Consider the following 105,904-nt stretch of genomic DNA (forward strand, 5'->3'; position numbering starts at 1 on the left):
ACTCACACTCTGTCTGTCAAAAATAAATAAACATTAAAAAAATTTAAACTACAATATAAAGCCAATATATTTTCTGTATAACCTGAGTTGGTATGCCAGTCAAAATGTTTCTTTCTATAAATGACAACCTTTCAGTGTGATTAGGCTCGTTATCCACGGCAATCAGAACCTTTGACCATTATGTATACATTGTTCCAAGACTAAAGGGGTCTCTGGTTAAAAAAATTAGGAGTCCCTGTCCTCAGTGCTCAGGAAGCATTTCTTAATATATCAGGAAACTGGTATTTCTTCCACTGCATAAAAAAATTATCTGCAAAAAAATTAGGCCCCCAATTCCTTATCTGAAATTATGATCTGAAAAGCTCTTAAAACCAAAAGTTATCCCATAAGTTTGGCACCAAAACTTATTTTGCAGCAAAACAGGCTTGAACTGACCAAAGACTCAGCTGTCACAACATCCCTCTCAAAATATCTGCTGAGTGCTGGTATTCTGTTGCCTTTTTGTTGTTGTTGTTCTTTGGTAACCATGAAACATCAGAGTCAAAGACACCTTTCTGGTAATAGTGAGAAGACAAAAAGAAGAAGAAAAGCATCTCTCATTCACAATAGCACAGAGAGTGAAGTTATTACAGAAGCTTGATCCTGATGTGTTTGTGAGGCATTTTACTAAAGATAATGGACTAGAGTCATTACTACATATGAGCTGAAGAAACAGAAGCTAAGTTTTATACTGATGGATGAATAAGAATCAATAAAAATAAGAAAACATTGCATAGGACAAAAATGTAAGATTTTTTAAAAGTAATCTCTACCCCCAATGTGGGGCTCGAACTCACAACCCCAAGATCAAGAGCCACATGCTCTAACGAGTGAGCCAGCCAGCTGCCCCCCCAGAATTTAAGATCTTGACCACGTTTTGCTTGAGTGAAAGTGAATATGTAACTAGAATACAGCTAGAACATACCCTGAGGAACTGCACCTTGAAGGTGCGTCTGAACATTCTTCAAGGTAGCTACAGAACTTGAAGAGGCATCGTTGTGTAAAATCTGCAAATCAGCTGGCAGAAGCTTCTAATGATCAGGAAGCATCGGAAAATTATATTAATGAATCTGATAAAATCCTATCTGAGTAAAACATTTTTCTTGAGAAAACAGACAATGCTGATGAAACAGCTCTTTCCCGAAGCTGCATTCCTGGAAAAACCTCAATAACACTGGCGGGTGACCAGTGAATGAGAAAGAGCAACAGGCAAAATATTCAAAAGGTGTATATAATTTCCCTGGGCTTTTCTATGCAAACAAAACACGGTAACCAGAGAAATCCTCCCACTGGTCAATAATGACTGTATGGCAGGAGTGGGACTTCCTGAAGGCAGGCTGGTCAGGAAGGCCTGTGAGGTTTTACTGTTCCTACAGAGGTGCTCCCCACAACTGCCATAACTTCTCGTGATGCTGATGTGCAATCGTATCCTCTGTGATGAAGCAAAAGCACCTAAAACATTAAAACTGTCTTAGGTGCTTGCTTGCTGCAGTTAATAAGGGCCTCGGAGTCAAAGACTTCTTGGAAGGGGTGCCTGGCTGGCTAGTGGGCGGAGGCGTGTGACTCTTAATCTTGGGGTTGTGAGTTCAAGCCCCATGTTGGGTGTAGAGATTACCTAAAAATAAAATCTTAAAAAAGGAAATAAAAAGACTTCCTGGGGCTGGGGCATTCCTGCCTTCGGGATGCCATTAATACAGTTAACTAAAGCTTGGAATGATGTTGATAAATTACTATTAAAAATGCTAGGGGCACCTGGGTGGCTCAGTCAGTTAGGCATCCGACTTTGGCTCAGGTCATGATCTTGTTATTCCCAAGTTCAAGCTTGGTGTCGGACTCTGTGCTGACAGCTCAGACCCTGAAGCCTGTTTCAGATTCTGTGTCTCCCTCACTCTCTCTGCCCCTCCCCCACTCACGCTCCGTGTGTCTCTCTCTCTCTCTCTCTCTCTTGCTCAAAAATAAACAGTAAAAAAAAAAAAAAATTATTTTTTTTTAAATGCTTGGCATTGATGGGGCTCCTGGGTGGCTGAGTCAGTTGGGCATCTGACTTCGTCTCAGGTCATGATCTCGCAGTTCATGAGTTTGAGCCCTATGTCTGGCTCTATGCTGACACCTAGTAGCCTGGAGCTGGCTTCGGATTTTGTGTCTCCCTCTCTCTCTGCCCCTCGCCCACTCACACTCTGTCTCTCTCAAAAATAAATAAACATCAAAAAAAATTTTTTTTAATGCTTGGCATTGATATGATGTATAACCACACACTGATTATGAGAAACATAAAAACAGACTCAAATCGAGGGACATTTTATAAAATATGTGACCAGCACTCCTCAAAAGTTTCAAGGTTGTGGAAAACAAGGAAAGACTGAGAAAGTGCCATAGACTTGATGAAGCAAAGGAGACACGATGATTAAATGTAGTGAAATGTCCTGGACGGGATCCCAGAACAGGGAAAAAAAAAAAAAAAAGCCATTAGCGGAAAACTGGTGAAATCTGATAAAATGTGGACGTTAGTAAATAGTAGTGTGCCATTATTAATTTCTTAGCTGTTTAAAAAATGTTAACTAGTGAATCTGAGTAAACTTTAGTTTTATTTATTTTTTTTAATATTTTATTTTTAAGTACACCCAATATGGGGCTCAAACTCACAACACCGAACTTAAGAGTGGCAAGCTCTTCTGACAGAGCTAGCCAGGCACCCCTAATTTCTTAGTTTTGACAAATGTGCCATGGTCATTTAATGTTAGCAGAAGATGGGTGCCAAACACACGGGACTCTGTGCTGTCTTTGCAACTTGTCTGTAAATCTAAGATTACTTCAAAAATAGAAATTTATTTTCGAAAATGCTTGGCATGGACTTTGGCTTAGGGTGATGTTTGAAACCAAATCTATAAAAAGTTTGAAGGATTTCATATCACTAATGAGAAGACCACCTTATGCCGAAAGTTTGTCAGCTCAGCTAAAAGTATTAGGCTGACATCAAAGAATGTTCCTCATTGCGAACGGTCCTCCTGTTGTACGTCTTGAATGAGAAAATTGCTGAAGTGTTTTTGAAGATTTTGTGTGCACAAAGGTTTTTATAATTGTGGCAAAATACACATAAAATTGGAGTGCCTGGGTGGCTCAGTCTGTTGAGTGTCCGACTTCAGCTCAGGTCATGATCTCACAGTTTGGGAGTTCAAGTCCCACATCGAGCTCTCTGCTGTCCGTGCAGAGCCTGCTTTGGATCTTCTGTCCCTTTCTCTTTTCCCTTCCCCTGCTCACACTCTCTCAAAAAGTAAAGAAAACATTAAAGAAATGCATGTAATATTTACCATCTTAACCATTTCTGAGTGCACAGTTCATTGGTATTAAATACGTTCACATTGTTGTGCAACCTTTGCCACTAAGCTTCACCATTACTCTTTTCATCTTGTAAAATGGAAACTCTATACCTAGAAACAGTAACTCCCTATTCTTCCCTCCCCCCCCCCCACCCCCGGCAACCACTATTAAAATTTCTGTTTTTTATTTTGACTACTTGAAGTACCTTCTATAAGCGGAATCATACAGTATTTATCTTTATTGTGACTAGCCTGCTTCACTTTGCATAGTGTCCCCAAGGCTCATCCATGTGGTAGCATATTGCAGGACTTCCTTCTTTTTTAAGGCTAATTAACATTCCATTGTATGTTCTACATTTAGCTTATCAATTCGCCAATGGACACTTGGGTTGCTTCCATATTTTAGATATTGTGAATAATGCTGCTATGAAAATGGGTGCATATATATCCGAGACCCTGCTTTCAATTCTTCTGAGTACCCAGAAATCTGACTGTATGGAACTGTTGACCATGTGGTGATTCTGTCTTCTGGAGAAAATGTCATCCTATTTTCCACAGTGACTACACCATTTTAACATCCCCACCAACAGTGCACAAGGGCTCGGATTTCTCTACATCGTCACCAATACCTGTTTTTTTAATGGTAGCCAACCTAATGGGTGTGTGAAACGGTTTTAAATGTAGATGATCATGGGCGCCTGGGTGGCTTAGTCGGTAAACCATCAGACTTTGGCTCGGGTCATGATCGCGTGGATCGTGAGTTTGAGCCCCACATTGGGCTCACTGCTGTCAGTGCAGAGCCCGCTTCAGATCCTCTGTCCCTCTCTCTCTCTGCTCCTCCCCTGCTTGCATTCTCTCTCTCAAAAATAAACACTAAAAAAATGTTAAATACAGGTAATCATGAGGATAATGGTGATGATGAACATGAAATCGTAAACAGGTGGGAAAAAATACCTAAATGATATGGTGAAAATGTGTGGTGTGTCAGTAGTTGACCTTGAACCATGCACATTTATCAATGAATGTGAGTTTATGTTGGTTTTTGTAATTAATGAGGAACTACTTAAATGGAAACCTAAATTAATTAACCATCTGACATGGGGAGAAGTCTTTAAAGAAGCCCCTGTTAGAGTGCTTCCCTTGATCCAGCTCCTGATGTCATCGGTAACCCAGCTCCTTTTAGCCTGCTGCCAGCAATAGGCACTGAGGTTCCTCTCCTCTGGACGCTCAGACAACCAGGGGTAATAGATGTTCATGGTTTGCACATGTACAGGCATATTTAGCTGAATCTGAACTGGCATATTTAAAAGACTTATAAAATGTTTTCTTAGAAATAAGAGTGTTAGGAGCACCTGAGTGCCTCAGTCGGTTAAGCACCCAACTTCAGCTCAGGTCACGATCTTGCGGTTCATGAGTTTCAGCCCCATGTTGGGCTCTGTGCTGACAGCTCAGAGCCTGGAGCCTGCTTTGGATTCTGTGTGCTCTCTTTCTCCCCCACTTATGCTCAGTCTCTCTCTCTCTCTCTAAAAAATGAATAAACATTAAACAATTAAAAAAAATAACATTAGAGTATTTACAATCTTTTTATCCCACTGTTTCATTTACTGGTTTATTATTATTTAAATAAACTACATACTATTTGTCCTAATGGATGTTTCACTGTAGAAGTATTAGTATGTTTGATTATGATTTGCTGAGTTAAACCCTGCTGGGGCTATTATATAACATACAATGTTATATACATGCTACCTTTCAAGAGATCTGAAAAATTTTGAGTTCCAAAACCCCCCAGGTCCCAAGGATTTTGGATTATAGATTGTGGACCGTATTTTAGCAAAAAAGCAAATAACTCATTTGTAGGAAATCATTCCATTATTCCAGGTCAATATCCTTTTTGAACAATCTCTAATGCCTGTCACTCTTGACTATGCAGCTTTCTATCTTGCCCTCACAGTATAAAGACCTCTGTTATATTCTGTCACTAATAAGAAACCAAAACTTACTTTTTATTTTATTTTTTTACATTTATTTTTGAGAGACAGGGAGAGACAGAGCACAAGTGGGTTCCAGGCTCTGAGCTGTCAGCACAGAGACCGATGTGGGGCTCGAACCCACAAACCATGAGATCATGACCTGAGCTGAAGTCGGACACTCAACCAACTGAGCCACCCAGACACCCCCAAAACTTACCTTTTAAGCAGCAAAGCTGAAAAAGTTTAATCATCTCTGGTGGTAATACTTCTGGACTGCATTACACTCTAATTAGGGCATTTATAAGATCATATAAAGGATGAGGAGCGCCTGGCTGGTTCAGCAGGAAGAGCATGCAACTCTTGATCTCTGGGTCATGAGTTTGAGCCCCATGGTGGGTATAGAGATTATTTAAGTAAATGAAGAATTTTAAAAATATTATGTAAAGCATGAATTAATTTCTCCCTAATAATTCAGCATCACCACCATGAAGATAAGTTATGCATTGTGAAAACAGGGCCTGGCTCCAGACCATCCAGCTTGCACAGTCCTTGTATCTTCCAGGCACCCCTGGGCTCAGACCAGCTGTCCCTCCTGGCTGCTTTCAGGGTGCTGCCTGTCATAGCGTCTTCACTAATGTGTTAGGGCTGGAAAAGCTTATTGGGGTTGTCTAAAATAAGAATAAATGATCCAGTAAGAGCTTGAACTTTAGAACATCTGTTTTGGCTATTCAGAGGCCTTCACCCCTTCCTACTTCTCACCTGGGTTACTGACTGAGGTTCCAGGTAAATAACCCCCAGAGGGCCAAGGCAACATCATGCATTACTCTTATTTTGTTTCTGTAAGGATTAAGGAGGGAAAGAGAGATTATCACCTGGATATTTTTTCCCAGAGAAGCACTAATCCACCTCTTTGGTAAGCCCATGTCAAGTTGATAACATTGGGATAATACAGCCTGGTAACATTGCCAACACATTTTATGTGTGTTCTAATATTCTACTCCAAACTGCTCGTGTAGAAGGAAAAAGAAACAGAAGGATTACAATGTGAGACATGCTTTGTATACGTCCATTAATCAAACACACTGAGGTAGATATTATTTCCTTTTTACAGATGAGGACTGAGGTTAGGTAACTGACCAAACCTCTCACAAGTTGTAAGGGATAGACAGATGGGTTATAATCTAGTTTCTATCTCTCAAACTCATTCTCTCACATTTTTTCACTTTATTTAAAAAAAAAAATCACAGTATCAATGCATGTTTGTTGTAACAAGTCTAGCTGAGATGGTATCCTGTCACTTCTTTCTCCATACTCATGTAATCATGTAGACACACGTATGAAGATTTATTTTCCCCAAAATGTAAGACCATTTCATTAATATTAGTCTGCAACTATTACTACTATACTCACATGATAACACAGCTTTCTTAGTCCACACAAGGAAGCCTAATTCCGTTTTTAAAAAATAATTGCACGACATATTCTGTACTACAGATAAACCACACTTCCTGACAGAAATTCAAATTGTGTTTAGGCTTTTGCCATTATAAATAATGCTGTGGTAAACTTTCTTGAACACATGACCTTACAAACTGGAACATTGATTTCCACAGGATGAATGAACAAAAATAACACTGCTGAATGTAATCTCTGTATTTTTTTTTAATAGATAGTAGGCTGCATTCCCAAAAGATACAGCAATTCATGTTTACAGCAGCAATATCTGAGTGCTCATTTTCTCACCCTCTTGCCAGCACAAAACATTATCTTTTTTTTTTTTTTTTTGGCCTATTGGATGGTTGAAAAATGGCATTTCATTGCATTTCCTGATTACTGGTAAGATTGAGGCTTGTGCTCTCGTTTGTCAGGTTCTCACTCATAAAGAGTGATGTACAAGGCCAATCAATGGAATTATCTTCTCTAAGGCCTGGTAAAGTCACTCCTACTGGACAGAGGCAAGATTCCATTAGATTCCAGGCAAGGCAAACCCTCAGTACGCAGGGTCTACAGCAGAGGGCATCAGAGAAAGAAAGAAAAACAAAACTAGTTCTGAGTTGTGAACAGTTCAAAGCCAGTAAATAAATGGAGAGTGAAATGAGGTTACTTTTACTAACTTTCAAACTCGGCAACCTTTATCAAAACCAGGGGAGGGAGCAGGGAACCTTGGCTAGATGCCTCTTCCACAATTCTCACCCTTCACCTGCAAGGTAATTAAGAAAGAAGGAAAAAGAAATGACAGAAAGAGGGAGACAGAAGAACCTTCAACCTCCACACTCCTGTCAGAGCTGGAGGCTTCCAGAGGGGCTGGAGTTCCAGAGGCTTCCAGGGGCTCTGATGCAGGGAAGCAGAGGGCAGCTTGGCCTCCTGCAAGCTCCATCCATTCTCTCCAGCTGAGAGTGAAACCTGAGGACAAACCAGAGGCAGTAAGGGGAGGAGCCAGCTAAGGTGTAATTCCTTCTTCAGCTGGAGGTGTCCCTTTGGATACATCACAGGACCTCTCTGAATCTTACTTTCCTATTTTGAAAAATGAGGGAGGAGTTCGGAATGTTGATGTACAAGGCCACTTCCATTTCCAAGATTCTACAGTTCCAATTATAAAATGTTGTTTTCTATTACCCTTGTCTCACCTTCTATTGGTCTCCATGAAAAAGCAGAACGATCAGAAAACTTGGAGTCAAGTCTTGGATTCAGTTCCAAGCTGCAAGCTATGCCATCTTAGACAATCCCTTTGATTCCTCTGAGCCTTTTTGCTCATCTATAAAACTTACCCCCTCATTTGAGTCTTGCAACAGTCCTTGAAGCTTTATTTGGTATTTATGAGAGCATCTGTAAACTCTAACACTGTTCAGACAAATGTAGTATAGTGTTCTTACTAAATCTGAGCCACTCACTTCCGTTTCTTTGCTCAATTTAAGCTTCACTCAACAAATACTTAAATCATTCATTCCATAAATACTGACAGAGTGTTTGGGGCACTAGAGTTACCTTAGTGAATAAGATACTGGAATTCACTGACATCACGGGACTTGGATGTGAAAGTTCTTTTAACATCTGGATCAGATAAGGCAATCTGTGCACATAAATATTTCAGCAAGGTACATAAAAGGTAAAAAAGCTGTATCCAGTATATAGCCAGTAAATGTCTCCAGTAGAGAGACGAATTCAACAGAGTTCCTCCTACAGCCCCATAGTGATCGGACACTGTTTCAGGTATTGGGAGACTGAACACTGAACAACACAGACCAAGTCCCTGGCCTTTTGGAGTTTACATTCTATCAGAAGGTTTAACCGGTCAGACTATACTAACCACATATGGAATATACAGCCAAAGAAAGGTATGAGGCCAATTGTGAGAGGTAGGAAACCTAGTTCTGGACCCAGAGCTTCCAGCCTCTTGGCAACATTCAGTTTCCCCTTATCAGAACTGAAGGCATTATGAACTCTGACTTACACTTCCCTTGTGCCTCATTTCTAATTCCAAGTATTCAGTTTGGACAAGTTAACAGTCTTTACCAAGTAGTGAGATGTTGGGGATAGGGAATAATCACAGCTATTTTTCAGCCATGGTCAGTGGTCACAGCTTAATTAGATTTTTAAACAGCATTCATCCATACATTCTGCAAACGCATGATTCAGCTTTCCCCTTTTTTCAGGTTCCTCTGGATCTACCCCATGGCTCACTTAACATGAGGACTCCCATAGCTAATAACAGACCACCAGCTTCTATGTCACCTCTAAAGTATTGGTCATTATGCATTCAGCTGGATATTCCACAACTGGAGATTCTTTTGTATGAGGCACCGTGCCAGGTCCTTGCTTCTTGGCATTTATAATATTTGAAAATTTAAAAGAAAAATGCAAATAACTCCGGTATAAGCACTGGATTAAATGAGATAAAGGAGGGAGATATTACTTCCGACTCAAGGAATTAGAGGCAAGAAGGACGCAGCTCTGATGAGAGCTTGCTCACACATCAGTGCTGCACACAGTGCTGGACATTTTACATGGATTCTCTCACTTGATGTGGAAGGCTCCACAAATGACTTGGACTCTAAGACTTTGAGTGATGGGAGGAATTAAGAAAGGCAGAAATGTAATTTCAGTTGAATATCTATTGACTGCCAAATGCTGGCCAGGCACAATGCTAGGTACTGGGCACCCAATGGTGAACAAGTGTGGGTCCTGTAATAAAGGGCTTACGGTGGGGGATACGGACAAATACAGTAACCATGCAATTATAATTACTAAACAGTGTGTTGTGTGTTAAAATAGGTAAAAGCACCAGGATGATAGTTAACAAAGGTGCTTTCAGTTGCACGTGATAAAACTGACTCAGTTTCTTATGCTAACCTGTAATAGACTGTAACAGACTGGTTTATGTTATTAGGAACCTCAGAGTGGATCCAGGACTTAAGAAAACTCTCTCTCTCTGCTCTACTGTCACCACAGCCTTTCATACTGCCGATGGGGTGTTCCTCCAAATGAACACTGCTTGATACAGTGACCTTGGAGCAAGAGATCAGCTGGCTCTCAGGGAAGGAAAATTCAGGGAGGGACCCTGGCCCTGCTTGGACCATTCAACTCTCCCTGAAACAACTGTTGCCCACGGAAGGGACACCATGATTAACAAGCTCGTATCATGCACCTATCCCTGTTGGTGGACGGTGGGTAGGTTCTGATAGCAGAAGAAAGGGAGAGGGAGAAATGCATGCTGGCGGAGTCACCAAAACAACAGCTACCATACAGAGGCCTCTGAAGGGAACACTGCAGCCATGGAAAAAGCAGGAACACAGAGAAAGAAATTTGCACGATGAGTTCCCGGGATGGTAGGTAGACCAGTTTGGCCGGAGCAGCGGTCACACCAGAGAGCTGGGAGGACAACCAGACTGTGGAGGGCTCTGAATGCTTGCCCATCGGCTCCAGAGCAGCCTGACAGGGGCATGTTGACAGCTTTGTTCAGTCTTTGCAATTCTCCTGAAAACCATTCAGCAACAAGCATGAAGGTGTGAAACTCCTCTACAAACTTACATCTTCAGAGAAATGAGGAAATGAGAAAGGTCCCAAACTTCATATTGTGTGTGGCGTCACCCCTGAACCAGCAGAGTGAACTACAACGTGTGGTTTGCCAGCTGTGCCACAGGGAAGACCAGAAACCGCATGGAGGTCCGGGTGGTGCAGGTCCCAGCAATCCGCAGTGAAAATTCAACCCCAGGAGGACAGGACCCAGTCTGGCTGGGAACTGCCATGAGCAGGACAAGGAAGGAGGAGGAAGAAAAAAATCAAGTGCCTGGAGGGCTCACAGGTGCAAGTTAGGAAAGAGCGAGGAGCGTGCTGGCCGGAAGGGCAGGGCCCTCGTTGTCAGGGGCTCCATCAGGGGAAGGAGCCGGTCGTAGGAGGCCTCCTGAGCCAGGCTGGGATCCTAAATAAAGAGGAAGCCCAGCTACAGAGGCACCATGTAGTAAAGAAAGTGGACATCTCTGTGGGAACACCGGAGGGAGCCCTTGAGCTGAGAAACGAAGACAGCCTGTGGAGGAAGGCTTCCTCACTCCAGGCACCAGCATTCTCTTGCAAATCGCTGGTTTTGAAAAATCCAACGCATGTAAAAATAAATGATAAAAAGTTGTAACTCAACATCCAGTCAGAGGCACCATAAGAAAAAACATCTGTACAAAGGTACTGTCAGAAAAAAATCTGAAAGGGAGTAGCAAAACTTTCCCGCAGACTACGAAAACTCATCAGAAAAATGTTGCCAAAAAGCAGAAGAAAAATTTAACCAATATCCTATTATAACATTTAAAACATGTATCCAGGCTGTGGCCATGCAAGAAGCTGAGGGGCAGAAATAACTCAAGGAAGGGATGGTCGGGCAGTAGAGGGCCACAGACAACAGGAAGACTTGAAACAGGAACTGGTAGATTTAGAAAATAAGCAAAACACAACGTTTCAGAAACCACATTACAAGAAACACAAGAGAGAAGAGGCATCACGCTAAAGGACACTGTGGAAAACAAAGAAAAGTGAAGAAGATAAAATAGAAATAAAATCATTAGAGAAGGCATGATAGAGAAGACAAAGGAAATCGCACAAATGTAAACTGAGAGTCCCTGAAGAAAAAAAAAAAACCCGAATGGAACAAAACATTTTAAGATACAGCTCAATTTTAAGAGGGTTTGTACTTGGGGTTGGGTGGAGAGCTTGGGCCAGATCACAGACCTAAGTTTAGGAAGTAGGTGGGAAGGAAGGGCTGGAAGTCATCTGGAGGCTGTGGTAGCGGGCAGGTCAGGGGCGGCCTCCGCCAGGACCTGCCCCGCTGGGGCCTCCTGGGGCCCCTCCAGCACCATGCTGCCACCAGAGGGGGCTCAGAAGCCGAGTGAGCAGCTCCTGTTTCCTGAATCCTGATTCTGCCCAATCTTAACTAGTACAGAAGTACAGGCCAAGGGTGAAGGAGTAAATGAGATAAATACTTCAGGACAAGCTCCTTAGACAAAGTTAGAAATCAGAGAACCAGAAAGTACAGAGATTGATATGATCCCGTTCATCTTCCTGCCCCATCCCAAGGTACTATTACCTTTGGATAGTAAAAATCAATGATTATTTTTGCAAAATATGCTTTTATGCTATTCTAACTATGTACCAATAACTATATGTAATATTTGTTTCACATGCTTTTGAACTTTATATAAATGGTATCATACCGAATGTTACAATTTACTTTTTTCCCAAACATTATATTTTTGAAACTTATCCATGTTGATACATGTGGTTCTACTTCATTTTAACTACAACACAGTATTCCATATAGGACTATGCCACAATGTATTTACCCATTCTTTTGTAGATGGACCTTTCAAAAAAGGTCTGACAAGTTTTGTTTTTGTTTTTTTCAAGTTTTTATTTAAATTCCAGCTAGTTAACATACTGTGTAATATTTCAGGTGTAGAATTGATTCAACAGTTACATACAACACCAGTGCTCATCACAAGTTGGTTATTTTATTTATTTTATATTTTATTTTGAGAGAAAGCATGAGCAGGGGAGAGGGGCAGAGGGAGAGAAAGAGAATCTTAAGCATGGGACTTGATCCCATGACACTGGGATCATGACCTGAGCCGAAATCAAGAGTCAGATGCTTAACCGAGTCACTCAGGCACCCCGTTATTTTTGTTTTTTAAATAAAACTAAAATATATACCTACTCTATGACCCCAAAATTCCAATCTTAGGTATATACCCAAAAGGAATGAATATGTTTGTCCACAAAAAAGTGTTCACAACAAGAATGTTCACAGCACCTTTATTTGTAACAGCCAAAAAATAAAAAATAAATGGGTGTATAGATACAGTGGAATACTACTCAGCAATAAAAAGAAAGTAAAGATATATGCAGTAGCATGGATGAAAGTCAAAAACGTGTTAAATGAAAGGAATCACACAAGAATATATGTGTGTGTTGGGAATGCAAGCTAGTGAGGCCACTCTGGAAAACAATATGGAGGTTCCTCAAAAAACTAAAAATAGAGCTACCCTACGAGCCAGCAATTGCACTACTAGGTATTTACCCAAGGGATACAGATGTGCTTTTTCCAAGGGACACATGCACCCCCATGTTTATAGCAGCACTATCAACAATAGCCAAAGTATGGAAAGAGCCCAGATGTCCATCGATGGATGAATGGATAAAGAAGATGTGGTACATACATGCAACGGACTATTAGTCAGCAATCAAAAAGAATGAAATCTTGCCATTTGCAACTACGTGGATGGAACTGGAGGGTATTATGCTAAGTGAAATTAGAGAAAGACAAAAATCACATGACTTCACTCATATGAGGACTTTAAGAGACAAAACAGATGAGCGTAAGGGAAGGGAAACAAAAATAATATAAAAACGGGGACAAAACAGAAGAGACTCATAAATATGGAGAACAAACTGAGGGTTGCTGGAGGGGTTGTGGGAGGGGGGATGGGCTAAATGGGTAAGGGGAACTAAGGAATCTACTCCTGAAGTCATTGTTGTACTATATGCTAACTAATTTGGATGTAAATTAAAAAAAAATTAATATATATGTGTGATTCCATATGTGTATGTATTTATACACATATAATACCATTTATATATAATACGAAGTTCTATTACAGAACTAGTAAAACCAATCTATGGTGGAAAAAAATCACAACAGTGGCTCCCTAATGGTGGTAGGTGGAAATGGGCATTGCCAGGGAAAGGAAGCTTCCAGGGGATGATGGTAATGTTTTATAACTTGACAGGAGTTTGTGTAACACAAGTGTATCCATTAAGAATGTATAGTTAGCATTTGTACTTTTCATCGACAGTAAGTTTTATCTCAAAAAAACTAAACAAATATTGAATTCTGCTAATGCTATGTATGCATACTAAAGTATTTGAGGGGAAATATACTGATATCTCCAGTTTTGTTGGAAATGCATGAAAAAATAAGGTGGAATAATGGATGGATAGAGGTACGGACAGACGGAAAGAATCTGTGATAAAGTAAGCGCAGCAAAATATTGATGGGATTTAGGTGGTGGGCATATGGCTATTCATTATAAATTCCTTTCAACTTTAATGGATATTTTTAAATTTCATAATAAAATGCAGGGGAAAATTTTAACATTTAACCTGTCCAAAACCAACTCCTGATTTCATCCTGCCCTAAAACTGCTCTTCCCTTCATCTACCCAGACCAGCACCAGTAAATGACAGTCACTCAGCTAGCTGTTCACCCTTGAGCTGTCCCTGTCCCATTCATCAAATCCATCACTACATCCTTTCTGCTATACTTTCAATATACATCCTGAATGCAACCACCTTTCATCACCTTGCTACCCTAGCCTGTTCCAAGCTGTCACTAGCTCTCACCTGGGTCACTCCAGTCCACTCACTCCTCTCCCTGCTGGCGTCTCTTCTCCACACAGCAGTCCCATGGGTCATTTTTAAATGGGAGCATTTAAAATGCTGCCTTTCCTCCCTCTCTCACTACATTCCAGCCATACTCACTTCCTTTTCCATTAAATAAGCCAAGGTCTCCTGGACTTCCTGTTCCCCTGCCTGGAATGTTCTTCCTCCTTACCTGCATGGCTGGTTCTCTCACTTCACAGTTCTCAGATCAAATGTCACACCAAGAAGTGTTCACTGAACTTGTATCTAATGTAGCAACTCACATCACATCCCTTATGCTGTTTTTATTTTTCTTACTTCTTATTACTGCTTCGTGTTTGTTTTCTATTCCCCCACCCCTGCCCACACACACACACACACAACTAGAATTAAGCTCCAAGGGGGCAGTAATTTTTGCTTCACTACTGTGTCCTAGTGATTGTTGAATTACTGAAATGGATAAAATGTCACCTCCTGAGTCCTTCCCAGATCACTTCCTACCTCCTACAGCTTAATAGTCTCCTCTGTCATATTCTGTTTTTTTTCTTTTCTATATTGCTTAATGATAATTATTTGCTACACATTTATTCTGTCCCCCACCCCAGTAGATATATGAGCTCTTACAGATAGGGGCGATTTCTTAATTGTCATGTCCCCAGTAGTTAACAGGAACAGTGTCTGGCCCCGAGCAGGCCGATCCACCCTGCATCCACCTGCCAACTTCAACCTCAACCTAGAGCTTCTGGATTTCTAATACTGCCCTGTTTATCCCTGTTCTTTCTCTGCACTGTGGAGTATCACAAATCTTGCAGACCTGAACCGACCATCTCTAAAGGGCTCTAGCTTCCACGCCTTAAGATGCCTCTCTTCTCCCCCCAGACCTCTAGCGGGTAGCCAACGGCAGCTCTCACAGAGCCAGGCTCTCTCTGTCTACTCTCACAGATACCAGATCATGAAGTCATACACTTAACCCACCAAGCCACCCAGGTGCCCCTGAATCTAATAACTTCTAAAAAAGAGTTGATTAATTTTTTAAAAACCTTATTATTCATTGGGAACAATTCTGCCATCCATCACTCTAGCCTTAGAGAATTAAAGTTCTATAATGGGATATCCTATGCATAACTCAATTCAGTATTTACCAAGGTCCTCTTTGTATGCCTCTGAACTGCTGGGTAGCTGCTAGAAAAAGATGAACAAAACAAAATTCAAGGACTAGTTGGAGATAAAAGACATTTTCATAGGTAATTATTGTCCTGTGAGGTGAGCAGAACTGAAGGGCACAGAGACAGGGATTTGGGAAGGTTTCACAGAAGGTATGGCAAAGAAAGGCATAGAAGCAAGAAATAAGTGGGCTGGGCCTGATTTTTTTAAACCTGTGCTTCTAAAAACCTTTGTTTTCTCCCTGTTTTTTCCTGAAAATGAAAGCACTGTAGAGGCCACTACTTTATTTACTATGGTATTTTAACTTTGCATGAACCATGGGGGAAAATACTTTAGAAAATGCCAAAATTTCTAAAATTATTACATGTATGTATGAAAGAATTTCATATACTTCAAAGTGAATTTTAAAATTAGGGTCAGTGGGCAAAGAGGGAGCTAAAGGAATGTGTAAAAATATGAAACAAAGATAACATATTGAAAGATGATGTCTATGGGGCCTGGCTGACTCAGTCAGAAGAGTGTGGGACTCTTGATCTCAGGGTCCTGAGTTCAAGCCCCCGTTGAGTGTAGAGATTAAGTTAATTAAAAAAACTAAAAAAAAAAAAAAAAAAAAAAAAAAGACGATGTCTAAAGTAACTACCTAAAAGGACAACTATATGAACAAAACTCTGGGAAACAGCAATTTTATAATTCAGCTTTCTGTGTTATTCAGGATCCTTCAAACTCAATTTCTACAGGTGTAAACGAGTAAGGGAGGTGGACAGGTGAGCAAAGAGCACTGAGCATGTGCTCTGTGACAGTTACATACACAAGAGAGGGTCTCTAATACATTATCAAACGTAACCTTTAAAAAGAGCCTTGAAATGGGTGCCTTCTATCTTTTCCAGAGAAAATCCATGCTCAGAGGAATTCAGTAACTTGCAACAGAGCGGGGCTGGAATCTGGATCCATCTGAAAGGTAAACTCACGTTCTTTTTAATCCCACTTAACTATTGGTCAGGTACTTGTAACATGGCAGAATTCACCCTGTTGGTTTCCAGACAAAGCAGGCTTGAGATGGCTTCTAATTTCTCCTTTACTATGACTGCACTCTATTCACTTCCTAGTCAAGGGCACTGACCAAAGTACACTTCTAATTACAGTCTTGTTTACAGGTAATATACTAATTAGCCCAGTGTTGAGCATACAATACATACACCAAAGTTAATCCTACAAATATTAATCGATGTACCTAGTTTTCTGTACATTTTATCAAATTCATTCATTTAGGCCACACCAGTTTTCGTATGTCAAGGTAACACACTTGTTGGAAGACCTCCCCTTTCTTACTATCTCTAAGCTTTACACCGAAAGTGTTTTGAGGTGACTGCGAAAGGGAGGCAACTCCTCCCCTAACGAGAGCGCCATCAGAAGCATTATAAATGGTATCAAGCTTCTGGGCACTGACAAGATTCTGGGCCTCTCCTAATTCTATGGCACCTGAGGCAAGAAAGACTCTTACTATTTCCTCAGGCATAAAGACGGGAGAAAAAGAATTACTTTGCCGGGGTCCCAAGGCTGTCGCATGAGTAAGAACCCAAAAGGAAAGCGTGAAAAAGAGTTGGCCTTGCGGGCCCAAAACCCCGCAGAGCAGCCGTTATTGCCAGGCTCCGCGGAACAGGCGGAGCGGCACAAAGGGCGCGGGGCGGGGGTGCGGGAGGGGTCCCGGGTCGGTCCCGGCCGCCGCCTCCTGGTGCATCTCGGGAAGGGCTCCCGCCTGGGCCGCGCCGCAGCGCCAGCCTCGGCACCTGGGTCTCCCCCGCCCTACCCCGGCGGCTCGGGCCGGGCCAGGGCAAAGCACCCAACCTGGTCGCTCAGCGTCCGGCCCGAGCTGCCGCGAGTTCCAGGGAGCCTGCGCTCGGCTCCTCCACCGCGGGGGTCTTTGTTCCCGTAGGCGTCCCCGCCCCACTGCTCCCGCCGCAAAACCTGTTTGCGAAGTATCAACGGCATGTCCTGCTGGGAGATGTCCAGTCTTGGGTCGCGATGGAGCGGGGCGGTAATAAGGGCAACGAGGGTTCCCCCAGGTTTAGCCATGGGGGTAGGTGGGAAGAGAACGAAACGCGTCGGGCCCGCCTCCTGCCATTATAGTACGGAGGCGGGCGGCTCCCTCCCGCGCGGGCAACTCGCGCGGGCTCCGCAGGGCGCGCTGGCGGCGGCGGGGCGGGGCCGGCCGGGCGGGCCCCGGGCGGGCACGTGGTGGGGCAGTTTTCCCGGTCAGACCCAGAGAGCTGTGGGGTGGAATCCCGCCCCCGGCCCTGCTCTTGAGACACATTTTACTTTTGGGGAACCCCGGAACTGCAGGTCCGGTAGACAGGAAGGGAGGGTGAAGCCTAGCGCGAGCGTTTCCTGCGCGCGGGGACTTCGCAGTGGGAATCCGCCTGGCAGAGGCAGGGCGGCGGAGTGCAGAGAGACCCACCCCCGGGAGGCAACCGGGTTGGCGGAGCAGGGAGCGGGAAAACAGGGTTGATACGAACCTCCTCCGTCGGCGGGCTGGAGCAAAGTGCATGACAGACATCCCTGAGTTTGGCTTTCCTGGGGTGCCACGGCTGGCCCCGGTGGTCCCAGACCCGACGGGCGGCGCGGAGACACACGTGGCTAGCCGTGCGCCCGGCTGTGTTTACATTCTGCAGCCTCTCCACGTTGTGCTGCCGTCCTCGCCTCCCATTGGCCAGTTCGGCAGCCAAAGTGGCGCTCCTCCCTCAGGGGCGGGTCCTCCTGGTCCCGGCGTCTCATCCGCAATAACCGGGTTCCTTGAGCACTTAGCGGGACAGCCCCAGAGCACCACAGGATGGCCACTTCCTGGCTACTCTGTGCTCACCCATGTCGCCTCCACCTGGTCGTAAGCCGGGATTGAGCCGCTGCCCGACACCGACGGGATCCGGGAGTTGAGGGCGGGAGGGAACTGGAAACTACTGGCGGGAGACGCGGAAGCAGGGCGGTGGGGAGCCGAACCTTGGAGGAGGGGCCTCTGAGAGACTCCCTCCCGCCGCCAGGCATCGCAGGCAGGTGAAGTGGAGAGCAGGTGAACGCGAACTGAGGGCCTAGGCTAGCGGGCCCTGGCCTCTCGGGGTGGGCGGGCGCGGACTGAGAGCAGGGCGCGGCGCGCGGGCCTGCGGGGCGGGCGCGCGGGAGAGGGGAGCGCGCAGTCCGGAGGTGTCAGTCTGAGGCGCATGCGTGCGGGGCGGGCCCGGCCTGGCCTATATATTGGGTTGGCGCCGGCGCCAGCTGAGAGAGGAGCGGTAGCGGGTCTAGCGGTGAGGAGCTGCTGGGCGTAGGGAGGAGTGAGGGAGGAGAGAAAGCCCCCAGGGCCGATTCTTCCCGCGGGCGGGAGCCTGCGGGAGGAAATATGGGAAGGCTGAGAATTAGGCGGCTGGGGGGTCGGGAGGATGGCTCCCCGCGTTCCGTTCCTGTCAGGATCTTTGGCAGGGGGCCGGGGAAGTGGCGGGGGTGGAGGGCTGCCCGAAGGGGAGGCCAAGGAAAATACCCTCATTGCAGGGGCTTCTCCCTCCCACCCTCGTTAGGGGAGCTCTACCGCGCGATAGAGGATCGGGGTCTGGGTCCCCTTCGCGGAGAGAAAACCTCCCCGACCAGCCCAGTTTTCCCCTTTCTTTAACTCTCTTTCCTTCGCTCCCAGCCCTTATCTGGAGTCGGGGTCCCAGTGCCCCTCCAAGCGACAGGCAGGGCCCAGTGGGGCTGGGAAGGAGGGAAAGGAGACTGAAGGACGTGACACAAGTCTCAGTTCCCTCCTCCCCCTGCTTCCCCGCCACCGCCGCTCTCCAAATTGGCGCGGAACCGGCTTCTCCACAGCGTTTCGCCTCCACAACCCCCTCTCTCTCCGCTGCTTGTCCAGGATGGAAGGGGGGGACGTGGGGGCGCTGCCCAGGCCCCTCTAGGGGTTACGGGAGAGAGGATGGAGGGCGCAGAAAAGACCCATTTGGGGGAGATCTCCCTCCTTGCTGGGGGTGCTTTGTAAATTCTCAAAGACACTCGCGTCCCGACTGTACGTTCAGTTGAGACGCAGGCATGTGTCCAAAATTAATCCCGTGAAGTAACCATTGTAGTGCGTAAGACAGCACGGTGAAATGACTCAGGCCACCTCCTGAAGGACTCAGCTGTAACCCCTGAATGAGCATCGGATTGGCACCTGGGAGAATATGGGTGACAATATATCTGACTCTCATTTTTCCTCTCTCCTCTCCAGAGCTTTCACACACCTGAAAGAAGAGAATGTCAAGACGCAGGTAACATTATTTGTCTTGTAGATGTGTTTAAAAGTTAGCTGCTGCGTTTGAAACTCTTGACTCATAAAACTTCCTTTTAAAAAATTCACTGTAGTAGCCGTTTACAAGCTAAACAGCAGCAGCAACCCCAGCCCAGCCAGACGGATTCCCCTCCAGAAGCCCAGATAATTCAGGCCAAGAAGAGAAAAACAGCCCAGGTGAGTTAAGGGGAGAGGGAGGAGAGAACTTCTTTACTGGGACTTTAGTTTAACAGTGGTCTTTTCTATTTTCCAGGATGTCAAAAAAAGAAAAGAGGAGGTCACCAAGAGACATCAGTATGAGATTAGGGTAATGCAGAACTGCACTGGGGGGGGCGGGGAGTTGGGTGAAACGAATGCAGGACAAATAAAAATTGAAATGCGTTATTGCTGTGCAACAGAAAGATACCTCTGACACTCTTACTCTGAATGACCCGAGGTCAGCAGGAAGGTGCTGATCTTTAGGTGGTTTGTATGTGCCTACATCCTACTACAGCTGCAGAATAAGTTTGCCTTGAAGCAGCTGGTTCCTCTTTGTAAATCCCTCCCTCTTGGAATCGCCTGGTGCACCAGGGCCCGCCTAATCTGTCCAATGTACTGCTCTTTGTTCCCTCTCTGGCTAGTGGAGGGTCCTAATAGCTGCTCCTTTGGGCATAAATAGGATGAGAAGTCACTGACAGACTGGCACCCAGCCCTTTGCTACCTATTCTGCGTGTGGTACAGAGGACACTAGAGACGTGGTTCTCCTTGAAACCAGCATTGGTTGGGAAAAAGGTCCTTTAAATATTAAAGTAATTGACTTTGGTTGATTCCATTTTTAAGGATTTGCCTTATAGTACTCTCAAGTATGGGAACAGGCTTAAAGGGTTGGGGGGTAGGGATGAGGGAGGAGCTTTATATAAAACAAGGTGCCCTTGCTACTATTGTAAAAAAGGGAAGAACTTCAGTTTTTTAATCTTGCAAGTGATAAGTGACCACAGATGAATTTTTATTCCTCCCCTCCCCCAATGCCGAATGTCTTGTATTTTCAGAATTATATTGTTCTCTAAAACACCCCACCTGTTAAACTGTTTGAAGATCAGTAGGAGCTGTGGTCAACTAGATTATCAGCAATGTTAACGATGGTGTTTGGGAAGAACTATAGTCGGTTTAGAGATATTAGCTTCTATTTATGAAAGATCCAAGACAAAAAGGTGATTTTCTATTGCACAAATTTTTCTTTAATGACAGAATTGTTGGCCACCTGTATTATCTGGAGGGATCAGTCCTTGTATAATCATTGAAACACCCCACAAAGAAATAGGAACAAGTGACTTCTCCAGATTTACAAATTACAGATTTAAAAATCTTTTTATTAATCCTTCACCTTTGCCTGATTTAAGGTAAGAATATTTTTTTTGAATTTAATGTCAATTAAAATTGTACTAATTTAATATATTGTACTGAGTCCTATTTTGCCTTCACTATAAAAACATACAAAAATTGCTCTGATATTTATGCATGTATTATTTTGAGAATACTTTGCTGTTCACAAAGGATATGGGTATTTAAAATACTGATTTTTTGAATTTATTTTCATTTCTTTGAATACCGCAAGCCTCATTAGAGGAGCTGAACACCTTTAAAAAAATTTTTTTAACATTTATTTTTGAGACACAGAAGACAGAGCACAAGTGGGGGAGGGGCAGGCAGAGACGGGGGAAGACACAGAATCTGAAGCAGGCTTCTGGCTCTGAGCTGTCAGCACAGAGCCTGTCACGGAACTCGAACTCCTGGACTGTGAGATCATGATCTGAACCGAAGTCGGTCGCCTAATTGACCAAGCCACCCAGGCACCCTTTTTTTTAAAAACAACAACCACAAAAATTTTTGTGACGTTTATTTATTATTGAGAGACAGACACAGCATGAGCAGGGGAGGGGTAGGGAGAAGGGGAGACACAGAATCTGAAGTAGGCTCCAGGCTCTGAGCTGTCAGCACAGAGCCTGATGCGGGGCTCGAACTCACAAACTGTGAGATCATGACCTGAGCCGCAGTCAGTCACTTAACCAACTGAGCCACCCAGGTGCCCGCCCCCCCTAAAAAAAAAAATTTTTTTTAACATTTTGAGAGCTTGGAGCGAGACAGAACATGAGTGGGGGAGGGGAGCTGAACACCTTTTAAATGGAGTTTAAATGATTTTTCTAAATTAAGATGGAAGCATTTTAACATATGACATTTTCATTTGATGCATCAACCGTATTTACTTCCTACCAAGCTTAGTAAGGTCTATATGTTTTTTAATGAATAGGACTAAGAGGTATAGCTTATACAAAGCACATAGTGTAGTATTATTTGGCTCTATATGCAAATTAGTGGACTAAGACATTTAAATTTGCCAACCTGCCCCTTCACTATACTCTGCCAGCTACCACCACTTTAGGTGATTCTACTATTGATGATCTGTTTGGAGATGATGAAATTCGTCTCTACTGGGATTATATGCTTAAATATTTAAAATTTCAGTGTTGCTCTGGGGAAAGTACTCTTGAAGTCTAAGTTCTTGCTGTATAATTTCAAGCCTCTGTTTTTTCATGCTAAAGAACTGGTTTCTAAAGAGCTCCTTTCAAGTTCTAATTGAAAGTTGGATTTCAGTGTCTGCAAATTTATGTTGTATATTATGTAGGTCACATAGTGATTCTTTTCTACCCCTTTCCATAGTTGGGGATGCTCAAATGATGTTTGGCTAAACATGCTAAAAAAAGAGACTAGATATGTTCATGACAAACATTTTGAAGTTCTGCATTCTGACCTGGAACCACAGATGAGGTCAATACTTCTAGACTGGCTCTTAGAGGTATGTTCCATTAATACCTTTGTCTCTGTAGGATGGAAAAATATTTAAGATGTAAATGTGCTTTTCAGGTGCCCTTGGTATATTATTCATGGCCAGCAGCAGATATTTTTGGGGGTCCTTACTGTAGTTGATGGTACCAAAATGGCAAAGTCTACTTTGTGAGAGTAAAATCCTAACACAGCCACTACACCCCATATAACCCAAACCCAATTAGGAATTCCTGGTACCTGTTAGTATTGCTGTGTACCAGGCACTAGGTGCTGAGGATAATCAAGATGAACAGAATATATAATTGACAAGGTTTTACATTCTGCTATACAAAGTGAAGAACCAGGACTAGGCTTCAGGGCCCTCAGAAGTCCTTTTCTGCATCACCAAAATCCAAATTATGATTTGGGATCTTGATTTCTAAGTCCTAAGTAAGGAGGCTTTAAATATCCAGAAGTACCAAGCCCTCTACGCTCAATTGTTTCCCTTTATTATATACTTTTATTCCTTTCAGAAATACACTGTACCATTAATCTAAAGGAATTACAGTGATTTTGAAGTCCCTAAAGATCTATGCCCAAAACGTTCTCTTGTTTAGGCCCATTCCCATTCTTTGGATAATAATTCCAAGAATTTACTTGTGTTGATAACAAACCTATTTTCCTCCAGCCCTTGGGTATTTGTTCTGTAGTCTCCCTGTGTTTAAGATAGAAATGAGGCATTCTAAGGGAGAAATACTAGGCTTTTTGGTGCAACAACGCGAGAGTAAATCTCAGAAGCTATCAGAAAAGTTTTTTAAAAAGGACTATAAAATGGTGTTCTTTGCAGTCAGGTTATCTTATCTCTTACTCCGACTGGAAGACAAGATTATATTTCAATCATATGGGTACAAGAAGGTGGTTGGGTTTTGACTTTTGGGAGTACCTAGTGATCATGGAAGCAACCTAAACACAATCATACAGATTTTTTTTTTCCTTTTTGTTACATTGACTTTTTATCCAATCCGAATTGGATTGGACTGTCCAAATTTATTGCTATTTTCCCTTAAATAGGATTATATGCAAAACTGGGTAGAATAAACAGAGTAGAGCATTAAATTCTTTTTCTTAGTATATCTTTTCAGTCTAGAAACATAAAGATAGGTTAAATGTTACCATAATAGTTTAAAGGAGAAAAATCATCAAGTCTCAATAGATGTGAAAGACATTTTTTGAAATTCAGTTTCTATTCCTCATTTCAAAATATGTAGTAAACTAAGAGATTTCCTAAACACATTATTAGAACTCATGTATTTCAGGGCTCCTGAGTGGCTCAGTCGGTTATGTATCTGACTCCTAACTTCAGCTCAGGTCATGATCTCATGGTTTGTGAGATCGTGCCCCGCATCGGGCTCTGCACTGACAACCTGAAGCCTGCTTGGGATCCCTCTCTCTGCCCCTCCCCTGCTCGTACACGTACGTGCTCCTTCTCAAAATAAATGAACATTAAAAACAATAACAAAACCCTCCTGTATTTCTATCCCTGTTTTCTCATCCTCAAAATGGGGATAATGGTCACTTTCTGGAGTTATTTTGAGAATTTAAAGCTTTGCCTATAATAAGTGTGGAAATGACAGACATTGTTTATTATTAAGAACAGTAGTGAAACATTTGGGAAATTCCCAGTACAGTCAGAAACAAGGGATGTGATCAAGACTTTATATGTCACCAATGTTGTTCATCCAGTTTTTGTCTATAAAAATTCTTAGCCAATGCAGTAAAACATGGAAAAAAGAAGTTAAAAAAATATTAAAGGGAACAGTTATTTTGTCATTAAAAGGTCTGCCTAGAACAGTGAAGACCATCATTTAGGGCTGTTAGAATTAAAAATATAAACTAAGCATGAGAACTTACCCATTTATCAGCAATAAACAGGAAATTAATAGAAAAGTTTGCTCATAGTCAGTAAAAGTGTAAATGAATCTGGGAATAAAGTCCATGTGGGCAAAAAAATAAAACAATAAAACTAGTAAATGAGGATGGTAATAGATTGTTTTTATCCTATTAGTACATGTTAACATCTGTCTCCCTCCTCACCCTTGCCCAATCTCAGCTTTGGTATCCTAAAAAACAAAGTTGGGCTTAAAATTTCAGGGGCACCTGGGTGGCTCAGTCCGTTAAGCCTCCGACTCTGGATTTTGGCTCAGGTCCTGATTTCACACTTTGTGAGTTCGAGCCCTGCATCGGGCTCTGGCGCTGACAACACAGAGCCTGCTTGGGATTCTCTCTCTACCCACCCCCCCGCACTCCACTCCTACCCGCTCCCCCCACCACTAAAATAAACATTTAAAAAAAAAAGTATTCTAAAGACTGGTATGTTAGGATCTAACTTTCTAATTTGAAGAAATTCATCAAATGATGATGTAAATATTTGGATCCTTCTCTAGGTATGTGAAGTATACACACTTCATAGAGAAACATTTTACCTCGCACAAGACTTTTTTGACAGATTTATGTTGACACAAAAGGATATAAATAAAAATATGCTTCAGCTCATTGGAATTACCTCATTATTCATTGCTTCCAAACTTGAGGTAAGTTCTCAAAGTTTATCCACAGATAGATTTACCTTAAACTCTTTTTACATCACATCAATCCCTACAACTTTGGATATGAACTCTAAGATAAGTGGATTTATTTTTCCCCTAAAACATTTTTTGAACATTCTTGATTTGTATGGAGGGATAAGTATACTTCCTTTTGTAGTATCTGAGAGCCTATTCTAAGTGTCTGGTTTAGATTCCGGAAATGTAATGTAGGCAAATAGTCCATGTCTCATTCTGCCAAACAAAATATACCAGTGTGGTCCCAATACATAATTATGGCACTTGGATTCAATAGAATGGTCTTTGAAAACTAACTGACCAATCAAATGAAATAAATAGCTCTGCTGGGTTAGAATAATGGTCTCTATCTGTGTCTGCTGGCGGTGCCAGGATAGAAAGCAACTCTTTTCTTGCCTGAGGTTTTCCTTCACACAATCTCCATCTGGTTTTCTTAAACAATGTATTTTGGATTATCATAATTTCTTTCGAGACTTTTGAAACCTTTATCATCTTGAGGGCAGGAGGAGGACTGTGAAACATGCCTCAATTTCCTTGAATTTATTTTTTTCTTCCATATTTTTGTTCTGAGCTTTAAGGGCTATCTCCCAATCCTGCCAAATTTGGTGAATAATTTTATATTTAGTCTACCCTTCTCTGGAATTCAACTGTGTGTTTCAGGTAGCTTTCTAGACTGAAATCTTGATTTTTAGCCTGTTCTCATCTGTAACAGGCCTCTCTTCTCTGATCATTCTATTTGTTCTCTGGACTGTTCAGACCGACCTGTCAGCGAAACTGCACAATGTTGACGTACCATACTTTTATACTAGGGTAAAAGAATGGTTTTCAGTAGTTTCTAGACCTCATTAAGAGTCTTGTTCTGGTCTGGCCAATATACTACGCAATTTTGCTTAAAACAAGTTTGGCTTCTTATTTTTTAACTGAAATGGCTGGTTAAAATATTCTAGTTGTTTATTAACTGAAATTCAAGATCAAGCCTATGAAAATAAGTTTCAATGTAGTTGGCTAATTTCACCTCCTACATCTGAGAAACGTATCATTACTAAGATTTAAAATCACTTTACGAAGCTGTCCTTAAAAACAAAGCCTGTTAAGTGGTTTCTGTAGAATTCTTTTTGTTTTAATCTCGGTCTCAACTACACCTAATGTTTTTTTTAAATCCATTTTAAAGGAAATCTATGCTCCTAAGCTCCAAGAGTTTGCTTATGTCACTGATGGTGCCTGCAGTGAAGAGGATATCTTAAGAATGGAACTTATTATATTAAAGGTATTAAGTGATTCTAGTTGCAGTTTTAGTAACTTAACAGTTAACTACTGAATCTCAAAGAACACACTGTAAGTAGTCAAAATAGATTTCATTCAGCATTAAGATCCAGTTCAAAGAGGTTAATAATGCATCAATATATTGACAATGGTATGGATAAATGGGGGTGGGGGGGGAGAATTTACTTAACCTGTAGACCATTTTTCTGTGTCTTTCAAGTTTTCTATAATGAGAATATACTGCTTTAAAAGTGATTAAGGAAATGCTTTGAAAAGTATAATTACCATACCATGTGTATATATCAATGAATTCCAACAGTGACACTCAAATATTCTGATTTTCCCCTCTTCCAACAGAGAATGAGAATTATTTCACTGCCTTTTTTCCTTTCTATATGCCAAAAAGGGCTATTAAGCAAAATGGTGGAGAAAAAAACCCTAAAGGTGTTTAATCAGGCTCTGAATTAGAGTAAAGGCTGAGTGTTAGCTACTAGAAAGTATGTTATTAAATTTGGACATCATAACTTTGTATACAGGACACACAAGAAAACACAATGACTTTCATTTACTATGTGTTGTAAATTACAAATTTATGTCTTCTAAATTATGCTTACAGTCATATTGATAGCTCTATTAGAATGGGACCTTGCTGGCATGTTGATATTGTTCTAACAATAAACTTACTCAGATTCAGACGTGAAGCACAGTATGAGGATGTAAACAGAAGACGGAATTCTCTGCAATACTCTCTTGTTCTCCCCTAATTACTTTAGACTGCTTGTAAATGGTAAAGTCCCAAAGCTTCATGAAGAAAAAGATAGGATACATTAAGATTTGCCTTTTTTGTTTTGAACTTTTACATTTTGACCGGAGCCATTAAAGATCATGGAAAGAAAAAGTCTAGATCAGTTTTTGGAAGATCTGAATGGAATTCACTTTGTTCACTGAATATAATTTTAAAATGGCAGTTTCAATAAAGTAGAGAATAGATTTGGAAGACCAGGGGCTGCAAGAAATGAGAAAAGAAGGAATGAATATTAGGCTCAATGAGCTTACTAAGATAGAGAATAAAAAAGGGAACTAGATTAATAAACTGTAAAATACAAGCAGCTTTACATTTTGAAGTATCTACAAGTACTTTTAATAAAATAAGGGTCAGAATTAAATTCCTAGGAAGAAATAGGCCTAAAGCAGAAAGCTTTTAAAGGACTATTAGTAAATTAGCTATATATTACAGTGTATATATACTTACATTTACTAACAGGTGTTTTCATACTATTAACAGGCTTTAAAATGGGAACTCTGTCCTGTAACAGTCATCTCCTGGCTAAATCTCTTCCTCCAAGTTGATGCTCTTAAAGATGCTCCTAAAGTTCTTCTACCTCAGTATTCTCAGGAAAAGTTCATTCAAATAGCTCAGGTATTTTCACTGCAGATATGCTAATGTTTATTGTAACTGTTTAGTGCATTTACAGTCTTAAATAAATTATACAACAAAAATCGTAATGAATTAAATTCACTCCTTAATTGACTAGAACAAAACTGATGCATAAAATTCTGTTCCCAGTATTTACATTGCTTAATAATTCTAGAGAACAGACTTTAAACTTTCAGTTTAAATGTATTATGAGTACTCTTCATTCTTTAGGGGTTTAGAGTGTTAAATACCTCTTTTTGGTATTTAGCAGCCAGCTGTCTTTAGTATGATAGGAAATTATTCTGTATGATAATCTTATCCTCATATTTGAACACATTGTACCTATTTTATACATTAGAATTAAGATTAGTTATAACATTTTTAAAAAATCTAATTTCAAATTATGCTTTTGTAGGCCAACATAGCAAATGTTCTTTCCTGCTTACTTCTCGTATGTATCTTAAAGGTTGCTGTACTACCATATATAAGTGAGAAAAATCTATGTTCGAATTCTATGTAGAATATGAAAAGCTTACATAAGGAACTGAAGGAACTGTGGTATTTTGGGTTGGGTTTTAAATAACCTAGGTTGAAATTTAATTTGTATTTTAAATCTAGTAAACACCTTATGAACTAAAACTGAATTAGAATTGGTTCATTTTGTAAAACTTTCTAATGAGGGCTTATTTTTTCTGTCAGAATTGCCAGCATCCTAAATTATCATAGGCAGCTATACCTTTTTGATAGAGAACAAAAATTTGATAAGCTAATAATTAGTATTTCTACATTGTTTATTTCTAACTCTTCTCATGTTTCTACCTTCTGGACAATGGGAGCAAACATAATTTGTTTATTCCATGGACAGTATTACCTTAGCCTCTGAAATCTAGCCCTTTTACACAATTCTACTATACTCTTTATTACCTAGATTATATTGCCTTTTAAATAATCTCACTGTTTAGATTACAGTAAAGCAGATACACAGAAAGCAACATGTTTCTAAAGGATCATTCTTAAAATGTATCTTTCCTGATTTAAAATGTTCCAATAATTTCAGTAATCAGAACTAAATTTACAGACCCTTTATGATCTAATCTAGGCTAATCTATGATCTAATCTGTGCCTCTCTACCTACGCCCCTCTCCCTTTTAAAATAAGGAATGAAGGAAAGGAATTCCTTTGTTCTGAACTAGAGGTTCCAAGGGAAAGTAATATTTCATTTATCTTTGCAAATGCTATTCCCTACACCTAGAATACTCTCTACCTCCCAATCTTTGTGGCTACTGTGTCTTTTAAGATTTAAGCAGCACAGGTCTTCCCCACTCTGGATTAGGTGCCTTTCCTACTGCTACACACCACACTGCATCATAACAATCCTTGTCTATTCACTTCCTGGCTTGAGCCACCGCTCTGAAGGAAATTATCTTTGGATCCCTGTAGTTTTAGCAATTCTTGGCACATGGGTCCACATCATAAGTACTCTAAAATTATAGCTGACTGATCTTTAGTAGCAACATTGATTACTCATCCTTTCTCCTAATTACATGTACGTTTGCTTTTTCCTTTGCTAGCTTTTAGATCTGTGTATTCTAGCCATCGACTCATTAGAATTCCAGTACAGAATCCTGGCTGCCGCTGCCTTGTGCCATTTTACCTCTATTGAAGTGGTTAAGAAAGCCTCAGGTAAGGCACTATATTTTGTTATCTTCTTACATGTTCACAAGGGACTATTAATTTATCAACTTTAGCTTCCTATTAAACAGTTTAAAATTTTAATGGAAAACATTAGGTTAGCAATTACCTTCTCTTTTGTTAGAAGTCCTTCCTCATCTTCAGTATATATCCATAAACAAAAAATAAGGTAAAATGGAATTTAAATCCGTTTGAAGTCAGTCAGCATGGTCATTGCCCTGCTTTAAGAGTTCTTTGGGTTTTGACAACTTCAGTTTCATATGTAGAAGGTACGGGTTAAGAAGCTCTAAGTCTTTTTCTCCCACAAAATAAGTCACCTTATGAACAGTTATTAGAAGGCCAAAATCCAATTCTAAGAAGTTAAAGCAGATTAGCACTCTCAAATTATCTTTAAAATCGGAAGGACAAGCCAATATATTGACAATTTCTCTTGTAACCTTCACATTTTCCTAACTTTCCTCTATCTAGGTTTGGAATGGGACAACATTTCTGAATGTGTAGACTGGATGGTGCCTTTTGCCAGTGTAGTAAAAAGTACTAGTCCTGTGAAGCTGAAGATTTTTAAGAAGATTTCTATGGAAGACAGACACAATATCCAGACACATACAAATTATCTGGCTATGCTGGTATGTTTCTTGTGGGGCTTTTCATTTTATATCTAGTAAGTTACTGAAACTAATAAGGATACTAGAAATACTTTAGGGCAGTGATACAAGATAGAAAGCTCTAATGGGCACACTGACGTCACAGCAAAATTTGTGGAATGTCTCAAGATTAATGCCAGTAGTCCAAGAGTTTTTTAAAAATACAGCTATACTCAGTTCAAACTGTTGCACCTCTAGAATAGGACTAGTCATGCTTGCGAAGACATAAAGAGACCATTTCATGAGGTCTAAGTAGTCTCAAATTAATATCCAAGTCTGGTTTGACTTTGTTTTACTCTATCAGTGCTTTACCTTACCTGTTAATCTCTGCATGATTTCTTCACATGTATAGGATGAAGTAAATTATGTAAACACCTTTCAAAAGGGGGGACAGTTGTCACCAGTGTGCAGTGGAGGCATTATGACACCACCGAAGAGCACTGAAAAACCACCAGGAAAATACTAACGAAGGTTAACTAAGCAAACAAGTTGGAATTGACCATTGGTAGAATTTCCTAGAACTGAACTACTAAAGTTTTCAGGAAAATAGTGCTATGACTGTCCTAGCCAATTCAGAAGTTTCACTGCCATTCTTCGATTTTAAAAAACCACTTAAAATTGGCATTAAGGAAGAAATTCCTACATTAGCTGTTTAAACAGCGGGACTTGTTTACAAAGATGACTTCATTCCCAAGGTGACTGGATAGAAGATAGCCACGCTTTATGCCATAATTTTTTTTCTTGATCCAGTATTACTGTGTTATCATGATAAACTAAGAATTTTATCATTGGAGTTTTAGACTAGGTAAGTGCCACCTTAAAGGCGACATTAATACAATACTTTGAATCTAGTTTTTAGATTCTCAAAATTCATATTGTCTTGACTAGTGCAATTTGGTTTTTGAAAATAAAATTTAAACTTGTTTACAAAGATTTAGTTTTGTAATAAGGTGACTAATTTATCTACAGCTGCTGTAGCAAGCTATTATAAAACTTGAATTTTTACAAAAGGTGAACTTTAATCTGTTTTTTATTTCATCTGCCTTGCCATAACATTTTTTAACCAGTAAGGCTTAAATGAACATGGTGTTTAAACTGTGGTCTAAACAGGGGGAATACCAAAGAAATTTTAAACAAGATAAATGTGTAGCTCCTACTTTGGGCTTTGACACAGAGGTTTGCTTTATAATGACTTTTTGTACATCACAATTTAAGTGAAAAAGTACGCTTTCAACCTATTTATATGAGAAAGTCACTTTACTAACTCCAAGACATCCCTAAGGATTTTTTCTTAATTTAGTGTGACTAAGACTTTATTTATGTTTGCAAAACTGTTAAGGTCGTTTTTAAATTCCTACACTGAGTTAAGGACAAAGTGATAAAGCTTAACACTTGGCCTAAACTTCTGTTTTCATAAGGCAGAAAAAGTAGTAAATGTATACTGACTCCTAGATTATTTATTAAAAACAAAACAAAACCCTGACATAAGAACTTGCTGTGTACAGACTAGCTACTTCTACATATTTTAGTTTGTTTTTAATGAAATTTCAACCTCGAAAGTGGGTCTAGTTAGAAAACAAAGCATACCAGATTGCTAGTTTATTCTCTTACTGGATACATGAATCTCTTCTTTTGAAGAAATTATAAATTTAAGCTGTGGTTATGGTATGAAGTCTTCTGTACAGTTTTTGTTTTTAAATTGTTTCAGTATTTTGTCTGAAAAGAAAACACCACTAGATGTGTAAATATGTATTATATAATCTAATACTGTTTATTTTTAGCCCATTGTTTAAAAAATAAAAATTAAAAATTTTTAACTAACTGTTTAAAAGTAAAGTTTTGCCATTGCTTGGAGAAACTTTTTTTTCCTTCTCTGCGCTGCCAGCTGTAACACTTCTTCTGGGTTGCTTGCGTTCAATTCTGTCTGACCGATGGCTTTGATCTTCCAAAACAGAAAGGTGATGTTATTACAGGTGTGGTCAAAAACAAAGTCTTGCTAGTATACATAATACAAAACTACCTACATGCTAACAAAGTCAACTGTAAATGATGGGAGGTGTAGAAGAAATTAACAAAGACAGACTCAGAGCCACTCTTAAAGATCAAATGCCTAGCCACTGTTCATGGAATTACAGTAGGTTCCCCCTTATCTGAAGTCCAGCATGGTCCAGAAGATGATTCTCCTCCTAACAGGTCTCAGAGTCAAAAGTAATCTAATGCTTTACCACAATGCCTACATCATTCACCTCACATCATCCCAAGAAGAGGGAGTACAATATTTTGATTATTTGTAATAACATTTGTAACAATATTTTTAATAATTTATTACATAAATATCTATATATAGGGTTCAGTACTCCCTATGGTTTCAGGCATCCACCTGGGTCTTACAACATATCCCCTGTGGATAAGAAAAGACTATCTACAGGAACATTAATTCATGTAAGTTTATTTGACTAAAAATACCAGCAAATAAGCTCTACATATCATCCAACACATTTTTACAGTTAATTAAGGCTCCTACAAAATAGTTTGAAAAATCAAAATTCATGTTTCAGGAAAGGCTTTACTTTTTTAATATGCAAAAATAGGTAGTTGCTCAGCATTATGATAGCCTATATAAAGTGGTTCATTTCTTTCATAATTAGAATACCTCAGCCTACTAAAAATCTATAGTATAATCTGCCAAAGAGCATTTTGTTAGAATGTATTTTAGGATCTTAGAATTACCTTTAGATTAAAAGGCAATCTACATCTTTAGATAAAAAAAGAAAGAAGCCCAGGGGTGCCTGGATTGCTCAGATGGTTAAGTATCCAACTCCTGGTGTCAGGTCATTATCTCACAGTTCAGGAGTTCCAACCCCACCTGGGGCTCCACACTGACAATGTGGAGCCTATGGGGATACTCTCTCAAATAAATCATGTATTTTTTAAAAAGAAACCCTATTATAACTTCTTTAAACAACAAAGACTAACCGTCAACACCGTTTCAACATGAAAGAGTGCATGTGGAAAAACCTAGTCATAGGGTATATGACTAAAGAATGATTTCCAACAGATAAAATAACACAAAGATGACTGGCTATAAAAATCCAAAGTATAAGACAGAAGTTGGAATTGGAGCCAGAGATTTGAGAGAAATGATGTACACTGTGGGTAGTAGTTAAACCCATGAGTGGATGAGACTACCTAGGGAGAATGTAGGGCAATCTGAAAATAACCAAAGGACTAAACTCTGAGGAAACCAAGATTAAGGGGGAGACAGAGGGAGATGCTCATGAAGAAAAAGGACAGAAGAAAAGGCAGAAGAGTCAGTGAAAAAAATTGAGAGAAAATAATGTCAGGGAAGCCAAAGGAATAAAGAATTTTAAGAAGTGAGATGTCAACACAATAAAGACTGAAAAGCATCCACTGACTTTGATATTGGTGATCCTTGAACGGTTAAGAGTGATAAGAGCAGAAGTCAAATTACAATGGGTTGAGAGCTTCACAGAACTGGGCAGAGAAGGGACAAGGGAAGTAGAGGTACAGTCAAGGATGAAACAGTTTATAAGCTATGGGAGAGGCTGACAATACAGGAGAGGAGACAACTAATTAAAGGTCACTGAACAGGTTGAATCAAAAGCCTAAAAACTTGCCTTCATCAAGGAGTAACATTACCAACAATAGTCAAACTATGGAGAGGGCCCAAATGTCCATTGACTAATGGACAAAGATAATGGTGTCTGTGTGTGTATACACGTGCACGCGCACACACACACATACATATATATACATACATACACATATACATATATACGTACAATGGAATAATCAGCCATCAAAAAGAATGAAATCTTGCTATTTGCAACGACACAGAGCTAAACTGTATTATGCTAAGTGAAATCAGAGGAAAAATGCAACAGGATTTCACTCATGTGGAATTTAAGAAAAACATGAATATAAGGGAGGGGAAGGAAAAAAAAGAGGGAAACCATAAGAGACTCTTTTTTTTTAAGTTTATTTTGGGGGGGGGGAGGGGCAGAGAGAGCAAAAGAGAGAATCCCAAGCAGGCTCAACACTGTCCGCACAGAGTTTGATGTAGGGCTCAATCTCATGAGCTGCAAGATCATGACTTGAGCCAAAATCAAGAGGCAGGTGCTTAACCAACTAAGCCATCCAGGCACCCCAACCATAAGAGACTCTTAACAATAGAGAACAAACTAAGGTTTGCTGGAGGGAGGTGGGTGGGGGGTGGGCTAGATGGGTGATGGCTATTAAGGAGAGCTTTGCTGGGTGTTGTATGTAAGTGATGAATCACTGAATTCTACCCCTGAAACCAATATTGCATGTATGTTAATTAGAATTCAAATAAAAATTTGGGGGAAAAAAAATATATGTACCTCTATGTTTATGTTTATAGCAGCATTCTCTCTAATAGCCCAACTAAGGAAACAGCCCAGTGTCCACTGACTGATGAATGGATAAAGATGATGTAGTATGTGTGCATATGTGTGTGTGTGTATATATATATATGTATAATACAATGGAATATTAGCCATAAAGAATGAAATCTTGCCATTTGCAATGATGTGGATGCAGCTAGAGAGTAATATGCTTAGTGAAATAAATCAAAGATAAATACCATACGAAATACCTCACATGTGAAATTTAAGATACAAAACAAATGATCAGAGAGAAAATAGGGAAAAGAGAGAGAGGCAAACCAAGACACAGACTCTTAATTATAGCAAACTGATGGCTACCAGAGGAAAGGTGGGTGAGGGATGAGTAAAAAAGATGGGGATTAAGGAGTGCACTTACTGTGATGAGTTCATTATACACCTGAAGATAATACTACATTGTATGTTAACTAAGTTGAATTTAAGTAACTTAAAAAACCAAATACCCTTTCCTCCCTTAATAAATTTCCTTAAAAAAAAAAAAAAAGTAACATAACCTCCTACTAAGAGTACACTTAACAATGAGCACAGAGGTAGAATTTTAAGGAGGGATTTGAAGCTGGTACTTATAAGGCCACAATTCCCAAAACTACAGCTCCATGTGGACAGGAGCTGATAGTCTTTTCTGGTCTATTCCAAACACAGGCAAGGAAGTACGGAACAGGGAGAAAGGAGAGGGGGCTGAACACAGGGAATGTCTAAAATAGTCCCTGAAAAGAAAGCAGACCACTGACTGCTGGCCCATAACACAAAAGAGATAAGGAGCCAGCTAAGCTCTGAGACCATGGTTTGGTAATGGCACCACAGTTTATATGGTGGCAGGATTTTTTCCAACCAAACTCAGTGGCTCGGGGAAAAAAGCAAAATCTTTGAACCGATTCAGGGTTGGAATTTTTCCAGGTGAAGTGAAAGACAAAAATGCAAAGATGCTGAATATACATTTTTTTTTCACATTTTACTTATTTAAGTAATCTCTACACCCAATGTGGGGCTCGAACCCACGACCCCAAGATTAGCACACTCCAACTGAGCCAGCCAGGTGCCCCCAAATGCTGAAAATATTGACCAAAGGGTAGTTTTGACAGTCAGTCATAGATAAGCAGGGGTTCCCAAACCTGGCTTGTCATAATCAGAACTAGCTTAAAATTTGGATTCCAAGACCTTATCTCAGACCAGCGGAATCAGCACCTCTTGATAGTGTACACCATAGGTATTTGCCATATTCAAAGTGAGTAGGGAAGGAAGGGAAGCTGGGAAGGGGCTGACAGACTGGAGAAAAATTGGTCACAAACCTGAATATCTCACTGATCATGAGGAACATGGGAGCCAGGAAGTAAGAGAAGGATAAATTACCGGCAGATGGATCTTAGGTAGAACAATTCTGACAATAAGACACGGCTACGGGTGTGGGTGGCTGATGCTAAGTAAAGGTAACAATCAAACTTGGAAAGCTATGGATAAGGATGTTGGGTAAATAATCACGTATATTTTGATGCATGTGGAGGAATAACCAGTAGCTTGGTTAGATGACCTACTAAAGAGACAAGTGTAAACTTTTAAGGAGAAAGGGCTTAAAATGATACAAGTAGAGACGGTCTGGAAATAGCACTGGAGACGTGACAACTTCAGTACGCCTACCAGCTGTGGATAAGCTTGAAATGGAGAATGACTTGCCTCCAATCAAGTAGGCTGGCTTCATGTTCTTTTTCCTTTTGATTTTTAAAAAACATACTATTATTTTCCCCCTCCAAATAATGCCCATACAACTTAGTCCATGCAGAATGCTTTAAAAGATATACAATAGCACATAATTTTGTTAGTATGAGCAAAAGCAACAAGAAAAATTATCTGTGGTGATACTGATGCAGCAAGTATTAGTCAAGTAAAAATGGCCATAAATTTATAATGCTTTGGGGTGCCTGGGTGGTTCAGTCCGTTAAGCACCTGACTCTTGATTTCGGCTCAGGTCATGATCTTACAGTTTGTGAGTTTGAGCCCCGTGTTGGGCTCTGCGCTGACAGTGTGGAGCCTGCTTGGTATTCTTTCTCTCCCTCTCTCTCTAAATAAACACTAAAAAATTTTAGAATACGTTGGCTTATAAGTCAAACTTAAAAACAGATAACTCATCTATCAATAACTACTGAGCATCTATAATGTGCCAGGCACCATTCTAGGTATCAGCTATGACAAAGCCAAGTTTTTGGTGGGGAAACAGCCAATAAATTAGCAAATATATAGTATGTCAGATGTAAATCAGAAGTATAATGGAGGACATTTTCAAAAGGGAAATGAGAAAAAGAGTGTTGGAGGAAAAAGGGTAGAGAAAGACATGGCTATTTTATAAGATGGTCAGGAAATGATCACTAAGATGACTTTTTTTTTTTAATTTCTTCTTTTTAAACATTTGTTTATTTTTGAGAGAGCGAGCGAGCATGAGCAGGGGAGGGACAGAGAGAGAGAGGGAAACACAGAATCTGAAGCAGGTTCCAGACTCTGAGCTATCAGCACAGAGCCCAACATGGGGCTCAAACCCATGAACTGCCAGATCATGACCTGAGTGGAAGACTAAGATGACATTCCAGGAGACCTGAGGGAAGTTAAAGAATGTTTATGGAAAATAAAATTTCAGGGGCGCCTGGGTGGCGCAGTCGGTTAAGCGTCCGACTTCAGCCAGGTCACGATCTCACGGTCCGTGAGTTCGAGCCCCGCGTCAGGCTCTGGGCTGATGGCTCGGAGCCTGGAGCCTGTTTCCGATTCTGTGTCTCCCTCTCTCTCTGCCCCTCCCCCGTTCATGCTCTGTCTCTCTCTGTCCCAAAAATAAAAAAGAAAAATAAAATAAAAAAAAAAAGAAAAGAAAATTTCAAAGGCCCTTCAGGTGGTGAATGTTTTCAGCATGTTCAAAGAACAGTAGGGCTAATAGCGTAGCAAAAGTTAGCAAGAAAGTAGGATGGACAGCTAGAGGTCATATGCAGGCTTGTAAGCTATTATAAAGACTTTGAGATTATAGGAGATAGGAAACCATTCAAAGGTTTGGAGCAGAGAGAGGACGTGATCCAATATTTTAAAATAAAAGAGAGATAAAGCTCTAGATGAAAATAGGTCTGTTAAAAAGTAAACACTGATAACCAAAATCTGACAGTAACTAGGCATACAAAATCTTTTTTGGGGGGGTGGGGGGTCCAAATCTTAACGACAGTTTACAATCAGGGAAATTAAGTGTATTACTGAAGAAAGGCATAAAATAACTTACCGCAATTTGTCTTTTATCAGTTTCTCCTCTTTTATGATGAAGATCTAAACAAATCAGTTAAGAATAAATCTGATATTATTAAATACCATGACAAAATCTCAACTGTTTATTTACAGTACTTTTTTAATTTACAGAAGTGAACTGTCCTAATATCACATATGTTGATAGAAGGATACAGGTCAAGTATTCCAAAATGGTAACGTCCCATATGTAGTCATAGTAGGAGTCCATAGCATCATGACTGAAAAACAGATTTTAGTTACTTCCTCTTTATTAAGCAGAAAAATTTCAACTTCATTTTATTTTAAAAATCATTCATACCTGTTTTGTTCCTGCAATGATTTAAAGGCTGTTTTGTAGTCAATTTCTCTGAGGAACTGACATAAAATTGCCACCTACATAAACAAAGAAAATGATTTAATGTAACCAGTGTCAACAAGGACTCTCCTGGTTTGGGAGGCCTAATTTTTTTTTTTTTTTAAGTTTATTTAATTCTCTTAGTAATCTGTACACTCAGAATGGGTTTGGCTCTTTTGACTGAGTGCCCCTGGGAAGGGCAATTTTTAATGATTCTTACATCAAGAACACACTAAAGAGGGCTTGCAGATCATACTGAGTAGATCAGCTCATAATTATGGATCCCATCTAATTTTAATTGCAAAAACCTTTACATACGCATCTGCCCATTTAAAAAAAAATTTTTTAATGTTTATTTTTGAGAGGAAAGAGACAGACTGCAAGTGGGGAAGGAGCAAAGAGAAAGGGAGACACAGAATCTGAAGCAGGCTTCACGCTCTGAGCTGTCAGCACAGAGCCCGACACAGGGCTTGAACTCACACACCAGGAGATCACGACCTGAGTCAAAGTCAGATGCTTAACCGACTGAGCTACCCAGGTGCCCCTGTCTGCCCAATTTTTAAATCAATGATCTAAATCATAAATTTTTAGAGCTTTGTTCATTTTAAAAGCCCATTCAAAAAACGAAAAGGAATGGAAAACTGCGAAACAAAAGTATTACATAATGCCTTTCAAGGACATACAGAACCTGCAATCAGACCTGTCACAGCTAGTCCATTTCTCCACCCTCAGTCTCTGGCAACTGCTAATCTACATTCTGATTATAGATTTGCCTATTCTGGACATTTCATATGAATGAAATCATAATAACAAGGCCACGTGTATCTGGCTTTTTTCCACTCAACCTAATACTTCCAAGATTCACCCCTGTTGTAGCATGTATCGGCACTTCATTTGTTTCTCTGGCTAAATAATATTCCACCGTAGGATCTACCAAATTTTATTTATCCATTCCTCAACTGATGGACATCTTGGTTATTTCAACTTTTTGGCTAAGATGAGTAACGCTACTGTGAACATTCGTGTGCAAATTTTTCTGTGGACATGTTTTCAATGTTCTTGGTTACAAACCTAGGGATGGAACTGTTAGGTCTAGGTCACATGGTAATTTTATGCTTAAATTTTTGAGGAACTGCCAAATTGTTTGGCAGGTCATGCCATTTTATATTCCTACCAGCAACGTATGAAGGTTACAATTTCTCCACACCTTCACCAATACTGGTTACTATTTTTTTTAAGTTTATCTTCAGAGAGAGAGAAAGCGTGGCTGCACGAGTGGGGGAGGGGCAGAGGGAGAGACAGAATCCCAAGCCGGCTCTGTGCCATCAGCACAGAGCGCAACATGGGGCTTGAACCCACGAGCCATGATATCATGACGTGAGCTGAGATCAAGAGTTGGATACTTAACTGACTGAGCCACCAAGGCGCCTGTCTTTCAATTACAGCCATTCCATCAAGTGTGAAGTGGTACCTCATGTGGTGCTGATTTGTATTTCCCTAGTGACTCACATGCATATCGACTCAATATTAAAAAAAAAACCCACACACCTTAAAAATGCTTCTTTTCCATTTAGAAGGTTCTAAGACCAATGTTTTCTAATTCATACTTTCATTTTAGTTAAAATTTCCTAGAAAAAAAATTAAGGGGTGCCTGGGTGGCTCTGTTGGTTAAGCATCCGACTCTTGGTTTTGGCTCTCTGGTCATGATCTCATGGTTTCATAAATTTGAGCCCCACACTGGGCTCTGGGCTGACAGTGTGTAGGCGGCTTGGGATTCTCTCTGCCCCTCCCCTACTCACACTGCTTCTCTCTCAAAATAAATTAAAAAACTAAAAAAAAAAAAAAAAATTTAATATGCCAAATTCTTAAATACCGTAAATTTAAGCAATTATGGTAAAGAAAATAAAGGCGATTTCCCAGTCCAATGCTTTATATTTACTGCAAATTCCAATATACATGAAAATAAACCAACATATCATAAACTAACCTGTGTGTGGCAATTCAGCAAAGAACAGCATTTTATCATTCGTTTTATTACCTACAAAAACAAATCCTGATTATTTTCAAAAACTAGTTAACACCAGTTGTAACCAATGCACTGCTCTGATGTGGAATAGCAACAGTGGCGAAAATTGTGTGTATGTGGGAACAGCAGGTATAGAAAACTCCGCTTTTTGCTCAATTTTGCTGTGAATCTAAAAATGCGCTGAAAAACAGAATTTTTAATTAAAAGTAACACATTACTAACATATTTAAGATCTAATTTAAAAGCCACGTATTATAATCTACCATTTAATAGATTCTGATACTGATGGCATAAAACAGGAAAGAGCGACACGTATAAAAGAAAATGAAATAAATTTGAGATTTAGGAGATAGAATCACTATGTCTTAAAGGCTGAATGGATTTCAGTGGGAGCCATCAATAAAGAAAAGAGGATACTGAGGATTTGGGCTTGGTCAACTTAAATGGCTGAACAAGGCGTTTGGTATTTTGGCGCACGCGCGTGTGTGTGTGTGTGTGTGTGTTTTCATGTATGTGAGAAAAGGGCATCAGGAGGGAGACTGTAAAGTAAAATGCTGAAATCAGTTTTGGACAGGTTGAATTTTAGGTGTTTTGAGAAATCAAAGCAGCAATGATCTATGGGCACTGGAAATATGGAGAGCAATCAGGTCTAGAGCATTCAATTTACCACATATATGGAAATGAATCAGCTCACCCAAAAGGGGCCTGGGAAAAAGGAACATGTAAAGGTAGACAAGAAAGAGAGACAACTTACCTGGTCTGTATAAACATCAGGAGGCACAGCCTTATTGAAGAAATCAGAACACACGGCTCCTGCCTGTAGGTAATAGTGGAGAGCTGCCGAATACTGGTTTGTTGCTGAAGCAGAAAATAATAGAGAATGACCTAACATTAGACATAACGGCCGGAAAGACAAACATGGACTCTTTTGTGAAGAGCAGGGTATGATGTCAACTTCATGAGTTGACAAAAGCAGATTCAAACCACAGGGCTAGGGATAACACTTATCTGGGACAACACAGAAAAACCACATTTTTTAAAACTACTTTAAAAGAAGTAATATATTCCTTGCTTTCTAAAACTGATGAGCCAAAAATTTAGCACAGATTTCTTGTCAAACTTAGTACTGGAGGTATTTGTTTCCCAAATGCCCATACTAGAAACATACCTGAATTTTCTGACATAGTTTAGAATCAGTAAATCTATTTTAAACATAGATATTAAGATCTTGATAACAAATTCTTTGGAGGGTCAGGATGAAAATGAGCATTAAAATTGGCAATTATCAGGGGCACCTAGGTGGCTCAGTCGGTGGAGCATTCGACTATTTTGGCTCAGGTCATCATCTCATGGTTCGTGGAAACAAGCCCCGTGTTGGGCTCTGCACTGAGTGTGGAGCCTGCGTGAATTCTCTCTTGCCCTCTCTCTCTCTGCCCTGCCCCTTCCCCACTCACACACACACACATACTCTCTCAAAATAAATAAACTTAAAAAAAAAACGTAGTCAACATAAAAATTCGAAATATCTGAAGCAAAGGCACAATACAGAAAATGAATGTATAGCAATGTATCTAAGAAGAATAGACATCAAAAACAAGACCAGTTTAATAACTATTAGGAAAAATATGTATTTATTTTCACTTCTAAAAGTGCTACAAAAACAAAATGCAAAAGAACCATACATCTCACTTACCAAAATAAATGTCTGCCTGAATAATTAACCAGGAATGGTTGTTTGGACTTATACTGAGGGCATACCGAACTAGCTCTTTCACTGTGATTGCCACAGCTTCGAAGTCCACTGACTGGAGGCTTTTAAAAAAAAAAAAAAAGAAAGAAAAAAGACAACGAACATTAATCTCTATTTTGCAACTTCAAATTCCATGCACATTTATTAAAAACAAAAAGAGTTAGCCAAAATTTAAGTGACCATAAATATAATGCCAATTATTAGTAAAAGTACTGTTTATTAAAACTATAACAGCTGAGTGCAGGAAGTATGAAAGCTTCACTTTTTATAAGAAGTTGAAAACAAATCTGATTTTTGTTTCCTTTTTTCCCCCCAAATGTCACTCTTAAAGGGCCTGAATACTAACAATACCATGCAGCCTCGAGTCCACCTTATGACTCCTAGTGAGAATAACAAAGTCCCCTGGATTAGAGGCTTCACTTGGCCCTCACAGGGTCGGGGGCTACCTGTGGCAAGTGTACCACTTGAGTATATTCAAGTGCCTGTAAAGAAGCAGAGGAGGGGAGGGAACGGGGCCAGCCGCTGTGAGCCTCGTTAAACCTGGAAGTCCTGTGATACAGAATTAGAGGATGGAGCTGTAAGGAGAAAAGCCAGCCCAGCACACAAGAAACAAAGCTCATAGTGCCTATCTCCCGGAAGCAGTAAGGCATAGAGGTAGAGAACGTACGCTCTGGATTCAGACACATAAAAGGTTCAAGTCCTAGCTCTGTCGCTTACAAGGTGAACTTGGACAAAGTCCTCCTGTTGCCCCAGAGTTAGATCTAACCATAATTCACCAATGTTCCCAGTGTAGTAGGAACAGAACTGTGGTATTATTAGCAAATACTCAATTATTCATTTACAGCTAAATGAGTTAAACTGGTTTGTGATTTTATAGAAATTTATGAAATGTTAACAAGAATTCGATCTACATATCAAACAACTGATCTTAACATAGTCATGCTCAATCCATACCATTCTCACACTATTCTTAGAGTTAATAAAAACTCGTGCTCAAGAGAAATACTTTTTCTTTTCAAACATTTAGTCACATTTTCTCTGTGTCAACTTACATTAAAGTAACTTTATCACGAAGGTAACAGTTAAGCCTATTACAAGCCAGTCCTTATAAACACCTACCTTGGAAACGTACTATTTTATTTAATCCTCACAAATCTGAGGTAGATACTCTTCTTATATCCATTTAATAAATGAGGAAACTAGCAAAGAAAGCAACTTATACAGGGTTTGATACCAGGTAAGTGAAGAAGAGGCTGGGACTCAAACTCCACCAATCTAGCTCAGAGCCTCTATGGTAAACTATTCTTTTGCCTCATTTATAAACACACACTGAAAATCAACCATTGGGATAAAGAAGCAACACCCCAGAGATGCTACCAACCATCAGTTAGGCAGAAGGATCTCTATCTGATTTTTGGACTGCTATGTAACATACTAAATATTACAGAAAAACCTGCAGTCAGAGAACCTGGCTGGCCCTGTCAGTAGAGCACGTGACTCTTCTCGTTTGTAAATTTGAGCCCCATCATGGGTGTAGAGATTACTTAAAAATGAAATCTTAAAAAGAAATCTGCAGTTACAATGTCATTTAGGATGCACATTTGCTTCTGGTGATCCTTTGGGAAACAAGCCTCAATATGAGGTCACTCACTCACTTTTGACCTTCCAAGCCTCTATAGGAGATGCACAACTGCTTTCAATCTCCAGGATTAAGATGAAAGCAAATTACTCTCATTCTATTACCTGCTTATCTACCTACTAAAATCTTTTCTTCTTCAAAGATGCCACTAAGGGCAATAAAATAAGGCCTAGTCCTGCCCTTCAGGCACAAAGTCAAAAAAAAAAAAAATTGGGGGTAGGGAGGATAGAAAAATAACTTTTAGGAGGGAAGAAATGGGACTCTTGAATGAGAAGTTGCTATGTGTAGGAAAAGAAATATGTAAATGGTTTCTTCTTCCAGAAAAAGAACGTTTTCTTCTCCCCATATTACTGTGCTTTTCAGGAGATGAAAGAAAGAGGGAATATTTCTTAAAGTATCCAAGAACTTCTTAGTAACTAAAAGGGGTTGGGACCCTCTGACAGTCACAGTGTTAGAAGAGACCTACAAAGAATAATTATAAAGAAGTCATTTTCGGGACGCCTGGGTTAAACAGCCGACTCCTGGTTTTGGCTCAAGTCATGACCTCACAGTTCACCAATCCTGCATCAGGCTCCACACTGACCTGTGCTGACAGCACAGAGCCTGCTTGGGATTCTCCCTGCTCTCTGTCCCTCCCCCACATGCACACTATCTCTCAAAATAAACTTTTTTTATTGATGCCCTTTTCAAATAGATATTTATAAAAGAGGTAAGATGAAGGAACCCTAACAGAAGATCGTTTTTGCCTCGATGCTCTAACTCTACCCACTGACAAGTCATCAGGACCACTTAGGGATCTTTTGTTCAACTTAAGGCTGGTGTACCTTAGCTCTTAGAATTATGCCTTATTCATTTTTAAGAAATAATTACTGCAACAGAGAAATGAAGTTGGCTGTAGAATCCTTATAGATTGCAGCCTTTTAGTGAAATTATTCAAGATTATCTGTATCAGGATGATCTCTAAATACATAAAAAATAAATTCAAGCTATAATACTCCTTACTTCGGGATGGAGGATGGCCAAATAGAAATGTGTTCAGCTGTAATATCATTCACAATGTCCTCCTAAAAAAAAAAAAAAAAAAAAAAAAAAAGTGATTTTTAAGTTGATTTTTTTTTTAAAGGAAATTTCTTTTGAAGATTTTTTAATGAAATTATGAAATACTGACCCGAACATTATGAAGTTTCACAAAGAGTGATAAAATAATAGTCAAAACCAAAGGTTCCTATGAGAAAGAAAATACAGAATCATTAAATATTATATATATTTAACATTCCTCCTGTCAACCTCAGGGATACCAAGGATTTTTTTTTTTTTTTAATGTTTATTTTTGAGAGAGACAGTGTGAGCGGCGGTGGGGCAGAGAAAGGGGGAGACACAGAATCTGGAAGCAGGCTCCAGAACCTGAGCCAAAGTTAAATGCTTAACCAACTGAGCCCCTCCAGGTGCCCGCCCCCCCACAAAGTCAAAAGACTTTCTGTCAAAAGACTCTAGGGAGCCTGGGTGGCTCAGCCAGTTAAAAGTCCAACTTCAGCTCAGGTCTTGATCTCACGGTTCAGAAGTTCGAGCCCTGTATCAGGCTCTGTGCTGTCAGCACAGAGCCTGCTTCAGATTCTGTCTCCCTCTCTGCCTCTCCCCCACTTAGCCAGCATGCACAAGCACTCACTCTCTCAAAAAGACATTTAAAAAAAGATTCTTTCACTTTTGAAATCTACCATCTGCTTTAGTTTAAAGCACACACTACAGGTCAACTTTATTTTTAATCTCATGAAAGAAGTCACAGCACACAATTACACAAAAATTAGCATATTTAGGTGACTGGCTTATGGTGCTCAACTCCTCAAATGACTTTTGAAATTGAGTAAATACATCTCTTTCCAATTAGTACTTCCAGCTAGCTCTAAAAAAATCAAACTTTTATTCCTTAAAATAATAAAGGATGGAATCTAGGTTATGTCAGTAAATAAGTGTAACATTAATCCTATCATCAAAAATTAAGGCTAGGCTTCACACATCCTGCCCTATTATGAAAACTTCCTTAAAATTAAAAAAATACCTCCTTTGGGGCACCTGGGTGCCTCAGTCAAGCGTCTGACTCTTGGTCTCAGCTCAGGTCATGATCTCACTGTTTCATGAGTTTGAGCCCCATGTCAGGCTCTGCTCTCACAGTGCAGAGCATGCTTGGGATTCTGTCTCCCTCTCTCTCTGCCCCTCCCCCACTCGTGCAGTCTGTCTCTCTCAAAACAAACTTAAAAAAAAAAAAAAAACCTAATTATTCACTAACACATGTTAAGATAAATGCAAAATAAACCTCTCCATTTAGACCATCCCATTTTCAGAAATGATCACTGAAGATAATGAGCACATCATACAGAGAGAGCACTTCAACAACCAGCATTTAAGCACTCAATATTTTCAGTCATATTTTACAAAAATGAGAATTAGATAACTTTTAATAAAACTTACCCGTAATTTTTTGATAAAAGAAAGTAGTTCACTCCTACAAAAAACAAATTTTGTACATATTTACTATCAGAAATTAAAAAGAAAGTAAATTATAGGTGAAGGTTTATACCTAACTCTCCAATTCTGCATGTATGAAAGAGTATAACATTCTATTGTCATAATAACCTAATACAATTTCTTCTGTTTTAACCACATGACTTCTTCAGTACTATGCAATCATAGACATCAACGACTTTGAACTCCAGTAGATATTAAATGGTTAACAATCTCTTAAAATAACATATAAATAAGAGGTATTTCCAAAGGTGGCCATGTTAGTCCATCAGAGATCAGCACCAGAGAACTCTTACACTGTCCATCTTTAGGATATACAAGGATAATGGTAGATGTTCTTGAAACAGTACAAACTGAGTACAAAAAATAAACTGACAGAAACGTACCGATACATTATACCTAATGTAGATTCCCTCTGCTTTATTAAACTAACTCTGCCATCATTTCCTCGTTTGTGTTGACTGGATACACTACAGATCTGAACAACAACTTCCCAAAGGTCTTTAGCAGTCCGTCTACTTTCTTTAGGGCCTGGAAGTTCTTTGCATGTAGCTGCTAAAAGCTGTCCAAGCTGTAACACGAAAAACAGAAAATACACAGAAGATAATCTGTAATATATGTGTAAGTTCTATTTTAAGGTGCACTTGAAGAAAGGATAGTGGCCCAAACATACCAACACGTATGTTATGCTATACCTTCCATTCAACCACGGAGGAATTTAGAGTTCACTGTCCAACAGACTGGAATCTGACTGGGGAAGAGGATGCTTTGGTTCTGCCATATTATAAAGCTCACTGTTTCCTTCAATAAAAGTCTAATCAGGGCAAAAACAAGTATAGTCTAATAAGAACAAAACTGAGACAATGCAAAGAGGTATGTGATTTATTAAGAGTATGTGTAGGAGGGGCACCTAGCTAGTAAATAGTATGATCCCACTTAAGAAGGGGGCAGGGTATGTGGTGTATGTAATGGGAAGTATATATACACACACAATGTTAACTGTGGTAAAAGCCCAGAGGTGCAATTAAAATAGTGCTTTAACTTTACACACACTGTAATCATTTAAAAAGAAGTTGTGGTGGGGGAGGTGGTGCAGCTGGGTGGCTCAGTCAGTTAAGCATCTGACTTGGGGTCGGGTCATGATCTCACAGTCTGTGAGTTCAAGCCCCACGTCAGGCTCTGTGCTGACAGCTCAGAGTCTGGAGCCTACTTCCGATTCTGCGTCTTATTCTCTCTCTGCCCCTTTCCCACTTGTGCTCTCTCTCAAAAATAAATAAATGTAAAAAAAAATTTTTTTAATAAAAATAAATTTAAAAAATTCTTTTTTAATGAAAAAATAAGGGGAGAAATCTGGAAACTGAAGTTGGCAGGATAAGGGAATAAGATGTAGAACCACCTTTCTCTAAAAAAAAATGGGAGCAATTGGAGATGGAGTTACTGATGTGAGGAAGAAGGAAGGAAGGACAGCTTACTGAAAGTGAATGATCTGAATAAAGGCGACTTTAAAAGGACAAAAATGCTGGAAGAACACACAAATAAAAGAGTGGAAGGGCTAAAAGCAAAAGGCAGAGAAAACACAGGCCCAAAATGCAGAGGAAAAAAACAGGCTTATGTCAAATTCAGTGTTTCTCTCTGTAAATTCAAACAAAAGAGGACCCCTCTATCTTTTGTTCATATTAACTCTTATACATCATTGCTCTTTTCAATAGTGAAGCGGCAAAGATCATTTCAAGTCCATCAGGAAAGCCCAGATCCCTAACTGGACCTAGAAAACATTCATAAGGAGGTCCCCATCACCTCAGGTAACTTCTTTAAGGAGGCAGCAGTATTATGACAAAGATGAAAACTGATACTTTTCCCTATTTTTTATAATAAAAAATTACAAACATGGAAAACTTGAAGAATTCAGTAATATCTGTATATTGGACTTACTGTGAATATTCTACTGTATTTACTTTATATACCTACATATGCTCTTTGTTAACTAATAAGCCGCAGACACCACACCTCATCCCTAAAGACTTTACTATATATCTTCTAAGAGCTAGAAGATTCTCCTGCGTAACCATAACTCCATGATCACACCTAAGAAAATTTATAACACTTGTGCTTCCTAAAGGTAGTAAAAACAATATGAAAACCCTAGCTGTGCTATGGGAATGTGTTTTCTGTGCTGACAGCTCAGAGCTGCAGCCTGCTTCCGATTCTGTCTCCGGCTCTCTCTGCCCCTCCCCCATTGGTGCTCTCTCTGTCTCTAAAATAAATAAACATTAAAAAAAAACAACACAAGAAAATTAAAAAAAAAAACATTTCATCTTGCATGCCTATTGAATACAAGTCTGCTCCATCAACTAAGACCACCATATATGCAGCTATTTACTGTAGTGCAATACAGGGCTAGAGTAGCTCCTTGTCTCCATTCATTTTCTGTTGTTAAGAATCACATGCTTGATTGAGGTCACTGCACTAATTTACTTAAAAGTAAAAATTTTCAGAAGTTTTAGGCCCCAGGGGCATCTGGCCAGCTCAGAAAAAAACCTATGACTTGATCTCAGGGTCCTTGAGTTTGAGCCCCACACTGGGTATAGAGATTACTTTAAAAAAAAGAAAAGAAAAGGAAAGAAAAAAGTCTTAGGCCCCTCGAAGTCAACTGAATTCCACAAACATTCTTAAGCATCTACTATGTGTGGACATCAAATAAAGCACTGAGAATATAAAAAGTAACTGTCCTCAAGAAGCTCACTGTTCTATAAGAAGACAAGTGAAAAATAACTTATTACATAGTGTAAGTGCAACAAAAATATATGCCTCCCCAAAAGTAGCAGGACTACTTAGTAGCACAGTTCAAAGGTAACAAAGGAGAAAGTGATTTACTCCTTTGCAGAGAAAGAAATAAGGCTAAGCTTCCAAGAAACCACACCAACAGGCAAAAGTAGGAAGGGCATCCCAGCTAAGTGATTCACAGCACATGCTCAAGTGCAGAAGTAGAGAAAGCATCCTGCATAGAGAGCTGTGAGTAATGTGGAACCACGAGCACAGAACAGCAGGACAAGGAGGAAGAGAGAGCAAACAGAGGAAGAAGCACCTGCACCTTAAAAGGCCTTGGAGGCTACATTACAAACTTTGGTCTTTATCTGATGCTATTACTACTATTACCACCGAGCTCCATAAATCCTGTGCATTTTCCGATATGCTAGCTACACTGCCTCCTATCCTGATCCAAAGGGGAGACTATACAGTTCTGTGTTATTTCAAAAGGTCATATTTTAGCTACATGTTTAAGATTTTTCCCTTTCCTTTTGTGATTACAGAATATTCAAATAAGTAAGAAAATAAAATGGAAAATAAACTGATTAAAACCACCTACTATTCCACTATCCAGAGATGGTAACTGTTAACATCCTTCTAAACTTTTCTCTATGCATATGTATATGTATTCCACGCCAAATTCCAAGTTTGGAAATTGCTCCAAATTATAGCATTTCCAAAACACGATCCCTTACTCTAGACCTCTTTCTCTGATTCCTTTTTCCCTGACATAAACAAGGGAGCATAGGGCCAAACTAGGAAAGGGCACACATAAACCCTAACCAGATAAGATGATGAAACACTTCAATGACTCTTCAGCAAGGTCACCACATATCCTTCCTCCTTTTGGGCGAGATCAGGGGGCTACAGGAAGCAGTGACATAACCCAGCCCAAGTTCAGGCAACTTCCAGCACAGTATCTCGTACCCTTCCACACTGCAGGCCCTGAAACACGCACCCAGCCCTGCTGGTACACAGCTCCACAGAATTCATTGCTGAGAAAAGCAAAGAAAAGCTACTGTACGGTCCTAATGCTGAACAACAAGCTACGATCCTAAGTGGAAATTACTGTCTTCGAACGAAATGGTTCTTTCATCTGAGGGTTTAGCAAAGACCAAGACTACTGGGCATAATCAGACAAGTATCCCAGATAGGAGGAACTCACATTTCAGAAAATTCAGTGAAAAAACAGATCTAATCCAATGTCTAAAATTCCAAAGAGAAGGATGATTCAAGTGATGAGATAAATTTTGTGAACAATTATAGACAAGACAAAAAGGAGTAAAAACACAAAAGAAATCAGCAAATCTTCAAAGGGCTGAAATGAAATGATCTCAGTTTTTTAAAGGACATATAGGAAATTAGGAGGAAAAAACAAATAACCAAGACAAATGTAAAACAGGGAGTCTTGCAAGAGTTCTCAGATAACCATTGACTGAAGAGACTATGTACTAAAGGTAAGAGGAGATAAACATAAAGCATACAAGCAATAAGGAAATCTGAAAAACCAAATGTACACACAAAGAAATGTTAAACCACTACATGGTTTTTTTTGTTTTTTGTTTGTTTTGTTTTGTTTTAACTGAAGACCAGAAAGGGAGAAAAGTCCACTGCTTGTTCAGGTACACATAATATTAACACATGACAAACACAGTCTTAGGGGAAAATTCAAGTTTCTGTTTTTATTTTCTCCATCCAGAAACATTTTCAGTTGCACAAGAGAGATATAATTAAGAAAGGTGACTAAACAACTCACCACCAATTCACTGAATGGATTCTTTCATTTGGGTGTAATTACTAACAAACATTTACATGACCAAGGACCACGCACAAATCGAGAGGAGGAAATAAGCTCTAAGGAAGGGTCAGGTGCTCAGATGGAAAAAAGCTGGAAGTGCACCCCTCACATGCAGGTACACCCATGTATGCCAGAGGTTAACACTAGAGTTTGATTATACTGATCAAAACAAGAAAAGAGAACTAACCTCTCACTAGCTTACGGTTATACCAAAATGTCCGTTAACTAATTTTTGTTTGCATTCTCATGAACTACTGGATATTGAAAAAAAATATCAGAGGGCAAACCCAAGCACCCAAATTATCTCAAACTATACTTTTAACCACACACCAACAAACATTTGTCCCATCTTCCATTGTATCATAGAAATTGGACAAGTTCCCTTAGTATAGATCTAAAGAAACAGGTACAATGATCTCATCCTAATAATCCTTTTAGATTAAACACAAATTACCTTTACATATGGATTACTCTGAAGCAGAAATGCGGGAACTTGCAGTGTAAGGTATTCATTTTCCCTCCAGTTTAACATAAAAGCAACACATTCCTCAGCTATAACTTGACGAAGAGGAATATCTAAAAAGACAAAGAAAATAGTTGGAATTACCATCATAACATTAAAACAGAACAAAGCAAACATGTACTCAGATTTCAGTTGAACAAATTAAATACAACAGTTACAGATGAAACAACAGAAAAATTCTAATGTTTTATATTTCTCTTTAGAAAGTTAAGGTTTCTCAGGGTGCCTGTGTGGTTCAGTCAGTTAAGCATCTGACTTTGCCTCAGGTCAGAGTTTGAGGCCTGTGTGGGATTTTGTGCTGACAGCTCAGAGCCGGGAGCCTGCTTCAGATTCTGTGTCTCCCCTCTCTGTGGGGAGGCCCTCCCCCACTCTCTCTCTCTCTCAAAAATAAATAAACGTTAAAAATTTTTTTTAAAAAGTTAAGTTTTCCCAACAACAGACTGCATGGTCCCTACTATTTACTAATTAACAAACTCACCTACTAAGAATACTTTACACTCTTTTGTGGAAGTCCGCGTTACCTGTCCTCTATAAAATTTATAACCCAAATGAGCAGAGAACAAACACACAAAACAAGTACGATAGTACAGTATAAACTTTTAGCACGTTTAGAGCACAGAAATAGCTATACCATATAATAAAACTAACAAATCTGAGTGAATGTATCATTTTAAATATTTCTCCTGATTAAAATGTAATAATAAGCATTCTATGAAGTCATTTACTTTCAAAAAATATTTACTGTACCAAAAACATTTTTAGTTTTCAATTTTTTTAACATTTATTTTTGTGAAAGAAAGAGCGCACGCGTGCACGCATGGGGGAGTAGCAGAGAGAGGGAGACAAAGGATCTGAAGCGGACCCAGCACTGTGAGCAAAGAGCCAGATGTGGGGCTTAAAGTCACGAACCTTGAGATCGTGACCTGGGCCGAAATCAAGAATCAGCTGCTTAACCGACTAAGCCACCCAGGCACCCCAGAAACAATTTTAAGCAAAAAGTAATGAGAAAAAAAAAAAAAATCACTCAGAACTTTTGGACCAAAAAAAAATAAAAAAAGTTTCGCACATCGTTTCCTTTGAAATAAATAAATATACCTTAGTATTAAATATGTTGCAAATTTTTGTAGCTCAAAGTATATAATATTCAGGTTTAAACATACTTCAGCAAAAAGAAAAATCCCAAAAAATGCTAAATAACAACGTTCACTTGAAATAGGGAGAGCTATTAAACTTCCTAGGTAAATATATTTTGTTTAGTCTTTCTAAAAAAGAAAAAAAAAACTGCCTATGGCTATTTGTTTATATCTCACCTTACCCAAAAGAGGATTTGCAACAACAAAGACAGGCATAGGAACACAGCAAAACAAAATATACTATTTGCATCACCTTCAAGAACAAAGACAGAAGTGAAACTGGTATCTCCAACACATGCATGTCATTGAGTTCTTTACATTTTGCCAAAGGCAGACCACACAGCATTTGACTTCAAGGCTTCATTTATTCACCCACATTCCCCATTAATAATACAGCAATGGTTTGGATTTTTTGTTAATTTTAATTTTTTTCAATCTTTTTTTCTTTTTTTCCATAAAGTGTATTTTGAGAGAGAGAGCATCAGCAAGGGAGGGGCAGAGAGGGGAGACAGAATCCCAAGTAGGTTCCATGCTACCAGCGCAGAGTCCCATGCAGGGCTTGATCTCAATGACCGTGAGATCAGACTTGACCCGAAACCAAGTGTTGGAAGCTTAACCAACTGAGTCACCTAGACGCCCTTAATTTTTTTTTTTTTTTTTTTTTTTTTTTTTGAGAGAGAGAGAGAACAACTGCACCCGTGTGTAGGGGAAGGGCAGAAGGAGAGAGAGAATGTTAGCAGGCTCCACACCCAGCATGGAGCCCGACAGGGGGTTCAATCCCATGAACCATGAGATCATGACTTGAGCTGAAATCAGACACTTAACGAACTGAGCCCCCAGGTGCCCTTTTTTATTTAATTTTTTGAGGGAGCATGAGTGGGGGAGGGTACAGCAATAATTCTTAAAGATAAATCAGAATCTAGGGAGAATTCGGATACAGCCTGAGAAGCAATGATTTGGAGATTAAACTTCCCTTTAAGCATCTGCAATATACAATTCATCATTATCTCTACCAGGCCTAGAATTCAAATTTGCTGAAATCCAAGGAACATAACTAAGACACGTGTCTCAACACAAAGTTACCTTTTAGTACAAAGTATTAAAAGTTAGGGAATTTCTCCCAAAAGACATCAGTGGTTTTAGAATAATCAATCTAAATAATTAATTTAGAAGAAGTAGCCCTTATTTATAAATGAAGGTTGGATTTGTTGTCAATGAAGACCACTTCCTCTTCCTTTGGATGCCTGGGTGGCTCAGTGTTAAGTGTCCAACTTCAGCTCAGGTCATGATCTCATTGTTCATGAGTTCAAGCCCCACATAAAGGACTGCTTGTCGCTGTAAACATGGAGCCTGCTTTGGATCCTCTGTCCCCCTCCCTGTGCCCACCCCCTCCCTCATGCTCTCTCAAAAACAAACACGCACACACAAAAAGATCACTTCCTGTTCCTGATAGTAGAGCCAGACCAAGCCACGTTAACACCCTCTGTCTTTTACAGAGCGTATGCATTTAATTTGATCAAAATCAGCCCAGTATCACCAGGGAACAATTTTTTTCCCTAAAAAGAGAGGGAGGAGATGATGGCAGATAACACCTTTTTGCACCCCTCCCTTATCCTGACCCATGGTTGTAATTTCTGCTAGAAATCAGAATGTATTAACAATTAACTTACTCCAAAAGACCCAAGAGGGCGAGTGGCCATTTGTGCTTTGACACATTACTAGCACCTTCTGTTACACTTCAATTTTACTGCTTACAGCTTTAAATGTGTATAGTATGATTTAATTACTCTAAAACATGTAAAATTAAGAAACTACTTTAAGATTTACATACAACAGAGATAATTTTTATGATAAGCCCTTTTCTTTTTTTAAAATTTTTCTTTTTTTCAACGTTTTTATTTATTTTTGGGACAGAGAGAGACAGAGCATGAACGGGGGAGGGGCAGAGAGGGGAAGACACAGAATCGGAAACAGGCTCCAGGCTCCGAGCCATCAGCCCAGAGCCTGACGCGGGGCTCGAACTCACGGACCGCGAGATCGTGACCTGGCTGAAGTCGGACGCTTAACCGACTGCGCCACCCAGGCCCCCCGATAAGCCCTTTTCATAATGGCATATTTATACTGAGAACTGGACACACAAGGTTTGTTCCTGAAGTGACAATTGAGTTCCTGACCCAGTGGCAACCATTCTGATTATTTCTATGATAGTAATGAGGAATTAAACTTTCAATCTGTACTTTCAATGACATTTTGATTCTTTAACAAAGTATCTTAAAACGGCAATATAATTTTGTAATGTGTTGAACAGTGTCCCCTCAAAATTCATTTCCACCTAAGACCTCAGAGTTTCCTCACTTGACAACAGGACCTTCACATATCTACTTAGTTAAGATGAAATCATACTGAATTAGCACACACCCTAAATCCAATAACTGGTGCCTTTGTAAGACACACACACACTCACACTCTCACTCCCTGAGAAGGCCACGTAACAAAGGAGGCAGACAGAGATGGGAGTGAATAAAAGATTGCTGGGAGCCACCTGAAGCTAGAAGGCTTCTTCCCCAGAGCCTTCAGAGGGAGCATGGCCATGCTGACACCTTGATTTCAGATCTCTGGCCTTCAAAAGTATAAGAGGATAAATTTCTGCTGCTTTCATCATCTAGCTTGTGGTACTTTGTTATGGAAATTCTTGGAAATGAATAGTTTCCTACATTATCCTCAATGTTCTCAAGTGAACTCCACGTCAGATTTCTGTTTTAGGAGAGAGGTAACTTTTTTTATAGATGGCAAAAAGTCAAGCAAATGTTTTTTTTTAGATTCTTCCCCACAATTACCTGAGTACTGTATTTCTGAACTTTGGCTTTGTGAAAGTCTTACCAGGAAGCCTCATTTCCAGATATCCTCGCACCCTACTAATAAGATCAGAAGGAGGTCTCTCTCCTGATTGCCCTGTTCCAGCTTCATGCGTATGAATATCCAAAAGCAGCATCTCATTCAGCATGACCTGACGGAGTTTTGGCGAGAACTCTGTTACCAACTCCAAACAAGCAGCAAACAACTGTTTGGCGTGGGAAAAGTCCTAGAGAAAGAAAGAAATCACTGGATTGCTTTTCCTCTGGAATCGAAAAATGTGCATCTTTATGAGAACGGAGCAAAGAGGAGGAGGATTAATTTAAATGGTTAACACCGGATGTCTTGGAAAGAGGCCAGATTATCTTTATCATCTGTGTCACTGATTTATTCCAATACTTAATTCTTTTGTAGTCTAAAAAAAATCCGTGGAATTTAGGAAACAAAACAGATGAACACAGCAGAAGCGAAGGAAAAATAAGATAAAAACAGAGAGGGAGGCAAACCATACGAGACTCTTAAGTACAGAGAACAAACTGAAGGTTGCTGGAAGGGAGGTAGGCAGGAGATGGGTTAAATGGGTGATGGGGATTAAGGATGGCACTTGCTGGGATGAAGAACATCTGGGGTTATATGGAAGTGATGAATCACTGGGTTCTACTCCTGAAACCAATACTATACGTGAGCCTAGGGGATACGACATTGCTCAATGCCCTCTTAAAAAGTTTTATAGGGGCGCCTGGGTGGCGCAGTCGGTTAAGCGTCCGACTTCAGCCAGGTCACGATCTCCCGGTCCGGGAGTTCGAGCCCCGCGTCGGGCTCTGGGCTGATGGCTCAGAGCCTGGAGCCTGTTTCCGATTCTGTGTCTCCCTCTCTCTCTGCCCCTCCCCCGTTCATGCTCTGTCTCTCTCTGTCCCAAAAATAAATAAACGTTGAAAAAAAAAAAAATTAAGTTTTATATAATATTCACTTCCTGATATAAGTGGTATGTTAACTAATTTGAATTTAAATAATTTTTTAAAAATATCCAATAAACAGCATAAAAATATGCTGTATTATCAAACTAGTTTTATATAAATGGTAAAACCAAAAAAACTTTCACATAATTATATACACATCACATACATACATTTTACATAAGCTACACATATTACATACACATAATGTATATTATATACCTATATGCCTATCTTATACATACGAGCCATACATGTTATATATATATATAGAATACACATAAATTATACATCTTCTATACACACATATACACAAAATCCATATAGATTCCATGACAAGTACCCTTCTATACCTAACCTATTAAGAATTGGATCTTATACTCTTCAACAAGGTTTTACATTCTAGAAAATTTTTTTAATGTTTATTTTTGAAAGAGAGAGCATGAATGGGGAGGGGCAGAGACAGAGGGAGACACAGAATCTAAAGTAGGCTCCAGGCTCTGAGCTGTCAGCACAGAGCCCAATGCTCGAACCCACAAACCGGGAGATGATGACCTGAGCCAAAGTCAGATGTTTCTCTGACTGACCCACCCGGGCGCCCCAACAAGGTTTTACATTCTAAAATCTCTGTACACGACCTTAGTCCACATAATTGACTAATAAATCAAACTCACTACAATCCAATCCCTTTCTTACACGTCCGCTTCTAATTTTTCCGAAGAGCAGTCTTTGTTCGTTCTCTCTCCCTCCCCACAGTTGTCTCCTTTACTCCTACCCCCATCACGATGGAGAAATAGCTCCCACTAAACAAAGACCTTCTAACTGTTCAACTGACTAAACACTCTTTAGTTATCTTACAGAACCCAGGGGCTGCATCCCCGTGCTGCCCACTCCCTTGTGCCTGACATTCTCTCTATTCCCCTGGCTATCACGACTCCACCTGTGTCTGGTCCTCATACCCATCCTGCCACTGTTTCTGGGACACAATGTCGTATCCCCTAGGCTCTGTATATTCTCCCTGGGTGATCTCTGATGTCTCCCAAATCTCTATATCTAGCCCAGACCATTTCCCAAGCTTCAGGCTGTTTCCAACTGCAGGCCCAAACTAAACATTTTAAAATGGATAATCAGTCCTTCAAAAATGTTTTTCTACATATTCACAAGCTGGCAGAAACCTAAGCAGAAATCTGAACATCTCTCTCCATTCTTTTCTCCCTCTTGCCTTCCACAGCACATGAGGAAACAATCAATTCTAGATTTTACCTTCTTAACGTCTGTCTGTTCGCTTCCACCCTTTCTTTTTTTTTTATTTATTTTTTTAACGTTTATTTTTGAGACAGAGACAGAGCATGAACAGGGGAGGGTCAGAGAGAGAGGGAGACACAGAATCTGAAACAGGCTCCAGGCTCTGAGCAGTCAGCACAGAGCCCAACGTGGGGCTTGAACTCACATACCGCGAGATCGTGACCTGAGCCGAAGTCGGACGCTCAACCAACTGAGCCACCCAGGCGCCCCCGCTTCTACCCTTTCTAACACTTGTGCCACTAACTAGCTGTGTGACCTCAATTTATTACCTTTGAGTCTCTGATTTTTCACCTATAAAACTGAGCTAACACCTTCTACACAGTTGTGTGTGTGACCAATAAGTCAAAGAATAAATATATAAGAAAACTGCAGAACAGTTTCCATGCTCAATAAATGTTAGTTATTTTAGGGGTGGAAGGAGAAAAGGGGCTAATGGCATGCCCCATTATAAACTTTTCAACAGCTCACTACTGTCTAGAGCTGTACGTTCCAATATGGTAGCCATGACCTACATGTGCCTACTGAGCATGTGAATTGTGACCAGTCCAAACTGGGAGGTGCTCTGAGCATAAAACACTGGATTTTGAGTGAAAACTTAGCACACACATTTAAAAAAAAAACAACTCAATAATTTTTATATTGCTTATTTGTTGAAACAATAGTTTAGATATAGTGGGTTCAAATATATTAAATTTTGTACTTCTAAAAATGTGGCTACAAGAAAATCATAAATTACATATGTGGCTTGCATGGTACTTCCACTGGACAGTACTGGTCTAGAAATAGTGCTCAAACTTTAGCATGCCTCAGAAATTACCTGGAGGGCTTATTAAAACAAACTGCTGTGCCTCATCTGCAGTTTCTGATTCAGTAGGTCTAAGTGGGGTCCAACATTTTGCGTTTCTAACAAGTTCCCAAATATAGCCAATGCTGCTGGTGTGGGGGGTCAGACTTTGAGAACCTCTGGTTTACAGCACTATCTACAAAAGGTTCTTTGCTCAACGCCCTCTTAAAAAGTTTTATATAATATTCACTTCCTGATATAAATTTTTAAGCTTAGAAGTAATTTTGGAGGGATGCCTGGGTGGTTCAGTCATTTAAGCATCCATCTCTTGATTTTGGCTCATGATCTCACGGTTCATGGGATCAAGCCCCGTATCGGGCTCCTCACCAGCAGCTCAGAACTTGCTTGGAATTCTCTCTCTCTGCCCCAACGCCGTACACATGCACTCTCCTGTTGTCTCACAAAATAAACTTTAGAAAATAATAATAAATAAAAAGCATTGTTTTAGGAAGAGTTTAAGGAGATGCTAAAGTGTAGTGCAAATACTTTTTGAATAATGAACTACATTATTTTTATTTTAAAATATACATGCCTAGGGGCGCCTGGGTGGCTCAGTCGGTTAAGCATCCGACTTCAGCTCAGGTCACGATCTCGCGGTCCGTGGGTTCGAGCCCCGCGTCGGGCTCTGGGCTGATGGCTCAGAGCCTGGAGCCTGCTTCCGGTTCTGTGTCTCCCTCTCTCTCTGCCCCTCCCCCGTTCATGCTCTGTCTCTCTCTGTCTCAAAAATAAATAAACGTTAAAAAAAAATTAAAAATAAAATAAAATAAAATATACATGCCTTTAGGGATAGATCTAACAAAATACATGCAAGATTTGTATGCTGAAAATTACCAAACTTAACAAGATAAGGACATAAATAAATAGAGGCCTAAATAAATGAAGACCTATACCAAGTTCATGGACTGAAAGACATAATATTGTTATCAATTGTATCCAAATTGATTTATAGATTCATTGCAATCTGAATCAAAATCCCAGCAGGCTTTTTTTTTTTTTCCAGTAAATACTGAAAAGCTGATTCTAAAATTTATATTAAAAAAGCCAAGGGGAGGGGCACTTGGCTGGCTCAGTTGGTAGAACATGCCAATCTTCATCTCAAGGTTATAAATTTAAGCCCCACATTTGGTGTAGAGTTTACTTAAATAAAATCTTAAAAATAAGTAAGAAAGCAAAAGACCTAGACTAGCCAAAATCATTTGCAAAGGAAGCCTTGACAGCACTTGGTTTCAAAACTTACTATAAAGCTAAAATATGGCCCCCCCCCTTTTTTTAAATATTTAGAGAGACAGAGAATGAAAAAGAGAGAGAATGAGAGAGAATGAGAAAGAGAGAGAATGTGAGAGAGAGCAAGAGCGAGCAGGGAGGGGCAGAGAGATAGAATCCCAAGCAGGCTCCACACTCCGTTAGGGGCCAACATAGGGCTCCATCTCAGGACAAGGTCATGACCTGAGCCGAAATCAAGAGTTAGACGCTTAACCGACTGAGACACCCAAGCACCCCTCCCTCCACCTTTTTAAAGTAAGCTAGAAAAGGGCAATTGTGAAAAAGAACGGAATGTGAAAAGGAAAAACAATAGGACACATGAACCATAAAGAGTTTTTCAGGCAGATCAATTTTAGGAAAGACAAGAAAAAAGGCTGGATACCACTTCCCTTAAAACCGTAATGTCTAATGGGCACTGAGGAGAGCACTTGTTGGGATGAGCACTGGGTGTTGTATGTATCCCAATTTGACAATAAGTTATATCTAACAAAACCAAACAAACTGTGATGTCTACACACTTGACTTCTAGCTAGAAGAGTGCTCATCCAGAAAAACCAACCACCTTAGCAATGCTCACGGGGTCTGTACAGGCTACATCTAATTTCCCCTTCTAGCCTCACATACCAAATGATACTCTTAACATCAGCTTACTGCTTCCGGTCCCCTTGTATACCATCCTATTTCTTATCTTTGAGCTTTTCCACATGGTGCCATCCCCCCTTTACCTCGCTAACTTATTCATGCTTCGGGCTTTAGTGCAGGATTTCTGCTGGAACTAAATTTGGAAATGCTATTAACCTGCCTATAGAATTTACTATACTATTACTCGTGCAATTTTACCATCTTATATCATTTAACATTTCACTTAGGTCTCAACTTCCCAAACAGGTTACAAACTCCTTGTGTAAAATAAACTACAAAATTAATCTTAAGGGATTTTGTTTTGTTCTTACAGCCCGGAACACAATTTTACTAAGTTAATCCTAAAAGGTACACTAAATAATTTTTCATGGTCTCAAGGAATGGAGCAGTATCTGTATATCCAAGACCACTTTGGTACAGTTGTAAGGGTAGAGGAAAAAGAACCAAAACACCTTTTAAAATATCCCTTAAGAGCGGGGAGAAAGACCCTTTAGGCCTAGGGCTGTATTTTTAAGATCAAGGAAAATACAGGAGATTCTGATTCCTGGGTTTCATGATAAAATTGATAAAGCATATTTTAACCAGTAATTAACATATGCTTTTACTCACCTTAACAGTACTGCAGTGTAAACCTTTGGCCAACAGAATGTAAACCAAATCTCTTGTTAAATTGTCTTTAATTCCCAGGATGACCCCACTATAAACAGAAGGTACTTCCCACTAGAAGAAATAAAAATATATAAATACACATGCACACAATACACACACAGAAAGCCAAATCTAGAGAAGAATCTTTCAATAATCTTCAATCACATTTAAAATAATCATGCAAAGGGACGCCTGGGTGGCTCAGTCGGTTGAGCGTCCGACTTCGGCTCAGGTCATGATCTCATGGCTCGTGAGTTCGAGCCCCGCGTCGGGCTCTGTGCTGACAGCTCAAGAGCCTGGAGCCTGCTTCTGCTTCTGTGTCTCCCTCTCTCTCTGCTCCTAACCCACTCACATTCTGTCTCTGTCTCTCTCAAAAATAAATAAACATTAAGAAAAAAATTTAAAAAAATAATAATCATGCAAAGATCACTTTCATAGAAAAAGGAAAATGACAGCTATAATGAAATGTTAATCAAAACAGACATATTCACTATAAGCCAGTAATAAATTAAATGGGTTGGAACTTTCTAAAGGATAGTCCACAGGAAAAAAGAAGGAAAAAAAGCACGAGGACTATATATTAACTTATGTGATCCTCACCACAACACTATGAAGTAGGTACTATTAACCTCATTTTACAGATAAGAAAAGTGAAGCACACAGATGTCAAATTAACTTGCACAAGATTGATTATACAGCTAATAAGTATAGAGGCTGGGATTCAAACTCAGGCATTCAGATCAGAACTCCCTCTATGCTATTCTACTTCATCTATAAAATGAGCACTAACAATAATGTCAACACTAATGATGCCCAACACTAACGTTCAGAGCAATTTTTCATTTCACTGCACTTTTGTGTTCAAATCCCATAAAATATACATGAATGCCCGGCTGCTTTTCTCCTACATTTTCAGCAGAGCGGTACGCAGTGAGTTAGAAGTACCGCCATACTTCTCTCCTGCATACACGGACTCTTTCCCTGTAGCTTTAGCTCTTTTCCACTGAAATGGTATTCAAAAAGCTATCTTCATCCACACTTTGTATGCAGGAAAGGTTTTAAATACATAACTTCAGAATCAAGTAAATACATTAGCTGGGAATTTTTAAATGAACAGGTAAAGCCAGAAATGCCCTATAAAAAAGTTTTAATGAATCAGTTCCAACCTTTAGGCTTTAGACTTCAAGAGGGCATTAATAAAAACAAAAATACTCTATAAACACATAGGAAGTAGCAGCTACAGACTGCGTAAATATACCTTATACATACACTCACAGCTGTATTTAAAATATATGGAGATGCCACGACAATATCACATAAACTTATTTTTAGAGGTTACGGATTTAAAAGTATCCTTTTTGACATTTTGTATTTTATCCAACAATGGATGTTCAAAGTGTAATTATTGTCATGTAAAGGTCCTAATATTGTTGACAAATAGGGGTCTTTATTTTTAAGAAGTTCAGGGAATAACTCTTCTATTAAATTACATCAGAAAAAAAGAGTAACTTTCTTATCTGCTGTTGACAAAGCGTTTCTAACCTTGTTAGACACTGTCCAGAACTGGCGCTCTGAAGTCATACCATGTAATTCAATTAAAATCTGTCGAATCCTCCAAGGATCCACTGACAATATCAGCTGATGCTCCAACTGGCCAATGTTGACACTTGCTGAGGCTAAGAAAGAAAGATTTGTTTCAATAATGACAATTCAAAGGAATCCTACAAATATAAGAATAATTTGTTGAAATTGTGTTTAAGTATTATATCTATAAGTGAAATACCACTCTCATCTTGAGAACTCAATATAGAGAATTCAATATAGTATAAATTATATATTAATTTTATCCTCACATAGAAAAATGTAACAATATGTATTAGGTCTGCATTTAATAAAGATGACACTATAAACGAAGATAACGAAGATAAAAATTAGTAGTAACTGGGGGGCACCTAGGTGGCTCAGCTGGTTACGGGTCTGATTCTTGATTTCAGCTCAGACCATGATCCCAGGGTTGTGGAATCAAGCCTTGCATGGGGCTGTAGGCTGACAGTGCGGGCCTGCTTGGGATTCCCTCCCTCCCTCCCTCTGCCCCTCCCCTGCTCACTCACACTCTTTCAAAATAAATAAATAAACTTAAAAAAAATAAAATCAGTAACTGGCTATAGAAAGAACTAGGTGGGCTACATGGAAAAATTCACTTATGTAGATAGTCTCCTACTTTCAAACATAATGTGTTAACAAAAGCATGTATAAACATATTTTCATTTTAATAAGTATTCTCTCAGCCCCTCCCCCACTCGTGCTCGCTCTCAAAAATAACTAAACGTTAGGGGCGCCTGGGTGGCGCAGTCGGTTAAGCGTCCGACTTCAGCCAGGTCACGATCTCGCGGTCTGTGAGTTCGAGCCCCGCGTCAGGCTCTGGGCTGATGGCTCAGAGCCTGGAGCCTGTTTCCGATTCTGTGTCTCCCTCTCTCTCTGCCCCTCCCCCGTTCATGCTCTGTCTCTCTCTGTCCCAAAAATAAATAAACGTTGAAAAAAAATTAAAAAAAAAAAAAATAACTAAACGTTAAAAAAAAAAAAATTTTTTTTTAAAAAGGGTGGGGAGGGCGCCTGACTGGCTCAGTCGGTTAAGCGCTGGACTTCGGCTTAGGTCATAATCTCATGGTTTGTGGGTTCAAGCCCCACACTGGTGCTGAAAACTCGGAGCCTGGAGCCTGCTTTGGATTCTGTACCTCCCTCTCTCTGGCTCTCCCCCCACTTGCGCTCTGTCTCCCTCCCCCTCCTCAAAAATAAACATTAAAAAAAAATTAAAAATAAACACTAAAAATGTTTTTTAAAGGGAGAAGAAGAGGAGGGACTGCCTTCCCAGAGAAACCAAAAAGATCATTAAAATCCCTAATTACAACTCAACTTTCAGATAGTCTTCATTAATCCATCCCCAGCATTTTAGGTCTAATGTCATTTTCCTTTACAACTGATCAACCAGTTTAAATGTAGCGAGGTTCACAGCAGCTACAATTCTGTTTTGTTAAACTGACTGAATTCAGTCTCATTTATATTAAGCTCTAAAGCTTGTGTTTCTTATTAATGAATAGCACTACGTTTTCTACTTGTATTTGTAAAATAAAACCAAAAATGGAAAAAAAAAATCATCAAAAAAACAAGGTAACAAATGGCAATGTTGTCCAAGTGGAAGCTTAGCCAGCAGATCACAGTGATGCAGGCTCAAATCCATGAAAGCCTGTACTTTCCCTGAGTCTCAGGACTCCCCTCCCAGCTCTTAATTGTTTTTAATTTTTGAAAAAAATTTAATGTTTATTTTTGAGAAGGGGGGGAAGGGCAGAGAGAGAGGGAGACACAGAATCCGAAGCAGGCTCCAAGCTGAGCTGTCAGCACAGAGCCCGACAAGGGTCTCAAACTCATAAACCACGAGATCATGACCTGAGCCGAAGTCAGATGTTTAACCAACTGAGCCACCCAGGCACCCCTCCCAGCTCTCATTTTACCTCCAAGAATGTATCAGCAATAGAACCTTGGTCTATTTTCACCAACTAAAAGTTTTGTATATCTAGGCCTCAATCTCCATTAAACACAGACTGAGCAGCATCCCAGCACTTCACTACTTAGACAGAAGTAGGACTACAGAAGACTGGTAAATTTCGAATTAATTATGGACATAAATATAAACTAAAACACATGAGAGGGCATCCTCAAATACACTGAAGGGCGAATATAACAGAAGTGCAAAATGTGTCAACATTTTTGCTAGCAGACTAGAGAGCTAACCTGGGATATCATAAAATGAAGTTACAGGTTTAATGCACAGATTTACTCTAGGGGATCTCTTCCTCATCTGATCAACAAGTAGCTTTCGTTCTTCATCTTTCAACAATGTAATGAAAAGCTCATGTGAAGAAATCATGAAAACATACTGCAGATCTTCCAACCCCAGACACACATTCCTAGATCAGTAAAAATAGTGTAAAACAAAAAGTTTATAGTTTAGTTTGGGAAAAACAATCATATTAACGAATCTTTATTAATAAGCCATTTAACAAGCTACCATTTCATAAACTATGTAACAATATTTGAAACAGATTTAAAAATTTTTTGGTCCTAAAATTGTGATGTCCATGTCACGATACACAAAAAGAATAACAGAATTCTAAATTTTGTGTCACTATACAAATCTGAACTTAACTGGCTCTCAAATGACTGCCTATTTATAAGACATGCAGGACAAACACAAAAAGTAACAAAAGTTATTTTTCTCACAAGACTAAATTCAAATTAAGGAGAAATGGGCACTTACTTTAGAAAAGCAGCCATGTTTCCTTTCAAAGAATCTGAAGCTTTTTCTAAATTTATTGATCTTGAACACACCTAGGAATTTGAGCAATTTTTATTTGAATACTGGCACTTTTAAAAATGCACGTTACAGTTAGAAAAGCTTCAATTTAAAAACAACCAAATATTCCTTCTTCAGCCACCTATCAATCGCAGATTTAGTTCAGTATTTTAAAAGATGAGACTGTGAATTAAGAATCATCATGGGGAAAGGGAGTGGAATGTGATCATTTCAACAACTGCAGTCATTTCTATGAAATAAAGAAGCAGCTATCTAGCCTGGTATAGAGTTCTCCCAGAATGTATAAAGTACACTAACCAATTATTTGAGGTGATGAACTCTGCAGCAGCTCCAGTCAGAAAAGTAAGAGGAGATTCATCTTAGAGAACTGAATGATACATAATGGCTAATGTACATAGACCCAACAATTAAGAGTAACCAAGGTTTTAAAATAACCAGTGAAATGAAAAGAATAACAAAAACTAGTCATGGAAATATTAGTTATTTACAAATAACAGTCTCGTAATATTCTGAGTTTATTCATCAGATTAGGATTTCTCCCATAGATTACTTACAAGAAGCCAAAATAAAGCAATAAGTATCAAAGTCCCTAACCTAAGGAAATTGTCAAATATTCTCTAACATGTTAACATAAAAAAATAAATCCTAGAATGTTTACAGCAGCATTATTTGTAATAGTCAAGAAGTGGAAATAACCCTAAAGCCCATCAACTGATGGATACACAAAATGAACAATGAATAGTATATCCACTTAATGGAGTATTATTCAGTCATAAAAAATGAAGCACTAATACATGCTATAACATGGATGAACCTTGAAAACATTTAGTAAAGAGCCAGCAAAAAAAAAAAAAAAAAAAACAAAAACAAAACACCACCTATATTTTTGTTTATATGAAATGCCCAGCATAGGCAACGGGCAAATCTAGAAACACAAAAGTGGATCCGTAGATGCCTGAGGTTAAGGGACTAGGAGAAAATGAGGGACGACTGCTAACAGGTAAGAGATTTTGTTGTGGGGTAGAAGAGGGAGGATGAAAATGTTCTAAAACTGACTGAGGTGGTGGCTGTACAAATCAAGGCACACACTAAAACATCACTGGATTGTACACTTTATTTTTTTTAATTAAAAACAATTTTTTTAATGCTTATGTGAGAGAGAGAGAGAGAGAGAGAGAGAGAACAAACGAACACGGGAGAAAGGCAGAGACCAAGGGAGACACAGAATCTGAAGCAGGCTCCAGGTTCTGAGCCATCAGCACAGAGCCCAATGCAAGGCTCAAACTCACGAACCACGAGATTATGAGCTGAGACAAAATTGGAAATTCAACTGACTGAACCACCTAGGCACCCTGGATTGTACACTTTAAATGGGTAAACAGTATGATATGTGAACTATACCTCAATGAAACTGTTATTAAAAGGAAAAAAAATAGTAATTTTTAAAGTACCATACTCAGAAAGAGTATTGTAAAAGTACTATGTTCAAATGAACAGGTTACCCTAACAGCATATATCACATCTGAGCATCTTGATGTATAAAATATTTACACTGTAATAATTGTGCTCCACACTATACATTAATGTTAATGATCGTAATATTAATAAGTAATAATATTAATAAGTAATACCCAAATATGCTTTCGTAACAACTTATTCATACACAGTGATGCACTGTAAACATGTCATGAAACAAAGGGAATAGGTGTTACTTTTAATAAACGATAGAACAAATGTTAATTAAGCTCAATTCTTAGAACATGAAATAGGAGACATCTTTATGAATGCTGTAAACATTAAAAAAAACTTAATAAACTTAAATATTTAGATTAAGTGTGCAAATTCTTTTTTTTAATCAGTTATTTTTTTTCATTTCTTCTGATTTTATTACTTTTCAATTTAATTTATTGTCAAACGGCTAACATACAGTGTGTAACATGTGCTCTTGGTTTTTGGGGTAGATTCCTGTAGTTCATCACTTACAACACCCACTGGCACTTGCTCATCCCAACAAGGGTTCTCCTCACTGCCCAGCACCCATTTTCCTCTCTCCCCTATCCCCCACATCAACCCTCAGTTTGTTCTCTGTATTTAAGAGTCTCTTATAGTTTGCCTTAAGTGGACAAATTCTTATAAAACCTCTTAAAACTAATCAGGAAAAATATACTACCTCTCTGCCCCTCCCTTGCTTGTGCTCTCACTCGCTCTCTCAAAAATAAACTTAAAAAAGAAAAAAAAGTTTAGCACAGTAGTTGGAAACAAAATCATTACACAAAGTTCAATTCTACCTCTATGCCAATGCATAAACTACTTTCATTTTCAAGTTCATAAACCAAAAAAGACTTCTATGGAAAAAATTCTAAAGCTCTGAAGGACATCAAGCAATGTCTAAATAAATGAAGAACTGTACCAGTTCACAGAATTCTCAATACTATGAAGATATTAACTTTTCTCAAACTGGTTTTTAAACATTACATAGCTTCAAACAAAAATCCAACAGGCTTATTTGTGGAATTTGACAATTTGAGTCTATGCAAAGAAAATGCAAAGGATAAGCATAAACCAATACAACTTTGAAAAACAAGGCTTATGTTTAAATGTTATCATGACAGGGATGCTGACCTGTGAACAAACAGAAAAGTGGTACAGAATAGATCCCAGTAACAGGCCCACACATGCATGGACACCTGGCATTCCATAGAGGTAAAGCACTGCAGATCAGTAGGGAAAAAAAAGCCTTCCAAAATAGTGGTAGAGGACGGGCCCCTGGGTGGCTCAGTTGCTTACGCGTCCGACTCTTGATTTTGGCTCAGGTTCACAAGATCAAGTCTGCATCGGGCTGTGTGATGACTGTGCGAAGCCTGCTTGGGATTCTCTCCCTCTCTGCCCCTCACCCATGTACGTGCGTACTCTCTCTTAAAAATAAACTTTAAAAAAAAAACAAAAAAACAAAAAAAACTGGCGCTGGAAGAAATGGACAGTCATAGGAGAAAAAAATGACACCAGACCATCTACTTCACATGATACACAAAAACCAACTATAAGTGGATTAAAGACCTAAATGTGAAAGGAAGGCTAAGCTACAAAGCTTTTAGAAGATATAACACTATCTTCATGACCACAGGATAGGAAGCTTCCTTAAACAAGAGAGAGTTCACTAATCTTTTCCTTTATGGGAAAGACTGATAAATTTTATTATACTAAAATTAAGAGCTTTTAAAGCAATATAAAGAAAGTTAAAAGAGAAGTCAAACTCAGAGAAGATACCTGCAGTACTTAAAATCAGTAAAGGACAAAATACATGAAGAACTTGTACCAAAAAAAGACAAAAACAGACAATCCAAAAGAAAAAACGAGGCATTTCACTTGGAACAGGTTCCTCAAAAGACAAAATTCATTATGAGCAAAAAAGTAAAAGAAATGCTGCTAAGTTCCTTAGTAATAAGAGAAATGGAATTTGAAATCTTAATGACCTCATAGGTAAATTTGACAATACCAAGTGTTGACAAGGATGGTGACCAATGCATGCTGGCGACAAAAACACTGATATTACAAAGTAATGTTAGAGATATATTTTCTGTAGACATCTGATGTATGTGTACACCAAGATATACATAATGTTCCAAGCAGCAAAATAGCCATTTACATTATGTAAACAACATAAATGTCGTAAGAACGGATGAATTGCACAATAGTCATGTTGTAACACAACAATGAAAAAAAATCAAACTATAAATGCATACAACTTGGAAAAAAAGCTCATAAACCTGTTTAGTGAAGGAAAATTAAAAAAGTATTTTATATGCTTTTATATCAAGTTCAAAACAAAGAATATTCCTTAAGGATGCAAAGGTGATACAAGTACAAAGAAAAACAAGGAAATGATCACAAAAGGCAGGACAGTGATTTTCTCAAGCAGAGATGGAGAGGGTTTAGTAAAGAGCATTAAAAAAAAAAGGACTTCTAGAGGGTTTCCTGGCTGGCTCAGTCAGTGGAACATGTGACTCTTAGTCTCAGGGATGTAAGTTCGAGCCCCCACATTGGGTATAGTGATTATTTAAAAATAAAATCCTAAAAAAAAAAAAAAAAAAAAGGACTTCTAGAATGTTGACAATATAGTATTTTTGAAACTAAGTGATATTAATCATGCTTATGTATTTCTCTCAGTATCTTTTATATTAAAACAGTTAAAGACAGACATCAAAAAACCCAACAGAAACACAGATTCTGGAGCTCACACGAGAGGTCAGAATTATAATTTGGGAATGTTCAATAAACAGATGACTGAAGCTTTAATGTTTATTTATTTCTGAGAGAGACTGAGACAGAATGCGAGTAGGGGAGGGGCAGAGAAAGAGGGAGACAGAATCCAAAGCAGGCTCCAGGCTCCGAGCTCCCAGCTGTCAGCACAGAGCCCAATGCGAGGCTCGAACTCATGAGCTGTGAGATCATGACCTGAGCCGAAGTCGGGTGCCCAACCGACTGAGCCACCCAGGCGCCCCTGATGACTGAAGCTTTAAATGAGAATAAAAAATGATATGAGAAGACGAGTGCACCAAAAACAGAACTACTGTAAACAGAAACACTAAAGGGAGAGCAAAAGAGGTCTTGATGAAGGATGAAGGAAAATGCAGTAACAGAGAACGAGCAAAGAGCTCTGGCAGAAGAGAAGGTTGGAGAGTCTGTAAGCAGTATCAACTATTAGCAAGTCAGATGAAGACAGAAAAGAGGGCACTAGATTTGGCAACTAAGAGGTCATTGGTAAGCTGACAGCAAAATTACAAATCAAAAAGGGAAAAAATGTCTTACCTCAAGAAGAAAGTCTATTTTCTCTTTATTAGGTCTAAGAAATAGCTGGTTAAATTGAACACTAATCGTTCTACCTTCCAATATATCACGGACTGTGTTACAGGCACAGACTTTAAAACAGATTTCATCTAGAGCTTCATTTCTGTAGAATACAAAAGTAGATCTACTAATACATTCTCTTTAATAAAAAAAAAAAGTAAGGTACATTTCACAAAACCAAAATCACTCACTAGAATGAGTTATTTATTCTTGAGAGGTAAAAGTTTAGGTTATTCAGGCACACACCGGGTGGGAGGGTAGCGCAGAAAAGGAAAGTTTTTAATCTGTCAAGGGACAATTAAACTACAGATTAGGTAATAGAATCAAATTCCACTAATTTCTGTCCCCCAAATGCTTTTACTAAGGATCAGATGAACATTAAAGTGGCTCTTCTGGCTATGTTAATTTCCCATATACTAACAAAGATGAAAGTACTGTCACAGATTTACAGGTGATTTGGAGGTCTATTGTTATACACCCAAAATGCATTTGCTCTTTTATTCAAAAATAAGAAGGTAGTTCTTCAATTTACTTACTTACCCCTGTTGAGCTTTCTGAAAGAGTTCCCTTAGTACTGACTGCCGGAACTGGACAGGTAAACTGAAGGTTAAGTTATCTTCAATAAAAATCTTTACTACATCCTAGAACACAAAACATAAAATTGTATCCAATTCAAAAATCATGGCGAAGCTTGTTTACTTTAAAAGTCTTCCCAAAAAGAAAAAAAAGTCTTTCTACAATGGAAAATATATATTGAAGAAAATCATGAAAATAACTTACTACAAAACTCTTTTCTAAAATATTAAAATGAAGATTGAGGGTAAAAATCTCACCTGCACCCCAACCCTGCCTTTTTAAATTGAAGACCACAGACCAAAAACGAGAGGTGAAGAATCAATCGATAAGAGGAAATTCAAGGGGCGCCTGGGTGGCTCAGTCGGTTAAGCATCCAACTTCAGCTCAGGTCATGATCTCATGGTTCGGGAGTTCAAGACCCTCATCGGGCTCTGTGCTGACAGCTCAGGGCCTGGAGCCTGCTTTGGATTCTGGGTCTTCCTCTCTCTCTGCCCCTACCCCACTCACTCTCTCTCTCAAAAATAAATAAATATTTAAAAATTAAAAAAAAAATTTTTTTCTTAGAAATAAAGAAAGGCTGTAGCTTTGTCATTTCATGACTCCTACTTTGAGTGAAGTAACATGAAGGCACTATTCATTTTCTAGCATGAAGGCTTTCTGATAAAGGTTTCAAAAGTACAAAATTTTTTTTAACATTTAAAAAAATTAAAAACATTTTTTTAATATTTATATATTTTTGAGAGACAGAGAGACAGAGTGTGAGCAAGGGAGGGGCAGAGAGAGAAAGAGAGAGAGAGAGAGCGACAGACAGACAGACAAACATAGAATCTGAAGCAGGCTCCAGGCTCTGAGCTATCAGCACAGAGCCCGACATGAGGCTCAAACTCATGAACCATGAGATCATGACCTGAGCTGAAGTCAAACACTTAACTCACTGAGCCACCCAGGTGCCCCTCAAAAGTACAATTTCGAATTCCCAGTAATTTTCATTACAAACCTAAAAATATATATCCACAGAAGGCAATGAACATAAACAGATTAATTTAAGTGTTTTCCATGGGTAAAAATCGAGACGATAACCAGGCTCACTGGTAAAGTGGTCTCTAGAATAGACCATCCAAACCTACAAATACCACTTTGCTCATTTTTACCCCCAGTCTTACAGTGGCTAATAAGGCTGGGCTACAAAAGCCACACTTTCAAGTCAGACACCAGACTTAAGGCTCCATAAAACTAACAATTCTTTACCTGTAATTTTAAAAGTTAAAAGTCCTGCTTACAGTTTCTTGAAGAATTTACTTAACACAGGCAAATTCTATACCTTCAAGAAAAATTATCAATAATGACTCAACATCTCTACAGTGCACTGCTTAGACTTTATAACTTGTCACTTGACTCTCCTAAGACCTATGAAATGGGGTAATTATTACCATGTTATAGGCCAATCTGACAGTTTTACATGCCCCAAATCACACAACTGGTAAATGGCGATGCCAGAATTTAAAATGAGTTCTGTCTGGCTTCCAAAGCTTTCCAATCACCCTATTACTTCCCCATCAGATATCTTACCTGATAGTTGCCAGATCTCAAACAAATATGGACTTGACTATATGGTGTCAACTGTTGAGATGTACTATCAGAAGAAGGTACAAGAACATCACACGCTTGACAATAGCCCGCTAACCGCTTCTCATCTATGGTACAATGAAGAGATAATGAACCTATCTGTAAAGTAAGAGGTATACATCATTATCCATCAATGTAACAGAAAACAATAGTATAGTACCCATTCAATGCATTTTAACAGTACAATAAAATGTAATGGAAAATTCAGGGCTGGAAGTACCATAAAAAATGAAAAAGTTGAAAGTTTAGAGCAAGGGTCAGCAAACTATTGTTCACAGGCATTTGGCCTGTGGCCTATTTTTATACAGCCTTTGAGCTGAGAATCATACTTAAGGTTGTAAAGGGGAAAAAACACAGTAACAAATGAGAATATGCAACATAAACTGCATATAGCCCACAAAGCCTAAAATATCTACTATTTGGTCCTTTACCAAAAAGTCTGCAGACTTCAGGCCAACATACAAAAGGTAAACATCATCATCAAAGTATGTATAACAATTTAGACATTAAAAAAGAGTGAACACTGTTTAAAACAAGCTTAAAACATTTAAAAATATGTAAGAACAGAGCAAATCGGATGAGCTGCCTGGGCAAAGTTAAAATGTGGATTCCCAAAAGATCTAGAATAGATTTAAAGCAAATCTCTTGAGCATTTAATCAATTTTTCTGAAGAGGAGAGACTGAAGTGGGAATTTTTCTAGGCACCAAACAAAAACCTAGTTACATATTTTAAAATTCAGTTGTCAGAATCATAAGAAGAAAAATGCAAGTGATAAACATATGAAAAGTTCACCTTTACCAGGAATTAAGGAAATGTAAATGTGTTAAAGTTCGCGTATTTCACCCACCAAATTAGCAACTGGAGGAAAAAAACAAAAACAAAAAAACCCTCACTGCTGATCGGAGTACCGGAGTACCGAGAGAAATGTACCTGGAAAGCAATTTGGTTTTACGTTTCACAGCCTTTACAAAATTACTGACATGATGATTACTGACATTACAATTTACTGACATGATGATTCTACTTGTAGGAATTTAACTTGAAAGCATCTAAAAACCAAAAAAAGTCTTACGCTTGGAGACAGAAATATTATAGCTTTATGATAAATAAAAACAGTAAACATAAATGCCCAAACATTAGAGAAATGAAGTAAATCACAGCACATCTACATGAAGATCTTTAAATGTCTATTCAAAGATTTAAGCATGATAACAATATAGTATATATAGTTAATATAACCTTAACTGTAGAAAAACAAAGACTGAAACCTGGAAGAAAATAAGCTAAAATGGCAAAAGGGGTAGTTACTAGGCAGTAGTAATACAGATTTTCAAAATGCTTTTAGTACTTTCTAAAACTTGCCAAATGTACCACAATGAACATTTGTTTTTTTAATCATCAGAAAAATTAAACCCAAAAACATATATAGACTCTTTAAGAACTAAATATTATGTGCCTGTTATCACTGTATTTACCTCTGTAATTAGTTCTTTGGTTCTAAAAAATTTTTCTCTGGCATTTTCATAAACAGCTGCATTTGTAGAGCCTTGCTGGAAGTATGCTGCACCCAAATCATAACACACCTAAAATGGTAATGAATACCAATTTGCTTAGTAAATTTTCATGAACTGAAGAGCTAACAAAACTCAAAATTATGTTTATCTCAGCAAAACGCTAGTACATATACAGGAAAAAAACTGTATTTCAGCAAGCAATGGAATAGTCAATGTTCTTAGTCACAAGCAACAGAATCCAGTGGACTGATTTAAGGAGAAAACAGATTTAAATGGTAAGATTTAGGGTGGTCTACAGAATTACTTGGCCCAAGGATCGACCTTTGGAAACAAAAGGGCAAGGGATGCAAACAGCCAAGATAAGAGCCAAAACTGACCTAGTGAGTGCTGCGGTCATCTCAACACTGGACTCTTATCACCTGCAGCCACCAGCACTACATGCCAAGAGCAGCAGCTAGCTAGACTCTTGCTCGGGCTGCCCCTGTCAACGAGATTTTACTGTCACCGTTGCTGCTATTCAACATCACGACGGATTCTCTATCATCTATGCTTCTTTCAAAGTGGGGGAGAGTAACTGCCTGGCCAGAGTGAACACTGAGAAAAATCTGAATTAATGACAATGAAAGGATAGAAAAAGACAACTAAAAAAGTACTAATAGAATTTGTAATTTCTGGGGCACCTGGATGGCTCAGTTGATAGGGCATGCGACTCTTGATCTCAGGGTCGTGAGTCTGAGCCCCATGATGGGTGTGGAGCCTATTTAAAAAAAAAAAATTGTGTATTTCTTCAAGAACCTTCTTCAATCAATGCCTAGACTCACTAAATGCAGAATTCAAGGACTCAGATTGTTTAATTCAACTTGAACATTTTATGGACAGGAATAAGGCTCAGAAGTGACAATGTCTGCTAAAAGGCATATAACCAAGTACTGGCAGAGCCCAGGCTCGAACCCAGATCCCTAAGGCTCCTAATATCCTGCCTCAAAAGTTTATTCTACACAGTGCTGACAGATCTGACTTTCTTAAAAAGTCTTCAAATTATCCCAAGTAGGATAAAGTTCAAACCTCTTGGGCCCGATCTTTAACGATCTCAGAATCTGGACTAACTTCTCTCTTCAAAACTCTCTATTCTCCTCTATTTCAACCATACCAGTCTTCTCAATTCCCAATTCTTATCAGATCCTGGAAATAAACTTCACTCCCTATCTCTTATTTCCATCTACATCAAACCAATCTTAGCAAACAGATACTTACTCCTCCTCCAAACTTCTAACCTCTAACAGTCTGATACACATCACAGAACTACTCTTTACTGATATGTATCATATATACATATTCTGTCCTCTTGAGCTAATCAAGATGAATTCTTCTCAGCCTGTAGGATACTGCTTCTTACTATTTAGTCCACATTAAATGTGTGGCTGATTTTCATTCTAGAGTACTTCCTCCCATCTGGATCAAAGGGTGAGAAAGAAAAGAAAAGAAAAGAAAAGAAAAGAAAAGAAAAGAAAAGAAAAGAAAAGAAAAGAAAAGAAAAGAAAAGAAAAGAAAAGAAAAGAAAAGAAAAGAAAAGAAAAGAAAAGAAAAGAAAAGAAAAGAAAAGAAAAGAAAAGAAAAGAAAAGAAAAGAAAAGAAAAGAAAAGAAAAGAAAAGAAAAGAAAAGAAAAGAAAAGAAAAGAAAAGAAAAGAAAAGAAAAGAAAAGAAAAGAAAAGAAAAGAAAAGAAAAGAAAAGAAAAGAAAAGAAAAGAAAAGAAAAGAAAAGAAAAGAAAAGAAAAGAAAAGAAAAGAAAAGAAAAGAAAAAAGAAAGAAAGAAAGAAAGAAAGAAAGAAAAGAAAGAAAGAAAGAAAAGAAAGACAAAGAGAAAGAAAGACAGAAAAAGGATATACAGGTATTTATACACACACAGACATTACAGTTACATGTAATTCCCCTTTCCAGGCAGACAGTACAAGATACCAAAAAGGTATTTTCAAGTATCACTATACTAACATTAAAACAAGGGTTTTTTTTTTTTTTTTTTTCAGATTTCTTTTTTAAGAAATCTCTATACCCAAAGTGGGCCTCCAACTTACAACTCTGAGATCAAGAGTCAAATGCTTTACCAACTGAGCCAGCCAAGCACCCCCATTAAAACAAGTTTAAATTCTAGGCATGCCCGGCTGGCTCCATACAGCATGTAACTCCTGATCTCAGGGTATGAGTTTGAGCCCCACATAAATACATAAAACAAGTTTAAATTCTATAATTAAGAGGTAGTTAATAAGTTAAAACAAACAAAAAGCCTGATAACAAAGTTGCCCTGACAGCAAATATTTTTGCTTTTACTGGGAAAAGAATTTAAAGATTTTCCTTTAGAATCAGGTAAATTTTTTTTTTTTTAATTTTTTTTTTTTTTTCAACGTTTATTTATTTTTGGGACAGAGAGAGACAGAGCATGAACGGGGGAGGGGCAGAGAGAGAGGGAGACACAGAATCGGAAACAGGCTCCAGGCTCTGAGCCATCAGCCCAGAGCCTGACGCGGGGCTCGAACTCACGGACCGTGAGATCGTGACCTGGCTGAAGTCGGACGCTTAACCGACTGCGCCACCCAGGCGCCCCGAATCAGGTAAATTTTAGTAACGTAAAGAATGTGCTTTAAATATTAACGTGCTGGGAAATAAGTATTGCTGCTAATTTGCCATTCAAGGCACAGAATTAGGACTCAGCTATATAATTAAGAAAGTATTTGATAGTTTACCTAGCACACTGACATGTTTTATTAACAGCTGTTTTGTTTTTCAGATTGTATCACCCACTAGATCGTGAAAATCAGAAACATTACCAATTATTTTTAAATAGACTCTGTGACTACAATATAGTACCATAAACCCTCTTATATGTAAGTTTCACTACTATTTAAAGATGTTCCCAATTGTCAATCCTCATTACTCCTATTCCAACTGTGACTGCCATCTCATCAGGTACTGAAAAAATGATTATCTTCAACTCTACAACCAGCTAATCTGAAAAGGCACCTCCCAACACGTTGTCATAGCTACTTCTGCCCATTTCAGGAATGGAAAACTGACTGAAGAAATCAGCAGGTGCCTGGACGGCTCAGTCAGCTAAGCGTCCTACTCTTGATTCTGGCTCAAGTCATGAACTCACAGTCTGTGGAATCGAGCCCCACAACAGGATCTGTGCTATCAGCGCAGAGCTGATTGGAATTCTCTTTCTCTCACCTGCCCCTCTCCTACACGTGCACTCTCAAAAGAAATGAATACACTTAAAAAAAAAGAAATCACGCAAGGGGTGCTTGGCTGGCTTAGTCGGTAGAACACGTGACTCTTGATCTCAGGGTTGTGAGCTCAAGCCCCACTTTGGGGGCAGAATTTACTTTAATTAATTAATTTACTTAAAAAAAGAACTGCCTGTTTAAAAACAGAACATGACGCGCCAACTCCCACAAAGAAGAGAATACAGAATATAAAACACACTATTTTCGTGGCCCTTTTTACACAGTTTTTGAATATTTTAAAATTTGTTATACCTAAGTTTCTCTGCTAAAAAGTGAGGAAGATGCAAAATACACGTTAAAAGAGAGATCTCAGAGAGTTTACAATCCAGCGGAGAAAAAGACAACACAAATACGCAGTATCTCACAACAATATCAACTGAAAGCTGTCAAAGGAACTAGAGCCCAGAGTTACAGAACCACCTTCAATGAAGACCCTTGAAAAACTAGTTATTTTCTCTAGGGGCCAACATTTTTCAAAGTCTAGCACAGTATCTGTTTTGGGGTTCAGGGTTTTTTTTGGTTTAATTATCTAACAATATGAATGAACTGTAGAATTGTTTACATACTCACTGCATTCTCAGTATTCAGAGTCTGTCTCTTAAACACAATTAGGAAACTATCTCAGAGACCATAAATCAAATGGAATTTCCCTTCCATTTCTTTCAGGAAAATTTCAAGTGAAGTCATAAAATTTACAAATTAATTATGAGTCAAAATTTTAATAGCATCTTAAGTCAAAAATCAAAAAGACAAAGGGAGGAATTCTAATTAAAAATACTAGAATGACCTCATGTAAGATTTTCTAAAACGTTGCCATGCATTGATTGAATACTGAAATAAGTACCTGGCACTGCATCTCCTCAGTTCTGATTTTCAATCCAGCAGTAGAACTCTCAGTTTCTCCATTTACCATGCCTGGCTCCATTGCCAACAAATCTAGTGTTCTCATTGTGTGGACATAAAGATCCTTGTCTAATTTAAGGGCTGCCTCTAGTACCAAAATAGAATCAGAAGCTTGCTCTTTTAGCTACAAAAATTCAATAAACAAATTATTAAAATACAAACATCACAGAAAACTAACCAAAATATATACACAGGACACTCAATAACTTGGTGTACTAAGCTATTAAAAAAATTTAACACAGCAAGAGTGCAATTAAATCTGTTGAAATAGTTAAATTTTTAAAAATACAGTAAAAGTTCCTATTTAGAAATTAGAAAATACAAAGTAGAAAAGGTACCTTTTTATTTTTTTTTTTACAAAAAAAAGATAAAAGTGCTCTAAAGATTTGCTTCCACTGATTTATTCAAGAAATGTTTATATGCATCAATGTGTCAGCCACCGTTTTAGTAGGCACTAGTAACAAAAATAAAATGATGCAGGGTTTTTTTTCTCCACATTCAAAATACTACAGCATAATGGGGCGCCTCGGTGGCTCAGTCGGTTAAGGGTCCTGGACTCTTGATTATAGCTCAGGCCATGATCTTGTGGTTGTGAGTCAAGCCCTGCATCAGGCTCTGTGCTGACGGAGGCTCTCTCCCTCTCTCTCTGCCCCTCCACTTGCTCTATGTCTCACAAAAAATATAAATAAGCATTCAAAATACTACAGCACATTAACTTTATATAAATATGGAATGTTTCTCTCCTCTCCCAGCTACTAGACTTTACACAGTGTTTCTGGTGCACTGTAGGTGTCATGGAATTACAGAGATCATTTTTAAATTATGGAAACTCCCACATTTCCACTTTTATATTAACTACATTAAAAAAATAACTGCTACAGGGGTGCCTGGGTGTCTCAGTCGGTTGGGCGTCCAACTCCCGGTTTTGGCTCAGGTCATAATCTTTTGGGTTTATGAGATCAAGCCCTGTGTGAGGCTCTGCGCTGACAGCATGGAGCCTGCATGGGATTCTCTATCTCCTCTCTCTGCCCCTCCGTTGCTCACACTTTCTCTCTCAAAACAAGTTAACTTAAAAAAAATTCTTTTAAACAATAACTACTGTATTTTTGTGACTGCAAAGTAATTTAAAAAAAAATTTTTTTACGTTTATTTAGTTTTTGAGAGACAGGACGCGTGGTAGAGGGGCAGAGAGACAGGGAGACACAGAATCGGAAGCAGGCTCCAGGTTCTGAGCTGTCAGCGCAGAGCCTGATGCGGGGCTCAAACTCACAGACCAGGAGATCATGACCTGAGCCGAAGTTGGACACTCAACCGACTGAGCCACCCAGGCGCCCCTGCAAAAGTAATTTTAAAATATAATACATGTAGGGTGGGGGGGGGGGGAGGGGAAAGTGGCTGATGGGCATGGAGGAGGGCACCTGCTGGGATGAGCACTGGGTGTTGTATGGAAACCAATTTGACAATAAATTTCATAAAATAAAAAAATAAAATAACATAAAATAAAATAAAATAACATAAAATAACATAAAATAACAAAATAAGATAAAATAACATAAGATAAAATAACAAAACATAAAATAACGTAAAATAAAATAAAACATAAAGTAAAATAAAACATAACACAAAATAACAAAGTAAAATAACAAAATCACATAACATAAAACAACAGAACATAAAATAACATAAAATAAAATAACATAAAATAAAATAAAATAAAATAAAATAACATAATATAAAATAAAGTCTTTGTTGTAAAGAAAAATAAAATAAAATCTATGTTAATTATAAAATTTTGGGGAAAAAATATGAAGATATCATCTGTAACTGTGATTTATCTGCTAAAGTATAAAAATTGGACAACAGAATTGGTGGTAAAGCACTACACTGAAAAGCTGTATGATTTACAATTGTTACCAAACTATGTTCCAACAATAAAAACCTATACATTACTGCTTCCAGACCCTGCCAACTCTTGCATATCTAACGTTAGAGGAAGCATGTGAACATGCTCTGAATGCACCCCAAAATGTGTAACTGATGCTGATACTCACTACTTTCAAAATATTTTCTGTTAGTTCTTTCTCCTGTTGCATCTGATTCATGCTAAAAGAGAAAAGATTGAGAAGTATTTAACATTTTTCAAGACTAAAAATTCTAAACTTTAGAGCATCATTCTTCAAAATGAGGCAGAATTTAAACAAAAATGGTAATACTACTTCTTTTCACCCTTGAAAAAACAAAAACTCAATTATGATGTTCATTTACCATTATTTTTTCATTTGCTTTGTGTTGAAAAAACAAAAACAAAACCCTCGATTTAAGACTAAACCTTATTGGCAGCAAAAGCTCATTTCTATCAAGTTAGAAACTATGCTCTCTAGCTCCAAATTTGGGTAAGCTGCTAACCTAGAATTTAAGAGTTAGGTTTAGGGGTGCCTGAGTGGCTCAGTTGGTTAAGCATCCAACTTTGGCTCAGGTCACGTCCTCGTGGTCCACAGATTTGAGCCCCATGTGAGACTCTGTGTTGAAGCTCAGAGCCTGGAGCCTACTTCAAATTCTGTGTCTCCTTCTCTGTCTCTGCCCCTCCCCTGCCCGTGCGCTCTCAAAAATAAACATTAAAAAAAATTGTAAGAATTAGGTTTAAAACTCCACAGATGATAACTCTGGTAATTTTTCGTATTCTAAACTAATTTTACATATTAAAACAATTTCCCTACATACAGAACAAATATAACTTCATGTAAATTTAATTAAATGAAAAAAAAATCTTAATACTTTGGAGCAGGGGAATTAACACTAAGATGAAAGGCACAAGTCACAATGCATTCCTTTTTCCAGAGCTCTCTACTATAGATATCCAGAGCACTGCCTGATTCTGTCACCCTTCTAACTCCCCAAACCTACCTGCACGTAGGCCTTGTGCCCTCCTCTAACTCTACTCTTTCGGTACCAGAGGTTATTAGAAACATGCAAATAAAATTTTTTTAATTCTTTTTTTTTTTTTCAACGTTTATTTATTTTTGGGACAGAGAGAGACACAGCATGAACGGGGGAGAGGCAGAGAGAGAGGGAGACACAGAATCGGAAACAGGCTCCAGGCTCTGAGCCATCAGCCCAGAGCCTGACGCGGGGCTCGAACTCCCAGACCGCAAGATCGTGACCTGGCTGAAGTCGGACGCTTAACCGACTGCGCCACCCAGGCGCCCCAAAATTTTTTTAATTCTGATGACAAAAAGTGTCAACCAAGGGTCCCATCTGCCGACTTACACACTTAACTGAGGAGGTCCAGGTTTGGCCTGCTTGACAGGAAAACTGCTTTGAACAATTGTCCTAATTGCCCTGAAGAACAGACAAGAAAAAGAAAATTTAACACATTGCAAATGTCACAAATTATTTTTTAAGTACTACTTAGAACATTTGTTATTATTAATTAGCTGAACTTTTATTCGATATGTAATAAAACCTTCATAAATCATCCACATTTTTATCAGAATGCTTTTCTCATATATGCAGTCATAATTTTCTCTACCATCAGACTCCCAGTTTCCAAGATCCTCCAAGAGCTCTCCAGGGTATAGGGGAGCCTTAAAAGCACATCCCTGAAAGCCAGAGGGCAATTACACACAGGCTGCCCAACACATTTGAGGTCTATGAAAAAATTTACCATCTATTGTAGAGAAGGATAGCCATGGCAGTGGTCGGAGGTAAAGTGGCCAGATCCATATCCACATGCTTTGTCCCAGGAGGAACTTTACTGATGCACAGCAGTTCATTTAGCAGCATATTCAATACTGGAACAGACAAACTTAAAGAAACAAAAGGTACACATCTGCATAAGAAGCATAAAATACACAATTCAGTATTTTCACTGACAATAATTACATTGTTAAAGGACTAAACCTGAGGCTATTTTATTAATCTGTCTCAACAACTTGTATGAAAATATTAAATTTCAGGGGTGCCTGGGTGGCTCAGTTGGTTAAGCATTCAACTCCTGATTTCAGCTCAGGTCATGATCTCAAGCATGGTTCATGAGATCAAGCCCTGCATTGCCTGCTTGGGATTCTCGCTCCCTCTCTGCCTCCAAATGAACCTTTAAAAAAATACTACGTTTTTAAAGATTTTTAAAATTTTCTTTATGAAAACAACTTAAACATACACAAAAGCAGTCAGAATATAATGAACCCCCATGTGCCCATCATCTAGTTTCAACAATTATGGACTGATGGCTAATATGCTTTCATCTCTACTCTTGCTCACTTCCTCCCCTTCCCATACTATCATAAAGCAAATTTTTAACATTAAATCATTTCTTCCGTGTTTCAGAATTGATCTCAAAAAATTAATTCAACAGTGGCACGTGGCTGGCTCAGTCAGAAGGGCATGCAACTTGATCTTGGGGTTGTGAGTTTGAGCCCCACGTTGGGTGTAGAGTTTACTTAAATAAAACTTTTAAAACATTAACTCAATATAGTCACTGTATTAATTTCACATCTAAATATATTTCAGTTGGGGGTGCCTGGGTAGCTCAGTTAAGCTTCTGACTTCAGCACAGATCATGATATCACAGTTTATGAGTTCGAGCCCCACACAGGGCTCTCTGCTGTCAGCACAGAACCTGCTTCAGATCCTCTGTCCCTTTCTCTCTCTCTCTCCTCTGCTTGTTCTCTCTCTCAAAAAAATAAGTAAAAATAAACTTAGAAAGTCTTATGGGGCATCTGGGTGGCTCAGTTGGTTAAGCGTCCAACTTCAGCTCAGGTCATGATCTCAAGGTTTATGCGTTCAAGCCCTGCATCGGGCTGTCTGCTGTCAGCACAGAGCCAGCTTCAGATCCTGTCCTATCTGCCCCTCCCCCCCCACACACATTCTTTCTCAAAAATAAACATTAAAAAAGTTTTAAATACCTTACAAAAAGTTTTCAGTTGCTTATCAAATACCCCAGTGTTCAATTTCCAACTGCATCATTTACATCATACTTTTTGGGTCCACATTACTACCTCTTGACAGGCCTCAAGTCTATTAATGTATAGCCTCACCTTAGATTAAAGAATTCTTTAATCTGGAGAAGGGTGGTGAAAACAAAGTGTTTAAACACTACCAGTGAGAACGTGAACTAGTACAACTCTCTTGGAATGCAATCTGGCAGTATACATCATGGGATTTAAAAATGTTTATACCACCTGAGTCAGCAACTTAATAATCTGTACTAAGGATGTAACCAAAAACTCAGATGAAATTTAATGACAAAGGTATTTAAGGCTCTGTGATTTATTAAAATTAAAAAGTAGAAACAAACTAAACATCAATGGAAGACAGTTAATCAATTATCCACATGATGGAATTATCTCCAAAAAACAAAATGGGGAAATGTTCATGTTACTGTTATATGGGAAAAAAAGAAACAAAGAAATCACAACAGTGTATACAGGTTAGGGTATGATCACAACTTTGTTTAAAAATATAGGAAGAAGGATGCCTGGCTGGCTGTCAGTAGAGCATCCAACTACCAATCTCAGGGTTAGGAGTTTGGACCCCACAGTGGGTATAAAGAGTACTTCTAAAAAATAGGAAAACAACAAAAACTACACAAAAACGTTAAAAGTACTTGTCTCCCTCCTCTATTATTTCTGATTTCTGAATTTTACGAGGTACTTTTTTTTTGTTTTTTTAAGTAGGCTCCATGCCCAGTGTGGAGCCCAATGTGGGGCTTGAACTCATGACCCTAAAACCAAGACCTGAGCTGAGATCAAGAGTCAGATGCTTAACCATCTGAGCCACCCAGATGCCCTTACAAGGAGTTCTTTTAAAATTGTGAGGGGGTGCTTGGATGGCTCAGTGTGTTGAGCATCCAACTCGATTTTGGCTCAGGTCACGGTCCCAGCGTCATGGGATCGAGCCCCACATCAGGCTCTGTGCTGACAGCTCGGAGCCTGGAGCCTGCTTCAGATTCTGACTCCGTCTCTCTCTGAGCCTCCCCTGCTTGTGCGCTCCCTCTCAAAAATAAACAAACAAAAAAAAAACGAAAAGGTGATTTAAATTTACATAACATTCAAATACTTTTTTATACCTTTTGAAAAACAGGTGCATATATTACCAGGAACATACAGAAATATAAGTTGCATTTTAAGGGCTGGTATCAGAAAAGCATATATAAAAATAAAATAAAAAATCTAAATAGTATTTCAAAATAAATTTCTTTTAAATCTTGTATACCTTTTCTCTAATATGTCTAAGTCCCACTTCAGATGTGCAGCAACTTTAAGAGCGAGTAGCTTTAAAATACGATTTCTCTTGTTATCAGGTGGAGGCTGCACCTGGTTTTGTTCATTTACTGAAGGTTTGGAAGCCTGTTCCAAAAACTGAACAATAAGTTGAACTGGTGCAGGATCTAGGGTTTAAAAGAAAATAAATTTAACTTTAACTTTCAATTACAAAGATGTGAAAGGTTTCACTATACTGGCTTTTGGCCACAAAAAAAAAATCCCAACAGCTGTGTAGTTATGATGACTAAGGAATATGATTTATAAGAGTACCTAGGGATTACATGAAAGATCAGGAAGGGTGGTAAGTAAGGAGGAAGGGTGGTACGTAAGGAGAAAGGGTTAACAGAATCATGAAGAAGAAAACACTTTAGAAGTAAGAACATGATGACTATAGATTTCCAGTTTAGCAAATAACCAATATCAATTAGAGGAAAGAGAATAGAGATGTCATCTTTGGAATTACTGTTTTAACAATTAGTGCGACCTGTATCAAATTACCTCTCTGCACCTGTTTCCATCAATGCAAATAGAGAATACCACCACCTACCTGTGATTATGAACACCGAATTAAATGAGATAACAGATGTGAAGTATTAAGCATGGCACCCAGAACATTCAATAAATATGAAAAGCAAAGAATTAAAAGAACATAACATCATACAGGTGGTTAAACTGCTTGAATGAAACCACTAACTTCTCCCACAGTTGTCTCCATCAGTTAAGGCTAACATAGATTCAACAAGCTACATCTGGATTTGAACTGTATCAGCAAAATACTATTCAAGAAACTTACCTGGTCATACCAGTACCTCTTTCCAGAAATGCCTGCCGTTTCTCTCCTTCTCTAACAGCACCCACTAATTGGGATATTAATCATGATCATAATTAAACAACCATGTTACAAATGTGTAACATTCCCTGCTCTCGGAGGTTTTCTCCTTTTAATTTATAGACCAACTTGGGGGAAAAAAATAATTAGGAGTCGGTAAAATCCCCTCGTTGAGAAACAAAACATTTAAATAAGAATCTAAAACATAAAGAATTAGCATCAGGATCAGCACTAGAACAGCAATTACTCTCCGTCTCTAAATTGATCACAGCCCGGAGTTCTGTAGGGGTGTGTCAGATCCAGCCTCCCCGACGCACTCAATCTCACAAGACCACCTCAAAGGAGCTAAAACCGCAAACGGTAAAAGGACCAAAGGGGAGGGAAGCGGGAGGGCCTTTGTTTTGCGTTTTTAAACCCTTCTCGGCGGTGCCCCCGCACTGGGATGCTTAATGTTTAGCGAGGGAACCCCGCCAGAGCTTGGCTCGAATTCGCGCCTCCTGGGCCCCCAGCTATGTGGCCGAGGAGGCGCGGGCCCTGAGAGCCCGGCCAGCCAGGTGCCGGTGGACGGGTCCCGCTTCCCTCCGGGTGTAGGCGCCGCGCTTACCCGGGCAGGGCTTGCGCAGATGTTTCTCCAGCAGCGACTCCTCTAGCAGGAACTCGAACCAGCAGGTCTGCGGCGGGGTGCAGGGCCGGCTGGAGGTGGCTGCCTCCCGGTCCGCCGCCTCCGCGCTCATCCTGCCCCCGCCGCCGGTACCCCCAGGGACGCTTCCCGGCTCCAACCTGACACTCGGACGCGTACCACGGGCCGGCGATTTGCGGAACCTCCGCGGGCGAGGCCCAGCTCAGAGCGTCTCGGAAACCCACACAACCCAAAATGGCGGCGGGGCCCAGTCTGAGCTGAGAGACCTAAGTCCGCCTCCCTGCGCCAGCGCCGCGCCTCCGGACCAATCGTTGTTCGATTTGTAGAGAAAGAGGGCGGGGCCAATCCGTAAATAACGCCTCGTCCTGGTTGCCATAGGAGACGTCTAGCAAAGAAGCTGGATCGCCAGTGGAGTTTCCCCTTTTCCGGGGGGATTCTCAGCGAGAAAATGGAACAGTCTCATCTAGGATTACAGTGGACCTCGATGTCCTCATAAAAGACAGCGAACACTACATGTTTAAACGTGATCCAGACAAAGCTCGTCTTCTTCGGTGCTTTAATTTCCCTATTTCCATTTTCTAGATTTCTTTGCACGTAGGTCCTCTAGGCGGAGGCGCCCTGCTGTCTTGGGCACCTGCGCCCCAATCCCCTTCCTCGAAGGATGAGAATGATGGCCCAGCTTTTCTGTTATTTTTCAGGATCATCTCTCAATATTTAGCGCCTAATTAATCCTTTTGATATACCAGCTAGGGATATTGTTAACCCCATTTTACTTTTACCTCCATTTTGTAATATTCTTGTGTTTTTTAATTACCAATTAAAAGAGGAAAAAGTGTATTCAAAGATGGTGCACACGCCCTAAGAGTGTGGACTCTAGGTTAAGCTATTTAACCTCGCTGGACCTTTGTTTCCATATTTGTGCTTTATCTTAGGATTGATAAGAAAATTCAAGGCGGAGCTTGAGATAATACAGGTAAATGAATTAATATAGTTCAGCTTTTTAGACAAGGCCTGGCGTCTAGAAGCATTGATAAATATTACCTGATCTCATATAGTGCTGTTTTTGCAAATTATTTTCCATATTTGTGCTTTATCTTAGGATTGATAAGAAAATTCAAGGCGGAGCTTGAGATAATACAGGTAAATGAATTAATATAGTTCAGCTTTTTAGACAAGGCCTGGCGTCTAGAAGCATTGATAAATATTACCTGATCTCATATAGTGCTGTTTTTGCAAATTATTTTCATACACGAGTCTAATTTTCTCCCATAAACAAACTCATTACACACCTTTTAACCAATGAAGAAACTGAGGTTTCAGAGTTATCATTTGCCCAAGATTTCCCAACAAAGAAGGGGCTAAACCACAGCTTTGATGAACTTTCAGTTGTACCCAGGCTGCTTCCACCATAGGATAGATAGCAAGGACAAGATCAATCACTTATGGTCTTTTCCAGAATGAAGAAGGAAGGCATTCACAAGTTTTAAGAAAAATAAATGGAAGTAACTCCTCCCTAAGTGAAAGTAAATCCAAATGCTTCAGTGGCAATCATTGCCTTATTCTCTTCCTGCTCAGTCCTCTTTCTGGGCTGTGTGCTGCGTCTCCTCTTTCATTTTAGTGTTCCCTGGGTCCTGTGCCTTGCCCTCTTCTCACTATAGAAGCCATCCCTGGGTCACTCCCCCCCAACTCCTGCAATTCTGTCCTAGCCTCTAAAGAAATCATGTATTAGACTAATAAAAGCCTGAAGACTAAGAAGATACCAATAGGGAGATTAAAAAGTTATTTTCATGGAAGATTTGGTGTGTTTTACTCACTTAGGCATAAAAAGATGAGGGGAGAAAGGATGGATCCCATGTTCTCCACTCCAGTGAAAAGGGTAGATTACCTATGTCTCGATCCTTTATCAGTATAGTGGATAGCTAAGGGACAGGTTTGAAATTCATGTTGGAAATGTTTGAATATGCATCACTTGTGGGGTGTCAGAATGGAAATGTCCAGAGGGTACTGAATTTTAGATAACTAGTATATAGGAAAAAAAATCTAAGAGTATCACCTGCTCATTTGTGAACTCACTATATGTGGACACTGATTTATGCATTGTCTTAGTCTATCCAGGCTGCTATAACAAAATACCACAAACTGAATGGCTTGTAAACAACAGAAATGTATTTCTCACAGTTCTAGAGACTCAGAGTCCAAGATCAGGGTGCCAATATGGTTAAGTTCTAGTAACAACCCTCTTCTGGAGTGTAGACTACCAATTTCTCATGGTATCCTCAATTGACAAATCAGAAAGGGAGCAAGTTCTTTCAGAAGGGCACTAATCTCACTCACTCATCTCAATCAGATGAACTCATCTAATCCTAATTATTTCCCAAATAAAGGTCCTGCCTACTAATACCATCAGGTTAGGTGGTAGAGTTTCAACATTTCAACATATGAATGGCAGGAGCACAAACATTCAGTCCCTAATATGCATATTCTCTTATTCAAGCCCTGTGAGGTGGGTTTCATTATCATCTTCTTTTTCAGGTGATAAAACAGGCACAGAGATATTTTTTAAAACAGTTCCCAAGGTCGCATAGCTATTAAGTGCCGGATGCTAAGCATGAATTTAAGCAGAATGACCTCAGAGACTGAAATCTTACCCCATGCACCAAATATATACCTCTCTAAGAAAAGACCAAAAAAAAAAAAAAAAAAAAAAAAACCCCAAAAACAAAAAGCCAGTCCAATAGAAAACTGGGCTGAGGTCAGGAAAATGCAATCTATAAAAGAAGATATATGAATCCCAGATAAACACTGAATGAAATATTCAGGCTCATCAACAATCAATAAGCACAGTTTGAAAAGTTAATTGACATGATTGCAGATTCCAAACTGCAACTAACCTTCTTTTTTTTTTTTTTTTTAATGTTTATTTATTTGAGAGAGACACACATACAAGGAGGGGCAGAGAGAGGAAGAGAGAGAATCCCAGGCAGGCTCTGGGCTGACAGCTCAAACCCACAAACCATGAGATCATGACCTGAGCCAAAATCAAGAGTTGGATGCTTAACTGACTAAGCCAAGAAACCACTTTTCTTGAGTTTTGGTGTAGTGTCAAAGAAGAAAATCCACAATTATCTGAAAAAACTCTTAATGAGAGTCCATTTTCAAAAAAAAGTTTTAAGTAAGTTCTGTGTTCAACATGGAGCTCGAACTCATGATCCCACCGTCAAGAGTTGCACGCTCTACCAACTAAACCAGGCAGGCACCCAAAAATATTCCTTTTTCAACTACCTATCTATGTGAAGCTGGATTTTCTTCATATATTTCTACCAAAAGGACATATAGTACTAGTTTGGTACAAAAGCAGGTATAAGAGCCCACTGATTTCTATACATGAGAAAGAGATTAGCAAAAGCGTAAAACAAAGCCATCTTCTTACCAGATTTTTTAATGAAAATAAAGTTATTTTGTATAAACTTATGTCAACATATAATAGGCTTATGGTTTTTTTCATTATTTTTATTTATTATCCATTATTTATTTATTTTAATTCCAGTGTAGTTAACACACATTGTTATGTTAATTTCAGGTGTACAAAATTATGATTCAACAGACTTTTTTATCTAAATTTTTAAAAAATGTTTATTTATTTTTGAGAGAGAAGAGACACAGAGTGCCAGAGAGAGGGAGACAGAATTTGAAGCAGGTTCCAGGCTGTGAGCTGTCAGCACATAGCCTGACGTGGGCTGGAACTCAAAAATGGTGAGATCAGACCTGAGCCGAAGTTGGACGCTTAACTGACTGAGCCACCCAGGTGCCCCAACAGATTTTTATTTTTAATGAATTCAGGATCCCCAGCTCCATTGGGCCATGCCACCACTTTGGATTGTGTGGGTTTCCAGGATGTCCTAAACCTGGCCTTCATCCCTAGATCCCTGAGGTTTTTAAAGGAATTAAATATATTTTTTAAATATTTATTTTTATTTTTGAGAGAGAGAGAGGGGGGGGGGAGGGGCAGAGACAGAGGAAGACAGAGGATCCAAAGCAGGCTCCATGTTGTCAGTGCAAGGGCCAATGCAAGGCTTGAACTCACAAAGTGTGAGATCATGACCTGAGCTGAAGTCAGACACTTAAATGACTGAGCCACCCAGGTGCCCCAAGAATGAAATTTTGTTTTAATTTCTCAATTTTAGTTTTTAATATGGTAAGTATCAATAGACATAGCTCGTAAATAAAGGCTCTTTATCAGTTATGAAACAGGCACTGTGCCAAGTATCTCACACACACCATCTCATCTAAGCCTCATAACAACCACACAATAAAAAGGTACTATAGGGGCGCCTGGGTGGCGCAGTCGGTTAAGCGTCCGACTTCAGCCAGGTCACGATCTCGCGGTCCGTGAGTTCGAGCCCCGCGTCGGGCTCTGGGCTGATGGCTCGGAGCCTGGAGCCTGTTTCCGATTCTGTGTCTCCCTCTCTCTCTGCCCCTCCCCCGTTCATGCTCTGTCTCTCTCTGTCCCAAAAAAGTAAATAAACGTTGAAAAAAAAAAAATCTTTAATAAAAAAAAAAGGTACTATTAACAGTACTATGCCCACCTTATAAATGAGAAAACAGTGTCTCAGAGGAGTTAAGTGACTTGCCCAGTATCATACACCTATTTAGTAGTAAAATAGGGATTTGAGTCCCTGTTTTATCTGATCGCAGAGTCCAAACTTACCATTCCATCAAAAAGATATCTTGCTGTTGACTTTTTTGTTTTTTAAACAGTCATAAGCCTACAAAAAAGTTGCAAGAACAATATAAAGAACTCTTACACCCCCTTTGCCCAGATGTCTCAGTTGTTAATATCTTACCACATTTTCTCCATCACCCTCTCTCTACAACCCCTCTGTGTATCACCCTGCTTCCTTAGATACCAACTTATCTTCATTTGGCCAGGCCTACCCCAGTTTTAACAGTGAAAATCCTACATCCCAGCACCTCCTTCCCCTCCGTCCGGACAAACCCTAGCATTAGGCATGTTGCCTGTGCAACAGCACCCCCTCACTTTGCTTCCGGTTGCTTGGGTGGTGGGGGCTGCCATCTCTACTTGGAGAAGGAAGATGGGAAGTAAAAGGAGGATGGGAAGAGAAGCCTGTAGTTAATTATTAATTAAGCAAAGGGCCTGAAAGGTGCCAGAGTGCTTAACTCTAGCTAGAATAAGGGAAAATCACAAATTCAATGGTTCCAGACTTAGTAATATCATAAGCATGAGTGGAATTCTAGCAAACATTTTTACAATGATCATTATGTAATTACAGAACACCTTGCAAGGTTCATATGCTGTCTGTGTTCAACAATTATTCAAGTAGGAGTCTCTGTTTTATGCTGGTAATAAATTGCAGTACCTGGTCATAGTCTCCTCTTCCTTCTTTAGGAGAGTTTAGAGTATTTTCCCTTACATCCTCCCAGCATTCTGATTCTTCAGGTAGGTCACAAACTCTTCCCTTCTGAAATTTGGGCCACTGACAACACAGCATAGGAAACTAGAGCTGCAATGAAAAAAAAAAAATGCATAGAGATATTATTACTATTATGCAACCTAAAGATGAAGATGTTTTTTACATCTTCTGAGAATCACATCAGTAAAAATCAATTTGAATTCAGTTCAGATGTTTAACATTTCTTTTTTTTTTTATTTTTTTATTTTTTTATTTTATTTTAACGTTTGTTTATTTTTGAAAGACAGAGAGAGACAGATCATCAGCAGGGGAGGGGCAGAGAGAGAGGCAGACATAGAATCCAAAGCAGGCTCCAGGCTCTGAGCTGTCAGTACAGAGCCTGACACGGGGCTTGAACTCATGGACCGGGAGATCATAGCCTGAGCCGAAGTCAGATGCTTTACTGACTGAGCCACCCAGGCGCCCCAGATATTTAATATTTTTTAAAAAGCAAATGCACTACAATTCAATAAGAGCAGCTAATTTAAAACTTTATTCAATTAGTATCTTGGGGGTGGGGCATCTGGCTGGCTCAGTCGTAGAATACACAACTCTGATCAAGAGTTCAAGCCCCACGTTGGGCATAGAAGTTACTTTAAAACATAGTGTTTTGTTGGCGTAAAGAACTATGTTAATGGTTACACTGCCATCTTGTGGCCTTTGGGGGTAGTGTCCATATCTACCGGTTGTACTAGATCACCTTTTCCTGATACTTCCCCAGCGTGAAAGAAAGAAACATGACCGGAGGCTTATGCTTGGAAGTTATCTATTCCTTACATAAGCTATCTGGCTACATCTAACTGAATCACATCTTCAAAGAAAGATAATGAGTCCTTTAGCTATCAAAAATTACTTCCTTACGCTTCTATTTATTTCCTCTAGGGACTTTGGACCAAGTAGACACCCTATTAGACGCTGCCATAACACTGCATGTCCTCATTCTGGCCCTCGGCTCATCTTCTTGCAGTTAATTAGCAGCCTAACTTCCCTGCTAGACTCTAAGCTCCTGGGAGGTGGGGCAGGGAGGAGCAGGAGAGTGGTTGCAGTGTTTACCTTAGGTCAGTCCTTGGCACATAACAGGCACCCAATAAATACTTACTAAATAAATAGTTTGACTGAACATGTAGCACCTACATTTCACATGCATGCAAACAGTATAAACCAGAACTATAAACCTTTACTTAATCTCTCCTTTATCTGACCTACACCTTTACTAATTGCTCCTAAGATATGATTCACTGCTGTGGTCTATGTTTTACAAACAGCAGTGAACTTAAAGCTCTTAGAAGGCAGTGTTCATGTCATAAACTTCTGTCTTTGTAATACTCTTACAACATTTCTAGCTGAATGGATAACTGAATGTAGACCCTATTCACTTAAGAAAAGGAATGGGTTCGGGGCACCTGGGTGGCTCAGTCATTTAAGCGTCCAACCTCGGCCTAGGTCATGATCTCACAGTTTGTGGGTTCAAGCCCTGCATTGGGCTCTGTGCTGACAGCTCAGAGCCCGGAGCCTGCTTCAGATTCTGTGTCTCCCTCTGTCTCTGCCCCGCCCCTGCTCACACACTCTCTCTCTCTCTCTCAAAGAGTAAAATTAACATTAAAAAATTAAAAAAATAAATAAAAATATTAAAAAATAATAAAAAAGAGAAAAAAAGAAAAATATCCTCTGCCACATTCAACAAGCTTGAAGTTCACTGTGCCCAATAAACAACAAAATCCACAATGAACCTTCTACAAAAAAAATAATTCACTTTGTCATTCCAGCAAAACCAGAACTGCCAGAATTCCTTCAGGTACTTCTCTGTGTATGGCTTTTCTTGTGTTTTCTAAGTAATCTCTACTCCTTCATATGCTTCTTTGGGAGCCACGTGACCTCGTGACCTCGGTCTGGAGGCAAGGTCAGCAGTGAGGCAGGAAAGAAGAGTACTCATGCTTTCTCCAAGCCCACACGGTGCAAAGGATTTCGTGTGGCAGACAGAGGAGTAGCAACCAGTTGTGATGTGTGCCTGCCCATGCGCTCGGTGAACTCCCAATTCTTACTGTCCAGAGGCAAGCTCTTTCAATTAGCTGCACACCATGTGTGCAACTTACATTACAAGAGAAAAACAAAGGGCTGGGGACGAGGAACCACCAGACTGTCATGGGGAACTAGAAACCTCCATGCTGGAATAACTCCAACCTAGCAGCGCTATCACCAAGTGCCATGTCCCTTTTGCAAATCTTGGCCCTAACTAGGAGCAGGGCACTTGTTCTTTTGGTGACTTCTGTGCTGATAATAGAAGCAGGTCACTTCTGGGACCCTGACCGTCCCAGTGGTGTTCCCTCCCAAGAACACCTGGGAGAACCAGGGACAGTCAAGTCTCCAAAAGCAGGCCGTCCATTGGCTGGTCAGCCGGCTGCCACATGCCTTCAATGCATGCACTAAGAGGCTCAGAGACTAACACTAGCTTGTGGTGGGCACTGAACCTGGAAGATCATAAGGACGAGGGGTCGGAAGCAGTCATCTCTGATCAGAGGAAGCAGGTCTACAGAGAAAATTGAATGCAGCAGACATACAAAGAGAAGCAGAGATAAGACACCAAGTTTAACTCCAATGAGAAAGAGTAGGTAACTGCTTGAAGATTTTTTTAAAAGTTTCTTTATGGGGCGCCTGGGTGGCTCAGTCGGTTAAGCGGCCGACTTCGGCTCAGGTCACGATCTCGTGGTCCGTGAGTTCGAGCCCCACGTCGGGCTCTGTGCTGACAGCTCAGAGCCTGGAGCCTGTTTCAGAATCTGTGTCTCCCTCTCTCTCTGACCCTCCCCCGTTCATGCTCTGTCTCTCTCTGTCTCAAAAATAAATAAACGTTAAAAAAAATTTTTAAAAAATAAAATAAAAGTTTCTTTATTTAAGTAATCTCTACACCCAACGTGATGCTCAAACTCATGGCCCTAAGATCAAGAGTTGCCTGCTCTTTTTTTGTTTTTTTGTTTTTAATGTTTATTTCTTGAGAGAGAGAGAGACAGACAGACAGACAGAGACAGAGCAGAGCAGGGGAGGGGCAGAGAAAGAGGGAGACACAGAATCCAAAGCAGTCTCCAGGCTCTGAGCTGGCAGACAGAGCTTGATGCGGGGCTCAACCTCAGGAACCACGAGATCATAACCTGAAACAAAGTTGGACCCTCAACGGACTGAGCCCCCCGGTCGTCCCAAGAGTCACCTGCTCTTCTGACTGAGCCAGCCAGGTGCACCTTGAAGATTTTTTTAGTATCCATTTCAGGCCTATTGCTGGGTATAGAATTAGAGATTCTGAGCAGTTTTGTTCCTACCCTGAGTTTCCTATCCTCAGATTCCTGGAGATTTGTTTCTTTCCATGACCATGACAGTTTCTGTTCTTTGTAATCCCTAAAACTCTGGCATACCTCACCATTTCCAACTCCCAGTGGGGGAAATTCCATCATGAGAATCCTGTCATATCTGTCATCCATCTCCACAAGGCATTCATTGGACAATGCTGCCTGTCACAGCACACCTGTGCACAACGCGTCTCAACCAATAGGATGGATGGTGTTGCCTCTGAGGACTGTGACGTATTCCTTGTTTTCAAGAGTCCAATTCCTAACTGAACATAAGACTCGTCTTATTGCAACATAGCAGTTCCTAAATGCCGATATAATAAACTTAATTAGATAGTATTAATATTACAACAACAAACTTCGCATAGAAATTCCTAGAACAATGGGGCGCCTGGGTGGCTCAGTCAGTTAAGCATCCCACATGGGCTCAGGTCATGATCTCATGGTTCCTGAGTTTGAGCCCCACGTCGGGCTTTCTGCTGTCAGCACAGAGCCTGCTTGGCATTCTCTCTCCCCCCCTCTCTCTGCCCCTCCCCTGCTCACTCGAGCTCTCTCTTTCTCTCTCTCAAAATAAATAAATAAATAAATAAATACCAGGAGGTTTTAAACTGTGTTTCCTAGGGTTTGAAGTATGAGCCAGCAGGATCTCCCCGGGAATACTCAAATCTCACTGACCAGCTGTGTTCACCTTCTCCTTTAAATGAACACAGTGAAAGAGACTGGCTCTCTAGACTGCATTCTCAAAGGGGTGATATCAGACCCAAAGGGGTGACAACCGGTCTTTGGAGGGGTATCAAGTTCTCTTTTTACATGAAAACTACAATATACATTTAGCACATAAACAGACATGCAGTTTATGTCTGTTTTTTTGGAATGTAGGAGTTGGAATGCAGTTTTTTTGGAATGGGGCAGGCCATTCCAAAAAAGATACCTAAAAAGGCTTCCTAGAGGGCCATAAAAAGAACAAGAAGTTGAGAAACATTTGTTTAGACTCAAGCTAAATCTTGAGTTTTCCACATGGAATGGGATGGAGTAGAGAACATTAAACGAGATAGAAGCTGAAATTTTAATTCTGGATTCAGTTCTGGCACAGACGTGGAAAGTTGAGCAAATGAATCTCTCTGAACCTCTATTTTGAACCCCTGTTTCTGAACATCATTTCTAAAATGAGGATAACAATGACTTTTCAGTGGCTCCTGAGTGGCTCAGTCAATTAAGTGTCCGACTTTGGCTCAGGTCATGATCTCACAGTTCATGAATTCGAGCCTGTATCAGGCTCTGTGCTGACAGCCCAGAGCCTGGAGCCTGCTTCCGATTCTGTCTCTATCTCTCTCTGCTCTCTCTCAAATATAAATAAACATTTTTTAAAAATTTTAAAAAACAATGACTTTTATAGAGTTGTCATCTGGATCAAATGAAATTATGGATATCACTGTGCTTTGCCCTCATTCTTAAGCCCTTTCCTCTACCTTTCTGACATGCCATTGCCCTCAGGATCCATAGTATGGACAGTAACTACTAAGGTATTAGGACCAGCATCTTCTGAAAATATTATATAACTAAAGGAAAGAAGAATGTTTGAATACCATCATGAGTTTTGCAGTAAGGGCAGGAATTAGTCAGTTTCAACTATAAAATGAGCTAATTTACTATTATAGGCTACGTTCCTTTGGGCATTTGAGATTTTTGGAAAAACTATTCTGAGCAGAATTTTACAATTTTATAGAAGTTCTTGTTTAATTACAATTTACAAAGTTCATTCATTCATTCATTCATCCACCTTGTCCTAAAAGGATTTAAAAGTGGCCTCATTCTCCAACATGTCACATATGGTCTGTTCACAAGCCCCTTAAGGCTACTGAGAGTACTAACCCCTTCCATGTACCTGTGGATACAATTCTATATCATCCAAGGACTTCCTGTGCTTAAAAAAGAAGCATTCACTTCTATTTGTGCTTTGTTGCTCACACGGTTGAATCTACATATGTAATAAACACATTTGAAAATTAATTTTTCTTAAATACTTAAATATTGGTTACAAGTTCATCTCATCAAAATGTGAACTACAAAATAGGGGAAAAAAGAATGTAAACTACTATTAACAAATTTAGCGTGACTCGTTCAAATATATTAAAAAGCAGTCAAACACACAAGAATTACAAAATGTATTACTCCTTACACTTAAATCTATTCTGAAATATTAACATCATTCTTCTAATTAATTTCTTCATTTTCCCCCTATATGCCTTCCTAGGGTGACAATACTTGTTTTGCTACCTTGCTGAGTTATAGTAACACTTACTTCCATTTCCTCCTGGGGTTATAGGAATCTAAATACACAGAAGGAAAAGGGAGGTCACAGGTTTGAGGATGGGACCCAGATTGAGTTGCCTTTCCTTAGATGACTGAAATGCAAGCTACAATCATCTGGGTTCATTTTTATATTGGCCTTTGCTTGCTCATAAGACTTTTTTTTTTTTTTTTTATTTTTTTTTTTTCAACGTTTATTTATTTTTGGGACAGAGAGAGACAGAGCATGAACGGGGGAGGGGCAGAGAGAGAGGGAGACACAGAATCGGAAACAGGCTCCAGGCTCTGAGCCATCAGCCCAGAGCCTGACGCGGGGCTCGAACTCCCGGACCGCGAGATCGTGACCTGGCTGAAGTCGGACGCTTAACCGACTGCGCCACCCAGGTGCCCCTTTTTTTTTTTTTTTTAATTTTTTTAAGACTTTTAAGCTTAATACCTTTCTCACAGGATATGTGTAGATATGTACGTATACAACCATTTATTTATTTACACAAACTGATATCTTCCTTGAAATGAGAAGTTTCCAACAAACTTTGCACTATCCACCATTCTGGGTACGCTGTTTGCATCAATGCAAATTTATTTATGCTTCAATAATATCTCATGGTCTGTAGGGTTATTTAGAGACTTCCCCTCCTGGGAGATGTGAATTTGGCACAATTAACATCCTCTTGCAGACATTAGTTGACCCATCATCTTCGAACGCTGCCTTCTTTTTGTGACCGCCAGTAATGATCAGTGCTTCTTTTTCTTGATGTAGGTTCTGCTATTTTCTGGGATTAATCTATATATCAAATCTATGACATTTATTATAAGACACATCCGACTTTTAGAGAAGTTAAAATGTGGAACAATGTGCATTTTAGAATCATTAAATTATGATCTTGAATTTTTCTAGTTCCTCATATTCATTCTTCTTAACAGAAAGAGTATATAGCTATACATGACAGTCATCAACTTAATAGAAGAAATGGAATACCTGTATATTAACAGTCCCTTACTTATTTAAACAACACAGGTTATCCTACTACAATCACATCCTGTCACATCCATTTTTCTTTCATATCACAACCGCCAAATTGTACACTTTGTATTGACTTTCCCGTTTGAGGATCATGATGAACTTTGGCCTATTATAGAAGTGTTTCAGCTTACTAAATTTACTATTTTCTTACTGATGTTCAGTAATTTGTGCTGAATTACATTTCTATTAGGCGATGCTAATCTAGCTCCATCTTGATTTTTCCCCCTCCCTCGGGTGTGAAATTAATTACCAGGAGTCCTTATTCCTTTGTTGCAGAAAACATTTTAAAAACCAAATTGGAATGAGGAGTGCCTGGCTGATTCAATTGGTGGAACGTGCAGCTCTTGACTTTGGGGCTGTAAGTTCAAGCTCCACATTGGGTGTTAGAGATTACTTAAAAATAAAATCTTAAGAGCCACCTGAACGTCTGATTCTTGATTTAAACTCAGGTCATGGTTCATGATCTCATGGTTTGTGCGATCAAGCCCCACATTGGGCTCTGTGCTGAATAAATAAGTAAGCATTAAAAAAATTTTTTTTTAAATATTGGACTGTTGATTCTACTTTTTTTTAGACAATGAGGTTTAATCAATCATGATACATTTCCATTATCTCAATTGTATTTAGCCAGAAAAGATCAGTGTTAGTTCTTCAAAGCCTCCTCCCCACCTGAAAAAAAATTTTAATGGGCATTTTCAAGTATTGATATCTACAGCAATATTGTACAGTTTTATTTTTCTAAAATTTTTATAATGTTTTGTTGCTTTTTTTAACGTCTTATATTTTATTTTTGAGAGACAGACAGAGCTTGAGCCGGGAAGGGACCCAGATAGGGAGACACAGAATCCAAAGCAGGCTCCAGGCTCTGAGCTGTTAGCACAGAGCCGAATGCAGGGCTCGAACTCATGAACCGTGAGATCATGACCTGAGCCAGAGTTGGACGCTTAACCAACTGAGCCACCCAGGCACCTCTGTTGCTTTTTAAATTACAAAATCAATACATGTTTATGGCATCAAACTTAGAAAACGCAGAGAAGTGAAAAGAAGGAATTACCTATTGCCAATAATTCTACCACTTTGCCATTATCAACATTTTGATGTGCAAGTAGTCTTTGCTTTGCACACTAGTGCAGAACCATAGGTACAAACATGCAAGCTGAAATGATGCAAAAGTGATCTCAGCAATCAATGGAAATAGTTACTATTGTTCCATGATCTTTAATTTTGAAAACTTTGAAAAATCTTGCCAGAACATTAAAAACTCTCTAACTGGTGGTTATAAATGAACAGGGAAGTAAAAGAATGGAAAAAGTAACATTTATTTAAACATTTAAACTATAAACATTAAAAACATTGGGAATTAGGGGCGCCTGGGTGGCGCAGTCGGTTAAGCGTCCGACATCAGCCAGGTCACGATCTCGCGGTCCGGGAGTTCGAGCCCCGCGTCAGGCTCTGGGCTGATGGCTCGGAGCCTGGAGCCTGTTTCTGATTCTGTGTATCCCTCTCTCTCTGCCCCTCCCCCGTTCATGCTCTGTCTCTCTCTGTCCCAAAAATAAATAAACGTTGAAAAAAAAATTTTTTAATAAAAAAAAAAAACATTGGGAATTAAAGCATTTTATTTCTCCATTAAAAAACTTATCAAAAGTAGGGGTGCCTGGGTGGCTCAGTCAGTTAAGCGTCTGACTTCAGCTCAGGTCATGATCTCACGGTTCCTGAGTTTGAGCCCCATGTTGAGCTCTGTGCTGACAGCTCAGAGCCTGGAGCCTGCTTCAGATTCTGTGTCTCCCTCTCTCTCTGCCCCTCTCCTGCTCCTGCTCATGCTCTCTCTCTTTCTCAAAAATAAATAAACATTAAAAAAAATAAAAAAACTTATCAAAAGTAGTTTCAGCAGTGCTTGTCTTCTTCTCAGCATATAACTCACCATATGGAGCAAGCATGTATTCTATTTTGACTAATTCTCATATCCCTTTCTAAGTTAGGATGAGCTTTTGTAATTTTATCTTTTGTGTTTTCAATGTCATGAACTATCTCCGAGAACTCCTTTAACATTAAGGGTTTGTTTTTGTTTTTTGTTGTTTTTTGGGGTTTCTTTGGCTACCGTGACTTCCTCTGGGACATCATCATCTTTCTCATTTATATCAATATATTCACGAAGCTCCTTTGGCAGCATATCTGGAGTCTCTGAACAGTGGCAGTGTTGACACGGCCACGGTTAGATATTTATTCTATAACTTTATCTACATTTGGTTCAAATTTCATTCAAACATTATCATTTGGTTTCTTTGGTGTACTTTTAAAAAATATATTTATTTACTTATTTTTGAGAGAGAGAAAGAGACGGGGGTGGGGAGATAGAGAATTCCAAGTGGGCTCCATACTGCCAGTGCAGACCCCGATGCAGGGCTGGACCCCACAAACCATAGGATTGTGGCCTATGCCGAAATCAAGAGTCGGTTGCTTACCTGACCAAGCCACCCAAGCAACCCTCTTTGGTGTACCTTTATCTTCGGCCAATTCCTTCTTTCAATTAGCCATTTCTGTAAAATGTCACCTAGGTTTGTCACTGGGAGACAAAGAGGCAACATCATCACATGCTTTGCTGTGTGTAAACTGAAAAACAGATGTGCAGTTACCAGTCACAGATTTCGAAAGAAGTGACTGTGACAGGTATCTCTTATTCACATACCGCCTTGTGGTACTTTATGCAATCAGTTACTATACCATCATGTGAAATTTGAACCGTATTGTTGAAGGACTGGTATTAACTAAACCATGGTAGTTGACATCACTGCTTATCAGAATGATGCAAAGCAAGGAAAGCCTACATATCATTCCAGTCTTTTCTATTCAACTGTATGCATACTTTTTAAAAATTGGATCATCTTTGTGGCATATATAATAAATTGGCTCAACATCACTCATCCTAATGGCCTGCTACTGGCTTCATAGGAAATCTAAAGTCTACATTTCTCAGATTCCCATCTAGAGCTCTGCATGTGACCTAAGGTCCAAGTAGAGGCTGTAAATTTTGTTCTAGAATAGTTCCATGGTGTGATTTTGTTTTTCCTGCCTATCTTTTTCTCAGTGTTCCTGAAAGCCTCCTTAGGCTGTAACACTACAGTAGTTAATACAGTGTGGTATTGGTGAAAGAATAGACGAACAGATCAATGGGACAGAATAGAGACGCACATATAATATAGTCAACTGCTCTTTGACAAAGAAGCAAAGACAACTCAATAGAGCAAAGATAGTTTTTTCAATAAATGGTGCTGGAATATCCACATGCAAAGAAACAAACAAAAAACAAATATAGTAACAGACCTTATGTACTTCACAAAAATTAACTTGAAATGGATCATAGGCCTAAGTGTAAAACACAGAATTATAAAACATCTAGAAGATGACATAGGAGAATACTAGATGACCTTGGGTATGGTGATGACTTTTTAGATAAAATACCAAAGGCACAATCCATGCAAGTAATAGTTGATAAGCTGAACTTCATTAAAATTAAAAACTTCTGCCCCGTGAAAGGCAATGTCAAGTAAATGAGAAGACAAGCCACAGACTGGGAGGAAATATTTGCAAAAGATGTATTTGATAAAGGACTGCTAATTTATACATGGAATTCTGCCCTCAGGAGAAATGATTTAATCAGAGCCTGACTGATCAGGGAGAAGGGAACTATCCATCCCCAGCCCACTCTAGCCATCCTGTGCCACCTAACTGGGAGTAAAATGGGAAGCACTTGTGAAGTTCACAGTCTAGAGCCACAGGCTCACTAAAAAACCAGGACCTGATCATAGGACTACAGAATGCCTCCCCTTCCCCCCACCATACTACTATATTACCAAAAGCCTATTTACAGCAATTCCTTTTACCCAGAGTATGCCTGCTTATCAAGAACAAATTACAAGACAAACTCAAAGGCAAATAGCACAGTTTGGAGAGACAGAGCAAGCATTAGAACCAGACACAGGAGGGATGTTGGAATTATCTATAACTTAAAGGAATTTAAAACAACTATGATTAATATGCTAAGGGCTCTAGTGGGTGGACAGCATGCAAGAACAGATAAGCAATGTAAGCAGAGAGGCGAAAACCCTAAGATAAAAACAAAAGAAATGCTAGAGATCAAAAATACTGTAACAGGGGCTCCTAGGTGGCTCAGTTAAGCATCGGAGTCTTGATTTTGGCTCAGGTCATGATCTCTTAGTTCGTGAAATGGAGCTCCAAGTTGGGCTCTGTGCTGACAATGTGGAATTCTCTCCCTTTCTCTGCTCCTCCCCACCCTTGCATGTGTGCGCATGCTCTCAAAATAAATAAACATTTAAAAAATACTGTAACAAAACTGGAGAATGTCTTTGATGGACTTATAGGTCATTACTTGGTCCAATACACTTAGATTTTATTTAATAAGCTGATTTATAGGGTTAACTTTTGCAGAATTAATTTCAAATGCAATATTTAATGGTTTTATTTTTAAAATGTTTTAAGTTTATTTATTTTTGAGAGAGAGAGAGTGTGTGTGCACAAGTAGGGAGGGGCAGAGAGAGAGACAGAATCCCAAGCAGGCTCTGCACCATCAGTGCAAAGCCCAATGCGGGGCTCGAATTTATGAACTGCAAGACCTGAGCTAAGATCAAGGGTCAGTTGCCTAACTGACTGCGTCATCCAGGCACCCCAATATTTAATGATTTTAAAGGATAATACTGAATAGGAGCTGTGAAAGTGCTAATATTGCATTGATATTCAGAAAATAATAGCTTAAATTTATAAAACACTTGCTATGTGGCAGGAATTGAAACTTTTACTTTAACATATATATACACACACACACACATTTTTTTTTTTTTTTTTTTTTGAGAGAGAGAGGGCACCAGTGATGGAGGGGCAGAGAAAGAAAGAGGGAGAATCCCACGAGAGACACAACTTGAACAAACCTTGTAGAATCTCTAAAAGTAAGGAAGAGTTTTATCTGAGCCCAAGTTAGGACAGCCGTCCAGGAAACACACTCTTTACAGGGAAGAAGGTGTTCGGGAGAATGAAGTTTTCACAGGGTTATATACTTTTTCACAACCTGTAAAAGTGCAAAAGACTATATAGACTTGCATATAGGCAGGAATCATAAGTTGCAGTGTAAAGGAATGCAGGAAGTAAAAACATTGATCAATAGATACCTCAAGGACGAGATGGCTTTCCTTTAGGCTACTCATTCACAAAGCAGATGTACAATGCATGCACAGAGGGCCACAAATCATGCTTTTGGTTTGAAGAAAGTTTATATACAGTCATGTTGACTTAGAAGGAAATCTAAAATGGCTTCCCTTGTATATCGGGCCTTTAGAGAGTTTTTCTCATGTCACACCTGATCCCCACTCTTAAGAGTAGGGACTCTAACTCAGGCATGACACACTGGTCATTCTCATCCCAGCTAACGTGTAGAGTGGTTTCCAAATTGGGAGTCAAGACCAGAGAGCCTATCATCCCCACCCAGAAGCCTGCTCCTAAATTTAGTAGGAGTACCACACAGATCCACAATTCTGTCTACACTACCAGCTACAGAGCTGTGGCTTAGGGGTTTTTGCCCACGGAGAAAACCAGGATGTAAAACAGAGAACTCCACCGCTATCCCCAAAGGAATACACTTTATGTGAAACAGGGTGTAGGGAAGTTCAAGCCTAAGGGTACTCAAAACAACAGATTTTGGTGGAAAACAGTTAAGCTGGTAGCTTCATAAAAGATACAAGCTAAATCAGATCACATAGTTTACCAGAGGCAAGGAGAGAGAGAGACAGCAAACAGCCTTCCTGGCATTAGAACAAACCACAATCATTGACCAGCCTCCCCATTACCCCTTCAAAGTAGACAGGATTTAATTAGATCAGGTTGAGGCATAATTTATGCCCCAGGGTATTGTTTTCAACAATAGAACAATCAGAGGAGAATTAGTGAAGTTTCACAACTGAATAAACATCAAGGAAAGAGACAGTATGGATCTCTGCTAAAACCACTGTCAGGGTGACTACGTATAATCAAGGCAGTGTTGTCCGAGGACCAACATCAGAGGCCCCATAATGTGTAGGAAACAGACATCACTAAAATAGTCCATCCAACACCAAGGAAAACACCAAACCAACTATAAGAACTGGCTCCAGGGGATGGGGGATTAGGGGGTAGGGAAACCAACATCCACTGTTACTATAAACAGAGAATATCAATAGAGATGGAAATTATACACACAAATGGAAATTCAGAAAGGTTCAAAAGTAGATTTGAATTGACAGAATTAGCAGACTTGTAGGTACCTTGATAGAGATTATGCAATTCAAAGAGCAAAGAGAAAAAAAATGAAAAAAAAAAAAACACACAACTGAACAGAACCTCAAAGAAATGTGGGTCATTATTAAACACACCAACACAGGTATAATAGGAATACAGGAAGTTCTAAACTTGATTTAAAGGAAATTCTTTTTTAAAAAATTTTTTTAAATGTTTATTTATTTTTGAGACAGAGAGAGACAGAGTGCAAGTGGGAGAGGGGCAGAGAGAGAGGGAGACACAGAATCTTAAACAGGCTCCAGGCTCTGAGCGGTCAGCACAGAGCCTGACGCGGGGCTCGAACCCAGGGACTGTGAGATCATGACCTGAGCCGAAGTCGGACGCTCAACTGACTGAGCCACCCAGGCGCTCCAAGGAAATTCTTAATGTATACAACCAAGAAGCCCAACAAACTCCAAGTAGGATATATGCAAAAGCTACTTCAAACACATCATAGTAAAAATGCTTTATCAGTATCAAATGTGATTAACAATGCAATCAAAATTAAAAGCATTTGTGCTTCAAAGGACACTATCAAGGAAGTGAGGTAAACCCACTGAATGTAAGGAAATATTTCCAAATCATCTATCTTATGAGGAATTTATATCTAGAATATATAAAGACCTTTACAACTCAATAATAAAGACAACCCAATTTAAAAATGGGCAAAGAATCTGAATGAACATTACTCCAAAGAAAATATACATATAGCCAGTAAGCACATGAAAATATGCTCAACTTCATTAGCCATGATGGAAATGTGGGTTAAAACCACAATAATATACCACTTCACATCAAGTAGGATGGCTACAATCAAGAAGCAAGGTAATAAGCAAGTGCTGAAAAGGATACGAGGAAATTGGAAACCTCACACATTATTGGAGGGATGGTTAAACTGGTACAGCCATTTTGAAAATCACTCTGACAGTTCCTCACTATAGTTCTAATAGAACCCAGAAATTCTCCTAGACATATACTCAAGAAAAATGAAAACATATATCCACCCCCAAATTTTTACACGAGTGTTCACAGTATTGTTCACAATAGCCAAAAAGTGGAAACCCAAATGTCCAACAACCGATGAACGTATGAACAAAATGTGGTATATCCATCCATGTGAAATGTCCAGAATGTGCAAATATAGAGACAGAAAGTATATTACTAAGGATTGCCTAAGAATAGAGTGGTTAGGGGTGATAGCCAAAAGGTTTGGGGTTTCTTTCTGAGGTAATAAAAATATTCTAAAACTGTGGCGATAATTGCACAATACTAAAAACTGATCAATTATACACTTTAAATGGGTGAACTGTGTGGTACATAAATTATATCCCAATAAAGCTACAACAAAAAAGATAGAAATAAGAGACAACTTAAAATTCTAAAAAGAGTTTTATTATAGAAACAAAACAAAGAGTGTAATTAAGCATGAAATAAATAATTTCATTCTTGATAAAAGTATATTTAATGTTACAAAATCTGAAGTAAACTAGTTTATAACCCAACTCTTTTAAAGGATTTCTATTTATTGAAATTAACTTTTATTCTTTTGGAAAGATGTAACAATTACAAGAGGAACACATTTAATCTGGTATACATTGTTATAGGTACTATGACTCAGAAGTCAACATACATAAAAGCAGCTGTATTCATCTTTGCTAAATAGCTGTACAAAGCTATTCACTTAAAATATTAAAAAGTTGTTTA

The 105,904-nt window shown here is 39.2% G+C and overlaps 2 protein-coding genes across 6 annotated transcripts; one reads left to right on the forward strand and one right to left on the reverse strand.

The window, feature by feature from the left end:
• The first annotated feature begins 16,026 nt into the window (after positions 1-16,026).
• On the forward strand, positions 16,027-31,572 carry CCNE2 (cyclin E2). 2 transcript variants are annotated; one of them, XM_047088814.1, is made up of 12 exons: positions 16,027-16,349; positions 19,632-19,671; positions 19,766-19,868; positions 19,945-19,998; positions 20,919-21,070; positions 22,389-22,524; positions 24,938-25,084; positions 26,286-26,381; positions 27,663-27,797; positions 29,366-29,477; positions 29,955-30,112; positions 30,483-31,572. In XM_047088814.1, exons 2-12 carry the CDS (start codon positions 19,658-19,660, stop codon positions 30,594-30,596), a joined length of 1,221 nt encoding a protein of 406 aa, XP_046944770.1. In that variant the 5' UTR covers positions 16,027-16,349; positions 19,632-19,657; the 3' UTR covers positions 30,597-31,572. The 2 variants fall into 2 exon arrangements, with proteins under 2 accessions (XP_046944770.1, XP_046944768.1); XM_047088812.1 differs by lacking the exon at positions 16,027-16,349 and adding an exon at positions 18,169-18,436.
• Positions 31,573-31,876: 304 nt separating this feature from the next.
• On the reverse strand, positions 31,877-85,968 carry INTS8 (integrator complex subunit 8). Of its 4 annotated transcripts, none has more exons than XM_047088809.1 (27): positions 85,704-85,968; positions 84,221-84,395; positions 81,672-81,812; positions 81,275-81,346; positions 80,059-80,110; positions 77,949-78,131; positions 73,786-73,893; positions 72,253-72,408; positions 70,648-70,748; positions 70,069-70,210; positions 65,203-65,273; positions 64,677-64,852; positions 62,430-62,563; positions 60,849-60,959; positions 55,257-55,458; positions 51,175-51,296; positions 46,501-46,685; positions 46,061-46,094; positions 44,763-44,819; positions 44,597-44,658; positions 41,899-42,017; positions 40,960-41,063; positions 40,167-40,217; positions 38,144-38,217; positions 37,999-38,063; positions 37,823-37,866; positions 31,877-32,072 (listed from the first exon to the last, which is right to left on the reverse strand). In XM_047088809.1, the coding sequence occupies exons 1-27, from the start codon at positions 85,831-85,833 to the stop codon at positions 31,956-31,958; spliced, it is 2,988 nt and encodes a 995-aa protein (XP_046944765.1). In that variant the 5' UTR covers positions 85,834-85,968; the 3' UTR covers positions 31,877-31,955. The 4 variants fall into 4 exon arrangements, with proteins under 4 accessions (XP_046944765.1, XP_046944764.1, XP_046944767.1 ...); XM_047088808.1 differs by having other exon boundaries at positions 81,672-81,836; XM_047088811.1 differs by lacking the exon at positions 77,949-78,131 and having other exon boundaries at positions 81,672-81,836.
• Between the last annotated feature and the right edge of the window lie 19,936 nt (positions 85,969-105,904).

The sequence above is a fragment of the Lynx rufus genome, unplaced genomic scaffold (genome assembly GCF_022079265.1).
Source record: "Lynx rufus isolate CCGP_SWC_20201006 ecotype Redwood Valley unplaced genomic scaffold, mLynRuf1.p SCAF_26, whole genome shotgun sequence".
NCBI lineage: Eukaryota > Metazoa > Chordata > Mammalia > Carnivora > Felidae > Lynx > Lynx rufus.

Coding starts and splice junctions, on each gene's coding strand:
- CCNE2 (XM_047088814.1), top strand. Junction 19,869..19,944: donor AGAAGAGAAAAACAGCCCAG/GTGAGTTAAGGG, acceptor TCTATTTTCCAG/GATGTCAAAAAAAGAAAAGA. Junction 27,798..29,365: donor AGTTCATTCAAATAGCTCAG/GTATTTTCACTG, acceptor TTCCTTTGCTAG/CTTTTAGATCTGTGTATTCT.
- INTS8 (XM_047088808.1), bottom strand. CDS start 85,833: ATGAGCGCGGAGGCGGCGGACCGGGAGGCAGCCACCTCCAGCCGGCCC. Junction 84,396..85,703: donor TCTGCGCAAGCCCTGCCCGG/GTAAGCGCGGCG, acceptor TTTAAACCCTAG/ATCCTGCACCAGTTCAACTT. Junction 38,218..40,166: donor TGCTGAATTGCCACACACAG/GTTAGTTTATGA, acceptor TTGTTTATGTAG/GTGGCAATTTTATGTCAGTT.